General features: G+C 50.7%; 4 protein-coding genes and 1 long non-coding RNA gene across 9 annotated transcripts; 2 read left to right on the top strand and 3 right to left on the bottom strand.

Annotated features, from left to right (window-relative positions):
- Positions 1-2,093: 2,093 nt before the first annotated feature.
- Positions 2,094-21,160, bottom strand: NDRG4 (NDRG family member 4). 4 transcript variants are annotated; one of them, XM_069026421.1, is made up of 17 exons: positions 21,013-21,160; positions 17,159-17,250; positions 16,704-16,748; positions 10,626-10,731; positions 9,286-9,406; positions 8,953-9,015; positions 8,694-8,754; positions 8,297-8,383; positions 8,144-8,200; positions 7,697-7,800; positions 7,118-7,174; positions 6,975-7,026; positions 6,230-6,277; positions 5,954-5,989; positions 5,703-5,754; positions 5,071-5,109; positions 2,094-4,441 (listed from the first exon to the last, which is right to left on the bottom strand). In XM_069026421.1, exons 1-17 carry the CDS (start codon positions 21,047-21,049, stop codon positions 4,287-4,289), a joined length of 1,212 nt encoding a protein of 403 aa, XP_068882522.1. In that variant the 5' UTR covers positions 21,050-21,160; the 3' UTR covers positions 2,094-4,286. The 4 variants fall into 4 exon arrangements, with proteins under 4 accessions (XP_068882522.1, XP_068882520.1, XP_068882523.1 ...); XM_069026419.1 differs by lacking the exon at positions 21,013-21,160 and adding an exon at positions 18,982-19,067; XM_069026422.1 differs by lacking the exon at positions 5,071-5,109.
- Positions 21,161-30,740: 9,580 nt separating this feature from the next.
- Positions 30,741-36,122, bottom strand: GINS3 (GINS complex subunit 3). Of its 2 annotated transcripts, none has more exons than XM_069026886.1 (3): positions 35,908-36,122; positions 35,208-35,441; positions 30,741-32,639 (listed from the first exon to the last, which is right to left on the bottom strand). In XM_069026886.1, exons 1-3 carry the CDS (start codon positions 36,079-36,081, stop codon positions 32,409-32,411), a joined length of 639 nt encoding a protein of 212 aa, XP_068882987.1. In that variant the 5' UTR covers positions 36,082-36,122; the 3' UTR covers positions 30,741-32,408. The 2 variants fall into 2 exon arrangements, with proteins under 2 accessions (XP_068882987.1, XP_068882988.1); XM_069026887.1 differs by lacking the exon at positions 30,741-32,639 and adding an exon at positions 32,653-34,095.
- A 23,414-nt stretch (positions 36,123-59,536) lies between these two features.
- LOC138117191 (uncharacterized) lies at positions 59,537-66,436 on the bottom strand. Its single transcript, XR_011154565.1, has 3 exons — positions 66,348-66,436; positions 60,584-60,664; positions 59,537-59,610 (listed from the first exon to the last, which is right to left on the bottom strand). It is a non-coding gene; the product is annotated as an uncharacterized lncRNA (long non-coding RNA).
- Positions 66,437-71,478: 5,042 nt separating this feature from the next.
- Positions 71,479-98,773, top strand: CSNK2A2 (casein kinase 2 alpha 2). Its single transcript, XM_069027366.1, has 12 exons — positions 71,479-71,682; positions 71,891-72,002; positions 82,872-82,973; positions 83,697-83,747; positions 89,959-90,018; positions 92,039-92,122; positions 93,003-93,113; positions 93,325-93,426; positions 93,743-93,843; positions 94,477-94,625; positions 94,820-94,913; positions 98,330-98,773. Exons 1-11 carry the CDS (start codon positions 71,579-71,581, stop codon positions 94,894-94,896), a joined length of 1,053 nt encoding a protein of 350 aa, XP_068883467.1. The 5' UTR covers positions 71,479-71,578; the 3' UTR covers positions 94,897-94,913; positions 98,330-98,773.
- Positions 98,774-102,447: 3,674 nt separating this feature from the next.
- On the top strand, positions 102,448-109,000 carry CFAP20 (cilia and flagella associated protein 20). Its single transcript, XM_069027367.1, has 6 exons — positions 102,448-102,629; positions 104,806-104,885; positions 105,948-106,059; positions 106,400-106,588; positions 107,697-107,807; positions 108,698-109,000. The coding sequence occupies exons 1-6, from the start codon at positions 102,546-102,548 to the stop codon at positions 108,701-108,703; spliced, it is 582 nt and encodes a 193-aa protein (XP_068883468.1). The 5' UTR covers positions 102,448-102,545; the 3' UTR covers positions 108,704-109,000.
- Positions 109,001-114,941: the final 5,941 nt, after the last annotated feature.

Genomic DNA, 114,941 nt, shown 5'->3' on the forward strand with positions numbered 1-114,941 from the left:
TGCTCCAGGTGACTCTGCCTTGGTAGGGGGATTGGACTGGATGATCCCCAAAGGTCCCTTCCCATCTGAGCAATTCTGTGATTTCAGGGCCATTAAGTTCTTCCAGCTCTCTTATTTTCAGAGACAGGCGTGAATACAGCGAGGCTGCAGGAAGCAACGGGAAATTGCCTGTTCTTTAACCTTTTTGCCCTTTGCTGTCACCACCTCATTTCGGGAATGAGACTAGTCCTCATTAGTCAGGGATCCTTGTCGAGGAAGGCCTGGCTGGAGAGAAGTGCCTGGCTGTGCTAACACCTACGTGGGAGGTTCCAGGTTGCTTCCCCTGCTCGGAGGCACAAACACAGTCACCTTTGCCAAGCCTGGCTCACCTGGTGACACAACACAGTCAGCTTCAAAGGCTAAAGCATTCGGTGAGTTGGCAGTAATCTGCAGTAACTCTGTCCTGGCAGCTGAAGCCCTCTCCCCTGTGCAGCTGTGACAGATGCAGAGGGAATGGCTGTCACCATTGCTCAGCTGCTTCTGATTCCCGTGCCCGTGTGTTGTCCTATTCCTATCTGCTTACATAACCAAACCCAACAGTCAGCGTTTGTAACAGCTTTGCTGTCCTTTGGCGGGTGTTTGAAACGAAAACCAAGGCAAAGGCGGCGCTGGGCAGAGGCTGTGAGCGCCGCAGACCGCACCAGGTGGCAGTGCAGCCTCACAGATGCAGCGCAGGCTCTGACCCTTTAAGCCGAATTTTCATGCACTATTTAAGACACTGACCTACATGGCTCCCTCACTCCCCGCTAATGGCATCCATATCTGGCCAGAAAAAGCAGCCTGAATTTTTTTACTGCTCCCGTTGCTTTGTAGGTTTCCCCCTAGGGATTACACGTACTAAATAATCTCCTCCTGCTAGAAATAAAACCTCATGCATCATCATCAACAGCCTGTTCTCATGCGAGTATTACTGGCAGTATTTAAAAAAGCTGTGACCATACTTTCTTGGGTAAACATATGAGAAGGGAAACTTCAGTGACATAATTGCTTCTCATCCAAGAAAAGGTAACTGAGTGGTGAGATGGGCCAGGTCCCAAGAAAATAGATTATTTAGGCTAATATCTGAAGTACAGAGTTTTAATCTAGAAGTAGTACTGTAGGGATATGTAGTTGTCAGTTTTCTTCCTGTTGCAGTCTGTCAGTATTCAGCATCCAGCACTCCATTAATTGCATTCAGTGGGAATGTGGAAATCGTTAGCCTGACATCCTATCCCAGCCATCTGTACAGCATAAAGCATGCGTTATGCCCTGGACGGATACAGCATTACTGCATTTCAGTGACAAGGGTGCATTTCAGTGGTAAGGGTGTGTGCAGTGTACCCCATCCCCCAGATGAGGCTCACCCTGACCAGCAGAACCGAACCAGCCAAGAAAGGCTCCTGGGCTGCCTGCCCACGCCTTGGCTCAGACTTGGCCGTGTGCATTCCCTCCCCACGTGTCCAAGCTTTCTCTGCCCACCCCAGGCAACCATGAGTGTGGACTACACAGCCACACTGTCTCCATGCTTTGGCTCTGGGACCCTCTTCAGGGACTGGGACCAGTCTGGATCGACCCAGCACAAGGCAGACACTGACACACTTGAGCAGGGACAAGGACTAAGATGTAGGGACGGGATCCTTTCCTGGAAGAACATCATGCACTTGGAAAGGTCTATGGCCTGGGACACTCAGACCTTGGGGGTCCTGGCAGTGGACAGGGAAGCTGGATCTTCCAAGCACCCTGCTTATTCCCACAGCTGTGCAGCCACAGATCTTTTCTTCCCCGGTGGACATCTCTTGGACCCAACCTCATTGGGCTACAACTGGCAGCTTTCCAGGCTCCATCCACTCCTGACATATAGGGCAGCCTGCCTATGGCTACCCCAAAGCCAAAGCACCCCACAGCTTTACCCCATGTGCACCCTGGGGTCCTGGGCTCTCTTCCACAGGCATCACTAGTGGGGTTGGTGGCCAAGGTGTGTCCGTCCCCCTTGTCCTCTGTGCCTGCCAGCTCTCTGCAGGCAGGCCCCAGGTAGACTCAGGTCCATTTCCCTGCAGCATGTTATAAAGAGCACAGCAGGTTCTTAACATCTTTATTAGTTTGTTGGTTTATTTCCAACACAGTAACTCCTCTCTACAGCAACAGGTTAGTTAAATCCGGTTTACATATTGCTGTCTCATGAGTGCTGCGGCCTCGATGCCGCTGTGACAAAACCAGGCTGCACTCAGACAGGAAAATGTGTTAAATTCTGCTGTGACTGGGAAAAAAAGGAAAACCAACAAAAATCAAAATAACAAACCACCAGGGAAAACCAACCAACCAACCAACAAAACTAAGGTGAGGAACTGAAGGCGAGCACGGCCACACCACCTCCAGGGAAACCACACGGCACTGCTTGGACAAGAACGCAAGGAGGAGTGAACTCAAAAAGGTCAGGGACTGGGCAAACCCTTATATATATATTATGTATAGGTATTTATATATATATATCATCTGGAAGGACACGCTGAGAAAACAAGAGATCGCAGCGGTATCTACCGTAAAAAGGAGCTACATAGCTTTCAGAGTCACACCAAGAAGGAAGCACACAGCAGAACAAAGTGGGGGACAAAGGGGGACACTGGTGTTTTGGGGTGGCCTTTTACTATGGGAGGGGTCAGGTGGGGCACGGGTCTCAGGGCCAAAAGCCCTCATACACCCGCTGGGAGCCCCAGGACCTCTGTGCCCTTCACTGGGGAGCAGGGATGGGGTCTGGGGGGTAGAATGCTTTTGTGGGGCTGGGTGGGACCTGCTTCCAGCGGGCTGGTTCTGCTTGCCCGGATGGTGGCACCTGGTGGGTTCCCTGCTCAGGTCCCCCATGGACCACCTACAGAGACCTGAGCACCCATCATCAGAGCCAGGGCCAGCCTTACTGTGCCTCACAGTGGGCACAGGAGGGGCTGGGCACTGCTGCTCTGGCAGCAGAGGCTGTGTGGCCATCATTGGGGTTATGTGATGACAGGGTTCTCCATGCCGAGTGTGAGAGGCAAGAGCCACCTGGAGTTGGTGGCCAGATGGGGCCCCATGGCCCGGGGGGAGCCAAGCCCTTGAGAGACGCCCCACTCAGTGCACAGGCAAAATGCTGGAGGTGGGGGGTGTGGTTTTGGGAGCCACGGGGGGTCTGTCCAGCTGTGTGGGCAAAGCCAGACCATGAGTGCTCCCCACATCCCAGGGGTCACCCCACACTGCCAGCACCTTGCAGTGAGGCACCCTGCGGGGCAGAGGGTGCTGAAGGCTCCCGAACATGGCGGGAGAAGTGTCTCGTCTTATTGCTAATGGCTCCACGGTGATGACACCCACAGGTTGTGGCAAAACTTGAGGTGGGATTTGCTGTGTGACATCCCCAAAAACAGTGGCCTCTGGACCCTGGAGGGCTCAGCCCAAGAGCTGGGAGTGGAACTGACAGTGTGGCAGGGGCCAAGCCAGCCAATTCCCCCCTCCCCAGTGCATTTTTGGTGGCAGGTGGTAATTGTCCTTCTTGCAACAAGGGACAAAGGAAGTGCCACCACAGGCGAGGGCATGGGCAGAGGCAGGGGGACACTCCTGCCACCCTCCTGCCCTGACAGCTTCTGGAGTAGGGCTGACCACTCTTCACTTGCCCCAGGGCAGCCCTCAGGGTACATGACCAGGGCGAAGGGACAGTTTGGGATGTGATTTCTCACGAGGCTCAGCCAGCTCTGGGGTAGCAGGTCCTGGGTGTGCTGGGGGATCCCATGCTAGCTCTCCCTAGAGAGGCCATCAGGGAGAAATTAAAACTGCATCCCTAGGAACAGACCAGTGACCTCCCAGTAAGTGCTGCTCCCTGTTCCTGTCTTCCTTTTGACTTCGTCAGCCACCAGTTGAACTTGGGAGACCATCCTACTTCCTGTGTCCTCTCCACGTGCTGTCCCATCCCTTCATCCCATCCCATCCCAACATCCTGTCCCCGTCTCATCACCCTGATCCTGCTACCCCATCCTGGCGCTGTCCCCCTGCCACCCACCCTCCCAAGCCGGGGCCAAGCCAATGCTAGGGAGGGCGAGGACCAATGCAGAACCATGTGTGACTGCTGGATAAAGCCCCTCTCCTTCTCCTGTACCAGACAAGGGGATGAGGCCAATGGCAAAGACAAATTGACCCCAAAGAAGCGAGGGCCCTGCTGGAGGATGTCCACGGGGCGGGTGGGTGCTGGCGGGATGCTGACGGATGGGAGATGGCTCTGAAGGAGACGTCGGCAGCGGGCGTGGACCTCAGCACGATACCTCCATGGTGTGGTTGATCTGCCCCATGGCCTCGCTGCTCTCCGAGTGGGTGCAGGCACGTGGGCGGGTGCCATCCACGGAGCTGGCGCTGGTGAGGGAGGCCGTGCGGGAGCGTGCCAGGCGGGTCATGCTGGCAGATGGCACTGCACGGGCACAGAGAGACAGCCAGGGTGCTCAGATCCCTCTGAAAATCTGAGGGACCTGAACCAACATTGCTGCCAGCCCTGCTCCCCGATGCGACTGAGCCTAAGCACAAGCTTGCAGCAAGCGGTGCTGTGACAACATGAGCAGCTCCAGGCTGGTAAGGGACAGCAGGGCAGGGGTGCTCTGTGGCAGCCTGCACACCGGGCTCACTCCTGGGCATGCAGTCTCTGGGCATCAGGCAGTGGGGACCCCTGACTACCACGCTCCAGGAAAGGAGTGAGCTGGGATCGGAGCTCCCCTGGCTGCCCAGGGTGTGCAGGGAAGGTGACGCCCTCCCCCAGACAGAATGGCCGGTGGCCACAGCTCCTGGCCCACCTGGAGGAGGGCACAGTGGGCACATTGCCAAGGCTGTGCCTGCATGGAGGGGGAATTGTCTGAATGCCATTTCTCAGGCCTCAGCCCTGGCTCAGGGCGCCATCTCAGGCAAAGCAGAGCGAGGCAGTGGGCATCCGGCTGGGAAGGGCCAGTCCTGCACCCAGGCTGCTCCCAAAGGTGCCCAGGCAGCTCGAGGGCACAGGCCAGGCAGGCACCATGCAGCAGCGGGCACGGGCCGAGCACTGAGCGGTACCTGTGCCTCCACTCAGCCTCCGATCCTTCAGGTGGGTGACTGGCAGGGGCAGGAGAAGGGCAGGGAGGGCAGAGAGAGAGTGTCAGCCCTGCTGGCCGCTCCGCTGGGCCAGGAGCCCCTGCCCAGCCCACGTGTGCCTGCACACGGAGCTGTCCCTGCGCACACAGACTGCACACACACACACAGAGACACACACACGTGCAACAGACCTGCAAACACACACACACACGTGCACGTGGACTTCTGCATGCTTGCACACACAGGTATAAACACACACACACATGGTTGGTCATAAACTGTGCACACACACATGCACACAGACTTCTGCACGTGGGCTCTGCTTGTCTTTGTTGCACACACACAGCCCCTGCTCATGCATGCCCACACACGCACACACACGTGCACACCTTCACAGGGAGCCTGGCACACACCTATGTACACACAGAGCCCTTGTACACACATGTGTGTGCACACAGAGCCTGTACACCCCACACCCCTGCGGACACTCCGACAGACACCTTCCACAGCTGCACGCACAGTGCCACATACACGCAGAGGTGCCAGGCTCCTCTCCTGCAGCAGACCAGCACACAGAAACCCACACCAGCCCCACGCCCAGCCCCAGCACTCACTGTAGCCCATGCCTTGCAGGAAGTACTTGAAGGCTTCGGTCAGCTTGCCTGGCTGTAGGGAGAGAGCAGGCTGAGCTGAGCTGAGGCAGCACCGAGGCCGAGATCCCCGCTCAGCCCTGAGCTGCTTCTGGCAGCCCCAGCATGAGACCCCTATGCCCTCATCAGCCCATGCCCACCCAGCCAAGGACAGCACCAGTGCATGCCTTAGGGCCCAGTTTCCCCAGTTAACTGGGGAAATTGTGAGGGCTCACCTGTGTGACCTGGGGCAGCCCACCGGAGTCAGCCATCTGCAAAGAGAAGGTCCTGCTTAGTTTGGGAGGGTGCCTGTACTGTCCACCATCCCCCAGTACCCGCTGGCAGGATGCCACTGCTGGGGTCCCTCTGCTCTCCCCATACACTCCCAGCTCCAAGGGCCATGATAGACCTGGAATGGGGAGATGGGGACACCCTGCAGCCCTGGGGCAGAAGGCAATGGGGCACTTCATAGGCAGCAGGGACCTCCTGGCTGCCCCTTGCCATCAGCCTACCTTCAGGAATGTGGTGTTGGTGGGATCCAGCTTGGAGTTACACTCCACCTGTAGGCAGGAGAGATGATATTAACACCCTAGGAAGCCAGGAGCCAAGCAGAAGTTGTCCACATGTACCACCACTGGCCCACAGCATTCCAGCTGGCAAATCCCTCCTCAGCCAGGAGGAGACAGGGCTAGGTGAACCCTGAGCCTGCAGGACCACCATCCCCTGCCATGGGACAGAGGGGACTTTCCTCCTATCAGTCTGGGCAAGGGTAGGGACTGGAACCGGAGGTGAGGGGACTGGTGAGGCATTCTGTGTCACACCCGTGTGTACATGCACACAAGTGTGCCCATGTGCACAGGCACGTGACAGAGGAGAGTTGTGTGCGTGCAGTTACACATTCTCTACAAATGCAGCCACCTGCACTGTACCTGTGGCTGATGGGTGGACAATGCTGTGGGTGTGTGCCAGAGGCTGTGTGGGTGCACGTGGCCCAGCAGGCAGTGTGCCCATGTGCCGACACATCCGAGCATGCACGGTGTGAGCACATCTGGGTGTATGAAGAAGGGGAAGTTTTCCAGGTGTGGCAACCCCACACAGCTGCATGTGCACAGGTGCCCACAGGAGCAGGTGGGTTTGCACACAAGCACACTCCCACTCCCGGGCGCTGCCACGCGTCTGAGCAGGCAGGGAACATGTGCGTGCCCGTGCGTGGGCATCGCCCGCCTGCCACCCTGCAGGCGCTGCCCCGTCACTCACCACCCCCTCCTCAGCAGGCGCGTTGTCTCCGACCACCAGCATCACAGGGCAGCTGGAAGTGAGAGAGGGCCCTGGTCAGGGTTTGGCCTGGGCAAATTCCACTGCCCCGGGACCCCTCTATGACTTGCTGGCACGACTCTTACCGCAGCGTCTTGGCATTGGGCACAGTCCCAGGCCGATTGATGTCCAGGTCCCTGCGGCTGATGGAGGAGAAAGAAGGCCAGTGTGAGCCCATAGGCAGATGCCACCACCAATGCCATAGCACAAGAATCAGGCCACTGCCAGCCTCAAGAAGCAGCACTCAGCCCCGCTGTCCCAGCACCTTGTGCATGGAGGATGCCATGCCCACCTCTGCCATGGGATGCAGCACCCATCAGAGTGCCAGGGCTCCCAACACCCTGCATGCATGGGACAGCATCTCTGCCCCCTTTGCCAGGCCTGTGCCAGCACCCAGCGCAGGAGAAGACACGGCAATGTGTAGCCACGGTGGTGGGCTCTGGGACATGGCAAGGCTCTGGCACAGGTACCACCACTCCCTCATGCCCAGGCAGCAGCGGCAGACAACTTTGCACTGCTGCCTGCATGCACTGGAGGGTGATGACAGCACCCAGCAGGGGTCTGGGTTCCCGTGGTGACCTCAGAGCCACCCACCAGCACTGCAGCCCCTCGCCCTGGCACAGACAGGGACACAGCCCAGCAGCAGGGCTGCCTGGAGCACTCACCTGTTGTACATGTTGAGGAACAGCTGGAGGTTGAACTGGTTCACCACACTGCCAATCTGCTGCCGGTAACTCTGCACCAGCTCCGTGTTATTCATCAGCTCTTCCTGTGCCAGCAGGGCATGGAGATCAGGGCAGGTGCTGGGGAGACACCCTACTCCCCCAGTCTTGCCCATGCCATGCCAGCCAGCAGGGATGAGGAGGAGGATGCTGGGCAATGCAGCTGGGCACAGTGCTGCTGCAGGCAGCACACCCAGGCAGGACATGGGCACGAGTCACACACTCATCAAGGTTAAGCCTCAGACCAGGCAGGGCTTGACTAACCCCAACCCTGCACATGGGAAGGGTCCAGTGGCACTGTGGCACCTGGCAGGGCACAGCCCAGGTGACCCAGCTGGATGCTGGGCCGGGGAGCTGGTGGCAGGGCCTGGCAGGATGCACAGCCCTTACCTGGCTGAACAGGTGGGACAGGACAATGTCCGGCAGCGTGCTGGTGAGGCCAGAGAGCTGTAGAGGGAGCACAGGGAGTTACGGCACTGCCGTGGCTGCCTCCTGCCCCAGGAAGCCGCCAGGACTGGGAGGAGGGGTCGGGGCCCTGCCCACCTTGGCAGCTGCCCAGTCAATCCAGCCTTTGCCATTGGGGTCGATGTTCATAAGGACCAGCCCTTCAACCAGGTCAGGGAAGATGAGCTGCAGTGAGCAAGAGGGGAGAGGCTCAGAGGGGAGGGAAGATGTGCCCTGGGCAGCCTCCCACCAGAGCCACTGCACAGGATTGCATGGAGCTGATGTGACCATGTCCTGGGAGCAACAAGAGACCTGTGGAAAGACTGCCCAGCCATCGTGGCCATGGCACTGCCATCCTGGGTCCCCCAACCCTCAAGGAGCCTTTGCAGCAGCAGAGACTGCCTGGAGGTATCAGCTCCTGCTCTTCCCCATGCCCTGGGCTGACAGCAGGTACATGCAACAACTCGGGGCCAGCCCATCCCAACCTCAGGCTCACCGCAAACTTGGCCAGCACGTAGGCTCCTGCCCCAACACCAATCCCAATCACGTACTTGAACCTGGAAATACAGAGAGGTCCATATGAGGGGACAGTGGGCTCCAACACATCTTCCCTGGGACACCCCTCCACCCACAGCAAGAAGACTCGCAGGATGCCAGTTTACAGGGACAACTCCTCCAGCCCCAAACCCTTGCCTTCTGCCCATCTGCCTGCTCAGGACCCTCAGCTAGCAGCCATGGAAGAGAGGCTGACTCACCCGAAATGCTGCACCACGCTGGGTAACATGGCAGCCAGCTGGTCCATGGATGGGTACTGGTACCTGTGGCACAGGGAGGCATAGGATGGTGGTTATGGAATTGTTCAGAGCAGGGTGTCTGGGACAGGGCAGCTGGGCTGCCTGAAATGGGCAGGGAAATGCCACCCACCTGCAAACCGCCCTACTGCCTGCCCTGGGCCACTCGTCTGCCACAGGCTTTGGCACAGTTCGGAAAGACCCACAGGCAGGGCACAACTGCCAGGCAGCAACAACCCAAGGGGCAGGGGGGTGACATCCCAGCAGGCACAGTGAGCCCCTGAAGCTGGCACCTACCCCTGAGGGAACTGTGAGGCTCCTGCCTGCTGGCCCGGCGCGTCCACGTGGCACACCACAAAGTGCTTCGTGATCTCCTGCATGTCCTCGTAGTTGAAGAAGGTGTTGAAACAAAGCTTGTCTGTCAAAGGGCAGGAGAGTATCAGAGACCAAACACCCCGGCACCAGGGCCTGGTGGGCCAGGGGAACATGGACAGAAGCTGCCCACCCTCCCACTGCCCTTCAACCAGGAGGTGACATGCCACCAAAGCCATCACATCCCCTTCCCTCCGGGCTCCTTGTCCTTACAGCAGGGACCACAGCTACTGTTAGCAAGGGCTGCATCCCTCCAGGTGTCAGGAGGCATGGGGATGGACAGACACAGCCAGGAGAATGAGGAGTTTGGGGTGACCTCATTGGTGAGCCTCAGAAGGATGGGACTGGGGAACGCAAAGCCCAGGACTGCAAGACCACCCAGTGGGAAGCAGGATTAGCAGCCTGGGGTATTAGCCCTGTCCAAAATCCCCAGAAAGGGCTCAAGCAAACACGACATTTGAGGAGCAGCTGCAAATCTCCCTGCTTGGAAAGAGTTGAAGAAACATCCCCAGCGCTGCCGTGGACAAGACCCCACCATTGCAGTGGGATACAGACACTGCCTGGGCTTGGACGGGTCCTGTCCCATGGCATTAGTGCTGGGATATCCCTCCCAAAATGTGGGAGTGAGGCAGTTGTAAGGCCCTTTGCAGCCAGCATGACGTGTGCCTGAGCAGCCAGAGCTGCTGCAATGGTGACACAGCTCAGTAGCGTGTCAGTGACTCAGCCTCAGCCGCCAGCGGAGCGGGAGATGCTTCTCCCCACTCACAAGGAATTGGGCATCCTGGCTCAGCTGGAGGGCACAGCCTGGGACAGGGCTCTGGGGTGCAGATCCAGGGCTGCAGGCTGACAGAAAGTGCAGCATCTCCATATCACAGCCCCAGCTCGGGGTCCCTCCTTCCCTGCTATTCCCAGTCTCTTTTGTCCCCCACTATGCCCTGCTGCCAGCTGGGTCCATGCTCTGCATACCAACAGGCTGGTGGCGGCAGTGAGGACCAGCCCAGCATCCCCCATGTCCCACCCCTGCCTGGTGTGGGCAGGCAGGCAGCCAGCACTGGGGTGGCCAAGCACTCCTGGCTGTGCCCAGCCTGGGCTTTGTGTCCAGCTGAGCATCCAAACTCCCCTGGTGCTTTCAGATGCCTGGGGAGACCCAGTGCAGCCACGGGCAGAGGCAAAGGAGGTGAGCCAGGGGCGATGTCCTGGCACCCCATGGAGCCTCGGGCTCACCCCTGCCTGCCCTGCACCCCCAGCCCAGGAGCAGCACTCACGGTTGAGGCCCACATCGTGGTACGTCAGGATGGCCGGGCGGTTCCCCTTGGGAGAGCCCCGGATGACCACATGCAGCAGCCCGTAGGGGGTCTCAATGTCATGTTCCTGGGGAAGAGGAGAGATGGGGTGATGCCCACCTGCCCTAAGACATCCTTTCATCCTCTCCTGCCCCACCATCACACCCTTCACTGCTGCTTCCCCACATGGGTCCCGTGGGAAGACACAGGAAAGAGGAGCAGCTGTCCCAGGAAAAAAACTATCTCTGGGCATCCCAGAGGGGGTAGAAAGCAGGACAAATCACATACAAATGCTCACGGCCTCCATCAGTTCGGGAAGGGAAGACTTTGGGTAGGATCACAGGACATAGGATTGGACATGCGTATCACAGTACGGGATCACAGGATGGTATCAAGGGATGGATCCAAGAGGGCTTGAGAGAGGAGGGTAATAGGATGGGACAGGTGGACCACAGGACAGGAGAGGAGATCTTCAAGGGCTTGAGACTGAGGAAATTTTGGCAACAGGGTAGGAGTTCACAGCATGGCCCAGTTGGGTGCAGATTCAATCTGGGACAAATGGGCAGAGGTCAGACCCTGGGCATCTCTACAGGAAATGCTGCAACCTGATCCCAAAATTACAGCTAAAGTAACTTTAAAACCCCTGGTCTGAAATGGCAGCGCCCCCATAGAGAGACGAAAACTACCACGTGCCTCAGTTTCCCTGTCTAGGATGGCTACAGCCCTGACATCCTGGCCCTTGTTCCCAGCCAGCATCAGAAACTGAGCCCAGGTGCAGCTCAAGGACAAGGGACCAGAGGTCCCCTCCAGATGCCCGTGCCTGCCAGCCAGTCCAGCGGCAGTGACCTCAAGGCTGGGATCTGGTGGGTGCAGGAGCATCATGTGCCGAGCAGGGCAGGGGATGATAGCAGGGTGCCCAAGCATCACGGTCCTTGCTGCTGGCACTGGCAGCCCCATGGATGGGCTGGTGGGAGGGGAGCAGGTACGTGGATGCTCACGCAGGTTACACGCCACCAAGGACTCTGAAGGACACGGGCCTCGGGTGGGAGGAAGTGCCTGGGGACAGGGTCTCCTCACTGCAGTGCCTCCCCTCACTGAGACCTGCTGTCCCTGGAGGAACATGGCACCCAAAGGCAGATCCAGGGCTCTGTGGAGACATCTCTTAGCTCCCAAGGGCACCCTGACCCCAGCCCTCATCCACAGCTGTCCCTCCACTCCCTGCAGTTGCACCAGGCAGAAGTCCATGAGCAGTGACATCCCTGCTCAGACTGGGAGACTGAGGCAGAGGAAGGGCCTGGCCCAAGGTCACAGAGCAGGAGGCATCTGTGGGGTCTGATGCCGAGCACAGGGCTGCCTCCTTGCCATCACCATGCCCATGGTACCCATCACAGCCCCAACAGCTCAGCTTTCAATCCTACCCCAAAATCACATGCCCAAGGTAGTGGATCCATCCTCAGCACTGCTCCCTCCTGCCCCCCGCCCCCTGCCAAGCCAAGCACATCCTGCCCGTGGTGCAGCCTCTGCAGCACTGCTGGGTACCACAGCCCTGCCCTTTGCCGCAGGGATGCTCGCTGGGGGAAGAGGCTTGGGATGCAGGGGATGCACGCAGCAAGGAGAGAGTGGCACAGAAAACCCACAGCCCCAGCGAGGAGTGGCATGGGGCTCACAGCACCCATAGGTGTCTGACAGAGCCCATCCATGTCCAGGCTACCTGCTCACTGCTGCAGTGCTCCCATCTCACTCACCCCCTCTGCACCAGCCTGTTGCCATCGGGTGTTGCCATCACTGCAGAGGCCAGAAAGCAACCAAGGGGTTGCTTCAAAACAGCCAGAGACCCTTTTCCCTCTGCAGCCCAGGGGGTGGGCAAGGGGCAGTGTGCCCCCCATCAGCACACAACCCCAGCACGGGCCACAGCTGCTGACCCTCAGCCTCGGCACAGCATCTCTGCCGGGCTCCGGGAGGACATGCTCAAGGACAATGCGTCCCCAAAACCTGCAGCACATCAGGGATGTGGCAGCAGGGCTGGGAGAAGGAAGGGCTCCCTAGCAGTGGGTCCTCCCTGCCCCAATGCCTGCCTGCCCCACGCCGAGTCCTGCAGGGTGCAAAGGCCCAGCCTGGGCAAGCAGGAGAGACACTGGGGCAGGAAAACACCTGGGAAGGGAGGGTAGCGAGCACGGCAACGGCGGTACCTACCCCATCCCAGCACTCCGGCATGGTGAGGAACTGGGCGGACGAGGATGCTCAGGCAGTGCGGGCCAAGCCGGAGGTCCCAGTGTGGGGCACGGTAACACAGCCGCCGGGGCGAAGCTGAGCTCTGCGCTGGCTCAGCCCCTCGCCTCGATTTATAGCGGAGCCCCAGCCCTGCGCTAAGCCCTCCCTCGCCCTTCCCCCTCGGCAGGTTTGGCCTCCATTGCAGGCGAGCGCCGCGATGGAGCCGGCACTCAGCCATTGGCTGCCGCGGGAATTATTCATGCTCCAATTGGCCCCAAATACCCTTGTTTATGAAGAAAAAACGCCTGGCACCGTGCGGTACCTTCTCCATCTTCCCTCTTTCGGCAGACAGAGACAGGCGGGGTGTCTGGACTCGCATCCCATGGAGCAGCCCCAGCACGGTCAGGACAGAGCCCACTGCACACACCTGGCTCCAGCCGCACACGGACACAGAGTCACGGCTGAGCCCGCAGCCGCCCAGGCCAAGGCCCTGCAGCGATGCCCGGGCACCAGGCAGCACACACACAGCCACAGATGGACACGGGCACACACTGAAAAACAGGAGAGGAACACGGCAGGCGCGCTCTGCCACGTGCACGTCACCACGCATGTACATGCACACGGACATGTACGGACACAGACACACAGGGGCCGGGCAAAACCCTGTCTGTGAGTGGAAAAACTGGGAAAATTAATACCATACCAACACCGAAGCACATGCACCCCACAAAAAGCTTGTGCATACCCCCCAGGGCCAGGCCTTGTGTGTGTGTGTGTCAGTACATGTTCCTTTACATGTATGTCGTGGTCATCCGCATACCAAGAGCACACCTGCTGCATGTGCTCAGCACGGATGCCATGGCCATCACTAATGCTCATGGATGCACAGCGAGCTGCACACCTGCAGAACCTTGTACACATGTGCACAGAGGGGCACAGACATGTCCACGGAGGGGCACACACATGTACACATGTAAACACTGCCCAGACACCTGTGTTGCCTCACCCAGCAGCACACTCATCCCACCATCGTGCGGGATGATGGCACGCAGGAAATGTGCAGGATTTAGCCCTGACCTGGGCATTGCCAGTGGCAGGTAAATAAAGCAGGGGGAAAGACAATCCAGCAGCTCCAAGGGGTTGGATCATTCCCTGGACTGACACATGCTGTGTGCATACACACACACGTGAGAATTCCCATGTGCACATGTGTGCAGGCAGACGGTTTCTTCCCTGATTCCAATGAGGCCTCGTGCCACCACAGCCCCAAAACCCCCCAGTAGTCTCTGGGTGCCCTCCCCCTGCCCAGCCCAGCACCACTGCCCAGCTCAGCATGACCAGCACAAAACTGGGCAATCATGGATGGAGAAGGAGTCTCACAGTCCCTTCAATGCCCTTCGGGAACCCACTGAAAGCCATGTCCTACAAACAAGTCAGGGCTGGACAGACAAAAGGTCTGGATGTGGAGAAAGGACAGACAGGCAGAGGGATGGCATCGATGCTGCCTCCACCAGAGAGGCTTCACTCTGCACTTCTTTGTCCTGCGGGGAGCTCAGACCCAGGCCGGGAAAGAGGCATCCCTGTGAATGAAGGACCGTGTGTGATGGGGAAGCCCAGCTCCTTGGTGGTTCCTGGCACTCCAGGTGCCATTTTTGCTTTCCCCAGCCCTACTGCCTGTAGAGCCAAAGACCATGACAGCCACAGTCCCCAGGAGAAAACAAGAGATGCACAGGGACAAAAAAAGACAGAAGGTGGCTAAATAGAAGACAGAAGGGGTGGAAGAGCCAAGGTGAATGCAAAAGGGCTGCAGGGAGATGGGAGGGCTGAGCAAGACTGACTCTGCTTGAATAGCATCAAATGGGATCACCACCACCTTGGCTACTAGCCCATTTGCCTGGCAGGTGGCCCAGACCTCCTGCCCCCAGCTCTCCTGCACCTTGGCTTCTGACCCAAGGGCTTTACTTTGGCAGGTGGCAGAAGTGGGGGTTCCCCAGTCCTCCCCACTGCCCCAGGCAGGCCTGAGCATCCCATCAATGACTGGCTCTAGGGAGCAGCAGGGGACAGTGAAGAGTTAAGCTGGGAGCTGGATTGAATTATCCCAAGGAGGTGAGTCTAGAAGATGGGGTAAGATCTCCCCAAGGAATGGCAGGCAGCCTTTTGCACTGCACCAACTTGCAAATGTCAGAGTGGGGGAAAGGAGAGGGTTGTCCTGGCATAGCCCAGGAAACTCATCCCATCCCTACCCTGAGGCTCTTGGAGGGGAGCCAGGACGATGCAGGGTCTGGCTGGCTTGGGAAAAGCTGCCTTGATCGTTGCCCAGTTCCTTTTTTAGGTCCCGAGGGGATGGAGGTGCATCCCTGTGGCATTTGCTGTCCAGAACTGCTCCACTTGGGCAGCACCAGGGACATGGTTCAGTGCCACCCTGGGCCAGCCCCTGCCACACGCAGCGATCGTCCTGGGAGGGTCACTGCTCTTTAACATCGCCCGCATGCTGACCAAGCCCTGCCCCAGCACAGCTGAGTGAGAGCCATACTGGTGCCTCTGGTGCTACCGAGAGCTCTGGGCAGCCTTGCACTGCCACTTCCCTCCTCACCTCCCTCTCCCTCCTCACTCTCACTGGTAACACCAGGAGGTTTGGTTTCCCCTCCAGTGGCCAACAGAAGCCCTGAGCAAGCAGAGCAAGGAGCAGCCCAGCCCTGCACACCCTGCTGCTGCCAGCCCCAGCACCTCACCAGCTTTAGATGCTGGGGAGGGCACCATTTCTTTTCCACCACTGCCATTTTTTAATTATTTTGTGGCTTTCAAGAGGGCCATCAGGTACCTCCTACTCTGTGAACCACAGCAGCCAGCACCAGCATCCTTGCTCCCTGACCAGCTGCACCTTCCCACCTGCATGGGTGACAGACACTGAGCAGGCCAGCCCCAAAATTCTGGGCACTGCTAAAACAGGGACCTGTGCTCCCCTGCCCTTATCCCAGGATGAATGAAATCCACATTTATTTTGTCCTTATAGGTGCTGTTGTTTCAGTGCCATACCTGCAAGGGCTCAGCCATCAACACCCAAGCCCACTGCCCCCATGGTCCCACTGCTGGCAAAGTGGCAGCACACAGCCTGAAGTCAATCACTGGTGTCCCCTGGGAGGGGAACACTTTGGGAGAGGGACAGGCAGCAAGCTGGCAGCCCCACTACCCTCCCTCCCCACCACCCTGGTCCCCACAGAGTGAGCCTGGTGCAGGATGAGCCTGGGCAGATGTGTGAGAGTGATGCAGACCAACATGGGAGCCAGGCACGAGCTGAGCTCCCATGAGTCCCAGAGCTGTATCATGGGGCTCCTCTGGAGAGCACAAATGGAGGTACAAGATGGGCAGGTGCCAGCCAAGGGAGCAGAGGGGCCCTACTCTCCAAGAGAGGTGGGTGGTATAGGGGGCAATGCCCCAGCCCTCCAAAAGAGAAAGAGGCTTTCAAACATCTTTATGTAAGCAGGGAGCTGGCATTGCCTGGGAAACCATTGCCATGGCAATGGTAGAGGGGCTGGAAAAGCAGCTCGCCCTTCCTGAGAAGAAATTGCCTGTTTTAAAGGTTTTGTCCCCAGCCCATGGCCAAGTGCCCACCAGTAACATCCAAGCGCCAGCACAGAGATGCCTGGCAGCATCCCCCCATCCCCTCCTGACAAGGACTATGATGGATGTGCAACCCCGTGCACAGACACTGACCAGGCACTGGGTCCCCATGGAAGAGGGGACAGAACAGCCCTGAGTTCACTCAGTGCCCCACAGCCTTCCCCAGGCACAGGCTGCTGTTCCATGTGAAACCCAGGGGTGGGCAGCACCTCCCATGGCTGGTCCTACCTTCCAGTCTGTGTCCACAGTGGAGAGGAAGACATCCGAGTTCTCCTGGGATGAGAAGGAGCCATTAGGGACAGAGACACCGCTCACTTTTGCAGTGCCCTCCCACCCAGCCTGCAAAGCCCTCTGACACCACAGGCACCCGCTCCCCAGGGCTGCAGGGGACACAATGCCCACACGTGTGCACACAGTGCATGTGTTACCTGCGTGTGTGCACACACAGGTGTGTGTTAGCACGATGTGCAACACCTGCACACACGCACATCATCCTGTGCTCAGCCATGCAGGCTCATCACCACCCGCACACACACACACTGAGGACCACAAATGTGCACCCAAAACCAGCACACGCACAGAGCACCACACAAATACCCAATACAGCACACAACCCCTCCCAAGCTCCTGCATCCTGGTGCCCCACATGCAGGAGCCAGAGCCAGCGTGGTCACCAAACTCACCAGCTCAGCATCCTGTCCCCGCAGCAGCGGCTTCTCCTCGGTGAAGCGCAGCTCGTGTAGCCCTGCCATGGTCATCTCCTGCAGCAGCAGCCCTGCCCAGGGCAAGGGACACATCAGGGCAGGTCCTGTCTCGGGTTTCTTGCCCCAGCCCTATGGAGCCTCATGGGTCTCCCTCCCATAGGGATGGGACCCAAGTCAGCTTCACTCCACCCATCTACTATGGGGACTTGGTGCTTCAGCTTGCCCAGGGGCTGCAAGCTCCCTCATCTGGGAGCTGGAAGCAGGCACAGAGCAGACAGTGCCCAGATGAGCTCAGCTCCCCGCTCCTACCCAGGTCCAGTTCTCCCAGTTAAGGACAAACCTGTCTCCAGGACATGATCTTGGGCAAACTGAGGGACCAACCTCATCTGTCCATGCTGGTCACCTCAGTAAGCACCCAATCCAGAGCAAGAAATCCAAATTCTCATCCCAACTTTCAGCATCGGTCAAAGATAGAAAATCCAAATTTTTGGCCGGTTTTAGGTTGCAGATAGGTATGGATGGGACAGAGGGAGATCTCCCTGCACAGCCAGAATGAGGGGTGATGTTTCTCAGCCATGCTGGGAGGCAGAGGGATGTTCCAAGCAGAAAGAGAGCAGAGAGACAGCCTGACGTTTGTATGGCAATGATGGGAGAAATCCAAATGTGAAGCCTTTGCTCCCAAAGTCTTCTCCTTGCCTGTGAATCAGGTGCTGGCCAGTGAGTGCCTCAGCCCCAGGACTTGGAGGGACAGACTTCTCAATGGAGCTGCCACTCAGCAGCGGTGTGAGACTGGGTGCTGCTGACCCCAGCCAACACTGGCATCTCCAAAAACACCCCCAGGCACAAGCCCACTCAGAGAGCAAAAGAGAGCGAGGAGATCAGCAGCTGGCTGCACACAGAAGGTGAAAGACGTGGGGACACAGGGAACAATCCAGGCTCCCCTGTGTTTAAATGGGATGGGTAACTGGCAAATCCCAGTGCCAGGGGATTATCTGCACTCGAGCAGGATCCAGACCTCAGGCATTGCCTTTGCAGCCTCTGTTCTCACCCTTTCCACAGGGCCAAGTCTTCGGACAAGATGTTGCTTCTCCAGATGGGCCAGCACTGATCCCACATCCCCTCAGCTGTCTCCCCCCCCGTGCAATCTCCCTGGACAGAACGGGGATGGTTTGGGCTGTACAAGCAGCGCAGCACACACAGACCTGCTCCATCCACACAGCCTCAGCCGAGCCTGCTTCACACTTTGTCCACCTCCAAACCTAGATCAGCCCAGGCTGACGATGTGGAAAGGCCAAGAAATGCCACGAATATTGCAAGGCCACCAGGAATACAGGAGCTAGTCATAAACTCCCCTCCAAAGCCAGGTTTTTCTCCTCTGTCCAGGTTTTCCGTTCAAAACTCAAGCAGGCTGTGCCACCTGCCTGCTTTCTGCAGACATGGCACTTTATCTTGCTCCTTGGGAGCCATCCAACAATCCAGAACTGTTTGGAGGGAGAAACAACACTGCGAAGCCTCTCAAGATTCCAGGGCACCCAGCACCAGGAGTGTCCATGTCACCCCCTGCCCAGAGGGTCCTACCCAGGCCAGGGGATGTCAAGAGGTGCTATCCGCCCCATGGAGAGGCACAAATGAGAGGCACACTGCTCCAGGCTGGGCTGCTGCTGCTGGGGAAATGGCTCTGTGCACAGGGACAGCCCTGGCCTGCAGCCCACCAGCACAGCCGAGCCAACACAGCCTGCAGAGCCACCAACCAAGCAACCCCACAACCTCAGGAGAAAAAACAGGAGAGAAATCAGCCTCACCGATAGCTGGGTCTGGAAGAGAGCAGGAGCGTCCCACGCTGAGCACACCAACCCACCGTGTGGCCCCAGGGTGGCTGGGAACAGCACTTAGTGTATGGTGAATGCCTTTATTAATTACAGCCTGCAGCTAATATGGGAGGGAGGGTGGCTGAGCAATGAGGAAAGGCCCCATGACCTTGCTTGCATGGTGGGGGGAAAGCTGGCTCAGGAGGGAGGTGACAGAGCCCTGCACCAACCAGCGTCCCCAGCACACGGGTCCCCAGGACAGTCTCCTAAAGCGGTGCTGAGTGTGGGAACAGAGGAGGGGTCAGTAAGTCAGGGAGTGCCGTGGGTTCCACAGCCCGTGAGCAGGGTCACAGCTGTGCTGCCACCTTCCCTGGGTGCTCTGCATCCCATGCCACCCCACAGGAACCCTCGTCCCTGCTCCTGGCAGTGCAGCTGTGGGGTTGTGGGGCTGTGGGCAGTCTCACCCAGCCCCACTGGGCCACTGTTGCTGTGGAGGGCTGGTGAGGAAGCCACAGCTCCAGGTCTAGCCAAAACAACTTGACTCCCACCTTATGCCAGAGTAATGTGCCCAGTAACAAGCCCTTTTCTTTGCAGCTCACCCCAATGCTCCTCAACAAGCACCCATTCCCAGGGTACCACCCCAAACACACCCATCTCTGCTCCCATTCTGCCTTCCCAGTGTGGTGCCAGTTTCCTAAGCACAGCCGGGACATGTTTCTTCCCTAATTCCCAATCAGTCCCAAACCCAGCAGGACATAAGTGCTCTGTCTGGGAATAGTGCTCTGCCCCACCAGGGTCCTGGCACTACATATATAGATGGGGACAGGAGCAGGCACATTGGCTTACCTTCCCCAGGGATCTGCAGCCCACTGCTGGCTTACTGGAGGAGAACCAGCTTGTAGCAGCATTATTATTATTGTTGTTGCTATTATTGTTGATATTATATCATGATCACAACAAGGCTTGAGCTCCATTTCACACTTGGCAGCATGTTTGGTCACAGGGCAGGCATCCCCCAGATGTTGTCTCAGTCTCACAGGAGTCCCCACACTGACTACCTGCGTCCTGCCCTGGCACGGATGTGGCGCCCACAGGATGTTGGCACGGATACTTGGAGCTGACTGAGCAGTGTGCAACAGACAGGCAGACAAATCGGGAGAAGTGAGGGCTGGCCCCTGCCAGGCAGCGAAGCCAAGGCAGCCTTCAGTGAGGCTGGGAGAGGGAGGAAGGGAACTTGCAGCTCAGTCTGAGCCACGGCCGTGTGTCCACAGCATTGCCCCCCAAGCAGGACCGCTGTGGAGCCACGATGGGGTGAAGGAAAACCCCAGTGTGACACAGCCTGGGCCACATCCCACCCCACCGGTGCAGGAGGAACACCATAAGGGACACAGGTCTGCACCCCAGCAGCCCCCACTAACCAGCCTAACAGTGTGGTCGAGCTGAGGGGTGCAGGACTAGGCAGCCACACCACGAGAGCTGCCAGGCCGGGGGGCAGGGGACACGGTGCCACTGATGCATGGGCTGAGCAGCCCAGGGTCTGGGGGCGGTGGTGGCAGCAGGGGGCTTTGTGGGGCCTCAGGCTGTCTCGCAGTGGCTGTTGCTAAGAGCAGCCTCCTTCCCAGCCCAGCGCATTCTTCGGGGCAGCGGGGAGACTCCCAGGGGAGGCTGGCTGAGGAGCAGGGAGGCACCGCAGGGATGCTCCAGCAATCCCCCGGGCACCCCCACCACTCGGCTGTCTGCTGGGCGGCCCCCTTTGCCAGGAGGCTGCCGACTCCGTCCCCCCTTCCCCCAGCACCACCGGGCTGGGCTTTCCCCGCTGCAGCAAGGCATCGCCTCCCGTACCCCGAAAAGGACCCTACCCCGGCAGCCCACACCTGCGGGAGCAAAGACAGGCGCCGGAGCGGGTGGGGGGCAGCTCCATGTCCTAGGCAGGGGCTGAAGGGTCTCCCTTCCTCCGGCCCCATCGCCGCATCGCCCCTCCTCGTTTCACAACCCCCGTTCCCGGCACGGGCGGCCGGGCCGTACCTGTCAGGAGCTCGATCTTGTGCCGGAGCACCTTCATGCCGGGGCGGCGGGTCCCGGCGGGCGGGGCGAGCTGCGAGGAGGCGGCGGCGGCCCCGGCGCGGGGGGCGAGCGGAGCCGGTGCCGGTGCCGGAGCCGGTGCCGGTGCCGGTGCCGGTGCGGGGTGCGCGGGGCGGCGCAGGGGCTGGGCTGGGCACGGCCCCGCCGGCCGGATCCTCCCCTCGCTGGGGCCGGAGGGGAGGGACGGGGCCGGGATCGGGAACGGGGGCACCGGGAGAACAACGGTGCGGGGGGAGGCGGGAGCGAACGGGAGATGGAGGCTGCCGAGGGTTACGCGGGTCATGGAGCACTGGGGGCTGCGGGGGGTTGGACGGGGGATGGAGGCTGTCGAGCGCGCACATCACCCTGTAGGGAACCCTTTAGGTCCCAGAGTGGGACCGTGATGTCCAATAGGTCCAACAGGTCCCTCTGATCGTGGAGTCCCAGAAGCAGGGGACAGCGGGAGCCTTGGGGAGCCCCAGGTATGGACCATGCACGAGAGGTCTGGGTTTCCCTGAAAGCAGGGGAAGGTGATAACCGAGGTGCTTGGGGAGGATCTGGGACAAGAGGAGACCTGTGAACAACACTGATACCTGGAACACAGCCACTGGTGGTCAAGGGATGTAGGGAGTCCTGGAGAGTGGGGCCATGAAGAACAAAGGGGTTGGGAGCATCCAGGAACAAAAACATGGATGACAAGGGACCTGAGGGTCCTCTGAGGCATGGGAATGCAGGCTCCCCTGAGCATAGGATGGTCCCGTTCAAGGTTGCCAAGTGGTTCTAGGATAAGAAGGACCTGTGCAATGAGGGCCATAATGGTCTGGGCCTGCCAGGGAATGCAGATGGTGACAGTCAAGAAGGATCACCCAGGAGTGAAGGCCATGACTGGGGTCATGAGGATCCCATGCACATGCTGGAGGTGTAGGGTGGCAGCTGTTTGGGGCAGAGCAGGAAGTTGTGAATCACTTGAATTGTCCTGAATTGGGACAGTTGGTCCTGTGAGCACAGAGGACCCTGGCCTGCCCCAGAGCAAGGGTTGAATCCTGCTTGTCTCCAAGCTGGGCAAGCCCATCCTGCCACTGTTCCTTCCTCTGTACTTCTTTGTATTCACTTTAACTGATTTTTTTCCCACACCTAGGGATGTAACAGCCTCCATTCCCGTGCTGCCTGGGGCAACTGCACAGGACATACCATCCAAAACTGGCCCTTATCAAAACATCCCCATGGAGAACTGCTGAGGACCCCATCACCTCCTCTCAGTGGGCTTGGTTCCTCAGCTCCTGGGTTGATTAAGGCATCCCAGAGCTCAGCCTTATCACCCCTCAGACAGCCACAGTGGCCAACAAACCCCTCTGCTTCAGGGCACCTTTACCTGCTGGGCCATGGAGTGCCTTGGAGTGGCCACAGGCAGCTCATCCTACAAACAGGTGCTGAGGGGCTGGAGAAATGTCTGCGCATACTGACATTCATCTCCATCCCTGGTGTATCCATTTTAACAGCTTGTCCCAGGCTTTTTGGATGGCAACCAGATTTCAGCTGATTTCAACCTCTCCCGCTGAGTCACCACGAGTTCTGCATCCAGGCTGCATTCGCCTTTTCACCTCAAAGAGAGGAAAAGCCCATGATGTCAGGGAGCTCAGGGACCCTTAAATCCCTCAGCTAGGAGCCAGCCCCTCACCTAGAACTTCAGTGGGGTCAGATCTTCCCTGCCTTCAATGCTGGCTTTCCCCCTCTTCTCTGGGTCCAGCAGCCAAGAGGTTTTCTCTGAACTGGTCAGGGATGAGACAGTGTTGGTTCTGATCTTCCTGACATTGCTCACAATTAAACCCTCTCCTCCTCCTTCCCTTGCCAGGGATTTCTATGGGAATAAATGATTTTTCATGCCTGGGATTTGTCTTCTCCTCAGCAGTCACACCTTCAAATAGAGAGGTAGAGGGGCCAGAACTGCTGAAGCCATGGATGCCATTGATGGCAAGAGGGAGGTGGCGGGACTAGAGGCCCTGGGACCTTTAATTTTCCCTGTCTCTGGAAGAAACCTGGAAAGATTCCATGTAAAAGACAGAGACCATAGAACTCCTACAAAAATGCTCGAGCATGACCCTTTCCCCCTCCCCCAAATTCCTGTTGTGATGGTGCCATCTCAACCCAGCTGAGGTGAGCTGGGGCCCCTAACCCTGCTGCAGGTAGCTCTGTACCCTTTGGCCACCCTTCCCACAGTGGCACCCAGTGCTGGCAATGCCACAAGGACCCGTCCTGTGGAGGGCAGCTGGTGGTGGATGGAGCACAGAGCTGCCATCAGCAGAGAGGGATGTAGAGGTGACCAGCATGGGAAGCAGAGGCCTGAATCCAAGCCCTCAGGCAGGACAGGGTTTGACACATGTCCAACAGCTCCAGGCTGCATCCTGTGGTGCACACAGGGCTGATTTGGGGGCAGGAGGAGAAGCAGCCTGGGGCAGATGTGCTGGCTGCCCATGCTGGCCGTGCAGGGGACCAGCACAATCGATGTGCCTGTATCGAAGGGCTTCACAGGGATTGGGTACCACCCCGAGGCACAGGCAGGCCAGCGATGATGTGCAGAGGAGTCACAGCTAAATTTAGTCTCATTTGTGCATGAGTGTGATGTTTTTATTCTTGCCCTTAAATAAAGACATCGTTTGGAGCCAGTGGCTGCTGGTTCTGCCTTGCTCAGCCCTGGACCTTGGATGGGTTGTTTCAGTCAAGCTATTCAAAAGAGGGAGAAACGAGAATTAGCAGTTGGTGAGACATATCCCAAAGACTTTTTTCAAAAATGCTCAGGAGCCATTTCCCAGAATCCAGCAGTGCACGCAAAGCAGTGAGAGTGTGACTGGTGGCTGTGAGGATGTGCTGGTGCTGAGGCAGAGGGGTCTACCAGGTAAAGCTGCTCCATGGGCATGGGATCACATGCTGGAGCCTTGACCATAGTGAGGGGTGGCTTGCACTTGAGGCAGCAGTGCTGGAGTACCAGCTGTTGGTGATGGGCCCCATCCTGCATCCCATCCTGGATGGGCACCCCACCCCTAGGGCAGGCACAAGATGCCCCAGCCTTACATCCAAAGGGCAGCGAAAGGTTCACACCCTTGCTAGCTCCAAAATAATCAGAGCCAGAATGACAGAAGGGCAATTAGCTCTTGGGTGCCTCAAAAGAGACACCTCAAACCCTGCCCAGAGTTCTCATACTGGTGCCAGGCAGGGTTGGTCCCCCCTAGAACTGCTGGGCTCATGCAGAACAAGGCAGGGCTGCACCGCAGCACTGCCCGTGAGCCCAGGGCTCGAGCTGCAGGCAGGGACAGGGACAGGGACAGGGACAGGGACAGGGACAGGGACAGGCAGGAGCCAGCCCTGCTGCTCCACAGCCTGACACCATGCATTCCACTGAAGCTGCCTGGGAAGGTAAAATCCTGCAGGCAGCTCAGCATCCTCTCCCTGTAACACAGCCCATGAACCCAGGATGGGAGCAGAGGCTCCGTGACCTGGCACAGGGCAGAGCCATGCCCTGTGTGCCCCACAAAGCATGTGCTGGGGCTGGCGAGCTGCCCGTCCCCCCCGGCTGCCTCCTGCCCTCCAAACACGGGGCTGCCAGTAATTTTCCATCCTGGCTGTGAGCTCTGTCCTAACGAGATGTTCTCCTATGTCCCTCTAATAGGGCTGGGCCCCATTCAAGTTTCTCTGTTCATTCAGACCCCGAGTCCCTCCCGTTTTGCTGTTCAAGCTGCCCACCAGTTCTGCAGGACAGCTACTCCTCCAAGTCCTGCTCCTCCCAGTGCTCACAGCCCCTCTGCCTAAGGGCAATAGGAAGATTTTGTCCAGAAGCCAGAAAAAAAGAAAAAAAAAAAGAAAAAAAAAAATGACCAGCAACCAGCCAAGAAAAATTCCCATGGCTCAGCTGCACTGGGGCCAGGAACAAGGCAGCCCTGGGGACTTTGCCCTCAGCCATTTCCAAAGCTGCCTCTGCACAGGTACCTCTGCCTGGAATTGAAGCTCTGGGTCCACCAGCTGCACTGATTGGCTGAGCACGTCAGAGTAAAGTTGATTTCCAGAGGAAAGTACCTGGCCCTGGAGCACTATGTGCCTGCAGCATGTATGCAGCAGTGCGCTGCCTTCAACTCCTTCTCCTTGCAATGAAGCTGCTCAACTCTGACCTCAATTTAGGCATTCCCTTTGTGGGCCCGGAGAGCCACCCACCCCCAGGAGACACCTCTTCCGGAGGGAGAATTCTCTGCCCATCTCTCCGGAGCAGCCCCCTCCATCCCTTCCTGCCTCCTCCCAGCCACAGGAGCGGGCAGCAGCACTGCCTGAGCCCACTGTGCTGCTTCTGCCACGGCCTCTTTTCGGAGCCAAGCCAGGCTTTAAATAAATACCTGTCAGCAGAGCCAAGCCGGGTGCTCAGAGTGACGGCATGCGTGCGTTTAGCAGGCTGATAGGCGTGAGACAGAGCAGAGACAGCAGGGACTCTCTCCTCAGAGGCCAGAGACTGGCACGCTCTCAAAGGCAGCATTAATCAGCATTTTCAACTGCATAGCACCTGTCACAACACAGTGAAGTTGCCCACTCTTACCTTCCCTTGAAGGATGGAATAATGCAAGGGCTGACCTCTCTAGCTGCAAGCTGCTGTGATGCTTTAGGGGGAGGGTGATGGATTTGGAACACTCAACTTCTGTTCTTAGAGTTTCCACAGTTCTCCAGTCCCCACCAGCTGCAGCCACCTGCAGTCCCTCCTCCTTGCTGGTCAAGAACGCCTTCACAGAAGCAGCCCCACACCCAGCTCCCCTTGCCTGCACCCCACCAGCGCTGCCCCTGACCTTCTCCTTGGCCCTCAGCTGATCAATACTGCTGTCTCTGAGGGGATCCATCAATCCTAATCATTTCATCCCACTTCTCACTAATGCACTCTCTTGTTGTGCTGCATTTGGACCATGGACCCGACAGATGCTGGGAGAGAGGCAGAGGGCTGGCCAAAGGTGTGTCACTGCTGTCCCAGGACGGCACATTAACTCTGTGCAACACCACCTTCTCCACCAGAGGCAGGTCTTCATGTCTTCCTCCCACAGCTCTTGGCTCACTGGACAACCACAAATGTTCCTCTCTCAGCTCTCCAGATCCCTGCACACTCATCCTCTCCTTCCCTTTATAGTCCTGTCCCTTGTAGGAGAAACATAAGACAAAACCAAGATGAAGTTCCCAAACTGGTTTGGGTAGGGCTGGATACCAGGTGCTGCCCTGGCCTGCACGTATTCCCACCTCAGGGGCTTTAAATCCGATCCTTGTATCACTGAGCCCTGGGAAGAGTGGTTTGCACCAGTGGGTGCCAGATACCCACCCAAACCCAATTCTCTTGGAGTCTCCATGTGCTCGCGAGTCAGGGTGCTGCACATCTCTGGGATAAAATGCCCCCGACGTGGCTGCTGGCTGTGTGACCATGCTCTGCTTTACAGCTGATCCTGGTAGGGCTCCTGGAGCCCCATCCCATGTGCTGGGATCCACTAAACAAGGGGCTCTGGCCCATCCTGGCACTGACCTTTGCTGAGAATCCAGTCACACGCACCCCATCAATAACTAAGCAAGATAACAAAATGAGCTGTCACAGCCAATTAACATGCTGGGCTTAATCGGCTTGTGGGCTTTCAGGGTGGAGATGAGGGGCTGGCTCCAGGCTGGAATGGCCAGAGGGAGGCAGGGTGAGGGGTTTCACAGATTGCAGCCACCCCTCTCTGCTGGCTCCCCGGGCCAGGAGCCAGGGGTGGGAGGCCAGGGCAGTGCTTCCTGAAAGCCAGAGGGTCATCTCAGGGGTTTGTGGACACCAGAGCCCCAGGCAGGGCCAGCAGAGAGGGACTGGCAGCCACGGGGTGACTGGTGTCAGACACCCCACACAGGGCTTTAGCCCCAGGGCAGACCCTCTAGCTAGGACAGCAGCCAGCACAATTGCCAAACCCAAAGGCTTCCACTTAAAGCCAGGAGGGATCTCAATGGCTGTCGCTGAGTGCCTCTCAATTAATTAGCATCCTGCTGATTCTACAATTGAGGCGACTGCTAAGGAGATTAAATCGGTCCCTGCCATAAAGCAGATGCTGTAGCCAAGGCCTGATTTGCAGTGATTTTCTTTTCCTCGAGCCTTTTTCCTGCCCGGTTGGCTCAGATGAAGCCCTGGGGTACTGGGTGCAGCCAGGACGCAGCGGAACTCCAGGGATGAGGGTGGGACCACTCAGTTAAATGTCACTGCACGCCTGGGGAGGGCTCGCTTGGAGGATGCTGTGTGAATCCAGAGCAGTGCTGGGTGATCAGAGCCTGGCCATCCAGGGAGGCCGTGGTCTGTTCACCCCATTCTGCCTGCCTCAGCAGGGACAGACTCAGCTGGGCAGCCAGAGCTGCATTTGTGCACCTGAGAGCCCAAACTGAAAGGAAAAATAACAGCTCAGCCTCCAGGCAGAGCTTAGTAAATCCACCATGACTGCAATAAACCCTGCTGATTTGGTGCAAACTTGGAGTAATCCCAAAGGCACAGGGGCAGTACAACAGAGTACAGCCCTGCCCAGAAGGCTTGGCTCCACTCTCATCAGCACTCCTTGGGTCTCCACCAGCACAGCTGAGGGGAGGGACGACTTTTCTCTGGAAGCCTTTGCAAAGGGTGGGATTCCCACACTTGGTTTGTTAGTGCTGCCCAAGGCCTGTGTATGGCTTGTTCCCTCATCCCAGCAAAGGGCCGTTCAGCCACCCATGGGCACAAAGAGCACTTAGGAAAGGGGCTGCAGGATGTCAACTAACAGCCAAAAACCGGCAGATCTGGTGTTTGTAAGTGAGCTGAGGGCAAGAAACTCATCTTAAATCCTTGCTGTGATGGGAGCCTGTCTGCAAAGGAACACCCACCCTGCCGAGGATGGTCCCACAGCAAGAGAAACAGGCACATGTGAGGGCTGCTTTGATTGTACTTTGATTACTGCATCTGCTTCACTGCTTCCTCCCAAGTGCATCGCTGCCAAGTCCCACAGCCACCTCCTCACTCCACTTTTGCTCTAATGCCTGAGAAAAAAAAAGCCACACTACATCCCAAGCATTTGGCAGCTTCTTGGTCTGAAGTCAGGGGAAAGCTGCCTTTTATGTTCAGCAAGGGTTTGTAAGGGTTTGTCACAATCCTCCTCTGCTTAGCCTGCAGAGAACCCAGGGCCCTCAAGGGACCAACAGGACAGCTAGAGACAAGCCCTGTCCTACAAGCCACACAAGCTGAGAGTCCAGTTTTCAACCTCGATTTGATTTCTGCCACCCTTTTTTGTATCACAGCATCACAACACAGACGGGACAGCACTACCATGACCCTCAGGAGGCATCTCCTTACCACTGCCCATTTCTAGACACAGAGACGTCCAAGGAGGGCAAGTCTGGGACTGTTTTTAGAGTTGCAGTTTCTCAAGCTCATCTGCAGGCAAACTGGGATTCCTTATTCTGTGTCCCTCTTTGCTCCTCACCCCCCAAACCCCGCTCAGCCCAGCTGCTGCCTGTGCTTTGCCTCGACCCAGCAGTGGAAAAGTGCCTTTTGTCTTACAACAGAGGAGATTTCTGCCATGCCCAGGTCTAGCTGGGAATCCCAAAGAAGGTACATTTTCCCCAAGGTGTGGGGGAGAACTGCAAAGAGCTGCAGCTCTAAGTCCTCACAAAGGCTAACGAAAGGCAACGGAGCAGTGTGTCCTGCCAATCCAGATAGAAAGGATACTGAGGCCGCTGGCACTGCTTGGCAGCCTGCCATGAGAAATAACTCTTCAAAAATAGAAGCATGCTAATCTGAGGAATCTGCTGGTATTGTCAATGACATTAATGAAGTGTTTGGAAAACCAGAACAAATGCCGTGGCTTTTTGGGGCTGTGCCCCCCTTGTAATTTTCCACAGCAGCCAAGGAGTGCTCCAGTGGCAGCACAGTGCTCTTGGTGCTCTCCTGCTCCCCAGAGCAGAGCAAGGAGTCGGCTCTGGGGTCTCCCAGCAAGCCTGACCCTTGTGCCACAAAGCCTGGCCAGCCCTCAGGGAAGAGGCTCCCCAGAGCAATTTCCACTGTGAAGCAAAGCACATCAAGCATACTCAGTGTGCCCAGGGGAGGTGGAAGCTCACTGTCTCCTCTTCCTTCCCGTTTTCATTCCTTTTCTCAAGCCCCCTTGGGCTTCTTTTTCACCAGCATGGTCAGGGCCCGCAGGATGGCAAATTTCTCCCTGGCTTCGGATTCCACAGCTTTCTCACCACCTCCTTTCTTCTGCAGCAGTCAGTAGTTCTTCATTTTCATTGCCAACCATGACATCCACTCTTCATGTATGCTCTAATCTAGGACAGGGCAATGCAACCTAAACTCAGATTTCAACTGAAATTTTGAAAGAAGCTTTTGTTGTAGCTGGTTACCAAAAAACAGGGAGAAAATCACCACTGAAGATGAGAAAACCTTGTGCTCCTAACTCAGCCAGGTGCCACTGTGTCTCTCATAAAAATAATACGTGGTGTTGCAGTATGTCAGTTCTCAGAACACTTCTTGTTGCTGCTCCTCAAATTTTGCCTATTTTTTCACTTGATTGCAATGAAAACATGTGTGGCAATATTGTAAAATGTGTCTATGGACTGCTTTGTCATAAACATCAGTAGTCCTGCAGTTTAAAAGCTGAAGGACATGGGGAGAAATGAAACTTAAAAGTCCTTTTCAGATCTTTCCCAAGTAGTTCTGTAATGAAGATTTATTGTACCATTCTGAAAATACACGAGTTCAAACTCCTCTAACTTAAAGCTTGCTGCAGTGCCATGGAAAAGGACAGCTGTGTTCACAAAAAGTAAAGAGCACTCTTGTACTTCTGGAAGAAAGAAAAGCTAACCAAGATCTACTAACCATAACCAAATACTCTAATTTTAAATTACAGGATCAGATTTTTTAAGGGTCTTAAACTCATGGTTACTAGAAGTGACATTGCCGACTTACAAAAAGCCAGTGACATTGAAGACTACTTCAGGGATTTTTTTTTTCTCCCTACTCTGAAGGCTGTTGCACAAAATGTTGGCAAGTGAGCAACTGTCTGCTTGGATTTTGCATCCAGCAGTAAAGAAGAAAAATGTTCTTACAAATGCAAGAAAATTAGTTTGGATAGTCACCAAAACCAGTCCAGAAATTGATGGAACTAATGATTTTGGTTATAAACCAGCTACATCCCAAAGCCAACATGTCAGTAGAACATTATTTCCAATTGAAAGATGCTTCTTGTCACAGATGGACTTTAACTTGCTTCCCCTGCAGCACTGATCACAGCTCTGCCATGGTACATGAAGTGTTTGCCACAGTGCCTGGAGCAGCAGGATCTGGATACAGAGACAGCCAATTCCCACCTCCCACCCACCACTACAACAAAGTCGAGGTAACACGGAGTCATCTCCACCCATCTTATGTTCCTAAAAATGCAACTCATCAAAGCAATAGCTTATTGATTGTCTGGCAGGGTCTCTGCCACAGCCAGTGCAAGCTGCCAGTCCCCACCTGGGCTAAGTCAGACAGGAACTATTTCTACACTGGTACAACTGCATGAATTAGCTCCTGACCACATTATCAGTAAGAGCACACAGATTACCTATCGTGGCCATACTTTTGTAGAGACCTGGACTTTTCCATTTGATTTTTCTCCTGTGGGGCAATTAACAACAGACTTTTCACATTACCAGTGTTCCCTTGCCAAATATTTATTCAGGATAAAAATCCAGAAATGGACAACAGACAAATGCATAAGCCATTATGTGCCATTAAGTCATTAAGTGCAGCAGCATTTCACATTTCATCCTGCACATTCTTGAAATACTTTGTCAGGCAAGCTCCCAATTAGTCCCCTGTGGCAGGACAGCTGGCCCTGTGCAGCTGAGGGGGAGGCACCACGATAGCTGTGAAGGCACAACACTGTCCCCTCTCACCACCCCCACAGGCTGAGCTTGAACATCTCTGGCCAAGGAATGGCCCTTTGTACTCAAGGTCTTGTTTGAAGCATCCAAAATCCAGGTGCATCTGCAAGTCCAGTAACAGCTCCTCTGAGACCTGGATCTTGCTGTCACCTCCCAGGGATTCCCAAAGAAGTGGAAGTGCTCAGCAGCATCAGAATCTGGCTCCTCTGCTTAGGTTCTCCACAAGGTCCACCTTCTAGAGAGGCTTAGAAGCACCTGTAGGATGTCTAATACTGGTTCCAAATGACAATCATCCTGATGACTGCAGGAACTAAGTCCTACAGAGAAAACCATGTCTTCTGTCTCCAGTCCAATGGGACTTGAGATGATCCAGGTTTAAGGGCAGCCACATGGGATGATAACCAGTGTGCTGTTTAGCAAGTTCCAAATCCAGTCACTCCTACTGGCAAGGATGACATTTACCAGGATCATTTTCCTAGATTCATTTAGATGGATCAGAAGGAAGGAAACTCAGTTCATTTGCTCTGTCCCTTCTACCAACCAAATTTAGAAATCAGAAGAATTGCTCATGGAGAAACAAATACCGCAAAGGTTGATAACGGGGCAAAGTTTCCATTAAAGTTGCTGCTTTTGATCTGGTCCAGGACTTTACTCTTTGCTGCCTTCTGTTTCCTCCTCTGTAGAACACCCATCAGAGACACATAAAGCACAACAGCCACAGGCATCAAACAAGAGCACTCTTTCCTGCACAGCACCAAGGTCACAAGGGTCAAAAACAGAGAGAGAGGACAAGGCAGCATGAGACCTGTGCAGCCACTTGCTCTGTGGGTTTGAGGAGGTATTTCTCTCCAGGGCATTGGCACTGTGTACAGAAGTCAGCAAAGAAAAACATTCCTGCCTCACAAAGAGCACCTGTTCCACCTCAGTGTGTAAGAAATGAAAGAAAAAATTAGTGCTGTATCACATTTTTTCCACATCACTGAAGCTCTCTAAAGAACAGGGAACCTGGAAACAGGTGTTCATAGAATCAACAGCTGTTTCCAGGAGGTTGGAATGGGCAGGGCAATATGAAATACATAAACTACACTTCTTTCCAGATCTGGTATTGTAAATATCAATTTGGAACAATAATTAGTATTTATGACCCTTTAGAACATCCCCTCACAGCCTTTCAGCCACCTAGCAAACACTTTAGCTGCAACTCCTCAGGAGTGTTATGAGTAAGCTGTAGCTGTTTGTAAGGCTGCTTGGTGGTGTGATCTGTTTTTTATACCCTTGCCCTCTGCCTTTAGAATTTTCACTAGTCTAACCCAAAGTTGTTACAGAGAATTCCCATTACTGGACAGGGAGCCTGTCTTTCCCTAAATTGATTATATTTTCTCTTCTATGACAGGCTGTAAATCTGTGTCCCCCACTGTAACTTCATGATCTTCAGGTTTTTAACCATCCACTTCTGTGAGCTTTCTTTTCCCATAGTTCTGCACCAGACTGGAAGCTGTGATTTGAGAAGCCTGTCCCTTTTCCCAGCACTGGAAGTCATTTAACCCTTTCTGGCCCACTTGAAAGAGAGCCCGTTCCAGCTCATCGAGCCGAGCCACCAGTGCAGACGTGTCCTCGTTGTAGGCGTTCTGAGAGGAGTCCATGATGCGGCGGAAACGGGCAATGAACGTCTGAAGAAAACAGAGTCACTGACAAGTAACACCAAGCCACCCCCAGCTCAAACCTGGAGGCCTGAGCTTTCAAAACTGAAAAGCCAAAGGTTTAGGCTCCTGCTCACAGCAAGCCAAGGGTCTGAGACCAGCACAGCACTTGGTAAGTTTGGCTACAAAGACAAAACCACTTCATGCCAAGCTGGGACATCAAATGCCTGATACTGGATGGGAAGCAAACACAGAACTGGATTTTGGCTGCTTCCTCACAACAGGCTTGAGGAGGCCACAGGAAACAATACAATTATGATCTATTCCCTCTCACTTCTCAAGAAATCGCTCCTTTAGAGAGGGAGGAATGAATCTCATGCCACAGCAGCTGCTGCAGGAATGTGCAAGCTGCAAGTTGTGAATGTCCTGGAAGTTAAGCCAAAGTGCTGCTGAGAAGCATTCAGTCTGCTAGAAAAGCACTTAACCATGAAAAAGGTGAAAAACCAAACCAATCTATAACTTATAAATAGCATTTTGAAAAGCTAAGCAACAAGACATATTTAAGATATTTTATTTTCCTCTCTATCTTTGCTTTTGGGAATTGGAAAAAAAAGGGTCATAACTCTTTGAAAACTGTGCTTTGTTATTTCAGAAGCTGATTTTAGAACTGTCAGAACTTATAGGATAAATATACTATATATTAATAACTGTCATTTTGGCTTTGTCACCAAACAGTTACACTTCCCATTCGTAGTTCCAGAATATTTTAGAGCAGGTTTTTAAGTCAGCACAATTTCCCTCTTGTTTGCTTTTAAAGAGAAATCAAACCTGATGTGCTTTGATTTTTCTGTCAATAAGTAATGAGTTCTGCTGTGGCTTTTTTTCCTAAGATGTCCATTAGCAGAAAGAGAAAAGACAAGGAAAGGCATGAGCACCTCCTCAATGCTCAAAGCACATATTCAGTGGACAGCTCCAAGAAAGCAGCAGAACTTTAAAGCCTCTCTGCATCAGCCTTAATGTAAAGCACAGAGAAAGGGAAAAAAAAATGCAATAAAAATTATCCCAGCCCACTTAGAGACCTGGCTGAAGAGATCTCAGAGCTGTTAGTGGTTATGTTTAAAAGCTTAAGAAGACTGAAGTCTGGAAACAGACAAAGATGACATCTATCTTTTAAAAGAGGAAGGGGAGATGGAGAGGGAGAAAGGAAGAGCCAAGGAATTATAAATCCATCAGCATCAATTCCTGGAAGCATACTGGAACGAATAAGCAATACAGAAACTTCTGCAAGAGAATAAAAGAATAACAGCCATCATGGACTTGCCAAGAACAAACTCCCAGTGCCCAGCCTGGTTTCCTGCTAGGGCAGGATGCCAGGCCTTGCACAGGCAGGAAAAGCAGCAGAGGGGTATCTGTCATGGGGCATTCTTGGAAGATTTAGCAAGACCACCCATAGATGGTCAGGAGAGACAGCCATCATCCACAGCTCCTGTCAGGAAGAAAGAACACACTGAGTGGAGCTCCACTGGGGTCTCTGTGGAACCAAGTACTGTTTGAGATGTTAATTAATGAGCTTGCTGAAGGAATAGAAGCTGTGCTTATTAAATCAGCAAGCAACATGCAGAAGGAGAAGGGATGACTACAGGCATGTCAGGGAGCAGAACTCTTAATTCATAGCAATCCTGACAAATTAGAAATACGGCGTGAAAACAATGGGATGTAATTCACCCAGGACTAAGAGAAGGTTTTACATTAAGGCAGAAATAATACAAAGTCAGGAAATTATTTGTTTGCAGATGCAATCTGTACCATCTCACTGTGCACTGCAAACCAAACACAGATCCATGTGACTGCATCATGACAAACCAGATGCTGCACCACAATGAGCCAAGAGCATCACAGCCACACAAAACTCACAAAGTAATCCTTTTGTTTTCATCAGCAAAAGTCCTGAGCATGAGACTGCAATGCTGTTCAGGGCATGGCACAGTGGATGCAGAGCCACTGGAGAGACAGGAGCAGTGCACAGTGAGGGCAGTCAGAGGTTAGGAAGCATGACCCATAGAGAGATATCAAATGAACTGGGACTGCTGCAGGAAGGAAGAGAAGAATCTGTCCTCAGCATTTAATTTGTATGAGACAAACAGAACAGAGCTTGTATTGCTGTGAAAGGGCTTTGGTTCAGACATCAGAGCAAAGCTCCTAAGGTGAGGCTGGAGAGGCACTAAAAGAGATTGCCCAGAGCAGTGTGAGGTCTCAGCATGAGAGAATTTAAAAACAGGGTAGAAAAACTGAAACAATAGGGGTGAATTAATTCTGCCTTGCAGTACAGGCACAATTAAATAATCTTACATCTCCTCTAGTCCTGTTTTACAGGATTTTATGAAACATATTTACAGTGTGGAAACGCCAAGCTAAAATTACACTCCTGGATGCACACTGGAGGCTTCCAGTACCAGCCTGTGCAGTTGCCAAAAGGGTCATCCATATTCAATCCAGAAGTCATTTTGATTAAACCAGGATATTTTTCCTGAAGACTGGGAACAAAAGGAAGACAGAAAAATGCAACCCCAAATTTCAAGACCTGGTTCAGATACTTGCCTGCAGGATAGTCTGAGCTATCTCAGGATTCTCTGGATTCTCAAAATTCAGGAGCTGTGAGCCAAATCCATAGTAGTAGGGCCCCATTTTATGCAGATCAACCACATTGGCATCAGCACTGAACACCGTCCTCCAGGCTTCCTTGTAAATCTTTGGCAGTTCCACAGAGATGATTCTCCTTTTGCTGTCATGCAGCCCTTTAGCAAGCCACAGTGGGATTTCCAGCTTTGATCCCTGGAGGAACGAGAGAAGACAAAAGTTATCCTTGCCATGAAAGTACACCTGAAGCATCCCCAAAGACAGAGAGTGAACTTTATTAATGAAGACCCAGCATAACAAAAAGTCGATTTTGTTTTCAGAACAGTATTTTGTGACTCTAGCATAAACCAGACACACTTTGGAGGCATTATTACCGCAAGACTCAGAAAGTGGACGTTTTATTGATGCTCTGCGGTTTAGTAATTGTCAGATTATGAAACAGCAAGAGAAGAGGAAAACCAAACAGGCAAAGCGCATACAATAAAAGCAAAAATAACTTCTGAGAAAGTAGCGGAGAGCACCATTGCGGCGACCACGAACAGAGGGCGGCCGGGCCTGGGAGGCGCGACAGGAGGTGGGGGCAAGGCGGCGGCCCCGGGGCAGAGCCCCCCGCGCCCCGTCCCCTCCCGGGAGCGACGGTCCCGCGTCCCTCCCCCGTTACCTCCGGGACGGACTCGGCGCTGCCGGCGCCCTGCCCCAGCAACACGGCCAGGCGCGGCAGCGCGCTCTCTGCGCGCCCCGGCAGCTTCTCCTGCGACATGAGGATGTCGTCCAGCGACAGGAAATTCTCCTCCATGCCCAGCCCCGGCCCCACCGGGAAATACGAGTCGGACATGGCCGGGCCGCGGCTCCCGCCAGCCCGTGAGGCACCGCCCGCCGCCGCCACCGCGCATGCGCCGCGCCCTCCCCGGCCCCGCCCGCGCCCGGCGCGGCTGCGGGGGGATCGGGATCGGGATCGGGATCGGGATCGGGATCGGGATCGGGATCGGGATCGGGATCGGGATCGGGATCGGGATCGGGGGAATCGGGATCGGGATCGGCACCGCGGCTGCCCCACCTCCGCTGCTCCCGTCCGGCCCTACGCCCGAGCTGCGTTAAAGGCGGGTCTTTGGGTCATATCAGGACAGGACAGGGGATGGATTCACACTGAAATTGGGTGTTGCGGGGAAGTTCCTCGCTGTGAGGGTGGTGAGGCCCTGGTACCCGCTGCCCAGAGAAGCTGTGGCTGCCCCATCCCTGGAAGTGTCCAAGGCCAGGTTGGACGGGGCTTGGCGCAACCTGGGATAGTGGAAGGTGTCCCTGCCACGGCAGGGTTTTGGAACTGGATGAGCTTTAAGGTCCCTTCCAACCCAAAGCATTGCAGGGATCGCTGCTTGCGGCAGGGCAGGCTGGGCACAGCTGCCCCGTCCCGCTGAGCCCCGCCGTGCTGAGGATGCTGCCCCGGCGCACGGCCTGGCCCCTCAGAATGGCTGCTCCAAAGGCAGGGGTGTTTCCCTGCGGCTTAAACACCTGCATCTGCACCCACCGGAGAGTTGATGGAAAGCCAAAGGAATGCTGCCCGTGTGGTTGGTTATGCCCGTGTTTCTCCTTGGCAATTAAGGACGTGCAGAGCACATGGTCAGGCTGATGGATGTGGCCGTGCTGAGTAGGCAGAAGGCAGTGCTAATGAACTGTGTATACCTTGGATTTCAAGGGTAGGCTACGTCCCGAAGTAATTCATTTTAGTGCTGTGATATAAATGATCAAGTCTTTTTTTGATAGCAGAATCAAATACCCTGTGCGGAATTCTGGGTTTGGTTGTATAAGAATAAAAGCAGTGGTTATCCCCCATTTTGATCAGAATTTGACTTCACTTTAGAATCTGACCTTGTGCTTTTTTTGCTCATTGTTTTGTTGTTTCAAAAGTAGTTCATTTTTCATCAGAATAAAATGTTCTTGGTATTCCCTGAGCTGTATATGCTGAAACATTATTTTTTCTATAGACAGTGGTCTATAAAATGACATTTAAAAAATCTAGTAAATATTTCAGTCTGTCCTGCTGAGGAAGGAAAATAAAGAATTGAGCAGTGTTGAAACACCCGACAATTTCCCTGAGAAATAATCATGGAGTTATTTATAGGGAGTTTGATGATTTTTTTAATGACATTTTCAGTCCATGACTAAGGCGTAGCCCAATGCATCTTTAATCATCTTTTAATTCTTACGACCTCAGCATGCTTCCTGCTGCTATTTGCTCGAGCTGGATCCACTGTGATTTGTTACTGGTTTTATGCTGGTATTTTAACATCTTCATCAAAGTCAGATCCGTGCAAAATAGTAAAATTTAAACCAGTTTATTAAATCTTGCTCTGTTTTATTTCATACTAAGAAAAATAAAGCCCAGTGTGGGCTGAGACCTCAGGATGATATGCTTCAGTCATTTCCATGTCCCCTGGGTACCATGGCAGTCTGTGCTATAAAAATCCAGCCAACAAAGAAATGGTGAGATTTTGTGAGCTGTGTGAGCAGAAGAAATGTACCCATGTGTGTTTGTCAGTGTGACGCCCACACACTGCTGATTCCAGCGTCCCCTTTCCCCATTAGTCAGGTACATTAAATACTGACAGCAGCTGTAAGGGCACTGCGTGCCCCCAAAGAGAGATTTAATGTAAAGGTCATTTCTTGTAAGATGCAGAATTTTTTTCTATGGCATAGAAAACAGACATTGTATTAAATTTAGCAACACTAACTATTGTCCTGTATTGTTTTGGTGGGGTTTTTTTGGGTTTTTTTCAGTGAGAGATTAAGACTCTCTGGAAAATAAATCCTTTTATCTGTGCACATTTTCCAGATGAGTTGCAGGGCAATTTCTGAAAGCTCTGTCTAAAGGACAGTTCTGATAAAATTATAATATGCTGAATTGGATTAGTAAAAATATTCCCTGCTTAATGAGGTTTAGGAAACAAATGTCTCTGCTAAATATGAAAGTGTGCACTGTGTGAGCGAGAAGAGAGAACTCTGCAAATGGAATATGCTTTTTCCAGGGTGCAGAGCTAAGACATCTGGAAAAAAAGAAGAAAGAAAAGCACAATTTCCCTGTGTCCCGAGATGCCTCAGCCTCCAGTGTGTGATACAGAAATAAGCACAGAGGTGCAGAAAGCCTGAAGTACTGGGTAAAGCTGAAAGAACACGGAGGGAAAGATGTTTACACTCACTGTAAAATCAGTTGAAGAATGGTTCTTTTGTGAGAATTTTAAAGAATAATGAGTTTGGTAGACAAAATTATGTCAGCTCTTTTTGTCCTATGTTTGCCTTCTCATCCTAAGAAAGGTACCAGGCAGATCCTTATTCTTGAACACCTTTGTGTAAAAATATGCATAATGAGCCCAGCATCCTAAACCATATTATATTTCCAAAAATATGATTTCAAGACCTTCCTGAAGGAAAAGAAGTGTCCTACATCATAACTGACATATGCCAAAAAATGAGTAATGACAGAGCAAAGTGTTACAGAATTAAGGTTGAGCTGTACTGAATAAAACCCAAATTACTTGAAGGTACAGTTGATAAATTAGAGGATTGCAAATTACAAGAACGAGTAAAATCTTAAAAATTGAGGAACAACTGTTACATTTGATCTATATACTTCTTAAATCTTGAATACCACAGAATTCAGCCAATTTAATAACAGATAAATTTGGGGAAGCAAGGTTAAGCTACCTGCTTCTCCCGGGCCTTTGATCAGAGCATGCCGATGTCTGTGTGCCTTGCAGAGCGACTGAGCTGTGTCACGTCAGCATCTACACTTGAGGTGGTGGCAGAGACAGCTGATAGAGCCATCCTGGGTAATCTAAATAGCATTAAATACGTGAAGTAAGTCAGCTGAAAGAGCTGCAGGATGCTGATGAGAAAAGGAAGTACCTCTCTCTGTTGCTTCTCCTTACCTTACTTCTTAAGCTCAAAGTGGGAGATGAATCATCAGTCTCTGCATATTGGACTAAACCACAGCACAAACTAAGGTTAATCTTGAGCCTTTTCCCTCTCTGAGGTAGAGAGGATTACAGAATTATTTGCTTTTCTTATTTGCATTAGTTATCCAGCAATCAGAAATGCTGGCAGGGTTTATTGCTGCCTTAGCATCCCTAGATGAAACAACTGAAGAGCCAGAGTTTTGCTGTCTAACCCTGGCCGAAGGATCCTGAGTAGAACACGGCCGTGTGGTGTTCACACTCCTGAGAGCAGAGCTGGTGGAAGGCAGCACCCACTGTAACACACATCCCTCACCCACAGCCCCGGGCAGAATGTCTGAGTCGCTTCAACTACTTATTTGCTAAGTAGCTGACCCTACTTAAGCTACTCCTTACCCTCCTAGAAGTTAGACTCAACAAATTTGCATTTCGTAATCAGTTAACTTGCCTGTGGCAGTGGGAGACCTTATTCGTAAATCGTGCTGTGTCTTTGCTACCCCTTTGTTGTGCAAATACGGGCGTGTAACTCAAGTAAACCAATTGGTTTCAGTAGGATTATCCTGAGGGAGTTAAGTGCTGCGTCATATGAATAAACTGCTCTCCAAGAGACAGGTTCTGCAGTCCAGTACAGCCTCATTTTTTGAAGGAAAAGGGGTAGCAGCACAAATCAGTAGTAAAACTGGGGGAGATAACAACTTTCCTGTTCAATTTATCTGCAAATGTGAGATGTTCAGCAACAGTATTGAGTACACCATATTCATATCCACATTCCTTTCCATGTGGAGGAAGTGTGGAGGATTGTGTCCTCATATATCCACACTTATTGCGGGTGGGAGAACAGCCACAGAAGAAATGAAGGGATTTTAGGTAACCAAATATCCTATGGGAAGGATCTTTTGGCTCCCATCTTCCAAGCAAAGGTCTCTTGGCCAGAAGGCAGCAGGGCATCTGGCCAGCTTGTACAATGAATTCAAAATCTTTTACATACCTCCTAAAAAAGGAGTATTGAAGTCATAAGATCAACCAGATGCTATGCTATAGCTGGCATCGCAAAAAAAAAAAAAATCTGAAAGAACAAAAACATTTCTAGAATTCCAGTATTTTTCCCAGCTGTCATTCACTCTGTTATTATGCAGGAGTGGATTCAGCAGTTTCCAAGGTTTTTTCAACAATTGTGTTGTTTTTCTGGTAAGTGGAAAGTCACAGTTAAATCGGCAGCAGGCATTTGAAGGCGATTTCTTTTTTTAAGGAGTGGTGCCATGTTGCTAAAACTTTTTATCATTTAGTTGGGAATGCTGCCCAAATTGTTGATGTTTCTTCCATTTGGAGTTCCCTAGATGACAATTCACTATTGTTTTTGTTTAGAAGTGTGGGAAAATGGTAATTGTGATAACTGCCTTTAACAAGAAATTAAGGAAATTGCTGATGACTGTGCAGAATTGTGTATCTGCAACAAATTCTAAAGGGGTGACATTTCTCAAACTTTTAGTGTCTCAGGGTGACTGTGATGATGTGAGTAGAAAACTCACAGTATTTTAGTTTCTTTCACATCCACTCACATGATGAGGATGAAAGAAAAGTACTGTGTTCATTCTTGACAGGGAGACCCCTTCCTACTCCTAAAGTACTCAAGCTGCTGAGCAAAACAATGAATCCCTTCCACAGGATAAAACACTAAACATCAGCAATTTCTTTTTCTTGTGTCTCACCATTCATAGTAAATATCCTAGGGAGATGTTGGAAATGATGCTCTTCCAATTAAGTTGCATGAACTCCAATTCTATTCAGCTAAAGGCTGTTCAATGCCCAGAGACAAAAAACATCTAATGAATCAATCTTTGTGCACAGAAAAAAAACTTTCTTTTTCTTGTTCTTTTTTTTTTTCAGGAAATTACATAAAAACTAGAAACTGATGACCTGTTTGAAAGCAAGAGACAGGGGTGGGTTGCTATATGAGCTTCACTTTCTAAATAATGTGGGGGCTTTTTTTTCTGAGCTATCCAGGACATTTCCAGTAAAAACAAGCTAAAATCTGCAGCTTTTACTGCTGTGAAGAAAAGATTATTTTTTGTCTTTCAGACTCAGATAAGCAATTGTAAATCTGGCTACAGATACTTTTAATACTTTTCTCTTTGTATCCTAATACTCCTGTTCTTCATTCTAGGTTCTCACTCTTATTTCTATTACTCTGAAGGGTTTTATTAAGTGAGTTAATGGGAAAAAAAAATTGAAAACAACCCTATGCTTTTCTCAAGATCCAGAATGAAAGCTTGAATTCTGAATTGCAGGGAGAGTAGGTTCCTACCAACTCACATATATGTAGTCAGTCAGTTACCACAACATGAATGCCTTCTAAACAATTTCTTCACTGCCCCCATTCAGATTTCTTCTATCTGACTTCTTCAGGATCACAAGCTGGAGAGGATGCAGTCATCTGCATTTCATGTGTTCAGCTGCCTGTACTCTTTGAACCATGGTTGCAGCGTTACTCCAGCCCTTCATCTGTCAGCACTAGATGAGCAGAATGCTGATATTCCAGGGCTTTTTCAGAGCATAAATGCTCCTTTTGGCCCATGGCTCACTGTCTTCGGCCAGCAGAATCTTTGAATTCCTTAAATCTGATTGCCTCTTGGCTGCTGCTTTTCAGTACTGGACTGTGGATATGTGGTCAGGCTGTCCCATGCTTTTTGAGGCATACTAGAATAGGAAAAGATACAAACTCAGATCACATATGGGAAGGAAAATCTAACAGCACCTCACTGGAGCACACTGCATTGTGTCAAAAAGGAGAGAATCTTGTTCTTAACTTGTGAGGAAGCTTTTCATCCTTCAATAAAAGAAAACACCGTAGAAATGTCAGGTTATGCTGAATACATACTGAGAATTTGGCTGATATAATGTGATTACAGTCAGAATGAGCACTCCAAAAATTCTGTGTCCCAGAATTCTGTGTGTGAGAAAGACTATTACTATAATATCAACTAGGAGTTGCATGAGGAGCAGAGCAAACCCAGTTTCTTGCTGGCATTCCAGGTGTCATGGGGAGACAGAGAGGTGGCTGCTGCAAATCAGTTTCTAGAGGTGGGCTGAGAGCAGCAATTTCTGCACTGTTCAAAGGCATCACAGACAGAATAGAAGATTTGGGCAAGGTTTATCAGGGAGACCCTCCCACTGAGTCACGAGGAGCAGAAAGGACCCACTTCCTTTCTAAACTCCTTCTCAGAGACAAAATGCAGCTGGTTCCAGTTCTACCCTCAGACTTTGTCAGTGGTTTATGTCTAAGGGATTATATAGGGGTAATTGAGCCTTTGCACAGCTTTGTCCTTCAGGAGCAAGGATGGTAAACCAAATATATTTATATGAATAAAAGAACTTATTTATTTGAATTGATGATTATGAGACTAAGAGACCCTAATTAGAATTATTTACTATGTAGAATAGGTAGGTATAACTCCCAGTACACTATTTATTGCAGCATTATTGAAGCAATTGTATCGAAGCTAGCAAAATAATTATTAAGTAGAGGTTGATGTTACTCACCCATAGCAAGGACCATGGGCAAAGCTCTTTTGCTCCTGTGATGTTTGATTTTGGAATTGATGAGTCTGGCTGGTCTCAGCATTCTTCATCGCCAAAAGCAGCTGACCCTCCTTCTCCATCCAGCACTGCTCACTTTTGCACTTAGGGTGAATTTAGAGCTGTTTCACCCCCACGTGGGCAGAGCATCCTGATACAAAGGGATGCCTGTGGGCCTCTGCAGGTTCCTCTACCCACTATCACTTGCCAGACCATTCTGGTGATCCCAGGTGGTGGGAGCTTGGGAAGCATGTGGGGAGAGTTTGAGAGGTTAACCATTGGAGTCCAGGGAGAGAAAGATGCAATTCCTTTTGAGCATCCTATCTGGAAGAATTCCAGTGATTCACAGTGTGGGAGAATGCAAAGGAGAGACAAGACAGGCAGCTTGCATAGTCTGACAGCTGAGTAGCTCTGTAGTTCTGAGAACATCCTGTCTCGGTGTATCCTCAGATCTGACAGCTTTGCTCTGTCAGGCAGGGACTGCTCTGTGATCCTGTAAAGTTTATCTTGGTTTTCATGAAACACCCCTGTACATGCCCAGCAATATATCTCATTGCCAGTAAGTCAGCAGTGTGCAAGTGCCAGCAGCTAAATATCCAGGAATGTTATATTCAAAAGTGACAAAACCCCATGAGATGTGTTAAAAGCAAACACATTTTATCTGGACTTTGTGGCTTGTACTCAGTGGCAGCCTTTATCACACAAACACAGATGAGGATTTTTGACAGGGTTTTAACCTCTTCTAAGAGAAGCCGCATATCTTTTGATTTTCTCATTTTTCTTACAATCCTGTATTTACAAGCAAGCTAGTAAAATAACAGAAAAACACATTAAGTGAGGAAGGCTTGGCAAACCCAGCATAATCTCATCTCAATGACTGATGGGTTTAGATGTTGTTTTCAGAAAAAGGAGTTCAAAAATCTATCTCCTCACAGAATTTGGGGCAAAATACTTGCATGGTATAAATAGATGTAAATCCACTACAGAAAGTGCAGCTATATCCATTCACAGAGGGTGATTTTGTTGTTTTGTTGATAACATCAACATGTATCAACATGTATCTGTGGATAGCAATTCAATATTACAATTAGCAGTCCTTGAAGACATTGACACCTTCTTCATGGGTGCTTCAATGGAAAGGCTTTGCTTTTCCTCTCTTATGACTAATAGCCTCCATCCTGGAGCTGCAGAGTGCATTAAGCATTGTGTCATATACATTTTGCCTTTCCCTTATGTCCCTTCTGAGACTTGTATGCAGGGCAGAGTTGTTTCTGTGCTCCAGTTCTAAATGCCCACAATTCTATGGCTTTCTAGCAGAGATGTCAGACTAGATGATAGTTGTTTTTTACTTCAGGTGAAACATTATAGAGTTTGTGGTTCCTAATGAGCTCGTTCCACAAACCAAGTCTCAGCTTTGTGACAGTGAAATGTGTGAGTCAGACCTTGAAGATAAAGGTCTTATGCAATTGCTTAAAATTGCAGCAGGTTGTTTATAACATTCTTTGCATTCAAGCCTACTTTGGCTTTAAGCATTAGGAATAATTCTGTGACAGAGCAGTGCACTGGATCTGTCAGGATTGGAGTTAACTCTCTTCACAGCTGCCTGTGTGGTGCCATGCTCTGCATTTGTGCCTAAAGCAGTGCTACTGCTGCTGCCCCAGAGTTTTGGCTGCTGCTGAGCAGTGCTTGCACAGTGGCAGGGCTCTCTCTGCTCCCTCCTCCCATCAGTGGGCTGGGAGGCGAGGCAAGAGATGGGGAAGGAACATGACCAAAGGGATATTCCATTCATTATGACATAGGCTCAGCAATAAAAGCTCAGGGAGAGGAGGTGGAGGAGGAGGATATTTGTAGTCATAGTGTTTATGTTCTCAAGCAATGGTTACATGCTGAGACCTTTCTTCCCAGGCAGTGACTGGACATCTGCCCGTTGATGGGAAGTAGTGAATGAATCCCTCTTTTTGCTTTTGCTTTCCCTGTTGAACTTGATCCATGAGTCATTTCACCTTCCTCCCTTTCTCCCCACAGAATGGAGTAAGCGAAAGGCTGGATAGGTGTTTGGCTGCTGGTTGAGGTCAACCCACCTCAAGCACTCAAAAACAGACATTCAGCTCCTGTTCCTAATAAACACTGCTCATCTTGTTTCCCTGCATGAGGTTACATTGTTATTGCAGAATGTTCCTCTGCTTTTACATTTTTACCTACTTCTACATTTTCACTTGCATTCAATTTCCTTCCAAATAATTAGTTGTGGATGTAATGACATCATCCCAGTTCACTCTGACTGCCCACACCAAATCAGTTGGATATTTCTGCAAAGCTGATTAGGAATTGACACCCTTAAAAACATTGAATTTAAATTAGCATTAGTTTTCAGAGTGAACGTCTCATGGAAACCCAACCTCCTAAGATGTCAGAGACTGGTACTGATTTCCTTCCCCAGTTCAGCAGGTTCGTACAAAAAGGTTGGAAGAGACTGGACTACACAGTTTTAAAAAGAGCTGTTGAAAGCTTAGTTCATACAGAGTGTCTGCCCAGCTTTTTCACTGATGCCATTGCAAGGTGCCTCATCCACAGAAGGTTGCTCACAAGGGCAGTCTGACTCCCCCAGGAGGATGGCTGAGAAGCTGGCCAGGAATACACTTTGTCTTATTTTCAGTCTCATCTTTCCACTGTGTCCATTCAACACAACCTCTGCTGAGCCCATGGGCTCAGAAGCTTCAGCTCCATAAATGCAACTCCTGACTTGCAGTGGCTTGATGTATGATCCCCAAAGAAGTTTGAGTTTGACATTGCTGCCAGCAAGTTCAGCCCCAGCCCAGCCTCTGGCCACACATACCAGCCATGTCTTCACACTGTGGAGAATACAATTACTTCATAATTTTTATTATTTCCTTTTTTCCAGCTTCTCTTTTGCTTGTGCTTCCTGCAGTTTTTATAGAAAGATATTTTAAGAAGGCTGGTGAACTGCATTGTTATTAATTGTTTGGTCTGTATAATGATGGGTATTTCTAGCAGTATCCATCCTTTTAGTCCAATTCTTTGCCACATATACACAAAGGGAAACAAAATGCCTTTAGGACATTATATATTTGTAAAGAACATTAGTAATACAGTGAGGTAGATCAGCTTCATGCATTCATTTGAAGACTAGGGTCTAAATTTAGATTTATTCCCAAATGAGAAGGGATTTGTGGCCTCAATTTCAATAGCTGTTTCAATCCAAAACTACCACAGGAGTTAGTGCAATGAGAAGTCTTTGATTTGGAGTCTGGGAAGGAATGATAGATCAGAAGCTGGACCTCCAGCCTTCAGAGGAAATTCGTGGCAGAAATTCCTTGGATGCATGTCTTTGGTCTCTGTCCAACCTTTCTGTGAGTTGTCAGTTTCACCCAATTCCCCTTGATTTATGGCAGGTTACTCATAAGGCCCAGGTGTCCCTGGACGATACAACAAAACATTCATGTCTTTCTTAGGGTCATGGTGCTGAAAGTGTAGGTTTGGTGTTGCAGCCTCTGAACTTGCTTTCAGTGCGACATTCCCTGCTGTGGGGTGAAAGCCACAGCTCCAGGTGAGAGATTTGGTTTGGGCTAGAAGTGTTACCCTGCTTTACCAGCAGTGCAGTGGCAGCTTGTCCCAGAGCTGGTGTGGCTGTCACCATAGAAGAGCTTCTGTGTTATCTGTAACCCTGAAAATGACAAAGCATTTAAAAGTATGTGGGGAAGACTCACTAAGTCATTGTGTGGCTTATGAGCAGGTCTTATGTAGGATGCAAAGCTGGGGTCAATTCTGTCATTTTGTCTTTCTGTATTAAGTGTTATAATCTTTGCCCCTTGTATATGTGTAGCCTCCATCAGGGAAAATTGTAATGAGTTTTCATACCAAGGGGATATTAAATCCCCATTCCCCTTCAGTAATGTATAATGTCAACAGCAGCCTTTGATGAATTCAGCTTCTTTTTAATTAGATGCTTGAGCAGGAGATTATTAATCCATTTATCTTAAATTCTAATTGTACCATGAATTGCTTGCTGTTTCATGCCCAAGTTTATGATCATAGTTATCTTCTTACAACCTTTAAGGAGTCATACTCATAAGTGACTGTATTTCTGGAAACTTGAATTGTTGTGCTCTTATTTGTATTAATTTCCTCAATATGTGTGTGTGCAGATATTCTGAAAGCCCCACTCTGTTAGCCAGGGCTATCCTGTAACACAACAATTCAGCAGCTGCAGCTAGATGCCATTTCCATGGTAATGACATCAGGCCTTTAAAAAAAATGAATTTTAGCACCAGTAAGGGGAACTGCGTAGTTCTCATGGTAAAGGCTGGGGTTTTTATACCAGAACTACTGAGTGGGCTTGATTTGGAAATCTACCAGCTTTGAAATGCATGTTATAACCCTAAACTTCAGTTGTGATACTAATGTATAATATACTAATGATCCTGTAGATCTAAAAATCAGTCCTAGGACATTCAGGGCAAGCCAATCCATTTGTTAAAAGAGCATGTAGTTGCCTAAGTGACACACACTTGCCTGGACACAGCCAAGGATTCTTTTGAAAATGTCCTCAGAGCAGGCAGGTTTTTTCCCTTTGAACAGCCTGAACTGGCCTAGTTTGTGATCCATGGTGAATACTGCAATGGCTCCATCTGCTGAAACAACTAAATCACTGGGAGCTTCAAAAAGTTGCAGAAAATGGGATTTTTTTTTTATCCTGGGGTCTGTGCTATTCATCCCCTCTGTGCTTCTGTGTCTGGGGTGGGCTGTTTCAGGCTGGACTCAGAACATACTGTAGCTTCTCTGTGTGTCTGCATGTCTCCACGGACAATGGGTCTGACAGGCATGTGGCTGACATTCAGTCAAGTGGAATAATAAATGATAGTGCATGAAGCCGCTTTCTCAGTGTTCCTGTTTTTATATGGGCTGTTGTGTAAGGCTGCTGTGTGCAAATAGGGATTCAATGGCACCATCTAAATGGCACAGTGATACCTAGGAAGAGAGAAAGGTATTAGAGTGAGGGTAGTGGGTTTTTCTGTTGTGTTCTATGGTTTTAGCCATCTATACTGGCTGCTATTAAAAAATACAAACAAACCCTCCCACAGTCACTTCCTATTTTAAATACTGTGGCAGATGACAGCTCTTCTGGCACCGCTGGGCTCACGTGTTGCCAAACGATTGCTTTCCAGTGGTGTTTCTGATGTCCTCACTGACAGCTTGTCCTGGTTGTCCTTTCCAGGGCAGAGCTTGTTTCTCATTAGGGTCTCTGTATCTCACTGCTGAACAAATTCCAGTGGGGGTGAGGCTGGCTGCTCCCATCCCTTCAGGAGGCCCCTCACGGTAGAAGCTGTGAGTGTGTTCACAAGCAGCTGGGCTGAGTTTAGTTCCAAGTACATCTAAAATAAAATCATACCTGCACATCTGAGTGCCACTGTATCTTATTTTAGACAAGAGAATGACTTTAGGTGTCTCTTTTGAATGCATCTGTCAGACTGCATGAACAGAGATATCTGCAGTCAGATTAGCAAACATAGGGGGGTTTCTTGCACTGTCTGCACTTGGGAAGCTGTGGGCACTTGGTGTTTGAGTTCTTGGTTCACTGTAATGGTTTTACTCTCTCATAGTGGGAGGGCAGCTGACCTTGTTTGTGTATCTCATCATTGCCCTGACTGTTCTCCTACTACCAGGTGAATCAATGCACGGACCCTGTGAGAGGAACCGCCAGGACACAAAGACAGCCGATCCCAGAACCCTTTGTCAGCGTGGCTGGCAGCAGCCATTAAAAACTGTGATCTGTTTATGCATGGGCTGAGCTCAGAACTGGGATTTCTGCACCCTACAGTTTTCTGAACCCCTCCCAGCTCTGCCAAGGATATACTTTGTGACTTGGAGAAAGTCAGATCTCTGTTTTTCAGTTACCACTCAGAGAGGGCCTTTGGGCCATGGAGATATCTCTTGCCTCACCAAGACTGGAAGGATTAATTGACCTCTACATTTGAAGTCATAAATTGCCATGCAGGGCCAGACTCTGCACCAGTGCATAAAGGGAGGTTTTATCATTGCTTTTGAAGAGAGGAGAACTGTGATCCAAGTGCCTGAAAGGGGGCAAACCCCACAGTGACAGGGCAAGTTAATGCATAAATTCCTTCCCCTCTCTCCCTCAAGCTCCCTGTTGGCTTTTCTTATTCACTTAATAATATTCCTGCTCAGTCTTTGCACTCAGCTTTCTCCTGAGCTTTGTTTGTTCCCGCTGTTCCTTCTAGCAGGGCTCTTCTGCTTGAAAAAGGCACTTTGATTCATTTTGTGCTCTTGACTTGAAGCTAATAGGGTTCATCTGATCTGGTGAGTCAGAGGAAGTTCCACTGTATCTGTCTTGTGGACTGAGTGAAGCAGAGCCTCTGTGGAAGACAGACATGGGATCATATAAGTAAAGAGTGTGTACAATGTGCCTGACTCAAGCTTGTAACTAATTCAGTGTAAAACATGCCTTTTTTGCCATGAGTGTATGGGGAATTATGGCTAAAATTATTTCAGTTCCCCTCTGCCTCTGACAAATTTGAAAGCAGTGTTATGCTGGTGCTGAGGGGTTTGTTTTGAATACTACACTGCATGCTTCTTTTTAGTCAAAGTCTTATTTATTCTGCTTTTTAACTTCTCTGCTCTCCTCTTCTTAGAACATATGAATCTTTTTAATGTAGTACCCAATGTTTTCTGGTTATATTACTAGTATCTTGTAGGGCACATAACCTTGAAGTGGAGACTTTTCGTGACAGGATCTCCTTTTAAATTAACCCAAGAATGGCAGCATTGGATTCAGACTTCCCATGTTATCTGTGTGGCAATGAAGAAGTCATTTGTGCCAGAGGCCCAGCTCACAGCTGGAACCTTAGAGACAAAAGGAAGTGATGCTGTGGAGGAGCTCATAGTCAGATGCCAAAACACAAAGAGACACAATTAATAATTTTTGCAGTGGTCTGGCTGTTCACTGTGCCCCATTTGTACGTTGGGGCAGCACTGTTGGGGTAAGCAGGCACAGCAGTTAGAGACAGTGGGTGCTCTGGCTCTGGGGTGGTGGAAGGGTCCAATTAAACCCAGAAGACAGAGGGAAGGAATCCCTGACCCAGTTTGTTGGAGACTGCCCAGGGATCAAAGCAAAAGCAGAAAAGGGTGCAATATTCCTGCTGATACCATCACCTTGACGTCATGAGAAGCTGAGTAGTGCAGGATCAGCCATTCCTGGTTACATAACTCATTTGTGGCCTCAGATTCATTTGATCCCTTTTATGCATTCTATTGGCAGCAGAACATTCCAGCCATTGCCTCAGGAAGGATGAAAGAGGGCAGTCAGAGCAGATCACATATCCAGTGAACCTGAAAGGGAAAGGTAACTAACCATCCTTTTCCAGTGGTTACCTCTTCTCTGTCAGCAGAGTAGGATTTTTATAACAAATCCTACCCCAAGCTGCTGAGATAGGCCAACAAGTGGGTAGCTCCTTCTTCCACCAAAGGAATAATTATCCCTTTCATAATCTCCTAGATGTGACATTATTCCTTCAAAATCAAACCTTTGCTGGAAATTACTGATTTTAGAAGTGACCTAAGATTGCCAATTTCAAGCTTGGTGTTATATATTTGACAGCACTTTGGGTATAAGAAGTTCTGCCGCCTCCTCCTGCCTGGCCTGTTTTTTGTGTATGTATCTTTCACCAGGCAATGGAGACAGAAAAAAGTTAAAATGGAAAGCATTTTTAGAAAATCACAAGTGTTGGTGGCTAGTGAGTACTTCAGGGCACATGCAGGTCCTGAGAACGTTTTCAAACACATTTTTGAATTATCCCTTTTTGGTGGCTGATAAAATTAATTTGCATCTTTGAAAAGTCCCTTCACTGGGACTCCTTGGGTGCTGTGAAGCTTTCTGTGTTCTGAAGGTCAGGGTGTTAGCTTAGGTTCCCAAATGGCAGTCTAACATTAGATATCTGTTTATTGAAAATCCCCAAACTCATCATCACGAGTTCCACGTGTGATGCATGTCTCACAGGCCTGCAAGCCATCAAGCCAGGCAGCCTGTTCTGCAGAGCACTGGTGATAGTGCCTGCACGCTGTGCAACGGTGCAGGAGTGCTCTTTGATCTGCTGGGCAGAGATAAGGCCCTGCTAAGAGGATGTATTTACCTTAGAAGCTCTCTTTGATGGGCCCCCTCATTTATGAGAGTAGAGCTCTGTGTCTGCTCAGTTTCTCTGAACAAACACCATATCAGCTTTTCAGCACAAGGCTTTGGGGTGCTGTTACCCCTGCAATGTGCAGGAGGCTCTGTGCTGACCGTGACATGGCAGCACTCAGTCCAAGGGACAACTGCAGTGGATTTTACCTGCCATGAAGTACAACTGGGGCTTAGGAGGCTCTTTTACCTTTGTCCTTAGATCATGGTTATAAGTCTGATGAGTGCTTTGTCATTTAGGATATGCAAAAATAGAGAACAAATTTTGCACTGCCCTATCCTCTAATATCAAGAATATTCTCAGTGACCTCAACAAGCCAGCCACCCTATGTCATTACAGTGCAGATAATTTCTCCATGTCATTCAGTGTTATCCCATCAACATTGCAGTCCTGTGCTTGGCACCATTCTGTTTACTGCCACGTTGTTAGTCCTGAAGGAAAGCCTAAAGTCCCTATTCTTCTTTTAACTTGAGGTTAACTTATGGTAGGGATTCGGTGATGTGCTGGTCATGACTCTGTGCAGTCACAAGAGGATGTACATGCCCCATTCTCAGGGCTGGGAATGGTCTTCATAAAGCCCAAGGCTCCACTTAGGATTTGTATATTTGCATGGGTTTCAGCAACATGGTGACTCCCATCTATTTCCCAGCTACAGTTAATGAAACCATGACCTGCACTGATACAGCACCCAGAGCTCCACAGAACAAGCTGGGGTCGAAATGTCAGAGCAGAACAGTTTGTCACTAAACCTTACACAAAAAACACGGTGGTATTTCCCTTCTTTTTTCCCAGATTCCTACTACTTTCTGCTAAACCTCACACTTTGTTACTACCTGAATTTTCCAAGAAATTCATGGGGCAGACACAGCTCTGTCATTAAAAGGCTTCTGGAAGTAGTGAGAAAATGAGACTGCACTTATACCTGTCCACTTCAGAGACTCTCCTTGGATGGTAACAGTCCTTGTGTTGAGCCAAGAGATTCATGCCAAGGTTGATAAATGCTCCCTGGGATACTGACATTACAACTGTGTGTCAAACACTGCCCTATCACACAGGCATATATCTTTTGCTGTTTGGCAAAAAGCAGGGAGCTATTTCTGAGGTTGCAAAACTATTTTCTTAACTCTGCTGGGCCCTGGAGGAGTAAACATGTGTCCTACAGACTGTATGTGCACTGCTAGGAATGCAGCCATCACCAGAGCTGTCTGACACTCCTCTCCTTGTGCCCAACAACGATGCAATTATGCTGTGAAATAATGACAATTTCAGACATTACACAGTGGTATTTTGCTGCTCCTGGGGATTTTACTCATCCCTTTCTACTCCCTCTCCCCATTTTTAGGATATTTGAATGAAAGTTACTATTTGACTGTCAAGGATTAACCTTTTAAAGGGCTCTTGTAGGATCTGATGATTTCACAGACATGATATGAAGCATGTGGGGCTTTCACCTCCTGCCAGTGAACCAGTCCAGGTTAAGCCCTCTGGTCTAGCAGCTCATCACAGGCAGGACTGAGCATGGTCCACTGCCAGTGCAGGCAACATGCATGGTGAGAGCTCTGAAACTCTGACAGTGAGAGGAGTCCTTGCTCTGAGATGTTGACATCTTGTGTTAGAGTGAGTAATGTGCTGGGATGTGTGCCAGCCTCCGAGACCTTCATGGGATGGCAGCAGCATAAGCAATTTCAGTGTCAGTTAATTACACTTGAAGACACTGTGGTGGTTGTGGTATCTAAACACAAAATAAATGGAGATGCAGAGCAATGCCTCAGGACATGGTGACTTTAGTGTGACAGAATCAATGAAGGGCTTTGAAGTCTTGTCTTGTTTTCTTTGCAGATATTTCTCTTTGATCTCATGCTGGGTTTTTTTTTTTTTTTTGACAGGTGTTGGTTTTGTTTAATGTTAAAACCAATGGATCCATTGTCACATATAACAAGAGCTGCTGGATGTAGTTCCTAGCCTCTGACATTAGAGGAAAGTTATGGCTGCCCTGCATCGTTTAGTTCTCCAAACCTCCTCTGCAACACCTTAATATTGGTGTCCTGCAGGAATGGCCCACTTTATCATGACTGTACCTATCCTTATCTCCCTAAAACACAGTGGCTGCCCCACAGATTCCAGTGCCTACTCAGTGTAGAGAAAGGAAAGGGAGGACACTGGGTTCAGGGGTGCTGCCTGTCTCATTTTATGGCCCATTAGGTGATGCTTTGAACTCCGGATGTTTTCTCTTCTCTGTGAAAGACTGTAACATTTTAAGGTGCTTTGGGATCCACAGAATAAAAGCTTTGTAGCTGCATTAATACAAATAATTCTTTTCCATGCTTCCCGTGGCACTCTCCCAGAAGCTGTCACTGGCTTTGTGCAGGATCTCCAGCAGAATTTCTCCAGAGCCCTTTTTCTGCCAACAGCGTGGGCAGCTGAAAATAGTAAAAGAATATTTTTTCAAAAATTATTCGGGGGCATAAAGGATATTTTTTATGCCAGTATAAGTATGGTATGGTTGCAATAAAGCCATTGCTGCATTGAAGCACTTAAAATAACTTCCCCTGCAAGCTGCTCACACTGGGGGATGTGCTATGGATGGTCTTGGCTGTTAAGACATCCCAACAGAACTTTTTTGTGTGTTTCTGTCTCAGATAGAGAAGTCTGGAGGACTTTGCCCTGCTGCCCTTGGCCTGTCCTGCCTGCACAGGAGGGCTTCAGTGGTGAAGGCTTTACAGCCATCCTCATCCTCTCTTTGCCAGTGCCAGCATCTCATCAGTCCGTCCGTACAGACTTACATGCAGCAGGGGCTGCAGCTGTATTTTCTCACCAGAGCAAACACAAAATAATGAGTCAGTTTGCAGGGCCTTCCAATCAAAACTCTGTGTACCTTAATTCCTCTGTATTTTTCCTTTCAGTGCATTTTACCAAATAAACATGAATCAGCAAAGCTAAGAGATGTAAGAAAATAGTGCCAGTTTATTTTCCTTAAGCATATTCTACTTCATGTCATTGCTAGAGGTGATGTTCTAGTCTGTTTTATTGGTTTTTCCTGGAAATAGAGTGTTTCTTTCTTACAGAATACATTTGAAATTAGCAGTAAGGACAATCTACAAGGTTTTTGTCGAACAGCTGCTCTGATGTGTTTGTTACAGAGCTCACCTTGCACTTTAGAACAAAGAGGTCAGGAATGCAAGCATGTGACTCCTGTTCCCTTCTAAATGCTGTCAAATTCCATTCATTGCCCTTCATGGTGGTGTTACTGAAACACCTTCACACAAAATATCAATATCAAAACCAGTGAATTTCCTGGAGTCTCTGCATAGTGTCTCTTGTGAGAATCATTATTTTGTGTAGGCTCTTTCATCAGTTTTTATGAGGCTCGAAAAAGTATCAGTACTTTGCAATAGAAAGGCTTTTATGGATAAGATTATTTTGCAGTATTTTTTAAAACTTGCCTGGAACTTAATCCCCTATCTGGAGAGCATTTCGTTTCCAGCTCTTTCTTGGCTTCTTTCTGGGCTGTTGTCTTCTGGCAGTGTAACTCTTTGGTGGTTTGGGGATTGAAGTGTGGTATCTGATATAGCAGCATTTCATGCATCCCGTTGATCCTGAGGAAGGAGGCTGTGAATGGCTGTGTGTGAGCTGGGCAATGACAGCCTGTGCTGGCTGGAGCACACGCTCTGCATTCACAGCCAGCTTCATGCAGTGACTTGTGGTGACACAGCCAGGAAGAGAGGAACACACAGAGTCTGGGCTAAGAACAAGAAACAGACTTTTTTAGAGGTGGAGTGAAAACTCCAGCACTATTTAGCAGCCATGTCCCTTTTCCAAACACTTGTGCAGGAGAACCTTCCCATATCTGAGGGAACCTGAAGGGAATCTGAGGGAATATCTGAATCTGTGTGTTATTTTCTTCTCTGGTTTCATTCTGCCCACTTCAGTCACATCATAATCCTGTGCAAAGCATCTCCACAGTTTCCCATCCACTGGCCCTGACCCATTCAGGGGATCTGCAACCACTGCCTGGGAATTTAGGAGCAAAGCTGCTGCTCAGGAGGAGCAGGGGGTCTTTTGCTGCTGCACCTCAGAGCCCTGGCGAGCTTCATAGTGAGTTATTGCCCTCCCAGTCATTCATATTATTTTAAGAGGACTTGGGCCCAGACTCAACCACCAGTTTAATCCCCAAACCTCCTGCTGAAATTAATGAGCTGCAACATTCATGTTGACTTTAGTGAGATTTCTCTCTTGTGATTCATTCATTGCTCTTTTCTGTATCTGAACCTTTTCCATTCTATTTAAAGTGTACAGGGACTGAGCACAGCTCTGCCATCCCCGCTTGTTGCACTGTGCTCTTTGCACACCTTTCAGGTTTTTAAATTTCGTGATATTTGAGGAAGAGTATTAATAGCTAGGATTCTGCTCAGGGACTAGCTTTGAAGGTTCTAGGATGGCATTCAGACTGCATGGTCTGTGAGGCTGCCAGACACTGACTTCATAGAATCATAGAATCTTGGAATGGTTTGTTGGAAGGGACTTAAAAGACATTCTAGTTCCATTGCCTTGCTGTGGATAGGGACACCTTCCACTAGACCAGGTTGCTCAGAGTCCCGTCCAACCTGGCCTTGAACAGTTCCAGGGATAGAGTGTCCATTTTTAACATGGCGGCTTCCCTGGATAAGCCTCTGTCAACTGCTACCCCCACTGCAACATGAAACACTAATCACTGGGAGGACTAATTTATAGGTGGCCTGGACAGAGCCCTTGCTTGTTTGTACTGACTCTTCCAGCATTTACACCCAGATGTGAAGACACAAATAATTATCACTGAAAGTTTGCTGTGGACAGCTACAGATTTTCAATTAACAAGTCTTGTTAATTTTGGGGAAGCAGCTGCCACCATTGTCTCGTGTGTTTTTGCCCCTCTACCTTGTACTGCTGCTGTCAAGACATGAGGATTGATTTGTGCTTCTGTGCACTGAAGTGCAGACAGGATTCAAAGCTAAGATTCTCATTATACTTACATTTTCCCAGCTTGGATTCATCTGACTCCCTTTGGTGCTGCCTGTCTTTCAGGCTGTGCACGTCCAGGGAATGATAATGCCAACAAACTCCAGACTTTCCGTGTGGGACAGCTGAGCCAGGGGCTGCTGGCTGCTGTGTCCGGCAATGTGTAGTCCCTCAGGGTATCACACAAGACATGAGATGGCCTTGTTTGACATCAGTGTTTCTCCTACAGCATCCACCCAAGCACATGTTTACTTCAATAGTGCAAAGTCTTTTTTGGCCTTGCACCCTGGTGTGTTATTTTCCTTGCCCCAACACAAAGCCTCAGCACACTCTGGAGTAAATTGTAATAGGAAAGATGTCTAATGCTCTCTTTTCTGACGGCTGTGAGGAGCAGCTTTTTCCATTTGTTGCTTTCTTGAGCCATCAGCTTACAATGAGGATGTAGTGGATATTTTCTGTCTGTAATTTACCTTTTTCCTTAACTCTAGCTCAGTGTCTTCCTTAACTCTGCAGGAGACACTCAGCAGAGGACCCTGCCCAGCCCCATGAAGGGCAACACCATTCCAAGTGTTGCAGTCTGATTTCAGTGTCATTATCCCCTTCTCTGAAGAATTTTTCTGTGCCCATGTTTCTGCTGGAAAAACTAGCTGGTGTTTATCACTCTTCTAATCATGGCAAATTTTCAGTATCTCTCATTGTTTGCTTCCTTGCAGTTCCTTGGTGTTTAACCTTTTAATTGCATCTTTTACTTTGTTTGCTTGTTCAAGGATCGATGGCTGCTAAAGTCATTTTCCACATTAGTTTATCATGGCATTCATGGCATTAGACTCTTGCACCTTAGAACAGGCACCTTGTGTTAGAAGTGTCTTTGTTGTCCCTCAGCTTTTTTTTTTTTTTCTCAGTGCCAAAGCCAAGATCTTTCCCTGTTTGGCCCGGGAGCAGAAAATTGCAAAACCTTTCAGTGAGAAAGGGTAGGAGATAACAGAGATATCAACACAGTGAGCTGCAGACAATGCCACGCCTGCCCTAGCCATGCCCGAGGCCTCCAGACACACACCAGTTCCAACTAATCCTGCATTATACAGAGCTGAGCTCAGGCTAAAGTCACCTCTTGGCTCAGGCTGTCGCTACCTTCAGTGTTTTCCCTGATTTGGGTAGGATGCCCAGCCCAGTGACCTCCAAATTATTCCGTGATTCATTGCCACTGTTCCCTGGCTCCATGACTCCCAGGCAGAAGGTGGCCTGTGTACATGCTCACGTCACTGTCTGAGCATGGGCAGGCTCTCAAAAGTAGATTCCAAAAACTGCCCAGGCAATTCCTGTCCAATCCAGAGATGTGTCAGGGAAATGACTGTGAATTCCTTGAAAGCTTGTGTTCAAAGCCTAAGGGCCCAACACCTCCATCTTCTGTTTCTGTGAAACTATTTATAAAATGGGGTTTATACTATTTCTCATATTCCCCTGCTTGTATCACAATTCTGAGCTGTAAGTAGTATCTTTAGTCTTGTGTAAGAACCCTCATGCTTGGAGGGTAACATTGATGTAGTTCATGAAAATTAACAGGTCACTGCTGTTGTGTGCAGGCAAGGTTCAGGTTGGTAACACCCATGGAAGGTAACAACTGTGTTTAATAAACAAGAATTTATAAACTAAAGGCCCTGAGTCAATGTGTTTGCTGTCACCCTGATCATTTAATGAAGGTTTTTCTTCTTAAAATAACAAATTGCACGTTTTCCATCACCCCAGGGCATCCCCTTCATCCATGCCCGGAGAAGGGGGCTGAGGAATGTGAGCAGAGACCAAAGCTGTCTCAGCCTTGTTTCCTTAAGGGCTGTTTTTCATGTCTCTATTCCAAAATTATCTCCTTACACAGCATAGACCCATTTAGCTTTGCAATATACTCTTAGTACCTTGCCCTCTCTTGGTCTGTGAACTTATTTATATCTGAAGCATTTTTATTTGTTGTCTTTTTAATGTCATATTTTAAAGCTTCTCATGGTGCTTGGCCTGCAAATGGATACTTGAAATCAAGATGAGGTGAATCTCTCTATAAGAACAGTTGCTGTGGAAAGGGTACATTTATATTAGATTATATTCAAACTGTGCTGAAGGAATAGAATTGAACCAAGAGGGAAATACGATTTTTATTGCCTGCTTCTCCTGTAAATGACACATCATTTCATCTGGCTCGTTTTTTTATTGGCATTTTCCCTGTTGCCTCAGCTGCAGAATTACTGTGATTTGGAGACTGGCGATTTTACTGAGACCGGTGTCTTTCAAGTAAAGTGTCTTTCACCTCTTGCAGAAAGTGTGCTGCTGCTTCATTTGAAATCAGACTGTCAGACAACATGATTTGGGTTTGTTAAGAACTGTAAATCGGTTTTCAAACCAGAACACTGACACAGGTCTAATTTGACAGGTCTCTGGCATGACAGAATTTAAGAAGTCGGGTTCAGTGCATAATACATGTTTGGCATAAGCAAGATAAGACTTCCACAAAAAAAAAAAACAAGTCAAAGCCCTGGTGTATCTCACATTTAAGATTGTCATTGATGTTGTGGAGGACATCTTGATATCACTAACAGATGACAAGGAGTCAGCAGCTAAACAAAACTGTGTATGTCCAACTACAAATTCCTTGGCTAGAGCTGAAGTCATTCAGAAGCTGCTGTATATCCCACTGAGGCAGAACACTTATGATCGGTAGAAAATGTTTTTTAAAAGTGAGATAACACTTTCTCAGAAATTCACTTTGTCTGCTTGATTTTGAAATATTTCATTTTCAAATGAACACTTATCTTCTTTAGGGGTAGATGAATTCATTATATTTTTATATTTTAGCCAGTAAAACCTGCTTAATACATGTTAATACTAATTACATATGTATGTATAGACATGCATGATGTATTCTTATGTTCATTAGATATCAATTTACCATATATATCAGTAATTATTCTCTTGAAAAAAATATTTAAAAGTTAAATGTTGAATGTCCAGAACTTCAAATGTGGGTTTCCAAAGAGAACAGGGACTTGTATTGACCAAGAAGGGAAACAGGATCTACAATGCCTTAAAGGAATGGGGTTTGATCTGATAGATATTTAAAGAGATATATATGTATCTAGAGAGAGAGAGAATTTATATAAGATATGATGTTAAAAAAGTTGATTATGATTTCTCAAGTGGTGTCATATTAGTCAAAAATACAGCCCTTTGCTTTCAAACACCATTAGATTTTTAAAAATGTGTAAAATGCATTCAAAATTTTTAATGCTTAATGTAGATATTGTAGTATTATTTTATATGAAAAGTAGAAATTATTTACACTTGCAGGAGGTGCTACATCAGGGCAGGGTGCAGGCAGGACATGCCCTGCTCCCCAGTTGTGGTGGCAGTGGGACAGGGCAGGCAGGGATGGCAGAATCCCTGTTCCAAGGCAGCCCTGGTCAGTGGCATGCACAGCACGTTTTCGGCTGTGTCGTTGCTGTTCTCTCATTTTCCAAGGTGCTGTGAGGAGCTTGGTGTCCTTGCCATATCCTCTAAGCCAAAAAGATATCAAGTGTCGTAGTGTCTGCTCTCCGGGGATGCTGGCTAATAAAGTGCTCTCCAGCTGGCTGCCAGAGCCTGCCTCTTAAAATAACCAAAACACAGGAGGTTACTGAATCCATTAACCCCAGGATGTGTTATTACCCCTAAGCAGCAAAGATTTTTATGAGCTAAATCACGGCTTTGACAACAATATATTTTAGGAAATAATGCCATGGTCCCTAAAAGCCGTGAAGCTGTCTTAGAAGTCATAGGTTTGGGGGTTTTTTCAGCAGGTGTGAGATTTATTTTTTAACATTACCATTTTTATTATTATTATTATTATGTCTAATTCTTAACAATTTTTAAGTTTTCAAGAAGTACTATTTTTTTCCCCCAGTGAAATGTGGCTTCAGACCTCGGGCTCTGGGGAAATCAGTAAATATTGCAATATGAAAATATGCCAGGTCTTTTAAATCCTGACTGTTAGTTTTTAAGACAGTATAAATTAATTGTAAGTTTCTGACACAGACACAGCATCGAAGAGAACTGCAAGATTACAGTCCCCAGAGTATAATCAGAAGATGCTTTCTCTGGATGCTTCATCCTCTTTCACTGCTGAAAGTAATGTCATGAAGATGAAACTTTAATATTCTGGCAGAGCCAGAGACAAGGCAGTGCTGGTACCTCTCATCTAGCAGATGTTTGTCACTCTGACTGACCAACCATTCCAGTTCTCCCTGACTGCCACAGCTTTAAAAGGGAAACTGGCACTGGTGCTGTTTGAATTACAGGCTCAGACACCTTCAGCTCCACAGCAGCAGCACTGGATGTGCGTCACAGCTCAGGTGTGCATCAGCCAGGTGTGGAGGCTGCAGAGAGGTGTTTCCTTTTCTCCTCCTGGGAAATACCTACAGCTGGTAGATAATTTCCAGAATATTTTTGCAGCACCTCGTTTTGCCAAAATCTAAAGCTGATGTTTTTGGAGTCTTTCCCTTGGTGCCCATGACTTCAGGCATGCTTTTGGAACTAAGCCTGATACACCTTCTTGGCTGCCAAGGGCCAAAAAACTACTTACCATCCTTAAGTTAGTTGATTTACCACACCAACCCTGCAGCTGTTATCTTGTGTTCGAGGTCATGGTCTCTAAACTCTAAATCTGGAAAATAAAATGGGATACTGCTATAGAAACACAGCATGGCTCACAGCAAACAAGTGTCACCTGCATTTCTGGGTTTAAGGGTGGCCAGGAATCCAGCTGCTCACAGGAAAGTTTCAGCTGTACTGTTATAACCAACCCACATGCAATTTGTTTCCTAATGCACCTTTACCTCACCCATGGGGAAGGATGCCCATCCAGTAGGATGGGTGTGTGTTTTCTCTGGAGCTGTGTAATGAAGTCTGGTTTAACTCTTCCTCTTGCAGGAATGCAGACTCACTCTTGCAGCTGTGGGTCAGATGGAATACCACAGCCCAGAGATGGTTAGACAGGCACTGAATGCTCCAGTTAACCTGTTCTGTGTTTGAAAGAGGAAATAATGGTGCTGGGAAGTCAGTAACATTAACCATCTTCATCTTTTTTTGAAGGATGAACTTGCTATGAGTATGTCTGTCTGTCTCCTGCATGGCTCTGAAAGTTTAGCTGGCTTGAAATTTAACTCAGAGGCATTGTAATTAAACCTTGGCATTTGAAGTAATTAACAAGCAGTCTACATTTTAGCATAATCTCAAAGGAACAGCAGGATGCTGACAAAAATGAAATATGTTAATTTAAAAGTGTCAAAGTTCCTGTAAGCACGTGGTTCATACTGTTGGCAACAAGCTCTTCAGAAATAGCACTGTAGCCCCAGTAATCTAAAACCCAGCCCTTCTCTAAGGAGGGATCAAAGAGGGGAGTCCAGCTGAGGAAACTGAGGGCCAGAGTTAACATTCCCCATCAGGGAATACATCTTATATCACCATCTCTGCTCCTTCACCTCAAAATCTTGGGAAGTTCCGGGAAGCCCAGGCTGTGAGCATCTCCAGGAGCTGCCTAGGAAGGAAGCAGATTCCAAACAACTGCTTAGCACTTCATCTGGAAACTGGATCTTTTTTACATCTATAAATAGCTAGAATATGTTTCTTTCCATCAGTGCCCCTGGGAGTCTGTTCATCACCACATGCAGATTCAGAAAAGTAAAAAATGATGATGTGTTTTAGCTCAAAAGCCTCCAGGAGAGAGACAGAGTCACCTGTCACCAGCGCCAGCCAGGGAGTGGGTACACAAGTCAGGATTGCTGCCGTTTTACTGCTTGAAGAGTGTTGAAAAGGCAGCAGTGTAAATACCGAGCCCTTCCACTGAAGAGGTCAGGACTGGCGGCGTCTGTGAGGATGACTCAGCCCCTACCAAGTCACAAGCATTTTGTGGAGCACCCTTGTGTCAATCTCTTAATGATAAGAGCTTTTGCCAAGTTTAAAAAAAAGTAGTTCATGAAGTCAAGCTCCTGATAAATCAGAAGCCAACTAAAGGTCCTCAGATATGTTCATGGCATCCAGTAAGTACTGAACACTCACGGAAAGCAGACGCAGGTTGCGTGTTTTCAGTGTCCTCAGTGTTAAGGAAACTTCCCAGTCTGACCATTCACGAGGCTCGCTGGAAGTCACGCTCCCAGCGCCAGACTTTCACTGCTGGGACAGAAGCCCCTTCAGAGAGGGTGGATCCAGTGAGCTGAAGGGTGCCCCGCTGGACTCCCTACACAGGCAGCCAGACCAGGTTTCCTTCCCAGTTTAACCCTACATTTCCCATTGCAGGGTCTCATATATCTAAGTTCCATAAAGCCATCTATTCCTCCAAGGAGGATTGGCAACAAAGGAACACCTGAGCTTTTATAACTTCACAGTCTCCTGACACACAAGTCTCGCTCTTCCTCCTGAGTCCCCCTCTCTGTGTGCATCCACCTCGCTGGCATCTCCCTATTACTGCAGGCCTAGGCCCTAGGGTATATCACCGTGTCCCGTAGCCATAGGGAGGAGGAGGAGAGAAGATCCAGCAGGCAGGAATTGTGCAGCAATATTGATTTATTTAATTATTTTACAAACTATTCTATAGACTTTTTCTTCGTAGTCTAATTGGACAAGGGTCAGCCACCCCTTGGGGGTGATTGGCTAAAATCCTAAAACATCCATTGTCAAAATATTTTCTACTGTACCATAAACAAGACTTTTCAAGGCTGCAGGTGTTTGGTTGTTTACATAACTCTGCTACCTCTTCTGTGAGAGACAAAAGTCTCTCATGGACTTAGAAAATAGCAAGAAAATCCTTGCTAGCAGCATTTTTGTATCTACATCCCCCCTCTTCATCTCCAAAAGCTTGGCGAGCCCCAGCCCCTGCTGTGTCCTTCAATGTCCATTCACCTGTCCTCGCACCCTTTGTTATCCCAGAAGGTGGCAATTCACGGCCTCTTGTGTCAGACTTCTACCCCAAGCTCAATCTGCATCTCAATGTGCAGTTTGCAAGCTGAGCTACCTGAACCAGATGTATTCCTCAACACTCAGTATGGACAGAGAGCCTAATTTAAGAAGTTCATTTCATTTTTCAGGTTCTCCTCCTCCTATATCATTAGATTTCTGATGCGTGCAGAGTAAAAAATGCAAAGCAGGGGTTAAAACAGATCCTGTATCAAAGCACACAGGGCTGGACAGTGCATAAAGGTTTAGACTTTGTTTCAGCAGCTCTGGGCAGCCCCCTCCCGAGCTCCATCACTCAGTGCTGAGGTCCTGGAAACCAACCACGTTTCCAGCAGAAGCCTTAGCTGTTGTGTGAGATGCTTCCCTTCCTCAGGTGTGTGTGTGCACGTGGAGCAGCTCCTCCAGCAGCTCCTTGGCATTTTGGGGCTGACTCATACAAACCACATTATCCTGCTCTGTGTGATTAATCCTGATATTAGTGACTAATAGTGTTTATCAAGTTTTTTCCTATTTTTCTGTGCTCCACAAACAAACACATCTACAATCCCTTCCCAAACCATGGTTATGGCAAGTGGCAGCCCTGGCTGGCTGCGTTCCTTCTCCCTGTGTATTCCTGAAAAGCAGATCACAGTAACAGTGGTCCTGGTCACAGCCACAACCTCTCACACATGGAAATCCCAGTTTTATGTGCAGCAGCTCAGACTGTGTGCTTTGCTTTAGCTGTCTGCAGACCCAAAACTTGCCTTGTGCTGCAACCACATCTAGACCAAAGGAATAAGGTTTGGGGGTGGGAGAGAGCTAGCAAATGGTTTTAAATACTGATGTGAGTTCTAGTGAGAGGAATCACGTGCAAAATAACACTCGAACTTCACAGACATGAGATTAGCACTCCAGCATGCTTGTACTGGCAGTGCTGAGTGGCCAGGTCCCCAGTGAATTAGTAGCTTGATTGTTTGCAGTTCCTGATCTTCCACCTATGCTGGCAATCTGCTAACTTGGGTTCAGAGTAAATTTTGGATTAAGCTGGAAGTTTCAGTGGTTAAAGGAGAGACCTTTAGCTGGCCTTTGAAGAAAATTTTTCGTTTTCCAGGACCTAGGACACAGTGGCTGGGAAACGGAGTCAGTTAAAGGAAAGTATGCCTGGAGAAAAGTGGCACTGTGGCAATTTGGCAAATATGCCAGGCTCTGCCTCCCACTGCAAGAGACCCAGTACCCAACAGGCAGAGATGTCCAGTAAAATATCTGTCCCCTGCATTTTGGCCCTGACCAGCTTTCTGTCACAGACCATTAAGTCTGACCCTGCTCTGCAGTGCAAACCATTTCATTAATCATTGGGTGCTCCATCAGTCACTCAGGTCTTCAGGCATCCTACAGCTCTGCAGGGGTTAGAACAGCCCAGATCCACAGGGATTAGGGATAGGTCACACAAGAAAATGTAGGGAACTTTCATATCCTCACACTGATGAGTTGGGATAGCTGGATGTAGGCAGGAATAAAGGCAGAAACTGGATGAGCCATTGGTCTGCATGACATCTCCTCCTTCTGTGACAGAAGAATTTGTAGCACAGGTTACACTGTCACTTATACCAAGAACATTGCTTTGTGACTTCCAGCTATTGCTCTGGGGAAGGCAGTGGTGCCCCAGTTCAGGGCAGGGACTGGAGGAATGAGGAGACTTCTCTTTGTATACTCCTGATTCTCGCTGCTTAGACTAAAGTGATGGGACCATCAGAAAAACAGATAAACAAAGCTGGAAAATTTTTGCTTGGGACAGGTGTCCTGGCTGGCCAGCTCTGTTTTGCTCCACTTTGTGGGAACGGTGCCATAGACCAGTGGCCTGGCAGAAGCTGCGAATCTCAAGGCTTTCTTTCCCTTTTTGGATTGATTTTAACTTAAGTTTCCCTCCGAAATGAAGTCAATGAATTCCCACTAATATTGGATCCTTTATGTTTCCTCAACTACACCTCACTTGCTGTTGTACAGAGCCAATATAAGACATGATCATACAGATTTCCTCACTGTAACAGTGTCAAACTGTGATGATTTCTGGGTGCAAAACCTGTGGCCACCTCTAATCCTACCCACCTAGCCTCTTCCAGCCTTTAAAAATAATTCCATACTCTTTCCATTCCCACAAGACCTGTAAGTCTGGCAGCTCTTGTCTCTGTGGGAAGGGAACGACCCTTTCTGTTCTAGCCTGGTAAGATTTTAGCATTAATGGGGTTTTTAATTGTTTTATTATGAAGTACACAGACACAGAGCCCTTTGGCAAGGGCACCCTGTAGAAATAAATTGAGTCATCATCCTTATAATAGAAAAGCTAATTCAGTATGGATCTGTCCTCCCGTTAAGGGCATGCACATCCCTTAGAGAATGGTTTCACCGACTGACCAGACTTCTGCTTGTAACTGCTGTTTGTTTTTCCTGACACATCCTACTGTCCTGCCTATGGAAATGGCTTATTGATGGCTGCTACAGTAATGTGTGGGATCAGCCTGCTCCTGGCCCCCCCTCTAACTGTGCTGGTCTACTTCCAGGACTACTGCATCATCCACTGCTAGAAGGACTCTGCTTGGAGATTATTTGTCCTGCCCAGAACCTAATTGCCCTCTACTTTCTGCCTTCTTTTCTACACAAAATGTAGCAATACAACCCCAGGTTTGAAATACTCTTTTCCTTAATACGTGAGAGTCTACAGAGGCTGTAACACTTCCATCTGGGTACAGAGAGAAAAATGAAGAATTTCAGGTTGTTGTCTGTCCATAGTGAAGATGTGTTTGTCCTGGATCAGCTCTTTGCACCATTGTTATGACACTGGACAAAGGCTTTCTCTTCTGCCTTGGCTTCCTTAATATCTTCTCTCTTTTGATTTGATGTCCTCTTCTTATTGGGAAGGAGGGATTTCATGTGCAATGGGACTAAAAGGAATTTTAAGGGTCCATTGATTCCAGTGTCCCTCAAAAGGTATTGAGTCACTTCACAAAATGTCTCTTGGTGCCCTCTCCATCACCAGGATGCTCCATGCAAACTCCAGGCAAACAACTCCACCGGGCTGCCACAGGCCACGGGTGAGAACACCATGGATCACACCAGGGCACAGTGCCCAGCCATGGCTGCTGCAGGCAGCACCCTCGAGAGCCTCCATTTGTGTTTTGATAAAAAAGCAAGGCTCCCATCCAGAGTTGTATTCCAGGAGCTGGCTAAGTAAGCTGTACAGCAGATCTCCTGTGCAACAGCTCTGCCTGCCTGGAGTCATTCCCTGCCAGCCACACAGAACCAGGCCACCTTCTCTGAGGATGGCAAACACCAATGCCTCTGGGTGGTAGCTAGGTTTGCTCATGCGTGCTTGACATCTGCTGAAAGGAACTCAACCAAGACAAACATGCTGCTGGTACCTGACCCATCCAGGCTGTGCATGCCTTTGCCATGGGAGCCTCTGTTCCAGCTGCCGCCTCCAGCACAGAACCAACACCATCCATCACAGCACTGGAAGTCTTCCAGGATTACTCACAGGTGGTTCAAATTTTGTCTTGGAGTCAAAACTTGCCTTGAGATTTGTCTCCAAGGCAAGATTTGAACCATCTGTGAGTAATACTATGAGACTTGAAGGCACCAGTGGCCAAAAGTTGTTTTCTTGCAGAATTCCTCAGCAAAGACAAGGTGCATCATTCCTGCCAGGCACCTGGCCAGGAGGGTTGTCACCAGGAGTCAGGACCTCCATGCTAAAGCCAGCAGCAAGGGGATCAGCATGGTCCGGAAACACAAGAGGAGAAGCACAAAACGCCAAGGAAATGACATAAGAACTTGTCTTTGCACAACAGGGAACTGGGCTTGGGGAAGGAAGCAGCCCTCAAACATCTCACTGCGCTTTGGTAACACAAGCTTTACTCAAAGCCTCCATGCTGGTGACATTGCAAGTACCACACGGCATTTGTTTGGTGGTAAATTGAATGGACGTGTCCTGAAGGCTGTGAGGGTTGTGCTGTACAGACTGGTTTGGCTGGGTTGGTGCTTTACTGTGGTTGATAGATTTTTATCAGATGCTTTTACTTGTTAAATTTTCCTTAGTTGTGGGAACAATCCAGCAAATAGTAAAAATGATGGAGCACCAGGAGACATGCAGCCAAGGAGATCATTTGTTTGGCTGGATCCCTTCCTGCACAAGGGAGGCTTTGTGCAAGCTCACAGAAGAGCCGTGTTCGTCTTGCTGTGGGCAGAACTGGCAGCAGGCTTCAGGCTTTGTCTCCACACAGAGTCAGGCCGGCTTGGTTCTCCACGGGGCCGAAAACTCATTATTTCCGAGGTTACGGCCAGGCTGCTGGGAGGCTACAGTTCCTTGTGAGAAGTGCCTGTCTCCCAGCAGCGTTGGCAAGGAGGCAGCCGGGCCTTTGGACAAAGGAAGAGGTTTGTGCTGGTCTCAGAAAGGAATCCCATGCTGCTTGTCAGGGCTGCCATGGGGGTCATGCTTCTTTGGCAGTGCTGACCTCCTCGGAGACCTGCAAAGCTGGGGGAACCCATAGCCTGTAGGTCAAGGACATGGGCTGGTCGTGGTTCCACCAGCACGTGGTCTCCAAGGTGAACTGCTCTGGTAGAGGTACATATGCAGAACTGGGAACTGATGAAATTGCAGTACAAATGTAGAGGATTGGCTGGAGTGACAGGGGGCGTGACAGCAAAGGGACTGCCCTCCCGGGGGTCTCCTGGGGCGCACGTCACTCCTGCTCCTGCAGCACCAGCTCCCAGGAGCTGCTCAGGGGCTCCTCCTCACCAGCTGTGCTAGACAGGACTCAGTCCAACAGCAGGGTGGTGAAGCCTCCACAGGGGTGCAGGCAAACACTGGCCTGCTGCTCCCATCTGAGGTGCATCTGCAGCACAGTGGGGGTTTCTCTGCCTGTGATGCTGCAATCTTCCTCTTACAGACTCTGCTTTGTCACAATCTGGATGTAAAACTGGGGGAACAGTAGCACTAGTCGTGAAGGCAGCTGTCCCTGCAGGCATGCCTAGGAGCTTTGTGAGGGTGTGGAGGATCATTTTTAAGTATCCCTGCTGCCAGATCCAGACCATGGCACAACAATGTGCTCTGACTTCCCCATGCTGGATGCTCACGACCAATGGCAGTGGGTGGCAGGTCTATTTAAATGTGCATGCCTTCTCCAAATATTGATGATGTGGCCAGTGATGCTTTGCCACAGCTTTTTTCAGATGAGGGATACAAGTCAATCTAATTATATCAACATGAGAAAAATCAATGCCCTGGCAAAGCCAGTCCTATTTCTGGCTAGAACATGTCAAAGCTCATCTTCAAAATGCATCTTGAGTCATGACCACATCCAATTCATGGGAGGAACCACGCTTCCCGGCCTTGTTGGGGCAGGAATGAACATCCTTCATTGCAGGATCTTCATCACATACAGAACTTGATAACAGAAATTGACTGTTTTGGGATGAAGAGAAGGGAACAGCATGCATATGGCATAGTCTGGAGGCTTTGCCTGCAAGGTGGGATGGGGATCCCACAAAAAAGCTCAACATGGGGACATGAATTAAAAGCTGTCTTCAAAGCAGTGCTTGTGTGTGTTGGCTGATTAAGACTGCAAAGAAAATTATAACACCAGGTCTCCACACCGGCCCATGGCTGTGATGCTTCAACCTGAGACAGGCAGTGTTTCAGTAGGATGGGGAGAGGCAGCTGAGTGACCCAGAAGAGCCATGATGGGATGGTGAATAAAGATGGCACTACTGGAGAGCCAAGAGGTTTTGCAGATGCAGGAATATGGGGTGCAGATTTTTAAGAGTTTATAGCTCTGTCCAGCCACACAAAGTTTTTTCAAAGGTCAGCAGGATACCCAGTACATCTCTGCCAGAAGAGTTGTCCCTTCCTAAACACCAGACTCCAGAGATCTTGTCTTCAGACAAGGCGATGTTTTAATGGCTGAAAAAATATTTTCCCTGACTTTGCTCTGGGAAACAGCTGGGCTTTTATGGCCAGATTTGAAAATAATAACAACAACAATAATAGTAGTAGTAAAAACAGCTCTCTAGCATTTCAGTGAAAGTAGGTAAAGCTTGGCAAACTTCCCATAATTGCAAACAGGGCTTTTTGCTTTGTGAAGTGCTGGGCAGCATTAGAAGGCACAGGCAGCCGTGGTGCCCAGAGCTGGGCAGCCCAGGCACCAACTGGAGGAGCTGGCAGCACACTGACCAGCTTTCCTGCCAGGAATCAGCCTGGCAAGCCAGTTCAATAGCCTGCCTGTGTCCCACTGGAAAGCATCAAGGAAGATGTCACTAGTGATGAAATTGCTGACAACCCAGTGTACTCTACCACGAAAATTATCCATCAGAAAAAAAAAAATTGCCAACTCTATGCTTGAGCATCTCTGCCCAAATAGTAGCCCCCTGTGGAAGGCAAATTCCCTTTCAACACAGGATTTTGCTGTGGTCCCGTGCAGAACCTACTGGGAGAGATGAACATCTCAGCTGTGTAGCAGGGCAGCTCTGGCCATCTCACTCCTCACAACAGCCACCTGCACACCCCCAGCATCGCGGCGCCGCTTTAAGCGGTGACTCAGGCGTCAGCCTTTGCATATCTGCCATAAACTCCAGTTTATGCAGGGCCTGACTGCTTTGCTTATGCATTTCTACATCTCCTCCAGGTCCTAGGAGATGATGTTCATCTTCACACTGCAGTCCTGGTAGGAAGGGCCAGTAAGTTGGACTCTGGACGGGGCAGCCTTCCTGAAGGACTCCTGATTTTCCTCTTGCTTTGTTAAGGCAGGTTTACCAGGAGTGGGTGTCACGTCTGCCTTTTCTCTCCAGGGCTAAGTGCCCTGGAAGAGCAAGCATCATGAACACAGCCTCCTTGTTTTCCAAAGATCCTGTGAAAGTCTTGCCTGGACTGCATTCAGACAGGACTCAAAGAATGAAATGATAAAGTCTTCTTGGGTTTTCTCATTGTTCAGTCTCAGGCTCACTGGGTTTTGCAGCATCTGGTTGAATCCACATGTTTATCTTTCCAGGGATACTTTGGAGTCAAGGCTGATGTCCACCTGAGCCTAAGCTGATGTTTTGAGGCCAGCCATGAGCAGCCCCAGAGTACAACTAAGCAACCCATGTCCCAAGCTCTGCTCTGTCACCTCAGGCTGGTGGCTGGTGCTGAGTTCTGGCTGCACCCAGCCCACAAGGGCTTGAGGAAAAGCTGGGGTTGGCAGCTCCCCTGGGATTCGGGGAGGTGATGTGGATTGAAAACTGGCCTAGAATGTGGTGATTAGCAGCACAAACTCTAGCTGGAGGCCAGTCACTAGCAGGGTATCCCAGAGGTCAAAACCACATCCATTTCTGTTGGGAAGCAGCTTTTGTGAAAAGGATCTGGGGGTCTTGGTGTGCACCAAACTGAACATAAGCCACAGAGAAGACTAATGGTGTCCTGAGTTGCTTTAGTCAAGACATTGCCAGGAGGAGGAGAGAGGAGATACTTCCCCTGTGCTTAGCCATGGTGGGTCACCTCTAGAGCCTTGTGTCCAGTGCTGGGCTTCTCAGTGCCAGGGAAATAGGGACATAATGGGGAGAGGCCAGTGAAGGGACACAAAGGTGAATGAGGCACTGGAGAGAGGGTGCAAAGCAGAGGGAGTCAGGCTCTTCCCAGTAGTGCCCAGTGTCAGCACCAGAGGCCACGGGCACACACTGGAACACAGGAGGGCCCCTCTGAACTTCAGGGAACACTTTTTCATTGTGAGTATGACCGAGCACTGGCACAGCTGGCCAGGGAGGTTGTGGAGGCTCCATTCTCAGAGGTGTCCAGCAGCTATCTGAACATGGTCCTGGACAGCTGGCCCTGGGTAACCCTGCTGGAGCAGGGCTTGGACTAGGTGACCTCCGGAGGTGCCTCACCTCAGCCAGCCATGGCTCTGAGTCCCTCCAGAGGAACATGGAGCCTTTTGTTCACCCCAGCTCGCACCTTGGGGCTGGCAAGAGGTGGTGGGATGACAGGAATAACGAAGGAGTGTGACTGGAGGTGACAATGGGGTGACAGTGTAATAAGGGTGTGACCAGGCTAAGGTGGGGCCGTCAGGGTGACAGAGGTGACGGTGTCTGCAGCAGCGTGAGGGGGTGGCGAGGGTGTCAGGGTGTGGCGGGAGTGTGACAGGCTACGATGGTGCAGGCAGGAGGAAGCTGGGCGGGTGGCACGGCTGAAGAGGGGTGTCAGGGTGTGGCGGGGCGGTGACACGGGACAGGTAACAGGGGACGGGGAGGGCGGCGTGGCGGGACCCGGCGCCTGAAGGGAGGGCGCGATGGCGGGAGCAGCCGAGGGGCCGGACCTCCGCGCCGCCTGGGGGCGCTGCGCGGCGCCGGGCGGGCGCGGCGGCGGCGGCGCCGTTTCCGGGTTGGCTGCGCGGTGCTCGGGGCGGCCCCGCCTGCAGCCGCCGGCACCGGGCCCGGGCCTCGGCAGCTCCGCGGGCCCCGCGCCCGCCGCCCCCGGGCCGGCCCCGCCCCGCCCCGGTCCCGCTCCGGCCTGGCCCTGCCGCCCGCCGCCGCCGCCCTCCTGCGCGCCGCGCCCCGCCTCGCCGGCCTCCCGCGCCGGCCCCGCGCCCTCTTCCTCCTCCTCCTGCAGCCGCCGCCCGGCGCCGCCATGCCCGGCCCGGCCGCCGGCAGCCGGGCGCGGGTGTACGCGGAGGTGAACAGCCTGAGGAGCCGCGAGTACTGGGACTACGAGTCGCACGTCCCGAGCTGGGGGTAAAGCGCCGTGCGGGGACCCGCCCTCCGTCCCGCGGGAGGGCCTCAGCCCTGGGGAGGGTTTCCTGATCCCCCGCTCTCGTGCTGGGGTGTCCCCGGGGGGCTGCGGAGAGGGAGAGGCTGGGAGAGGACCCCCCTCCCCGGCCTGCTGCCCTGTTAGTTATCCACTCTTCCCCCACCACCGCCTCTCTCCTCTTGGTGCCCGCAGCAATCAGGACGACTACCAGCTGGTTCGAAAGCTCGGCCGAGGGAAGTACAGCGAGGTCTTTGAGGCCATCAACATCACCAACAACGAGAGGGTTGTCGTGAAGATCCTCAAGGTGAGTATCCCGTTGATGATGTAGAGGCTTGTGGTGGCTGGAAGCGAGAGGAGATGGATTGGTGGGGCCAAAGAACTATTGGATCTCCTTCTTCATCCCAAAACTCCTGTTTTCTCGTTAAGGACATTGGGATGGTGTGTTTGGAAATGGATTTGGTGTCTTGCATGCTCAAGTGATGTTTTGATCTCTCCACCCCTCCTTGTCCAGCATAGCTCAGGGCTGAGTTCCTCTGGAGGGGGAGAGCTGTGAGTCCTGACATTTGAACAGCGTTGCGTGTTCTGCGTGTGTTTGGCAAATCGTATCTGGCAATGCCTGTGTAAAACAGTCCAGGGACTGCCATGTCAACAGGAATGTGAAGCCTGGAGGGGGGAATCCTTCTTTTAACCTCTAGACAGCTGGCACGTGGCCTTTTCAGAGCCAGGCTGCAAGGATGCTCAGCGGTCAAAAAAGCACCAACATTTTATATTCAGTCCTTTAGAGGATCAGATGTAGAAAAGAATTTCATCACAGTCAGACTATAAACACTATGGAAACTTGAGGGGTCTCAAGGAGGCCTTCCAAAGTTTGGCAGTGTTGGTGACCTGTGTGCTGGTGTGTTGACCCTGGTGGGGTCAGGCTGTGGGGACCTTTGAGCAGCACTGGGAGGTTGTAGTTCGGGATGGCTGTGCACGGGTTATACACTGCAGGGCATGTCTGACCATGTTTGACACCAAAGCAAGAGCTCACAGCGAGCTGTGGTAACTGTTGTAGCAGCATTCTGTGTTGGTGATCTGGGGGTAGGCAGGGGAGTTAAGACTGAAATGAAAGATTAGAGTTGCAGTATGTTTGGTTCTGGCTTGGCTGACACTTGTGGCTGTCACTTGTTGGACCAGCAACACTTGTCACTTGTTCCCCAAGAGCACGTGGGAGCCAGTGTCTGACCATGGGTGTCCTAAGAATTTGGGCACACATTCATCTGCAGTGTGCAGGGGAGTCTGAGCTTAACCTTCCCTTGCAGCCACTGAGAAGAGCAGCTTTCCAGGACATGCATCTCTGCAGGGCTGTAGCCTTAAGGTATTCACTAGATCCACTCACATAGCGTGTCTGGCTGTCTTTGCTGACGTTCCCATTCACCCACTGTGCCTTCTTCCTTGGGATCTGCCTTAGCTTCCCAAAGAACTTGTCACGGTTTGTCCAGCCAGCACTCCTGGGAAAGGTATGATCTTCCATCTGCCTCTAGGAGGATGCACACAAACCCCAGCTTTGGCTGTGGCAAGGAGGTGGCCAGGTGAGCTGTTTGGGAGAGCCTCTGTGGCTGAGCCTGACGTCAGGGCAGAGTGGTGAGGCTCACGTGTCCCTGCCAAGCCAGGTTCCTCTGGCATGCTGTTTGAACGTCCCGCTCCTTTGGACGCTTTTTGTGGTTTGGGGTTTTGTCTTTTTTAAAGTAGATGCAGGCAGGAGTTTTTGCTGTGAGATAGTAGTCACAAGTGGCAAGTGCAGAGCTGGATTTTATGACAAGATGCCTTGTGGCTGGCCTGGGGAAACTCCACTTGTGCATGCTTCTCTGGAGCCCTTAATGGCCTCTTCAGGACTGCTGTGGTTTATTGAGATTCTAGGTCTTGTCCCACATAGAAAGGCACCACAAGGCTGAGAGGAGGCTGCAGGGAAAGTTGTCAGAAATCTTGCTCCTTGCCTCTTCCCAGCCCAAAGAGCCTCCCCTGGAGTGATGCTCCTCTCCCTGTGGCAGCTGAACTCTGTCACATCTAGGGAGCCTGTCAGCATTGGAGAGTGAGTCAGCTGGCAAGAGTCATCTGAGGGCAGCTGGGTGCTCCTTCTCCTTGGGGCCTGAATGCGTTGCCTTAATGCCCTGCAAGCAGGAGACTGGATTGTCCCAGATTTGAAGCGGATGGTGTTGCCACTGGTTCCCCTGGCTCTACCCACTTGCATTAACATGCAGACAGCATTCCTGTGAGTGAGCAAGGAAAAGCAGAAGGTCCAGATAAATAAAGATGAACTTTCTCCTCAGTGGAAAGTGGGTCAGTGAAAAGGGAGTTTCAGAGCACCACGTTGTGTACATTATGAAAATCTGTGAAGTGTGGCAATAACATCACTCTGATCTGTGGAAAGTGCCTCTGGTTTCCTGTAACTAGACTCAAAACTTAATTGCAACTGTAATTGCATGTATCTACAGTGGAGCCTTAGCAAAAGGTCTGGGTGTCTCTGTTCCTCATAACTGGGGAGGAATTTGGATCCTGTGAGGTGAGAAATGGAACCAAAAGTCTTCAGGTTTTTGTGTGGTGCAGGGGTGGGACAAAGGGAAATACTGTGGCTGGGCAATGGATGCGGCTGTTGAGCACAGTTGCTCCTTTCTCATTAATGTTTTCTGAGGGGACAGTTTATGTTAGGTGTTAGAGTGAGTTTTAGCAGGAATCACTGTTTTAATATCTAAGCTTCATGGGAAGTCACTGGTGCGTCTTCCTAGCCTTTGCTCTTTGGAGCAGCTTGTCCTTACTGAGCTCAAGCTAGCACAAAGCAAGTGCTTCCTCTGCTTTGGTGTTGTGCTACCTGAACATCTTGTACCCTCCTCCACAGAGGTCAGGAAATTTTATCACCCTTTGTCTGATGCAGAACTGAGCCGCAGAGATTTCCTGTGTGCCTTTGGGCAAGTCCCTTAGCCTCAACAAAGCTGAGACTAGAGCATAGGTCCTGGTTTAGTGCTGCATGAGGGAGATAACTGCTCTTCCTCTATGGGCAGCCACTCGCCTGGCTTGTTTGTAAGTGCCCCATGAAGACTTTAGCATTGGACAAGGCCAGGGAGCACATGGCTCTAGTTGGTACCACAGTGCCCCAGGCCTTTTGTGCTTCCATAAAACAAGGTGTCCTGTTTCCCTGGCCAGTACCCAGCATTTCCTTTCAGTTCTGCTCCCCCAAGTGCAGGACCAGGCATAATCCTGCAGGAAAATGGAATGCTGCTAGTTGTGGTCATAACGTGTATTAGCAAAGAGAATTAAGATCATGCAAATGACTGTGACATTACCATTTCCTGTATCAAGTGCCTTACAAATATGATACTCTTAATGTCACTTTTCCTGGGAAAATTCTGCAGCTCTTTTTTAAAAAGGCAAATGAAGTGAATAGGCTGCTTCTCACTCCACTGCAGCAGGACATCAGGATGCACTGTGTAGGATGGTGTATGCAAAGCAGTGGGGCAGGAGCCTGGTTTGCCACACTGGCATCCCATGCCAAACATCCTCCAGAAGCTTTTATCTTGAGCAATGAGGCAGAGGAAAACTCCCCACCTTTTCAATCTATTCAGGGACCAAAGGGTGAGAAGGATCTGAAGTGTGGAGACACTGCACCGTACCGACCTTCCTACCCCTCATGTTAGTATGGCATGGAGTTAGCCAGCAGCTGTGCTCCCACAGTCCCTTGCTGGTATTAGAGGCTCTTGTGGGCTTTTTGATCTGGCTGGCCTGGGTACAGCTGTGGCCCTGCTTCCTGCCTGCCTTGGGGCAGCCCACACCAGGAAGGGGGTGTGTGAACATGTTCTGTATGTGCTTTCGTGTCTTGCTTAAATCTGATGCTAAGGTTTGACTCCCAGGATGAGGTCTGACATTCCTCAGCATGTACAAAGGAAGTTTAAGGCATCCTTGTTTCCAGTGAGTCGTGTGTTGTCTACATCCAATGCAGGTATCTGAAGCACAGCTCTGCTCTTCCATATCTTACCACGTAGAGGTTTTTGATGGACTGCTGAGGTCAGTCTGTGCTGTCTCTTTGATGAACTTCTCCTCTTGTTTTTCTGCTAATGCAGCTCCAAAATGTCTCCCAGCATGCCTTTAAAGTGAATCCTCTGTTCTGGAGTAAGTGTTCCTGGAGGATGTGAACAGTGTTGCAAGTTGCCACTCCAAAAGCCGAAGGCTAACTTTCCACATTGCTTGTAACTGCTACAGGTGATACCTTGTAGTGCAAATTATGCCACTGGAGTTACCTGCAGTTAGTGCTGTTGCAGTGTGTTGGCTGTACAGCTGTGTCCTTCACCTCCCAGTCTCCTGTACTGCCTCTATCCCAGTGTGAACTCTGGGTGGAGATAACAGCATCCATGTTGGCAGGTCTCTACAGAAATCAGGAGTTGTCCCTCTTTCCTGATGCACCTGTGTGTTCATGTGTGCTCTACTTGCTTGTGAAGCATTAAACCCATCAAAAAGAGGCTCTTTTGTCTCCTTGTGTGGTTACTCTGCATAGGCACAACATGGGTGGAGGTAGGGGAAGAATGCAGATAGAAGGAGAGGGACCAGTGAAATGGAGGTCCTGCAGCAGTGATGAAATAGCCCTTTCTTGTTTGGTGGCTTTTGTCCCTCTGTGCTGAGTCCATGCACTGGAAGTTTCAACCATGTACGTGGTTTCACAAGTGCATTCTTGTTTGTTTGTCTTTGATTTTCCCCTGTTCCTCCATTTGGGCTGTGTAAACCCTCCAGAGCTGCTGTTCATACCAGGCACTCCTGGAAGGTCCTGCCAGTGTTGAACTCAAGTTATCACTGTAGTAACTAGAGAACAGAGTTGGGATGGTGGCTCTGGTAAGTTTTCTTCTGTCTCTAAAAGCTTTAGAGCCCACATACATCAGCGTGTTCTAGATGGGGGCTGAAATGACTCCCATGCTGGCAGCAGAAGGATTGCACAGGGAAATAGGATTGGATGCTATTGGTCCCTCAGGCTGGAGCTTTTGGCTGCATCAGTGACCTTCCACCAAAGCCATTCAATGCCTGCTCCTGGTAGCTCTCTGTGTCTCTTGCTCCTCCTGCGTTTGCATGCACTGAATCAGCTCCCCTTGGTCCACTTCCTCCTCTGGCAGTCTTGAAATGAGCCCTTTTGCAAGAGAGACGGGTACACAGCTCTTCTCTTTTGAACACCACTTGCCCACAATGAGCTTGGCAGAGCTGGCTGCTGGAGTCCAGCCTTGTGTGAGCTGAGACCAACCGGGACAGTCCTGGGTGTCTCGCAGAGGCCTGGAGATGCAGCTGGTGACTCTCGTGGTGATGGTGGTTTAGCACCAAGGAACTGATGAGCTGCAAAGCTGCAGTTCGTGCATGGAGAAGGGTGAGATACAGCACTGTGTTGGCAGGGGCCTGAAGGAATGAATCCCATCTCATGGAATGGTGGTGGAGGAGATCAGGACTTGGTCCTCATGCATCTCCCTTTTAGTTGACTGCAGAATTCTTGATGTATCATGGGCAGTTCTGAAGCCCCAGGAGGGCTGTTGCAGGGTGTGCCATGTTGGAAGGAAAAGGATTCTGAAGGAAAGAATGAAACTGCCTTCAGAACACATGCTGGGATATTCTACCAAACTTAAGCATATTTTATTTAACTAAAAAAGAAATAGTACTTTAGTATTTTCAAGGTATGTTTTTCCCCTCTCTTTTCTAAAATTCAAGAGCTGCTCACAAAAGTTTGAATTCCCACAATGGAAGTGGTAAAATGCAAACAACCAGCAGAATGTTAACACAAGTGGGCTCCTTGATTTTGTAGCTCTTTGGAATACGATTATTTGGTTTCCCAGCTGATGTCTGGCAAAATAAGCAGAGCTGCTCTGAAGCCAATTTTCCTACTGAGCAATTGGCGTCGGGCTTTATAGGCCGATTATTGTGATCCTTTCGATAATACTTGATAGAGACAAATGAGCTTCTAGTGCCAGCTTTTAAATGTTTAAAGCCTGTGATAGGGATGCTGCTCGAGCCTTTTGCTAGTCCTGCACGCTGTGTGTTCAGATCTCTCTGCTTATTCACTGGAAGCATCGTCGTATTTCCAGGCTATTCAGGCTTGGTGAGCAAAGAATTGATTGTTTTTTATGGGATGGTGGAATACATTACTTTAGTTTCTCATGGATTTGTATCTTTTGACTGCTGAACCTTCTTCCCTGCTGTGCTAGCCCCGGTTTTGTTTCAGAGCACCTGCTGGGCAAAACCCAGCACCTTCTGGGATTCCTTCAGAGCAGCACGTGTGCTCCTCAGCTGGCAGTGTGTGTGTGCTGCTGGGCTGCCTGCTCTGGGCTAATGTAAAATGATTTTTATGCTTTGGACTTAACTCGTATTTCACATGCCTTCCTGGTCACTGCTTTTCTTTCACAGTGTGAAAATGCACAGAGAACTCTGGATAACAAATCTAATTTCTCTCTTTGCTTGAATTCAAGCAATGGGCCCCCAGGTTGTTGGGGAAGGCTGGAACTGGAGCATCTGACAGAAGAGTGTACTCCCTTTGCTTTAGAAACCAAGAAAAAAATATGTTTAAACAGGCAGCCATTTATTCGTTCAAGACAGGAAGTGATGGTTGCAGTCTTTTATTTAAAGGTTTATTTTAGCAAACAATGTTAATTCTCCCAGCTGGTGTTTGCTGCAGCTGGACTCCTTTCTTGCTTACAAGTTCACATGATCTTGTGGAAAATGACCCAGGATCTGTTCTCTTGGTCACAAAGAGGTGTTTTCTTCTGGATCTACCTGACTGCAAAGCTTATCCTGTGCCATTTTTCACCTCTGCAGAGGGGTAGCATTGCATGATGCTCCCCAGTCTTTGGGCAAAGAGAGTTGGGATAGCTGTAGCCACTGTCACTGCCTCTTCTGCCTGACTTTCAAGGGGACTGAAGCACTCATCCATTTGGCTGGTAGGGTGGGAAACCTGCAGCAAAGGATAGGTGGCTGGGGACAGTCAATTGAGAGCTGCTGGGTCCAGCAGAGACCATCCTCCTGTGGCTGGAGGTTACCTTGTCCCTCTGCTCTAGGCCCTCAGCATAGTGGACAGCTGTGAACTGCATCTTTTGTCTCCACAATCTACAGCCACCTCACTTCCAGTTTGCCTGAGGAAGGAAGCAATTTTCTGGGAAACTGGAAAACTGGCTTGTGCTAGACAGTAATGTTGTTCTAAGGGTACTGCTGCAGTTGAAGTAATTAAACCCCTCCCAGTGTAGACACGGTTAAACTGAGACATGTCTTTTAGCCTGGTTTCCTATGGAAACGAGTCTTATGCAATCCTGCTGTCTGTCAGCCTTTCTCCCCCTCCTCCCCCCAGTAGATTTTGCACTGGTTGGCCAATTTCAACCAAATGCGACAGAAGTCTCCAAGCTGTCAAGTTTGTACAGATTTCATGGAAGGAGGTGTTTGCATAGAGCAGAGGGACTGTGTTGGAGCCCCTTTCAGAGGAAAAGGCTTTGACCCATATTGGTCACTGGAGAATCCCAACATGGAGGAAAGCTTTGAAATGCCTCTGGCATTGGGAACAGATGGAGTTGGAGGCTGTACCTGTGTAAAATGTTGCCTTGCAAACACAGGCAGATCAAACTAAGGAGCAGTTAATTTTGTTGAGGTGCCTGCTCCTTTCCTCTGCTGGAAATCTCCCTCCCAGCGCATGAGGACTGGCCTGTATGGGAAGCACAACCTGAAATGCTGCTGTTCATAGCCTGGTTTAATAAAATAGCCTTAAATGAGTATTGTTAAAAATACTCTGGCTGCAAGGGCTGGTGTTTTAGAAGCTATCCCTGCTGGGAGAAGCAGATGGTTGGAGGCCATAATAGCTTCAGTTCACATTTAATCCATGTGTGTTTGGAGTCAACATCCTTGGAGAGACAGATCGGGTGACTCTGAGAGGCAGTTGTATCAACCCAGACTTAATCCCAGTGTGTGGCTGATACGCTGCTGGTGGCCTGTGGTTTCAGCAGTACTGGGCTCTGGGACGTGAGGGAAGTTGGCAGAGTTTCTCTGCTTTGAACAGTTACCCCCAGTGCAGTGCTGGCCGTGTGCTGGAGTGGTTTGCACCAAGGTGTTCAACTTGCCAGATGCGAGAGCTTGGGCTTGGAACCGGTTACTGGGCAAAAACGGAGCCCCAGTGATGTGCTCTTGGATAGCGCATGGTGTTTGCAGCTGTGGCTGGAGCAGTGGTGTGGGACATGTGAGCAGGAGGTGGCGTGAGGCTGGGTAGGTGACAGCTGTGCGGGATGGGGTGCAGGCCAGCAGTCACCCCTGTTTTCTTCTGCAAATCTGAAATGGGGAAACTGTTTCCCCATGTTGCTCTCTCTGAGGACACTCCTAGGCAATAGCTTTTCCTCTACAATGACTTCAGCCCATGGCATTTCTTTTGCCTCATCCTTGTTTACGTAGTGGTGGAAAACCCCACTCTGAGCGCTGGCTGCATGCAGGGAGAACGTCTGAGGATCCACTGCTTACAGCCCTGCACTGAGCAGGGCTTCCAATCCCTAGCCCTGCCTGGACTGGAGGCCTTAGGGCCCTTGTCCCAGCTCACAGCTGATGTGGACATGGTGAGGACAGCCTGGCCAGAGCTCTGCAGTCCTGCAGCTTAGCAGGAAAAAGTGCAAACAGCAAGTGGCTTTTGACTCTCCTTCTTGCTGGAACAGTGTTCACCAGAGTGTCTTCATTGGTCATGTCAGGCATGCTGCTGGTGGTGATTACCTGCAGGCATTTCAGTGAAAAAAGACCAACTTTCTTCTCTCCTTTTTTCTAAAAACCACTGATTTTGTCTGCTCTAGTGTTTTAGTAAATGTGTGGTGGGTAAGGATAGATTTCTGATGGAGACAACATAGAGCATCATTTTCCCATCCTGAAAAAGGTGAAAGAAACATGTGGAAGTGACTGGAAGACAACAACTTCTGCCCCAGTGAGAGCAGTGGTTGCTATGGCAGGAGAAAAGGAACTCTCAGAGGGATATCCTCCCCTACTTAGATGATGCAAAAGGCCCCTGAAATAACTACAGTACGAAGGAAAAGGTGTTTGAAAGTGGGCTTTGGGTCCTCTTGGCTGTGTTCAGGCACTGTTTCAGCTCCCAATCAGGTGCAAGTGTTGCAGCAGAGAGGCTGTAAGGCATGTCTGCTGTAGCCTGGCCATTCAGGGAGCACCTTCAGGATGTCAGTTCCTCAATTCCTCTTTGAAGTTCCTTGAAAAACAGCTTGTGTGTGCATCTGCCTCATTGGACAAGCAGAGTAACCAAATTACATCCTCTAATTCCATCTTGGCCTTCTGGTAAGATCTGTGCATGTGGGTGACACAAGGGCGGTGTCCGTCTCCATGCTGACATAAATTAAATTAGTCCCTAATGAAGCATCCTACTCTCAGGTTCAAAAACGTAGCCCTCACTCCTCCAGATTTACATGCCCCGGCTCTGGCTGATTCTCCCTTTCTGTCCAAGCTCCCAGGAGCTCCAGCGTTGCCCTGGGGCTGTTGGTCACCCACTCCCCAGCAAGCCCTGCCCCGCATCGCTCCAGTTCTGACAGCTGCAGTGGCCTTGCTGCCGTTTTCCACAGTGGCTTTATGAGGGGCTGACGCTCCCTGTGCTGGCATTGGTGTTATTTTTGGCACTTTGCTTCAGGCTGAGATTCTCATTTTTTGGCTTTAAAGTCTAGCTCATGCCTTTTAACTTGCAAGAGGAGAAGAGCAGGATTTGAATCTGAAGGTTTCAGCCACCTGAAGAGCCTTGAAAGACAGCATATTTTATCACTTACATAAATGCCATATTTTCCCATTATATAAAACCTTCTGTTCCTTCTCCTGTCTGCTCGTACATTTCTGCCAGGGGTCTGAAAACAGGGATTGCCTTGGATTTGCCTGTAAGGGGAGTATGAGTTGTCCCATCAGCACTCTGTGGCCATCATAGAAGTGGGAGGCTGTGGCAGAGTTGAGGTAGTGAGCCTGAGCTGTTGAGCTCCTGTGGCTCCTTGTCCTTCACACAGACATCTTCTAACGTGTCTTACTTTGGGAAGGTGCCTCATACCTTTGCCATTCCTCATCACACCCCTCCACACACACCAGACTCAGTGACAGATGATGAATGTTTTAGAAAGCTAAAAGTCTAGAGAGGAGCGTTTTCACCAGCAGCCTCAGAGATGGGGCAAGGGCTTTACCAGTTCCTGCAAGATGTCTCTGCAGTTCTTTTTAGTGGTACTGATGGGTCAAGAGGGGATATTCCAGCTATGGAATGAAAGACTGCTAGACTTGGTGACTTGCAGCTGGTGCTGCCCACGCTCGTCACTAGCCAAGGCTCATTAAAACAGTCTCACCTCTTATCTGCTCTAAACTGCCTTTCCTTTCCAGCAGGCACAGAGGTAGGGTTATCCTGGGAGTGGATGAGTTACAGAAACGATCATTTACATTGAAGTGAACCACTGGATCAGCAGAGTGTAAAAGCCAATCCAGGCTCTGAGCCTCTGCCTTGGAAGCAGCTGTTCTTTGTCACTCTCTGCAGGGTGATGTCCAGAGAAAAGCTTACTTTGCAAAGAGGGCTCCTGAGACTGAGCAGATTAGAGGAGGAGTCAGAACTGTTTAAAATGTCTGTAGGCTTTAAAAATAATCATGGTTATGGATGCAGTGACATGCAGTGCAATTGGCTCTGTGCATTTGAGGTGGTTGCAGACAAGGCACAGCAGTGTCTGAGCTTAAAAGCGATCTAGGTGTTGGAGACTCTCAGGTTATCATTTCATGGGATTAAAGTACTCATTGGGAAATGGGTTGAAAAGTGAAAAACTGGTTAGTGCTGGTAAACAAAAGCAGAGATAGGTCCACCATGCTTGTCCTGTCCATTCATGCACAACATGAATCTGTGTGCTGAGGTTACCACAGAGCAGTCCAAGGCACTTTTAACCACAGGTACTGGAGTCACAGTCATGTTTGTCTGGAGTGGTTTGATTGTTCCCCTGATGCATGGAAAGGTTTCATGGATGAGAGGGAAATCCTAGTTCATGCAAGGTGTCTGTCTCCTCTTTGGTACTAAAAATGTTCCCATATGAGGGTGGGAGCAGAGAGAGGAGGGGAGGCGATGTGTTCCTGTCAAAATCAGTGGCAGAAATCAGTGTTAATTTCTGAAAGGACTCTCACTTCTGATTTCTTTTGTCTATTTAAGCCAGTGAAGAAAAAGAAGATAAAACGCGAGGTTAAGATTCTGGAGAATCTACGTGGTGGCACCAACATCATTAATCTGATTGACACTGTCAAGGATCCAGTGGTAGGTGCCTGTGTCGGGGGGGTGTGCTGGGATTGCCTTCCCACTGGCTGCAGGCACAGGCTGGTTGGTTTGGATGGGCTCCTCTTCCTTTCCATGTTCCCCAGACTCTTCAGCATCCCTTCTATGTTTTTCGTGTGTTGCCACGGCTGATGGGAGAAAAGTTTTGAAGTCCTACAGATTTTTCATAAGAAAGTAGAGCCTGTAGCCTTCTAGCTTGTCTGGCATCTGGAACCTAAGTACCAGCCAGGGCAACTGGATATTAAACACTTTAATCCTTCTGGTTGCTGTCCTTCCTACCCAGTGACCAGCAGTCTTGTCATGGTCAGCACTGCCACGATTACCCCGTTCTCAGGCAGTTTTCTCTTGACGGGCAGCCTGAGGGCTGTGACTCCCAGCCTGCTGGCAGCCCTGGAGACGAAATGCTGCTGCAGTGGTGGCAGTCCTGGCTGACCTTCCTCCTATAAGGAAGGCACTAGCTCCTAGTGACACATTTTGCCTCACCCAGTGCTCTCTCTGTTCCATGGCATGGGGGAGCAGTGCTGGCCAAAATGCTGAGCTGGTGCTCAGTGTGTGGGGTGTGAGCAGGGCTGCACTTCCCATGTCCTGCTCCCATCCTGCTCTCCCTTGTGAGGGCTGGGCAGGAAGCAAAGGCTTTCTCAGGTCTCTTGGAGCCAAAGAAAGGTCAAGTGGATGTTTTAAACCATCACTTTCTCTCTCTTGCAGTCAAAGACCCCTGCTCTGGTGTTTGAGTACATCAATAACACAGATTTTAAGGTGAGTTTGCCTGAGTGTGGAGGAGGGAGGCTTCCCATTTCTGTAAAGTGCTGTGATTTTCAGATAATCATCAAGAGCTATGGGGGGAATTTAGAGTTTTTACAATTGTCAGCTTCACTTTGCTTTTTCCATGTAAATCAGAAACCTGTTAATGGGCTTTAGATAAAAAGGAATAAAAGGTTTATGTGCTGAATGTCCCAACTCTAAGGAGTAAGGTCAACAGGTTAGATATTCTTACTCTCCTCTCAATTTAGTAATCACTGCTGTGCTATATATTCAGCCCAAGTTAATCCCTGAGTGGTGGTGCTCTGTTTACAGCAGTGCAGTTGATGGAGCTGGTGACACTGATTTACTCTGGAATCCTTCAGACCTGGGGTGGCAGGTGGGGGGTGTCAGAGGGGTGGAGAGCTCATCTCCCACTGCCAGTGGGCCTGGTAGAGGGGGATTGAACGTTCTTGAGTACATCTTAAGAGCTCTTTTTTTTTCTTGTCTGAGGCTGCAGCATATTTCCTGGCTCTTCTGATGTCTGGGGAGCTCCAAGGGGTATTACCTGTTCTCAAAATGAGGGTCCTTCTGTCTGAATGCAGCTACAACTGCTTTTGCTTCCAAAATGCTGCTAGACGAAAGGGATCTACAATTAGCAGCCACACCTATTTTAATGGTATCTTTGCTTCCCCCATGTGAGTCTTTACCCTAAGTCACTCAGTCAGTGGTGGAGAATTAATTGAGCAGTTGCCATTAGAAAGCCAGCAGTCATCCCTCCTGCACCATTCAGGGATTTATTTCATTCCATGTTATGGAAGGGTGTTTTCTTCTTCCTCTCTATGCTGGATCATTATGTAGGTACAGGTTTTGTAGGAAGCAGATGTACCAAACACCCAGAGAAGAATCCTGGGGGGTGTTTGTTATAAAGGAGGCAGCTGGCTCACAGACCAGCTCTTGCAGCCCTGCATGCTGAGGGGCAGCACCCATAGTTTCTGTCCCTCTGGGGTGGGCCTGGTGAGCTGGATGCTGCCAGGTGGGATGTGTGTGTGTAGCCAGAGCTGCAGCCATGCTGCAGTGGAGGCCTGAGTGCTATTTAATCTCATGTAGAGATACACTGCAGGAGCCACAGCAACAGCAACTTGCAGCAGCATCTGCCCTGACAGCTCTGGGCGGGGAGAGGAATGTTGCCTCCATCAAGTAAACAGCCATGAGAGGAGTGCTCTGTGGTGACCTTTCAGGGCTAATTAAAGCAGGTTTGGTTTGCCTGGGCTTCATTGACATCAGCTGGGCTGTTCCAGTGCCTTGTGTGTTGGGAATGTGCCCCTGTGCTTCTCCTGTTGACCCACAACCTCCTTGTAAGGCTGGTCCTAGAAGTTTTTAACTTTCTATTTAAAGACTTTTTAATTATTTCATTGATTTTTATTTTAATACATGGCTTGAGATAAGGTACATTGCTCAGGCAGTGGTACACCTTGCTGAGGATTGCTTTGTGTGTCTCCAAGTCAAAATATGATTATACCACTGTTGTGTCCCTAGAGGAAAAATTATCATCAATGTGATGATACTGAAACTGAAATGTGTCCATGAAGCGGAGTGTTCAGCAGTACCTTGAGGCTGGTGGCTAGTAGGGACTCTCAACTGAAAGATGCTGGGCTTGGAGTCCATGGTCCACTGGCCATCCTGGCCACATGGAGAGCCAGGGCAGGCACTGCTGCAGCCAGTGACGAGCATTGGACTGGCCACTGCAGAAGTGACAATGCTCAGCTCTGGCTGTTGCATTAGAAACAACTACATGAGCTTGCAGCAGACTTTTTTAGGCTCCTGGGAGAAAGCCTGGCTCCTTGGGGAAGTCCAAATTCACAGCTGCACAAGTCCAAGACAGAAGGTATTGATGCTTTTGATGCTGATTGGTACAAGGCAGGAATAACTTGTCTTGGGAATGCAAGTGTGTCCCCAGGGCATGCAGTGTGGCTTCTTGTGTTCAGAGCTTATTTGTAACCTGAATTTCCCTAGCTGTGTATGGGGTGTGTGGGTTGTTTGATGCTCCACTCCCATGAGCTGTCTGCCTGTTTGAGTAGGTTCTTGGGGCTGCAACTAATTGCAGATTATAGAGCTGCTTCTACTGAGGGTGCCTGTGGGCATCTTCTTCTATATAGAAACTCCCAAGATGTCTCTTCCTTTGCTCTGAAGTGCCAAGCAGAGAGTACAGAGTACGTGAGACCACTTGTGTTGGAGGTCTCAGCTTGCTCTGTATCTCGACACATGAAGCAGCTGGAGAGCACCCAGTCATTGTCCCCTCTGCTCCATAGTCCTTATCTCCCTGGGCAGCCAAGTTCTGCTGGAGTTCAGTGCCACATGAGCTCATCCAGGTGACAGGGACCTGTTCTCTTTGTTTGGACATGGCTGCTGCTGGTGTGCCCTTCTCTGTGTTGACATCTGGATTCAGCAGTACTGCTGAGAACCAGCATCTCGCTGGCAAATCACCTTCAGGATGTGTGAGGGGTTCCCAGGGCAGTTTGTGTGGCTGAGGGCTGTGACTCCCAAGCTGCTGGCAGCCCTGGAGAGGAAATGCAGCTGCAGTGTTGGCAGTCCTGGCTGACCTTCCTCCAGTGAGGAAAGCTGGGAGGCCTTTGCTCCTGGTGACACATTTTGCAGGCAGCAGGTGGTTGCTGACCACAGGATTTCATTTCTCTGTGTCCTTTTGGCACTAGTTGCTCACAAGCTTGGATGTATGCTCAGTTGTCTCCTTTCTGGAAGTTCCTTTTCTTCAACATGATTATTTTTTGCTTGATGTTAATACTTTGACCCCTTTGCCTGTTCAAATGGCAGAGCACTGTTCATGTCAGTGCACCCATGGAAGTGGCTGCTGGGTTTCCTCAGCTCTCTGTGCCTGGGCAGAAGCTGCAGTTCTGTGGGGTCTAAGCCTTGGCTGTGAACGATCCCAGTTCAGAAGCACAAGCTTTTATTTCACTGTTCTTAAATGATGGTATAAACAGGAGACTTAGGTGATACCTCCCCGGAGCTGATTACATTCTCTTAAATTACCTGTCTGGGTCCCTTCTGGAAGTGACAGCACTGTACTCGCCAGGAGGATGAGCTGGAGCCAGACTGGATGTGTATTCTGCTGTGAGGACAGCAGCTTGTGTACAGGGTTAGTGTTTCTCTTCAGAACTGCTGCATTACTTGTCATCTGAGAGCATTCAAGCTCCCCACAGTAATTTGCCTTAAATGAAAGCTGCACTGCAGAGCCACATGCAACTGAGGAACCATCAGTGAAATTAAATGTCTTTTGCTAATTGGTTTCAAACTAGAAATGAGACGTCTGTACTTCAGCCACTGCCAGCTGTCACGTATTTTGTAAGCATACCTGGTACTGTGCCTTTCATTGCCCCAAAGAGGCAAATCCCTTAGGAAAGAAGGGGGCAGAGACAGGTCTCAAGGAGCAGTTCTGGTTGGGTTTGCTATTTCATTCTTAAAACACAGTAGCAGGTTTGGTGCTGAAAATGAGATGAGCAAGAAAGGTGAGCAATGGAAGGTTGCTTCAGGATGTTCAGCCTGCTGGAGTTGTGGGTACAGTGGGCTTTTGAGTCAAGTCTTCCACTTCACCTGCACTTTGGTGAATTTTCAGGCCAAACTGCTGTGAGGGAAATGTGTGCATGGGTTTTATCCTTGTACATCCAAGGTTTGTTTAAAAAATGGTTGTTGCCCTGCATAAGCAATGCAGAAGTATAAAAGATTCTTCTCCCTTGTGTGGCTGCCAAGACTGGGATGCTTTGGGAACTGTTTTCCTTTTTTTTTTGCTGCTGCTGCTGCCCTGCACCCCAAAGCAGTGTCTCTCCTCACAGCCACCCTGTTGCTCTGCAGATGCTGCTTCCTGCACGTAGCCAGCTGTGTTGCTTACTCAAGGGAGAGAAATAAGCATTTAACTCCTGTCAGCCCCATGGTGGGGGCAAGCATGTCTCTGTCTCCTTGGGCACTAACGGGATTCATTTATGATTGGTTATGTGATGTGTGCCAAAATACCACCAAAAGCTGGAGAGGGGTAGTGGCTGCCTGTGGGTGGATTTGGCCTTTCCAGTGCTCTGTATGGAGAAAGGAGACCAGCTCAGGTCTTGGAGGCCTCGTGGGATCCTGAGTGCTGAGCAGATGTTCGAGCTGGGTCTGAGTGATCCCCACAGTGATGTTTCTGATAATCCTACTCCACAGAGACAGCTGTAAGAACAGAGCATGGGGTATGTCTGCAAAGCAGGTGCCCCCTGCTAGGCTTGGCAAAGGGAATTGGGAGCCCACTGTCAAAGCCTGCTTGAGGCAGCTGCTGTGCAGGACCCACTTGCAGTGGAAACATTGGCTCTGTGCTTCAATGCTGTCTGCGTTCACTGGCTAACTGCAGGGCTGAGCAGGCTCCTGCAGGGACTGTTCCCTGTGTGAGCAGAACTGAGCACTGCTGGCCACACTGCTGGCCTTGGCACTGACAGAGGTCACAGGGGCTGGGTTTCACAGGCAGCTCTTGTAGGGAAATCTGTTGAATGCTGTTTGCCCAATGAATGCTGAAGGCCATGAGCCAGAGAAGCAACAGCATTGTGGGTCTGAGAAGAAAGACTTTGGTGACGTCCCTTCCATCCCCTTCCCACTTACAGGCAGCAAGAGGCAGAGAGCCAGGGAATAGGGAAAATGAGGTCTAGTCTTTGTACTGCCTCTGCCTTTTCTGCCCTCCTTCCCCAGGTGCATTGATGTTGCCAGGTGAAGTTGAACAGGGCAGTGAATGCCAGAAAGACGTTTTACACATTTCTTACAGTGTTTGTTTCCTAGCAAGCCATTTAAACAGACTTCTGGAAGGACTCAGCTGTCCTCTGCTGGCCCTGTGTCCTGCATCAGTTGTGCACAAGTCAGGAAATCCATCCCTGCTCTGGCTCTGTAGCTTGTGGCTATGTCTTTTTTTTCTCCCTGCTCACTTGTCTGCTTCAGTGGGTTGCTCCAAAGCATTAGGATCACCCCAGCTCACGAGAATACAATGCAGTTGTGTCCTGGAGGCTGTTAAAGCTCTGTGTGTGTAAGTGACACTTGTATGTTGTCAAATGATTTCTGAGAGCGGTATTGGAGCTGGGGGGGCTGTTTGGAGATAGCCCTAAGTAAGGCAGGAACCTGAGGATCTCAGCAGGGGCCTGGAGGGGATCCAGGGCCAGAGCTGCTTTTTTGGAGTGTGAATTTCAATCCTTTGGTCTGGGATTTTTCCTGAAGCTGCCAAGTGGTGTCTATGATGGACAGCGGGCTCCAGTGCTGATGCAATTGGTGGTTTGTCTGAGCTATGAGATGATCCGTGTTTGTAAGAAAGGGCAGAGAGGTCTGGTCTCACTGCTGCCCTGCAAGTGTCCTTCCTTGCCCTGCCCTGGCATCTTGCCTTGCTTTCCCTGGAAGAGAACAGTTCAACAAGGTTGGGCTGACCCCACAGCCAGTGACAGATACAGAGCAGAAGGCAAATTTGGGGGCAGCTGTGACCTGGTGTGGGAGCAGCAGGATGAGTTTTCCTGTGATGGTGCTGGTGGCACAGGGTAGGTTAAAGTGCCCTCTGGAGCTTTGTCACTTCCACATGAGCAGCCACAGAAGGACACAGGAGAAGAGATGGTGGCAATGAGCACTTCCCCACAATGCTTGAGTCGTGCTCTCCTTGGCCACACAAGCATTCCTGTGTTCTTGAGCTGCATTAGCCTTTATCCGGGGATAGAGGGGAACCTCTGTGGCTCTAAGGCTGGGTCTCCTCTTTGTGCTTCCCAACCCCAGGCTCCTTTAGATTGATATTTTCCTCTCTCTGCCACACCCTGAACACCTGGACACCTTCCCATGTGTTCCCAGCCCACCTGCTCTGAATGCTCTTGTCAGTGCTGGCATGCAAAGTCATCACAGGGACTTGACAACAGAAAGTCACAATTGTCTGTGCCTCCTCCAGAGCTTTTGCTTTTTTGGACAGACAGCCTGCCCACCTCCTGGTGGAAAGTTGTGACAAGTCTGAATGATCCCAGTAGCATTTCGCAGGAGCTCTTGCATCCTGTCTAGATTTCCTGGCAGGTCTGAGACCAGGAAAGCCCTTGGGAATGGTAACATTCATATGGAATCTGGAACGGGGTCAATGATTGGAGGCAGGTGGGGTGCAGGAAATGAAACTAATCCAAATCTGGAGTATTTATTTTTTGTCTCTTTTTTTTTTCCTCCCTACCCAAATCTGTTTCAGCAACTGTACCAGATCCTGACAGACTTTGATATTCGGTTTTATATGTATGAGCTGCTTAAGGTGAGTGGCATTGCACATGACCGTCTGGATGGGGAGACCAGGAATGAGTGGCAGTAGTGGGGCTCATGGGCACTGTTGCTAAGGGGTTACTTACTTCTTTTGTGTTCAGTGCAGAATCCAAGTCTCTTAACTTGGGAAGGTTTGGGAAGAGATCAGGTTACCTGGTTTGTTGCTGTGAGATATTGCAGCCAAACTGGGGGCCTTTGGTCACCTCCAAAGAGTCTGTGGTTCTCTGGGGTCTGAAGTGTTTGTGATTGTTACTCACCAGGTAGAGCCATGCTTGGTCTCCCTATGTCTCTTGCACCATAGGGCTGCTGTGAGGAAAATCAACTCCCAGAAAAACAGCCAGACCCAGGACAAGGTCCTTGAGGCAGGGCTGGGGAACTATGATGCTAGGGAGAATGGAAGAGAGGGATTGCCAGCTCCAGGCTTTTCTCTGCTGCAGTATTCAAATGCAGCCCCAGAAGGTGAATTCTGCCCACTAGTTATGCCAGCTGTTACATGTAACATCAGTATTTTCCTTTGACACCTCCCAGCCAAAGCTTTCCTTGCCCCTCTGATGAAAGGTGAGGAGTGCCCTAAATACCTCCTCTTAACTAGCCTAGCTTGCCCTTCCCCATGGAAATTCCCTCAAGGAGCCATAGCAGGTCTGTGGGATGTGCTGCACTGGCTCTTGGGGGTCTCCAGCTGCAGGACAGGGGAGGCAGCAGGGCACAAGGGAGAGCTGACAGGTTTGGCTGATCCCAGGTTTGTTCTGTGCTGACCTGCTGGAGCAGCAGCTTGGCTGTGTCAGGTCCTAGCAGGGCCTTGGCACTTCTGGGCTGGCACTTTGCAGTTCCCATGCTTCTGGAAATGAGCAGGATAGGCTAGGAAAGCCCTTTGTGCTCTGAGACATGATGACTGCAACAGATCTAGTGGGCTTAAGGGAGGCTTTCTTCTCTGCACTCCCAAGCTTGCCCACCTGTCTGCAAGGGAAGGACCTTCCTACTGGATGTTGGAGTGAGCCTGAGGCAGCCTGGGATTAGGATAGGAGGGGTGATGAAGTGTAGATGATCCCTGAGCCTGGGCAACACAAGACACTAGAAGAGCTTCATCCCTGGAAGCAGTTTATGTAACCTGTTACAGATCTCCTGGACTGGAGATCCAGGACCAGCGTTTGCTGTGAGTCCTGTGGGCTGTGAGGCCACATGTCACTGCAGGGGTGTTCTCTGAGGCCTTGCTGTGATGGAAGCTGTTGCCTCCTTGCTTCCCACTGTGGCACGGGCCCAAGGACAGCGTTGCTTCCCTGGCACTGATGTCTTGGATATTGAATGACTACAGGCTGTACCCTCTTCCCATGCTGCTGGAGATCTCATAGCATCTGATAGATGTTGATGGATGGATCTCCCTCCCCTTGGAGATGAGAACACAACATTCTCACCCCCTTGCTCAAGGGAACAGCTGCGTTGGGGGGACAAGTGGTGCAAGGTCATGGAGTTGGGGAGCTTATGTGTGCTCCTGCCTACAAGCTTGAAGCAGCTTCGCTCTCCCTCTTGTGCTATCACCTGCCTTTTTTAAGTGCAATTTGGCTTAAATCAGCAGGGCAGAGATTACTTTCTAGCTTGAGTGTGTTTTGGGACACAAGTGAAAAGTCGCATTGGAAGGCCATAAAACTGCATGCATGTAGGAATCATTCCCTTTCTAGGGGAGAGAGCATGACCAAGGAAGCACAGGGCTACCCAGGTTGGAGCACTGGGCTTGTCACCAGGTGGGACACCTCTCTGCATCGTGTTCTTCAACAGTAGTGCAGGGAACACAGTTCCAGGACCTGTGAGTGCAGTAGGGCACAAGGTCCATACAGTCTTGATGCCAGCTTGTCACTTGCATGCAGCGTAAAAGCTGAAACTGCCAGTTTCATGTGCCAGGGTTATGGCACTTCTTGTGAACTCTTGCTTCTGGCTGAGAACTGTCTGTTATATTGGTAATGCTGTGCCTGTAGTTACAGCCATGTCTAATGTGTGTGTGTGTGTGTGTCTGCCAGGCCCTGGATTACTGTCACAGCATGGGAATCATGCACAGGGATGTCAAACCCCACAACGTCATGATAGACCACCAACAGAAAAAGGTACTGTGACACCAGGGCTTACAAGCAGGGTTTTTCCAGGGAAACTTCAAATTCTGCTGCCTCTGTACCCATAGCCCTGGCAGCTGCATATACCCCTCTAACTTTTCTTTAGTGGCTCCCCTCCACCTGTGCCAGAACCAGGAGATGGTCAAAGTCTCACAGGGGAGCAGAGCAGTGGGAGTCCATGGCTTCCTCACTGCTGGAGTATGCTGGTTAGACCAGAGGAAATGTTTGTTCCCAGCTCACTGCCATGGAAATGGGCAGCTCAGGGACCTACCCCACCCCATCGTGGTACTTGTATCCTATCAGGTGCTGTGTGTGCCTGCCCCAGGGACCTGGAATTTTTGTCAAGGAAGTAGTTGCTGGACCACAGGTTCCTCTCTGTCAATCAGCAGTGGCTGTACAGGCAAGGCAAGGTGTATAAGGAAGGGAATCTCTTACTGGTGTCCTTCCCTAGTAAGCAGGTTGTCCATCCCTGTACCTGTGGAGATGGTCTGCCTTGCAGGATGTGCTGAGCCCCTCCTACCCCATTTTCTGCTCTCAGTCCCCAGGTAAAATCAACACTGCCTTCAGCCCAGCCCTTCTAAACAGTGGGATAAGATTTTTGCCTGTTCCCTCAAAGGACCTGGTGGTGCTGGTAAGGAGCCAGCAGTAACTGTGCTTGGACTCAGAAGGCAGAGGAGCTTTCTAAGCTGGGCTTTGCCCCGCCAGCTGGTGTTAGGGGAAAGGGAAGAACCTGATCAGAGAACTGCTGAGAGCATCTCCTGTCCACAGAGGGCCTCCCTCCACCCTGGGCTCCACGCTTGCATCAAGGGATTGAGGTTTGGCCAATGTGATTTCCCCTTCCTGGCTGATGACTCTGTCTCTATTGCATGTTCAGCTGCGGCTCATAGACTGGGGTCTGGCCGAATTCTACCATCCAGCTCAGGAATACAATGTCCGTGTGGCCTCTAGGTACTTCAAAGGACCAGAGCTCCTTGTGGACTACCAAGTAAGAGTCTGTCTCCTCCTTGCTGTCCAGTGATAACACTTTGTGGCTGCACTTTAGCCACCTTTGGGTTGTCTGGTTTTGCCTGTCAGGGCATTGCCTGGGTTGGAGAGAGGCTGGCTGTGAAGTGCAAAGGCTGAGGCTGCCTGTGCTGGTGGGGAACCAGGCTGTGGTGAGTGTGCCTTTTCTGACAGCTTCTCCTTTTCTCCCTCAGATGTATGACTACAGCTTAGACATGTGGAGTTTAGGCTGTATGCTGGCAAGCATGATCTTCCGAAAGGAGCCCTTCTTCCACGGCCAGGACAATTATGACCAAGTAAAGACATTGCTACCTGGCTTATTTTGTGAAAAGTTTGTCCCCAGTTCATCTCTGTGTGTATAGTGGGGAGGCTCTGGGGATGGGACTGCCACGCTGGGAGGACGCTGCTACATGGTTGGTTAAGCCATCAGTGATTTTGCTGCCTTGTGTAGGAAACTTGTTTTCTGCACATGTTGCAAAGGCGAGTTTCAAGGGAGATACTCCTTCTGTCTGGGATGTTTCCAGAAGGAGGCCTCTTAGATTTGGGCAGCTCTGTCTCTGCAAAAGAGTAGTAGGCTGCCCTTCTGCTCTCTGAACATGCCTTTTGTTCCAGCTGGTTCGCATTGCAAAGGTCCTGGGCACAGATGAGCTGTATGGGTATCTCAAGAAGTACCACATAGAACTGGACCCGCACTTCAACGACATCCTGGGCCAGTAAGTGGAGAAGTGAAATGCTGCTTTTTTTTCACTTGTAAGAACAGAGAGGGAGATAAACTGATATCTACAGCCTTGAGGCACTCTCAGCAAAGGCCTGCTTGATCTTCTGGATAACAGTGCTGTTTGCAGGCTCTTTCCTTTTGTCCCTCCCATGATTCATGAGCCATCCCCTATTTCTTCTTTCTCCTGCTTGTTCACGTCCTTAAAGTGGAGGTGTAGACACTGCAGTTAAATGTGGGCTGAGTGTTCAGAGTTTTCCAGTTGAGATTTCTGAAAAGGACAAGAGGAATGGATGGAATAGTGAGGACAGCTTCTGTGAGGCTGGCTGGCAAGCCAGAGCAGTTCTGGCCCCAAGGGTGTCACCCTGCCTGCCACATGCTGTTGTCTAGTCCCTGTAGACAGAAGGGAATGTGCAATATTGTACCTTTCCTGGCACAGGAGATCCATACCATTGTGTACATAAAGAAGAGGATTTTCCAACTTTGGCAGGTGTTTGCTGAGCAGTAGCTTGTGCAAGGAAGAGCTGTGGGCTGTTTATCCCAGCCACCTATGCTCAGAAGTGGCTGGCAGCAGGTGATTCCCATGGGACATCGGGGTACTGCTGTGCAGTGACAGCTGGTCCCTTTGCAGGCATTCCCGGAAGCGCTGGGAGAACTTCATCCACAGTGAGAACAGACACCTGGTCAGTCCTGAAGTCCTTGACCTCCTGGACAAGCTGCTGCGATATGACCATCAACAGAGGCTGACTGCCAAGGAGGCGATGGATCACCCCTATTTCTGTGAGTCTGTGGAGTAGCTGGGGCCAGCAGGGATAGAGCTGTGGGTTGTGGGGGCAAATTTTGGCTCCCCACTCTGCAAAAGCCTTAGCAGCTCTGTGCGTTTTGAGGGCAGTTTCTCTGGAAGGATTTGCCTGGGTGGAGCTTCCGCTTTATTAAATACTGTTTCCTCTTCCTGCCTGGTCTGTCTCCTGCAGATCCAGTGGTGAAGGAGCAGTCCCAGCCCAGCTCAGAAAACGCTGTGCTCTCCAGTGGCATGACAACAGCACGATGAGGACTGGAAAACGACGGGTAATTCAAGATGTTTACAAATAAAAGCAAAACCTTCGGTCACACAGTGAAGGGAAAAGAACCAAGGACCCCCCCCTCCTTCCCCTCCCCTTTATACTCGGCAGAAATCTAACCTTGGGGGGGGTCTTAAACCTCAGTTCCTCTCTGGTGGTTGTGGTTAATGTAACTCTAACCCTGTGGTACCAAAGCCCTGGGCAAATGGTCTTGCAAGAGCTAAATATGTAGTGATATCCCCAGGGCTCCACACAACTGATTCTGGTTCACATCTTTATGGATCCTTCTCTTCCTTCTCAGTCCAGCCTTCCCCACCACACTGGTGGGGACAAATTGGTCGTTCCACCATCAGCCCTTAGCATGCCTCTTTCTAAACTTGCCTTTCTGACTTGTAGACTCTGAATGAACCAAATTCAGGCTGGGGGTCAGCAGGTGCAACTCTGTTTTGAGGTTCAAGTCTTTACTGCTCACTCTGGGCTTGAATTTGGCCCTTGAATTCCAGTTTCAATTGTGAATGCCGGGGTGGTTGGGAGGGAGGGAGGGGGAGTTCGACAAAAAACAACCCACAAACCCAGCAGCATCTCGGGATTGGTTTGGAGCATTAAAACGAAGGCACTGATCCGAGTTGCTGGGGAGAGGAGATCCCCCCCTCCAGTGTGTTTGACAAAGGCTCGTTCTGAGAAGAAACTCAATAGACCTGCTTTGGAAACTTGTGAATGTGAGGGCTGCTCTTGTGGCAGGAGAGGGGAGGGACTATCCAGACTTTCCCACCGAGCTCAGGAAAGTCAGTGTTGCAAGATTTCTTGTGATAGGTGTGCAACCACGTACCTCATGACGTGGCTCCCATGAGAATTCGTGCCAGACGCAGACTTGTGCCAGAGCACAGCTCTGGAGCGGTTCAATCCAGCACCGCAGGATGGAGGAGTGGAGAGGAGGCCGGGGAGGAGAGCACAGGGAGGGGGGGAGGATCAACGAACAGCGGCGTCGGGGCAGGGGCTGTGCAGCTACTGATCCAGGCCTTGGGATCCCACGCAGTGTTTTAACAAAGTCAGCCATTTGTTGAATTCTGGGGTGCCGATCCTGTTGGGGGGTGGGGGGTTCGTCTTGTGGGTTCTTTCATCAGATCCCTCGATGGCTTTATAGCCCCACAATTCACAGTTGCCTCCTCTACTTGTTCTGTGTGTAACTTCATCAAGTGGTTCTGGTGACACTCAAACCTAGACGCTGGAGATAGTGTTTTCCCACCAGCACCTAAACACAGAATTTCCTTCTGCGGCATTGTTGAAATAGTTAATTTTTTATAAGGTTGCAATGTTTCTATTTGAAACATCTGTTTACATTCCATATTCCAATAAAGTTCTATTGGCATCGACAGCAGGTCAATCCATTTGTATAATTCACTGAAACCAATAAATATCTATACGTCTGAATGTCTGCCGTCTCAAATCTATGGGATAGCCAGAAGGCCTGAGAGCTGGAGGGCTTGTCTCCTCCAGAAGGGCAGGTTGGCTCTTCCAGCCCCTCGTCTGTGTTTTTTTGGGACCTTTCACTCAGTCTTTGGTTGCAGTCCTTCCTGCTGTCAGCCCTGAGAGTTTCGCTGTGGCAGATTGTCTCTGCTGCCACGGGGCCGCAGAGGAGGGGCGAGGGTTTGGGCACAGTGTGGGGGTCAGCACTTGGGCTCCACTGGCTTCAAACAGGCACTGCCTGAGGGACAGACCTCGCTCTGCCATTACCTGGTGGGTCAGACCAGGTCACCAATGCACAGCTGGAAATGGGGATTCTCCATGTGTGTACGCCCGTGCTTGTCAGCTCTCAGCTGGGTGGATGGCTTTGTCTAAAGATATGCTGAGCAGGGGAGCTCTTTCCTCGCACCCAGGGACATGAGGGCAGTTCTGGGTGTCCAGGGTGAGGAGCAGCCTGTGGTTGCTGCCATCTTGCAGGGCCTCACTAACATTTGCTCTCCTGCAGAGGCTGCTGAAGGCACTGGTGAGTGTTCCCAGCCCTCTCTTCTTCCATCTGCCCACCCTCCTGGCTGCCTGGCCTGAGGGGCAGGGGAGTCTCACGTGCTCTTAAGCTGTACCAATACCAGCAGGGTTGGTTTGGGGTTTTAATATCAAGTTTTGAACTGATTTTAAATATCTATTGAATTGCTCCATTGAGAAGTGGATGTTTCTCGTGGCGTGTCCAAGTTGCTATGGGAGAAACTTGTCTGTTTTCCAGCTCTTGTGTGTTGGCATTCCCAGCTTCTGGAGGGGCAAGGCAGAAGAGGTGGGGAGAAGAAAAATGGGTTGAATGGGGGAACTTTGATAGGTGAACACTGTTGATCACGTATGTGAGTGTGCTGCATATGAGTGCTTGGCAGTGTCCGATGGTGGAATTTCAAGGTGGTGCGTGGTATCTGTTCTGTAAGCCTGAGTCAGGAATTCTTTCCTGGTACCCTCAAGCAGAGGAAGAGAGTTGCTCTTCCAGTGACTGAAGTGGCTTTCCCTGACTGCAGTAAGCAGAGAAGCTGGAACAACCTGCCTCTTATTTCCCCACATCCCTACCCCAGCTGTAGGGTAGGATGAGCAGTGACAGATTCATCCTGGAGGGAAACAGCAGCTGAGCAAGGGTGGTTTGGGACAGAGGAGGGTGTGGAGTCTCCTGATCCCAGGGCAGTGGGGATGTTTGACTGCAGCTTGTGCCAGTTTATCTCTGCTGGCTCTTCCAGAACTCAGATCAGGAAACCCTTCTTTCCTCTGGATCTTAGCAAAGCGTTCTCCTGCCTGTAGGGACAGCCAGGAGCTGGGGAAGAGTCCCTAGGAAGTTAAGAGGACTGGGGAACATGCATCTTCATCTGCTTTCTCCTGGAGAAGTTTAGGAGAGTCCTAGTGCATGTTCCTGGCCTTTCAGCTGCCCTGGCTCCAGATTTCTAGCAGAGCATGGGTTTGGCTGAATGCCTTCTAAGAGGAAAAGCTCAAAACTTTCCAGCCCCATCAGCCACTGAGGGATGCAGTAGGAAACGGATGCAGTAAGCAGCTTTGCCAGTTTGTCTGTAGCTGTTGCAAGTGTTCTGGGCATGATGGGAGCTTTTAGTGGAATTATGGGAGGTGTTTCTGATAGTGGAGGGAAACTCAAAACAGTAGGTCATGGAAAAAAAGTCCAAACTTTTGTTTGGCTATCCGTGAAAGTTCTGCTTTGCTGGACTGCATCTCTCCCTTGCCTTGCTCGGCCCTGCCTCCCTTTCTTGCACCTTCCAAAGCAGGCTGAGGTTCCCCTGCTGTCCCTACATCCAGAGGGCCATGGAGGGTGCGCCTGGGCCTGGCTGGGGGTGGGGTGGCAGACGGGTGCCGACCCATCGCCTCATCATGGTGCTGGAGGAGCTCTGTGTTAAGCTGGCAGTGCCCCACGACGCTCACTTCCCTCCTCCCGTCTCTCCTCAGGTCCGATGCTGTTGCTCCCAATTTTCCATAAGCAGAATGAGAACCAAATCAAACGTCCTATCGGCACGGTAGAGCGACGGCGAGCGGACTGCGCAGCGCGGGCAGGGCTCAGAGCGGGGCACGCGCCTGGCTGGACAGCACTCGCCTCGCTATGACCGCAGCCCTTCCCTCCGAGTGTTAAAGGTTCTTCTGCCTCCGTTTCCTTGTTGAGCTCTTCCTGACCCAGAAAGCGTGGAAATGTGAAGGGTGTGCAAAGCAGTTGTTGGTTAGTCGTTCCTTCCTCTGTTCCGGCTGTTCCCCCCCAACCTCTGATGGACCATGGTTAGCCAGCTTGTGCCTGTCTCTTCCAGGACATGAGGGTTGCAGGGGATGTGGTATCATGATGGACAGTTCTATACTATAATTAAAAGAATTCTATATTGTTGAATAAAAGTTTTAAAAGAAGCATGCAAGGAGGAGTATTCAGTGGGGAGGGAGCTGTAGAGTGCTGGCAGAGTGAGCTGTTCCCTGTGCCCTGCTAGGACAGGCTGGGTGAGGAGAGCAGGAGGAAATCGTACAAAATCAATGTGGGCAGAGGCAAAGGAGCCACTTGCCACCTTTGAGGGTGTTTCTCCTTTCCCTCCTTAGGCCCCCACACTCTTCTGAAGGTGCCTGCATGGGTGGTGGCCTGAGTGCTAATGCTGGTACCTGCTTTTCCCAGCCTGTGGGGGGCTTGGGCATGGCTCTGTTTCTGTACACTGGAGCTCCCGTATCTTCCTCTTTTTGGGTTCAGGCTCCTCCTCCTCCCCAGCACCATGACTGCAAAGCTCTGAGCTTGGAGCTCCTGCCCAAGGGCCGCTGCATCACAGGAGTTCCTCTCAGACATGGTCCTGCACTGGCAGTGCTCAGGAGAGTCTGGCTGCTATGATGGTTGTTGGCCAAGCTGGGCTCTGGTCTTAGGTGTTAATGAACCACTTGAAATTCTGTCTAAAAGCCCCCATCTGGACTCTGTATGACTGTACATGGTCATGTCTCTTGTGTTGTCCCATTCCTTCATTGCCCATATGTTTTTCCCTATACAGTTTTCCCTTACACTGAAGCTGCCCAGGGGAAAGGGTACCTCTGAGACAAGGCTCTTGCCTGGGAAAGAGAGACCTGTTGCTGGTTCCCAGGGAGGGGAGCTCAGCCATAGGCTCCTGCCAGCACAGAACCACTCAGCGCTGCTCTCACCCAGCCCTAGGCACTGGCCAAAGTGGAATTGCAGGAGTGAGTCCTCGCTCAAAGCCTGTAATGGGTACAGGTGGAAGCCAACACTATTCTGCACATGGAGATTTGCTGATGTGGGCCCAGATGTGGATGTGGGCATCAGGTAAGTTTAACCTACTGGTGCTGTAAGGCAGGGCTTGGTGCATTGCCAAGGAACAGTTTAATGACAGCTCTGTTGTATCCAGGACTGTGCTGATCTCTGGCATCTACATTCATCAAGACTTTTTTTGGCAGGTGTAGGTCTGGCCAGCGTTGAGAGCAGGGAAGAGCCCATGGCAGAGCCCACCCGAGGCCCACGCTGGGCAGAAGCAGTGCTGTGAGCATGTGCTGAGCTGAGGTCCCTGCAGCACGGTGGCACATCCAAGCACTGTTGCTGTTTGGATCCATCCATCTCCTGATGTGGTTGGATCATGTTCCCCATTGCCACCTGCTGCCTGCTGCAGCCCATGTCCTCTCCAAGTCAACAGCTTGTCTCCAGAGAATGCTCTCAGTGGCTCTTTTAACTGTTGTTTGTCAGAAATAAACTCTTCTTTGCCTACCCTTTTTTGTCTCCAGTTTGTCTGGAGGCAAAAAGGTTTTGCTCGTTCTGGCCCCTTGCTTCATCCATTGCACAGGTGTCCCACCAAGGCAGTGTGTCCTCCTTCCGTGATTTTCTCTGCCAGCTTGCTCCAGGACATGCTGGCACTGCCTCCTTCTGCACCCACTGATGTTTACACCTTTGTTCTCTTCTGATCCCTTCCTCAGCAGCAGCCCAGCTTCCTCCTCTTCTTCCTCCTCCTTCTGCACTGCTCAGAGTTCAGCCAGTGTGAGGTCCAAAGCCTTTGGGTTGCCTCAGCACCCAAAGCCACTTTTGAGCCTTGCCTCCCCTTGCATGTGGTGATTATGGATCTCCTGCCCAATTTTCTTTTTGGTTTTCCCATTACAGCTGCCCTTCATCCAGTACTGCTCCTGTAGGAAAATCCAGGCTGGAAGAGTTGGCTGGAGTCATCAGGACAAATCCCAGGATCTCACACTCCTTGTGGGAGTCATTACTTTGTTCTTGGTTTTGCCATGTAGTGAAGGCTTTTGGCTCACAGAAGAACTGACTGAATCTGGTGCTGGCTTTATTGGTCCAAGTGCTGTCCTTGGAGCTGGTCGAGGCCTGGGCATCTGCTCTCCAGCCTGTCAAGAGGGCAATGGCCTGGGTTAGGATTTCCCAGGCCATGAACCTGGACCATGTACTCCAAGGCAAGCACAGACTTGGTGATACTAGAGCAACCTGCTACATTTTGGTTTCATAATTGCACCCAGCAATGTGACCCTACAGAGGAGTAACGTTTCAGAAGCTTCCTGAAAATCTCATTCCTCTGAAGGCATTGGATTGCTGAGAATTCTGAAGGGAAGGAAATGCTTTAGTGGACAGTTATTTCTGGAGCAGGCAACCTTTGCTCACTTCTTGGGCCAGATTATTTTCTTAGCATGGGCCTTTTCCTCCATCTGCTCCCCCAAATTCAATCCCTCTACACCCTGGGAATTGGAAGCAGGGGTTGAGGTAACATGCCAACATCTTCCTAGCAATCTTCCAGGTGGATAACATCAGTCTGTGAGTCTCTAAAATACATCTGAGACCTCTTCCCAAATGCCCACCTCGATTATTAATGTGGGTTAATGATTTACAGGGCTCTCTGTGTCTGCCCTCTCCTCTAGCCCACACATGCCTGGGGAAGGAGGAGGGGCAACTACATTTTGTTAAAATTAATTGAGAAATAGGGACAATTTGAAACCACAGCCTATTTCTGTGTGCAGCAAAACATGGTATTAAAGTGGTAAGTGGAGAGTGTGTGAATGAGCCGGCTGTTCAGGAATGGCAGCTGGATATTTGTCCCAGTTGTCTCCTACCATCTGATTAAGGGAACGAGTTATTTCATCGTGCCATATAAAGTGTACTCTAACCCACTGACTAAATATAGCTGATCATTTCTAACTAATGCCTTGCTTTTTGTGTGCTCTACTTGTTTGTGCAAGGAACTGTGAAGGAAAGAGAAAGTGCTGCTAACCCAGGTGCTGTGAGGGAGCGTTTGTAGCCCATGGGAGAGACAAGCACACTTAGCAGGCAACATTGTTGGGATTTGGATGGGGTGTTAGTAAGCAACAGATGCCTGGAGTTAACCTGAAGAACCATAAAGCTGGTGCAGAATGGTAATTTTTATGCTGTTTAGTGTCTGTACATTGAAAATAGATGATGTAAACAGGTGTTACTACAGCCAGAAGGAATGTAATATATGTCAGTTTAGAAATGTAATTTCTAGCCCAAACTGTTCCTGTAAAGCCTCTTCAGCTGTGCCAAGGCCTTGTCTGTACTCAAAGACATTCTCACACCCGTAAAGCCGTACTTCAATCCCCCCAATATTACCAGGGTTCTGTATCTTATCCCTGCCTGGCTTAGAGCAGCAAGAAGACACAGGAGGTTCCTAGGGCACCCAGGAATGACTGGGGCTAAAGGAAGCAATGAAGTGGAACAAACACCACTCGAATGCTCCAGTCTTGCAAAACCAGCACAGGGAGCCCCTCGGAGGGAAGAGCAGACCCCAGGCTGAGAAACATTCCACGGGCAAAAAGCATCCTCGGGAAAAGCGAACCACGGCGTCCCCTTTGGACCGAGGCTCGTGAATTGCCGGGGGAGAACGGAGATGTTTTTAGACGTGTCCCTTCCTACAGCCCAGGCGTTCGGGGAATGGGATACCAACCACAGGGGACCGGGCACGGTTTGGAGTGGGCTCGGCTCCAGCAGCTCGGCTGAGCGAGGGAAGGAAGAGGCCGGAGCCGGCGCCGCGGTTGCCACGGCAGCGCTCCCACAGCGCCGTCACCAGGGAAGTGGATCCGGGGCCGCCCAAAGTAGTTCCTCGGTGACGGCGGCGGCGCGGCGCGGAGGGATCCGCCGTGTCCTGGCAGAGCGGCGGCCGCGGCCCGGCCCGGCCCGCCCGGCCCCGGCATGTTCAAGAACACCTTCCAGAGCGGCTTCCTCTCGGTGCTCTACAGCATCGGCAGCAAACCGCTCCAGATCTGGGACAAGAAGGTGAGGCGGCGGGCCCGGGCGGCGGCGCGGCCCGGGAAGCGGCGCGGCCGCTCGGCTCAGCCTCCCGGGGCAGGCCCGAGGCCGCCGGGAACCGCCGGAGCGCTGCGGACACCTGTGGGGCGGCTCTGGGCCGCCCGCCGGGGCCGGAGCTGCAGCGGTCGGGATACCGAGATCCCCGGGCAACCAGATACCCGGATCTCTCGGGAACTGGTTACCGGCACCCCCCGGGGCCGGGGTACTGGGGCCCCCGGGGTGTTTCTGAGGGGAATGTGTTATTATGAGATTTTCTGCCTTTGCTGGGCAGAAGAGCCCGCCCGGCATCAGGAGCTGCAGCACTGTGGGAAAGCTGCAAAAGTGTCCAGCACTGGCCATAGGCAACGGGATGCCCAAGGCCCCGTGGCCATTGCTGGGGCTGAGGTGGGGGTCTCCTCTGGTGCGTGACCCACCTTTCAAACAGCCTTGCTAAAGGCATGCAAAGGAGGGCTGTGTGGCGGCTTGTAAGGTGTAGGAGAATCGTGAATATCTCATCACTTTGTTTCTCCGTCCTGTCAGTTTTCAGAGTGGTTCAGGGCCCCGTGCCTTCTCCCGGGTATCTTGCATCAAGGAGCCCTCCTCAGGATGTTTAGAGATGTTGAGCTGTGCTGCTTCCCCGCGTCACGGACCACCCGTGGTTTAGTGATTCTGCAAAGTGCTTGTTATAACCTCTGAGACCAAGGCTACAACCTGTGTTTGGTTGCTTGTGCATGAGCCTTAGCTGAATTTCTTGTGGTTTCAGCAGGAACAAAAGCCTTCAGGGCGGTTCAGACAGCAGAGATGTTTGACATGAGTGGGCTTGTGTGAGCATTTACAAGTTGTGAGATGGGGGACAGGAAGCAGAGACCCATTCTGTTTCCCATCAGTGGGGTACCCGTGTAGCTCTGTGAAGAACTGGGATGCCTCACGCTGCCCGTGTGTGTGTCTGTGTTTTGCACAAATATTCATGACTTTAAAAAAGGATCAACAGCTTATTTGGAGGACAGGACGCATTAAAGAGTCTTAGATAAACGGATGTAGTGTGCTGCCAGACTGCATAAGCCATGAGCAGGCTGGACTGACCGTGCTTGGAGGTGAAGGTTGGACTGGAGACCTCTTGAGGCACCTTCCCACATGAATTGTCCTGTGCAGGGTGATGCTGTTATGATTGTGTGGCCCATGAATGGCCAGCAGGAGCTCTGCTTGCAGGGTGGATGTCAGCAGTGGTCCTTTCAACTGCAAAAGTCTTGCAATAGTCTCTCTTCCTGTCCTGAAGAAGCACAGCCAGCCTGGGTGTGCTTGTTGTGAGGATTGCCCTGCTGTCTTCAGCAGAGCATGAAATGCCCCTGTCATTTTGGTGAGAATTGGAAATAGTATCTGACATTCTCCCGTGTCCTAGGTGCATGCCCTAGATTACTGGGTTCATAGCTGTCCTAATGTAGACTTTCATGTCTTTGCAAAAAGAACCAGCAGGCTGTGATTTCTGCTTTTTTGTAGATCTTAAGGAATATCTCAAGCTTTTGTGACATGGGGAAAACCATATATTTTTCAGCCTTAGTAGGATGTGTACTGCTTGTGCTGGTGGAGAGAGTGTGTGTGAGTGTGTAAAGGTGTGCAAGAGTGTGTGTGTGTAGGGGTGTGCAAGTTTGTGTGTGAGAGAGTGTGTCAGAGTGTGTGCAAGGGTGTTCATGAATGTGTCTGTGTCTGAGTGTGTGTGTGTGAGTGTCCAGCCCTTCCCCAGAGGCAGTCAGCCATGCCCAGAGTATAGACCAAGTTCCCTTGGTGACCAGTGGCTGGCTGGTGGCTCCTTTGTATTGCTTGTCCTTGTTTTTACCCCTTAGTCCACTCAAGTTTGATCCTTGCTCTTTTATGTTTGTTTATTTGGGCCTTGGACATGAGGCTTGAGTCCCTTGTGTTCACTGTAGCGTATTTTGATAGATGGAAGTCTTGCACTCGGTGTATGTGCAGCATGCTGGGCCATAAACTCTTGCTGGCACTCTAGGGCAGTGATCAAAGCCTTGGAAACAGCGAGGTCCAGGAGAGTAGGAGCCAAGTGGATGTAGATGGGTCCTCCTGGGGTCTTTTTCCTTTTCCTAATGGAGCGCATGTGCCTCTTTTTTCTCTCTCAATAAAGTCTGTGCTGTCTGCCCCACTTTTGTTCCAGGTGCGCAATGGCCACATCAAGCGAATCACGGACAATGACATTCAGTCACTGGTGCTGGAGATTGAAGGAACAAATGTCAGGTAGGAGAAGGGCTCTTCTGCTGCTCTGGGGGGACAGGACTCTGCCCTGGAGCAGAGTGAAAGATCAGTGCCCAGCAGACATCATCTTCAAACTCTACTGCAGTGTGATGGCAATGTCTTTGTCAATAAACTGAAGAATCTGGGGTCAGATCACTGATACTGCTCTGTGGCAGTGTACTGGGCCTTTCCCTGGATGTGTTTGTAGAGCGCTCTCTCTCATCCTCAATGAGGCTAAGGGATAAAAATAAATTCCCATTATTTTTCCATCACTTGAAGGGGAGAAAAGCAATATTTAATACCCAACCTCTGTCAGCACTGCCAGTCACTGAAAAAGCAACACTGTCTGCTGCTTATTCTGTTGTCTTGGGCCTGTTCTCCTCACGTGACGGCTGCTCTCCCCAGAGCAGGAAGATCAAAGGGAGATTTATGAGGGGAGTTGCTTATGGAGCTTCTCTTAGCAACCTTGTCTCCATCGCCCCGGGAGACAGACGCCAGCTCCGTGAGCGGGCTCAGAGTCTCCAAGGCTTCTCCAGGGGTGATTCAGAGCAGGGCGCTCCTTATAAGGGCAGCGGAGAGTCCTCTCCTGCAGACAGAGCCAATGCTTCTCTTCCTCCAAGAAGTGTTGATACAGAACTTGCCAGGCGTGACGTGTACTTCTAGGGCTCATGACCTCTGTTTTCCCAGCCATATAGAGCACACAGGGTCTCTGCTGTGCTCTGGAGGGCTCTACCTGTTCAGTCAAGGGTAGGAGGAGGTTGTGTTGAGAAACAGCACTGACATGGCCTTGAAATTGGGGAGGTGAAACGGTCAGGAAGGTGTTTCATGCCATGGGTGAGAAAAGTGGGATTTGAGAAGCATTCTTTGTGCCTTTTATTTTTTTCTGCCTGCAGCTACCTCTGAAACTCTCCCTGCTGTTACAGGAAGCCCTGGTTGTTGCTGATCACAGTTATCCATTTCTGCCTTTCCTCCAAGCCTGTATTGGGCCAAGGGAGAGTTAGGTTGCCTCGGGCTGTGCACTTTCTGCTGTGTGAGATCCTAAAGTGTTTTTCTCTCACCTCTCAGTACCACGTACATCACGTGCCCTGCTGACCCAAAGAAGACCCTGGGCATCAAACTACCTTTCCTAGTGATGATCATCAAGAACCTGAAAAAATACTTCACTTTTGAAGTGCAGGTGAGGAGTGTGCAGTGGGGAGGCCCCTCCAGGGACCACTGAGGAAGGCGCCAGAGAGCCTGCAGTCTTGTGTTGGAACTTGTCCCAGGCAGTGAGTGATCCCCAAAACAGTTTTGCTTTCTTGGCCATGTGGTGTGTCAGGTCTTCTGGTATGGGGGCATCAGTCAGCTCACAAATACATCATTGCTATTACTGAAAATGGGTCTGTTTCCTGTGTTAAAATTACTTCTGCTGTGGAACAGAGGGCTGGGAGTAGAGAGCCCTCTTGGAGATGGGTAGCACTGTCCTGGGGAGTTGGGGGCCCTGGCGCCCGGCTGAGTAGCCTGCCTTCCTTGCCCAGGTGCTGGATGATAAGAACGTCCGTCGGCGTTTCCGGGCCAGCAACTACCAGAGCACGACTCGGGTGAAGCCCTTCATCTGCACCATGCCCATGCGGCTGGACGACGGCTGGAACCAGATCCAGTTCAACCTGTCCGACTTCACGCGCCGCGCGTACGGCACCAACTACATCGAGACCCTGAGAGTGCAGGTGAGAGGCAGGCATGACCTGCCCTGGGAAACCAGCAGCTGGTGATGTTCTTGCTGGTTGGGACAGCAGCATGGGAATCTGGGTTTATCCCTGCGTGGATTCTTTGCCAGCCCTGCTCTTTGCAGAGCACTGTGGAAGGAGAGCAAAGGCCCGACTGAGGCCTCACTTTACTTGACTAGACTGGGATGAAGGAGCCCATTTCCATCTTGTTTCTCTGGCTGGCTGTTGGTTAGGGTGAGAGCTGCAGTTCCCTGTGGCATGCCGTGAAAGTGGAGCTCCACTGGGAATTAGGTGTATGCTGCCTTACTGTCCAGATAGGCCGGACAGTGATTGGCTGAATGGGAGCCTGGATGGGAAAGGCCCAAGGTGTACAGACCATTCATATCCCTGGTCAAGCTTGTTTCCTAGTGGTAGTGGAGTGACCCTGCCCTCACCGAGTCCCTTGTAAGAGAGCTGATGCAGTGTTTGTTGTTGCTGAGGACACGGAACTTGTTTCATATGCTAGGGAGTCATGTTCACAGTGTCCAGTGGTGTGTGTTATTTTGAGGAATGCCTGTGCATGGAGCGTGCCTGTTCTTAGTGTGAGGGGAATGCTGCAATTCCTTGCAGGACTGCCCCGAGTCAGTCAGCTGAGAGTTGTCTGCCTTTTCACATACCCATGAGGGGGACCAGAGCAACTCCTTTGCTGCCAGCTGATAGTGGAGGCAGCACAGACTGGACAGGCTCATTCCTGACCTCAGGGAGGCCCTGAAGTGGGCGTGTTAAAAATGCAGCAGGCTGAGGCTGTGGGTGTTCTGGCAAATGCTGATACCAGCAAAGTGGAGGTGGGTTCACAGTAGAGAATCCCCTTAGCAACTGAGACAGATCTCAGTTGGCAGAGGTGCCAGAGCTTGGCAAATCTTTTGAGTGAGTATTCATCACTGGAGAGAGCATCTTACACAAAGCAGAGGGTACAGACCAACATTTCTCTGCTGGCCTGTCAGAAAAGCAAGACAGTGAGGTAGATCTCCAGCTGTTGAGCCAAAGAATCCGTGTTGCAGCATGACACCAAAGCTGCATGTGGAAAGAGCATATGGAGAATGGACTGACTCTTTGTTTTGACTCTCAGATCCATGCCAATTGTCGCATCCGACGGGTGTATTTCTCTGACCGGCTGTACTCAGAGGATGAGCTCCCAGCCGAGTTCAAGCTGTACCTGCCTGTCCAGAACAAGGCCAAGGTGAGCAAGATGTGGGAAGGAGGGTGGGAGAACGGTGAGCCAGGCTAGCATTCCTCTTCCTCCTCCTGCTGCCTTCACAACCCGGAGTTTCTTCTGGTAGCAGAGCTCTTGCCAGCTTTGGCTGCCAGCCAGGGAGCACCCTCTCTGTTGCCAGGGTGAGCAGTCTGTCTGGGGTGCTTTGTTGAGTAGCTTTCCTGCCAAAACACATGGAAATTGTCATTCCCATCTAGGAGCAGGGTGAGCTGTTCAGCTGCTCCCTGTGTCCTCCTTGTTTGTGTTGAAGGACTCTGGGCAGTTGCAGCCTCCCGGCATCTCTCCAGAGCTTTCATCCATGACTCAGCTCAGCAGCTTTGCTCTTCAGAGCAGCTGCAGCTCCACATTCATTTTCCAGGAGAGATGCTGTTTGTGTCCCTCTAGCCCAACATGAGTCCCCTGTGATCTTTTCCCCGCCCGGTGCAGATGGTGGTGCCATGAGGGGGCAAGGAGACACCATGGCTGCCCAAAGGAGGAGATGCCAAGCTCTGCTCCTGCAGTGATGGGAGAGGAGCGAACATGCTGGCACATTGAGAAATCTTGAGCAACATGCAGCAATTTTGAGGCTTGTGAGGAAGCACCTTCTTTGCCAGGGCCAGCCTGTCCCAGTGCAGACACTTCTTTTAGCAGAGACGATTTCTGGGCAAAATTTCAAGCTGCAGAAGGAGGATGTTGGGGGCTGATCGTAGTGGGCAGTAGAAGGCAGTGTTAACTGTAGGTAACACCTCTGGGGAACCTGTCACTGCCTTCTGGGCTGTAGCAGAGGTATCTGGGGAGTGCTTGGAGCCCTCCCAGTACTGTTGTCTTGTGCTGCCAAGTCTTGTAAGTGTCTCCTTTCTTCTCCCTGCTCTGTCCAGCAATAACACCACGTTGGGAAGAGATGTTGTTGGCGTGCAAATTGTACAGAGTCGGAGTTTTCCTGGCTGTTCCTAATGTGTTGAGCCTAAACACTGCAGGTGGCCTGGTACCCGGTCTTGTCTTGCTCAAAGTGGCCATTGTGCCTCCAAAGAAGGGATTCAGCAGGAATTGTGGAGTTAAGTGTATCCTCTTGAAATTAACAATTTTATTTTTTATTTCCTTGTTTTCCATCTCTTATATATGCTCTAAATATGGATGTAATACTTGTTCTTGAAAAGTTATTAAACATTTGGCTCTGTAAATCTGCTTCTGTCTTCTTCCTCTTTTGATGGATACTTAACTTGCACATTTTAGTGCTTCAGAAAGTGCCAGAGAATTTCTTTGAGAACCCAGATGTTAGAATTTGCCTCTGAACTTGACTTTGATCAGCACCCACACTGTTTAAAGGATAGCACAGATGTGAACAGCAGCAATCTGGTGAGAGGAAAATTAGCGAGGTTTCCACAGAGAAGACAGAATCTGTCTCCAATCCGTGAAGTTTGTGGTACTATGACAAAAACTCATGCTGTTCATGGAAATGGGTTTTTCATTCCCTTTTTCCTTTAAGCCATTTTCTCCAGCGGTGACAAATTAGGTTTCCCTGCCTGTTAGGGCACAGTTTTGTTGGCTGTGTAGTTACCAACTCACCCCAGCTCCCAGCCAAGCCTTTAGCAGCTGCTTACAGCACAAGGCACACAATAGCCTTCCAGCTGCCAAATTGTCCCTCTCCCCAAGGATCAAAGGGGAGGTTTAGCAAAGCAGCGTAACAGGAGCGGAAGTCTTTTCCTGCGCTGAAGCTGCCCTTCCCTGCCTCAAGCCAATCTGCCTTTGTTGTAGAAGGGCTTGCGAAGGGGAGGCCAGAGACTCCATCAGTAATGGGGTGAGTCTGGGAGTAGCTGATGCCTTTCCTCCCTGGGGCCAAGCCCCCCACTGATAGTCTGGAGGGCAGGTACCAAAGGCTGGGACTGATCCTTCCCTGGGCTGTGCAGTGAATGGGGAAGACTTCACTTCTGTTACTGCTCTGTAGAATAAAGCTGGTCCCTCCCAGGAGGAGGAGAGCCTGCTGGGAGACATCTGCCTTAAATTCTGGGTTTAATCCTAACCACAGAGTCCCCACCTGGTTTAAAGATTTGGCATGCCTGTGCATCCTCTCTCTGCACCTCTGTGGCAAAGCTCTCAGGACACCTGTAATGGAGCTGCCTCACCTGCACCTTTAGAGCTGCTGGGCTTTGAACTGGAGGTGCTGCTATGTGGGGCTGGATTGCACCTGCAAAAGGCTTTCTGGAGAAGAGCTTTGCAATTCTTCTAGCAGCTGAACAGCTTGGTAGCTCTAAGGAGACCAGCCAAGGAAGCCCACCTGAGAAAGCACTGTGCATCTTGCATTGACATACGTCAAGGCTTGGCTGGACTTGATTTGTTAAGTGGAATCGCACTGGATCGTGTGCCAAGGGTTGGCCTTAATGAAGTCCATGGTGAGGCTTTCTCCATCTTTGCAAAGCTTGCCAGAGCTGGAGGAGCTGCTGAGCGGATCCGTCAGACCCCAGCAGGGTAAAATGTGCATCCTTTCCCGCAAGCCCTTGCTCAACACCATGTGTTTTGGGCAGTCTTTGGCAGCTGAACACTCAGCAGGAGCTGCTGCTGCCTTTCCCTGCCCTGCTGAAGCCTGTGCTGGAGTTGCCCCTAGTCCTTGAGGAGTTGAGCTCACCCTGAGTGACTGGTCTTAATGCATTAAGAGGGGCTGGGCTCCCCTGGGCCCCAAGCTGGCTACCTCTGCAGAGATCAGATGGGCCCTGCTGCCAATTCCTGCTCGACCTCTAGGAGCTGTGGCAGCGGATTTGCTGGAATAAACTCCCAGCCACAAACCCTTACATCCATATGGACCTTCTGTGTACTTTTTAATACGAAACAAAATACTGAATCTTCCTGTTTACTTGCTGCACAAAGTGGAGCATCATCAGATACTGGCTCTTTTATGGCCAGAGGCTTGGTGATCTACACAGTGTTCTTCCAAAACCTTTCTCTTCTAATCCCTTTCTCCCATCAGAACTTTAACCATCTCACTGAAGGTGGGTGAAGTTGGATGCTCTCCCTGTGGGAGAAGAGGATGCTGCTGGCAAATGGGCCAGAATGTCAGAGGCATCCTGACAGCAGCCATTTCCTAAATGTGTACAACCAAAACTCCTGTGGTGGAGCACCCAGCTTCTTACTGCTTTGGTTATGGCTTTTAATCTGGCTGGGATGCAACATCGTCCTATGTGGAAAGAGAGGAGGAATGCAGGAGGGAGGTGGGGGCAGAGATGGGAGTCAAGGATGGCTACTGCCTACCTGCTGCCGGGGCAGCCCCAGCTGGGTATGAGGGGTGGGCACAGGGGCGTCCCAGTTCAGTGCAGGCAGCCTGTGGAGAAAGGATCTTAAATATGTCCTCGTTCACCTTTCTGTGGGTGGCCTCACCTTCCTTCCTGCATAAGTCCTTGTTGCAGTTCATGTCTAGTGGGAGAGAAAAGAATCTTTGTGGGGAGCCTTGGTTTCAAACCGAGGCAGTTTTCCTTCCCTGCACCAGCTTTTCACCTTTGTTTTCCGTTGGCAAGGTCCTGCACTTGGGCACTTTGATCAGGACCTCAGTGCTGGGAGCTGCTTTCTACATGAAAGGCAAAGCTTCCCTTTGAAAGTGTGGGTGCTGAAATACGGTGAGTGCACAGGCTGCAGCTCCTCGGAGCAAGGGACACTCCCTGGGCTGGGCCAGGCAGCAGCAGGCTGGGGCTGGAGCAGCTGGCAGTCACTGTGGTGTGAGCCAAGGCTGGGACATCCCATGGCTCTGGTGGCTCTGCCTGGGCAGGTGGCAGCTGCTGGCAAGGCAAGCAGGCGATAGGGCTTTCTGGAAAGCTTTCTCCGTTTGCTCTGCTGCCGGGGCAGAAGAATCCTGTGTGAGTGTCCAGCCCAGCAGAGTGGCAGGACACTGGTACAGGCTTCTGTCCCTGCCTGTGCTTGTCCCCTTGCACTTTGTCACCCTCCTGCCAAGTGGGTCCTGACACAGAAGCACAGAGCTGTGATCACGGAGGTGATAAGCAGGAATAAAAAAAAAACTGGGCCAAACTCTGCTTCTTGTCCATTCTGCATCTCCCTGGATGTCTCGGGCCAAATGTTGTCAACTTTATAGAAGGATTACACCTCCAGGGCGACGTTAATCCTCTGCAGCTGTTGTCTAATGTGGGGCAGGCAGTGCTGGAGGCAAGGGAAATATTTATTTTGAGTTTTACCACTGGCCACCGCCCAGGAAAACCGAGTGACGGTACTGGGGACTTTGGCCACTTTGCATGCAGAGAGAGCTGATGTTCCCGCCCTGCTGGTGCCAGCAGGAGAGGGGTGAGAGCTTCCCCTGGCAGGCTGCAAAATGGGACCACCCAAGCACAATTTTATTTGGATATGGAAGCAGTTGTGTACCCTGAGAGCTACCCTGGGATGCAGTGGGAAAAGCCTCAGAGCCGCTAGAGGTGAGAAGATGATGGATGCCAAGTAGTGCTGAAGCATGACCTGCAGCCCATCTGCTTCACTATCACTTCATGTGTTGCCCCTGCAGCCCCAGAAATGACTTTCTGTGAGATGAGGCGTCCCAGCACCCCACAGAGCAGGCTGGGGGCTGCCCGATGGCTGTGAGGGGCGGCGAGGGGCATGAGCCCCACACACGTGCCGAGCTCAGTGGGGCTGTGCTGGTACTGACCCCTCCCCAGGCAGCACCCAGAGCCTCTGCCCTGCCTGCAGCATGCCCAGGCAGCAGGTTCAACCCCTCCCAGGGCCCCGCAGCCCTTCCCTCCATCCCCAGCATTGCTTCCTCCGACCTTGAGCTGGCCGGTCGCCGCTTGCTGTATCCCAGCCCCAGTTCTTCCTCTGCACTGAGCCCGGCTTCCTCTGTGTTTTCCGGGTCCTTTCCTCAGCGCTGTACAGGGGATCGTGCCCAGGCTTGCAGAGGAAGAGGAGGATTCTCCTGAGATGGTGCCAATCAGGCAGAGAGCCCCTGCCAGCCCTGGTCACCCCCCCTCACCCACACCCCAGCACAGCAGGGCCTGGAGGACACTGAGCTCCCAGGGTCTTTTCCAGGTCAGGCTTCTCCAACCTATTTTTGGGAAGCAGGGAGCTGCCTGGTGGGAGTGGATCCTGCCAGGGCAGTTCGGTGCCCGCCAGGGCCAGGTTCAGCTGGACTCACACTCCCCCGTGCTCCCAACAGCCCTGGCCCTTATAGCAGGTGCCTGCCTGCCCTCCCTGTGGCCAGAGGTGAGCTGACCCCACTGTGGGTGTGCAGGGCAGCACGGGAGCCTCCGGCAGAGCCTGGGCGCTGCTGAAACGCTGAGCTTTGTCTCCAGCAGGGTGCCTTACTGCTGTCCGTGAGCGTTTCCAGATGGCCCTGGGCTCCTGGCACCAGCCCTGCTGCAGCATCCGGGGAAAAGCGCGAGGGGGTGGGAAGTGGTGTCCCAGCTCACTAAGCGTGGCGGCCTGGGCCTCTGCTCCCAGCATCCCTAATTCCCGCTGGAGAATTGCTCCCAGCCCCTGTCCCACCCTGAATCAGCAAGGAGGGCCCTCCCCTGCCATGGAGGGGATACCATGAGCCGCTGGCCCTGGGCATCTTTGTCCAGCTCTAGCTTTCCCTGCGAGCCAGGTGGCTTCCCAGGTACCAGGCTTTGGGGTCCCAGCCCTGCACCCCGTCGAGCCCTCTGTACCCTCAAGAGAGAAGGGAAACACTGCTGCCGTGGGAAATACATCTGTTGTCGGAAGTGCATCTGCCCCGGGAAGTGCATCCAGTGTGGGAAATGCATCTGCCGTGGGAAATGCATCTGCACTGGCCTCTGGAACAGTCTCTGCGGGGGTGGAAAGAGTGGATCCCAGCCGTGCTTTCCTCCTGCCTCGCCTTTTGGCCAGGTTCATGGCTTTTGGCAGCTCCTGGTGTCAGTCTGGCCCCAGTTCAGGGCAGGCTGGAGTGTCGAGCTGCCCCATGGCAGGGCTCCTAGCCCAACAGGACTGTGGGTCCTCCCTCAGCTCTGGGGAAGACCCACACAAGCACAAATCTGGACAAAATGGTCAAAACCGAACTGAAAGAAGTTAAAAGCCAAGGAATGTGACCCAGCAAGGCCTGGCTGATGGAATACAACAGCCCTGAGCCACTTGGAGACCTTTTTCCACCCACTCCCCCCAATTCCTCAGGGGTTTTCTGTTCCTGATTTTGACTTCTCGCTTGGCTGCAGCGATGTGCTGAGTCTGAGCCAAGCGTGTTTTCCAGGGAATCGGCTCATGGCTGGAAATCGCTGCCCAGTGTGGGCAGGGATGGAGGCTGGGGCAGGGGATGGGTGACTCAGGCCACAGGGTTCCCCCCCAGCACCAGGAAAACGGGCGAGAGCCAGCATCAGTCCTTCCCTTTTACAGTAATTAGTGCCTGATGAGTGGCTGGGCAGCTCAGGGTAATTCAGTGCTGGGAAGTGGTTGTAGCAGTTAGGAACTGAGCCAGCAGCTCTGGGCCCTGGGGAGGGGGAAGGATGGGGGAAGCACAAAGGCTTCATATCCTCATCCATGAAGTGGAGAAACCCTCCCACCAGGGCTGGCAGGAGGGGATGAGGGCAAAGGAGCAGCTGGAGCACCAGGGCAAGGGGAGCAGGTCAGGGGTGCACCAAGGCAGATGTGCCTGGGGGAATGAGGCAGGGCACAGGTGCTGGTACAGTGCTGGCCCTGGTCCTGCTGCAGGGGAGGCTGGAGGAAGCAAGGATGATGGCTGGAGTCAATTCCCACATGGGGACACTCCCCAGTTCCATAGGATTGTCCGCACAGGGATGGGTCAGGCTCACAGAACCCCCTTGCCCAGCACAGCACAACCAGCCTCCCCACCAGGGCAGCAACTGTGCCAGCCTCTGCTGCCCACCCCAAGGCTGCACCTGCACCTGCAGAGCAAACCTGGCTCTGGCTGCCACCCCTGTGATCATCATGTCACCAGCAGAGGCAGGGACACCAGGCTACCTCCATCACTGCCTCTGTGGTTTGGTTTTTCTTCCCATCAACAGCTGAACAACATTTTTCCCCAGATAAAGCCAGTTTCCTACCCCTGAAGTCTAATCTTTCCCACTCCCATGATTATTTCCCTGATCTCTGCAGCAGTCGTGACTCCTCCTGCCTTCCTCTACCGAGACAGCAGTGCTGAGACAGGATATGGCCACCCCTTCCCCC

This window comes from Aphelocoma coerulescens, chromosome 11, assembly GCF_041296385.1.
Source record: "Aphelocoma coerulescens isolate FSJ_1873_10779 chromosome 11, UR_Acoe_1.0, whole genome shotgun sequence".
Taxonomy (NCBI): Eukaryota; Metazoa; Chordata; class Aves; order Passeriformes; family Corvidae; genus Aphelocoma; species Aphelocoma coerulescens.

Excerpts from the sequence above, each read along its gene's own strand:
- GINS3 (XM_069026886.1), bottom strand. The coding sequence starts at position 36,081 with ATGTCCGACTCGTATTTCCCGGTGGGGCCGGGGCTGGGCATGGAGGAG. Across the intron at positions 35,442-35,907 it reads GCGCCGAGTCCGTCCCGGAG|GGATCAAAGCTGGAAATCCC; the intron begins GTAACGGGGGAG and ends TCGTTCCTCCAG. Across the intron at positions 32,640-35,207 it reads TAGCTCAGACTATCCTGCAG|ACGTTCATTGCCCGTTTCCG; the intron begins GCAAGTATCTGA and ends TGTTTTCTTCAG.
- CSNK2A2 (XM_069027366.1), top strand. The coding sequence starts at position 71,579 with ATGCCCGGCCCGGCCGCCGGCAGCCGGGCGCGGGTGTACGCGGAGGTG. Across the intron at positions 93,114-93,324 it reads AGCTCCTTGTGGACTACCAA|ATGTATGACTACAGCTTAGA; the intron begins GTAAGAGTCTGT and ends TTTCTCCCTCAG. Across the intron at positions 93,427-93,742 it reads GCCAGGACAATTATGACCAA|CTGGTTCGCATTGCAAAGGT; the intron begins GTAAAGACATTG and ends CTTTTGTTCCAG.
- NDRG4 (XM_069026421.1), bottom strand. The coding sequence starts at position 21,049 with ATGAAGGTGCTCCGGCACAAGATCGAGCTCCTGACAG. Across the intron at positions 10,732-16,703 it reads CTGTGGACACAGACTGGAAG|GAACATGACATTGAGACCCC; the intron begins GTAGGACCAGCC and ends CCTCTTCCCCAG. Across the intron at positions 5,110-5,702 it reads CCTGCAAGGCATGGGCTACA|TCACCCACCTGAAGGATCGG; the intron begins GTGAGTGCTGGG and ends TGCCCCTGCCAG.
- CFAP20 (XM_069027367.1), top strand. The coding sequence starts at position 102,546 with ATGTTCAAGAACACCTTCCAGAGCGGCTTCCTCTCGGTGCTCTACAGC. Across the intron at positions 106,060-106,399 it reads ACTTCACTTTTGAAGTGCAG|GTGCTGGATGATAAGAACGT; the intron begins GTGAGGAGTGTG and ends TTCCTTGCCCAG. Across the intron at positions 106,589-107,696 it reads TCGAGACCCTGAGAGTGCAG|ATCCATGCCAATTGTCGCAT; the intron begins GTGAGAGGCAGG and ends TTTGACTCTCAG.